The sequence below is a fragment of the Haemaphysalis longicornis genome, unplaced genomic scaffold (genome assembly GCF_048455015.1).
Source record: "Haemaphysalis longicornis isolate Haplotype H1 unplaced genomic scaffold, Haemaphysalis longicornis Haplotype H1 scaffold_6, whole genome shotgun sequence".
In the NCBI taxonomy this organism is placed as follows: Eukaryota; Metazoa; Arthropoda; class Arachnida; order Ixodida; family Ixodidae; genus Haemaphysalis; species Haemaphysalis longicornis.
The window spans coordinates 62,319,108-62,463,286 of NW_027526407.1; the positions used below are offsets into that span (position 1 = coordinate 62,319,108).

General features: G+C 44.8%; 5 protein-coding genes and 1 long non-coding RNA gene across 7 annotated transcripts in view; all 6 read right to left on the reverse strand.

Moving 5' to 3' along the window:
• Positions 1 to 5,539: 5,539 nt before the first annotated feature.
• Positions 5,540 to 71,566, reverse strand: LOC144141587 (uncharacterized). Its single transcript, XM_077673132.1, has 16 exons — positions 71,508 to 71,566; positions 61,052 to 61,262; positions 58,790 to 58,885; positions 55,273 to 55,341; positions 53,631 to 53,690; positions 46,901 to 47,002; positions 45,808 to 45,948; positions 42,813 to 42,944; positions 39,079 to 39,207; positions 36,880 to 37,008; positions 33,569 to 33,688; positions 31,819 to 31,938; positions 25,696 to 25,827; positions 23,561 to 23,614; positions 13,138 to 13,206; positions 5,540 to 5,845 (listed from the first exon to the last, which is right to left on the reverse strand). Exons 1-16 carry the CDS (start codon positions 71,537 to 71,539, stop codon positions 5,771 to 5,773), a joined length of 1,671 nt encoding a protein of 556 aa, XP_077529258.1. The 5' UTR covers positions 71,540 to 71,566; the 3' UTR covers positions 5,540 to 5,770.
• A 2,730-nt stretch (positions 71,567 to 74,296) lies between these two features.
• Positions 74,297 to 86,001, reverse strand: LOC144141589 (uncharacterized). 2 transcript variants are annotated; one of them, XM_077673133.1, is made up of 8 exons: positions 85,822 to 86,001; positions 83,894 to 84,107; positions 82,723 to 82,818; positions 80,730 to 80,798; positions 79,188 to 79,322; positions 76,679 to 76,807; positions 75,813 to 75,884; positions 74,297 to 74,568 (listed from the first exon to the last, which is right to left on the reverse strand). In XM_077673133.1, exons 1-8 carry the CDS (start codon positions 85,851 to 85,853, stop codon positions 74,494 to 74,496), a joined length of 822 nt encoding a protein of 273 aa, XP_077529259.1. In that variant the 5' UTR covers positions 85,854 to 86,001; the 3' UTR covers positions 74,297 to 74,493. The 2 variants fall into 2 exon arrangements, with proteins under 2 accessions (XP_077529259.1, XP_077529260.1); XM_077673134.1 differs by lacking the exon at positions 76,679 to 76,807 and having other exon boundaries at positions 74,298 to 74,568; positions 85,822 to 85,988.
• Positions 86,002 to 90,986: 4,985 nt separating this feature from the next.
• Positions 90,987 to 99,899, reverse strand: LOC144141590 (uncharacterized). Its single transcript, XR_013316650.1, has 3 exons — positions 99,773 to 99,899; positions 92,976 to 93,047; positions 90,987 to 91,252 (listed from the first exon to the last, which is right to left on the reverse strand). It is a non-coding gene; the product is annotated as an uncharacterized LOC144141590 (long non-coding RNA).
• A 2,780-nt stretch (positions 99,900 to 102,679) lies between these two features.
• Positions 102,680 to 127,103, reverse strand: LOC144143042 (uncharacterized). Its single transcript, XM_077674863.1, has 9 exons — positions 127,023 to 127,103; positions 122,616 to 122,744; positions 119,817 to 119,927; positions 117,922 to 118,050; positions 117,042 to 117,173; positions 113,686 to 113,808; positions 104,702 to 104,830; positions 102,928 to 103,059; positions 102,680 to 102,793 (listed from the first exon to the last, which is right to left on the reverse strand). Exons 1-9 carry the CDS (start codon positions 127,023 to 127,025, stop codon positions 102,680 to 102,682), a joined length of 1,002 nt encoding a protein of 333 aa, XP_077530989.1. The 5' UTR covers positions 127,026 to 127,103.
• Positions 127,104 to 127,538: 435 nt separating this feature from the next.
• Positions 127,539 to 144,179, reverse strand: part of LOC144143043 (uncharacterized) — a 26,415-nt gene continuing 9,774 nt past the window's right edge. The window contains exons 2-5 of the mRNA XM_077674864.1: positions 142,502 to 142,715; positions 135,803 to 135,895; positions 132,087 to 132,152; positions 127,539 to 127,709 (exon numbers count right to left, since the gene is read on the reverse strand). Of these exons, the coding sequence (XP_077530990.1) occupies positions 127,539 to 127,709; positions 132,087 to 132,152; positions 135,803 to 135,895; positions 142,502 to 142,715 (544 nt within the window). The remainder of the gene's footprint in view (positions 127,710 to 132,086; positions 132,153 to 135,802; positions 135,896 to 142,501; positions 142,716 to 144,179) is intronic.
• Positions 138,368 to 140,898, reverse strand: LOC144141658 (protein GUCD1-like). Its single transcript, XM_077673194.1, has 2 exons — positions 140,391 to 140,898; positions 138,368 to 138,389 (listed from the first exon to the last, which is right to left on the reverse strand). The coding sequence occupies exons 1-2, from the start codon at positions 140,891 to 140,893 to the stop codon at positions 138,368 to 138,370; spliced, it is 525 nt and encodes a 174-aa protein (XP_077529320.1). The 5' UTR covers positions 140,894 to 140,898.

A 144,179-nucleotide genomic window follows, 5' to 3' on the forward strand; every position in this document is an offset into this window, starting at 1 on the left:
ACTCTACCTTAGTGCGCCCTCAAGCGAAGGGGAAGTTGGCGATGACTGCGCTCAATTTTACATTATCCGAAATTTTTATTTGCCTACTGTGAACATTTTGAACGGCTATTCCAAGTAAATCAATGGGTTTGCTGGAATAGGTACCTCAACAGCCCCCTTAAAGTGTGACTTGGAGGTTTCAACAATCCCTCAGATATTGCTTAATCACAGCCTCTCGAAGTAGTAGTATATAAATACTTTTCATGGCGCAAGGACACCAGACGACGAAACAGAAAATTTGGGCACTCGAATAGTCATCTCACCAACTAAAATATATATATTGTTTGCGTATATGTTTAATTTAACTTTGTTATGTACCTATATAAACGACAAAAATGATTGTGATAGCATATGACAAGGACAATGGTTGTGGCATAAAGGCACCAGGAATATCAAAGCATTGCCGTCTGCTGTAGTATGGGCATTCAGTGTTCTGGAGCATACGAGAGTACCCTCTATACAACCGTCATGTCTCAAAGGATCTGAAGCCACACATGGTGTATTTTATTTAAAAGCTTACTGTAGTAAACTTAGGGGGAATGTGTTTGGTCAGAATCTGGATTCGTGGGCTAAATTTTTTATCTGCTCTTTTTATCGCGCAACGAGAAACATGAGAGTTGCTCGGCTGCGTGCTTGTAGAAAACGATTGTGATTTCCGATTTCGCTCCATTTCACTCCTAAATACTGTAAATAATGTAAATTCTGTCAATATTCCGCAGTTTTTCTCCTTCGAATCTGATCAATATATACCCCGCTGGCTGCAATGAAACGCTATTAGTTTAGAGTTCGGGAAAGTGCGATTGTCCCTCATAGTGCACAACTTCTCATCTAGATGCAGAACATGAAATGATGCTGGCTGCACAGTTCACATTCTGCTATGCTTAAGAGTTGCTAGGGGGAGGCGTGTTTGAATCCTACCATCAGTCGATACACGGACATTTTTGCACCTTTTAGGGGCGAAGTCCCTTAGGGGCTGGGGCTGTTGGCGTCTCCTGTTGTCGTCGTCATCGTGATTCATCGTCTCATGTGGTCACGGTACTAAAACACCGGGAAACTCGTTTACGCCACCCGCTAGAATGTAACACGTACCAAAAAAAAAAAACCAAGACACTCGTTTACGCATCACGCTGGAGCGCTTCGCAACGCGTACTAAAAAAACAGCACCGGGACACTCGTTTACGCCTCGCACTAGAGAGTTGCGTGCTTCAAAGATAAGAGGCTTCACCCCCCTATGGTTTCATCTCCGCTAACAACAATTCCAAGGCTCCAAAAATACAAATAAACACTGCATGATTTGCCCCTTCCTAGGTTTTACGGTAGTAGAGATGGCCCAGGATTTTTTTTTGTTTTGTTTGTTCAAATGTGGCGAACCGACCTTTTCTGGGTTTTTTTAGCTTTCGTGTGTGCTTGTTGAAACAATATATCGTTGTTTTCATGAGCATTTACAAAGTATTCTCGGCATTTCTGATTTTATATCACGATTGTGAACCCTGCTGATATCCAGGAAAGTGTGAAGCGTGGCTATTTACCGCAAGATCGACATGTAGGTGGCGACAGAGTCGCGCTGCTAGTGTGGATGCTCCGCTGAGCGGTCAGTAAGAATGTACACTATGGGCGCGCGTCATGCCTTTTTCGCCCCGTATGTGCTCACGGAATGTGCAAAAAAGAGTGGTATGCCGTAGTTAGGTCCCTCAACGTTCAATGTATAGCATGGAAGCGGCAATAAGTTGTCATTACTAGGACCAAAAAGCGGCGACCCATCAGGGATCTCAGAACGGCCACAATAATGACAATGAACTTTTACGCTTTGGCTCGTAGCAAGCTCGATCTTTCCGGACTATGGCTTTGTGGCTTAAATAAATGCATAAATAGAAACAAATCATGAAGCCTCAATATCTGGAATTCAGTATTCAACAGCAATTTCAATCGCTTTCACTGGTAGCATGACGCATTCTTGCATTTGTGGGATGTCCTTAAATTGTAACACCACAAAACTGCCCCGACATTCTTTCTAAGAGCATACGATATTTTTTGTGTTCGAAAGGCAACATAAAATTACTGAATTTTAACCAGCTCAGCGATAAAAATGCAACCATACGTTCTAACGGGTATTTTGCGCGCAGCTTTAGTTCAATGAAATTTTAGCGACTCTGGAGGCAGGCTTGATGAATAACGGTGTCGGGTCCCTTGTGTAAGGCTTTCTTCGCAAGTGAACTTGCGAATTAAATTGCTAACGCGCGCAGTACAATTAACATCTCATGTTTAGCTACACTTGCAAAATTTTGTAACAAGCAGGTCTGGAGTGTGTAAACCAAGCCTCTGGGACCTCACAGTGAGCACAGGTTTTCTGTTGCGGCTGCGCTGTTGACCATTTGAGTTCCTTTTAAAATCTAACCGGGGCCCAGAACAGCAAGATGGGTTTGCATTCTTGCGTAATGTCTCTAATTACGAACCATAAAGACGGCAAATGAAGTTGCCCTGTTGCAGATGTAGTAAAACGTTCCTTTTTATTTCTCGTCACGAAACAGCGCAACGGGTTCCCGGTAGCTACTTTGTTTTGTAAACTGAATTTCGCTTTTGTCTTGGGTTTTGTTCTTGAGTATTGGTTAAAAAAGGCAAGGATATAGTTTTCTGTGCGTTTGGTTTTTTTCTGGTGGCCGGGGGGGGGGGGCGAAGGGGGTTTCGCCAACGTTCCAAGCGCAGCAAAAAGAGAACGCGTGTACCGCGAAATGCGAAACGTTGGTTATCAGTTTTAGTCGTCGTGTTCCGTAGCGGTGAAAAAGCAGTACTTCAACAAGTAGAAGCCAGTATTTTCAAAACTCATTAACCCCCCTTTTGGCCCGAGATTGTCCAGGAATTTCGGGTCACATTTTCAAAATGGTATTGAAAGCAAGCATTGTGGGAAAAAATAAAAAAAATCCCGCGAATCATGACACACCCTCCACACATCTGGGCAACAACGTGCATTATGTTACGCGATTTTCCCCCCTTTAAACTAAGGTCCACTATAAGAGGTTAAGACGTGACTATATTAGGCATTTGGTTATGCTGAGTGAAACACATTTCTGGACAAGGTGATTCATGAAGGGATTTGAAAATGGGATATATACAAAAATGGCACATGAAATGCCAGGGACAGACGCAAACTCACAACTGCTTAATTTTACCGAGTAATCCTCCCGAAATACTCTTTCGTATCCACAGAAACGTATTTTAAATAATGCGTAAAATTAGCAACACAGTACAAGCAACGACTATCCAAAAATGTTATTTACTTTCAGACGGGTAAGGGAACAATTCGAGCACACAGGCGCTTGCGGGTATAAATTACGTCTCCGGTAATGTATGGGCGATAGCGCACTGGTCGTGTTCAGTATAATTGTTTTTGTTTGTTTCTTCTTTCTGTAAGGACACTGCGCAATTTTGCAAGGGTCTGGCAAATGCACGGGTATGCACAGGTCTTGTCGCTTCTTACCCGTTTCGCGTACTAAACTTTTATCCTTTAAATAATCCTCACGCCCCCTTCAAAAAGCACCCTTTGACGTTCCCGAAACGGCAGACGATTGCGCTCATGAATAAGAAAAGTGCAATGTGTCGAAGCAACGTTTATAACACGTTTCACACTCAAGGGGTGACCACGGCGAAGATGTTTCGTGAATTAAACCAACGCATTAACCCACAGCGGCCCCTGATTATTGCGTTGCTAGAGGAAATTCGCAAGCACAGGGAACTGTGTCATTGCTCACTGCCAAGCAAGTACACATATTGGTTGTTTTATTGTATGCGGCTCGCGTCTTGCGCCGCGCGCAACGTGAAAGAGCAGACGACGTGAGAGCGCCATCCACACTAGGAGCGTACGTCGCGCCACCGACACGGGGCGACTGTGTTCGATCTTGGGGTGAATATTGACATTTACAGAACCAATTTTACCGCCTAGGACAGCGGTAGGCAAAATGTGCAGCGCGGGCCGCATGCGACGACCCACGAGAAGGTATTATGCGGCCCCCAGAACGTAGTTAGAACCCGCACCCCTTCCCGTGTCACTTCCTATCGGACTGCCGACGCACCAGCTTCGACCTCGAAGGGGGTTAGACGGGAGACAAGAACCGAGAATGAATCCCTTGCAATTGCCATTTTTTTCCATCTTCACTCTTAGCCAGAATATTGCCAATTATTGCCATTTACTATTTCGAATTTACTGGGGTTTTTCTAGCCTGCAAATCCCCTTCGCACATTCCCATCCCATTTGCCCTTCGGCCCAATACCATCGGCTTCATGCAACTCTGTCCTCCACCTCAAAAGGCGGCCGACCCCTGCCCTAGGGCACTGTGAGCGGCAACCCAGCCGAATACTGCTGTCAGTTTTAAAGGGAACACGGATACGCAAGATTTAGTAAGGATATTTGGGAGGATTTTTGTTTGATTCACACATATGCGTGGTTAAGACCAATCTTAAAGAGTCTAACGGCAATAGATTGGTGGAATTAGGATTGTATATTGTGTCGTGTAAAGGGCGCCTAGCAAGGTTAGGCTGTGACACTGCTGTTATTCCTGTTAACTTTCTTTGTGACGTGAAGCTCGGGCTCTCCGCTGCGCACGTTTTAACAAAAGGCGAAGTCAAAATATTCGTGTTAAAGCAGTGTATACAGCCTTTCCTTAGAAGTAGACAAAGGTGAGCCTGTTTCTGCTCCTATTCTCTCGGAAGGACACCCCGTAATACACAGGTGGCTTCGGGCGCAACGTGATTGTTTTGCAGGTACACCGCGAAATGATCCGTGTACGCGCTCGCTCACAATAATAAGGCGTGGAAACTTATGGATGACATAAAAAATTCCGGCTAACGCCAAGAACATATGTAAATGGGTTGTTGGCGTACTCTTCCCAACAATAGTCAGGACTACCTACATACCTGCGGCTATGTTGCAAGCTCCATTGATGACACTCAACGCGTGTTATCCGTTTGAGGCATTTCACAGGAAAATTCCATATGCTGGGGGTGTCGTGATTGCAGCTCTGGATCAAATATTTTCAGCGCTATTTCCGATGCCCACACATGTACCATACTTTCGTAGTCCAGGTGGGTTCCGACTGAGCTGTTCAACGAAAGCCACGGGAGCGCTTAATATTCCCGTTCCGACAGGTGTGGAAAGACATTACTTGTGTCTGTTGTCCTAAACAAATTTATTTCCAGTTGTTTTATGTCCGAATTACATGTAACCTCTGAATCCAGCAGTGTTCCACAATCATAGTACCGTTTTTGAGGGATTGGTCGTCAAATGCTGTTTACCCCACGTTCTCAATGAATGACGGGTTGCCTGGAGTAGAAGATACTGTGCTCTTTTCAGGGACTACCTCAAGACGATTCTCGTCGCCGAAGGTCTAAAAATTGTCAACATTTTAATCAATCAATCGTTCACACATGCTCTGCAGGATTCGCAGATTATGTGGCCATTGTTTAGATAGGCAGCGTAAGAAATAGCATGTGGAGGTTTACTGCTTTGTATATAAATTTTATTGTAAAAAGGGCGCAATTGAATGGTATGCCAAGTTGGGCGTAAAATGAACATGACACGCATTAAACCCTATAATTTGCATAAAGAAAGATAACGCTGAACTATTTTATTCCCAAAGTAACGCCGAATTAACACGCTTGACGTTTGCAAAACTCTGCAGTTTCGTTGCTCGCAGATAGAGTTTCACAATATACAAAACAGCAGACATCGCCCTTGGTATTACGTTTCTGTGAAAAGCCTTTCAATGAGCTTAAGTAAAGGCTCCTCAATTTCTTCCAGTCTCTCTTCCAGTTCCTGCAAAAAAGTCAACAAGGGAATATTTAGGCAACAGACATTAAAAAGTTCTTGAAAAAAATTATATTTATGGCGCCTTTTTTTAACAAAAACCGCAATAATTTAATGAAAGGCAAAAGGTCCGGAAATCACCATTGCGTAAAAGAACGGCGAGTATTTAGTGGCGTATTCTGTCTTTAGCATGGGTTCCACAACAAAATGACTGGTCGGATGCCGAGATGTAAAGAAGAGCATGCCGTGTAAAAGAAAAATAACGTACCTATTAAAATTGCACAAAGTGCCCTGAAATATGATACTGTTACTGCAAGAGGCGCAAGCCATGTCTGGTTTCTGTGTCACTTTTAAAGAGGGGAAGACGGATAGAAGTCTGTCGCAGTACACGATAGACCACGAGGTTACTTACAACGCTGCGACGACACGCATGGCCCAAAAACAATTTTACGTTTTACATCCGCCTAAACCCCGTTTATAAAAATTTCAGAATGCTGAAGTGAAAAGGAAGATCGACGTCGTCTGCAACACGGGCTCCCGAAAGAATTTACTGGCTAATGTATCACTATCAAAAATACTGCCCTCTCTGTTGAGGCATTACCCAGCTATATGGCCCCTCTTCCTCATAAGCAACTCACCACAGAGGAAGGAGTTATACTTCGCCAGTTCCAAACAACCACATTCCCCCACAACACGCTCTGGCACAAAATGTTCCCCACCCAATACTCCCCTCAGCGAATCTTCTGTTCCACACCAGGAACACTATACAACATAGTGTGGGCATGCCCGAACGCCCCAGACCTCCCTCCCAATCCCAACCCTACCCCTTCACCATGGGCTGCGACGCTGACCAGCTCCGACCCCTGCTCCCAGCTACGGCTGGCGAATAGGGCATGGAAGGCCGGCTACAGCCAGGGAGTCCTGGACTGAGGACACCCCTCACTGGTCCGGAGCGACTGCACTGACAGCGGATGGGATAAAATTTTTCCTTCGCCTATAGCGAAACAATTTTTCTTTTAAGGAACATAAACCCACGTGTAACTAATCAGTTTCTACTGAAAATACACATATAGTGAAAACTCAGTGACCAGGAAGCATTTCGGTTAAATGGCGTCAATATTAAGAAAACTATCACATATCGTGGGAAACACAATTTTAGAGCATGAAGACACATAACGTTAAATCTAACTGTTATGAAGTGCTTAGGGGGAACTCTTGCTGCATTAAACGCCGGGCTTAAAAGTGCTGAATATTCAAAATAGATTACAAAATTTACCTTGAAATATTTATTTTCCCTTCATAATAAATATATCTGCGAAAGAAATGTCTATTATATAATCACACTTTATATGCGCTTTTCCAGTTAGAGTTGCACGCAATGAAATGCTTGCAAGTTATTTTCAATTATGAAGTTGGGATGTACAGTGGAAAAACCTTTTTTTTTCGAGTGTCATTACATCGGCTACAACATTTAAAGCAACGAATTGGGTGCGTAATATTCCTCGTACTTCAGTATGGGTGTAGAAATCCCAGGCTTATGAATTTGAATATGAGCCTAAAAGTTTATTTGGTTATGTTACGTTCAGGGCATACATAGCATTACAGAACGGAGAGACTTAGATATATTATGCAGTCCTGCCCGTGACAGAAGAACACATTTTGTGCATGCATAATAAATGAAAAAAGCAACGTACAAGCTATACTTTTTAAAAAATCGCGGAGGAAACAAAACTGAAGAAAAAACCGAACAGCAATACTGTAATTAAAGCCTTATAAACCCACTTAAAGAATTCATTTACAAAAACTATGGTACAACCACACCAATATGCAGACAGCAAAGTAAAAAAAAGAAGAAAAGGGGGTTGAAGATATTGCACCCACTGAAGTTTGAAGCGCTTCTTTAAACCTGCGAGGTTTTGCATATACTAATGAGGCTTGGTGGCGTTATCAATCAGACCAGCTTTGTGGTTGAAAACGTGCGATCATGTTGCGTTGCATTAGGTGAGGAATAGGAAACCAATGGTGCGAATATAGGCGTTGGGATAAGAAAGAGGCAGGTTGTACAAAACCGGATTCAAGTAAAAAGGTATGGTGATACAATTAGGCAGCACATAAAGGCGCGACAACGCCCGGCGTGTTGCAAGAGAAGTAAAAATAAGATTTTATTTCAAAGTACCACTGGATATGGGGTGATTCTTGAAAGGATGAATCTTGCGAAATGAATCTACGATGCTTGAAGTGTATTTGACAATGTTAGTCGACATGATCTTATACTGATGAATAGTATTCGTCTTGCACCACCGTAAAATAGATAAACGTAACTCTAGGAGGATTTTGAAGGACACCAACTACTGACATGGCAGTATCCGTCCAAATATATTGAAATCGAGGACGTGATTGCTTTTGCATCGCTCTTTTGGTTCTGCATCGCAGAACCATTTGCGCCCAATTGCAGTCGCGTGAACTCAGATTTTGAAGTCCAAGCACGCCCCCATTGCAATAGCTGTCTATGACCAAAGCGATACTGTCAGCGCAATAAGGAAATGGTGCAGCGGATAGCCGTTTCTGGACGTTCGCCAATTTAGTTAAACACCCGGGAATCGAGTAATATACGTATCCGTTCGTAGATAAAAGTGACGGCATCCCAGAAACTCTGCACTTCCCCACACTTGAAAATGGGCAATAAAATAAATTTTGATTGTGGGCCTTCAATTCGTCACAGCTTCGCTTGGGCTATGAGGCGTGCCGTAGTGGAGAGCTCCGGATTAATTTTGACCATTTGGGGATGTTTAAAGTTCTCTGAAATGTCGATATACGAGAGCTTCCGACTTTGGCCTCCATCTGAAAAGCTGTCACTGCGCAGTCATTACGGAAAGTGTACCTCTTGTTTCCAGTACATTTTATTTTTATACCGAAGGCAATCCGACTATCGATGCCTTTTGGAGCCACACCCTATCAGTTGCTTGAAACTGACCGGTGCAAACGCTTTTGTTCTATGTAGAAAAGCTCCTCAGATCTTTTACCTTTTTCAGATATTTTCCCTTTTAAGTTCGGAGCGGAAATGTAGTACACATGTTTATGGAAGCAGGAGCTCCGAACACAAGTCCTGCGTTCTGACACCATTTTACATTTTCAACCATTCTGTATTCCGAAAAGAGTGGTCGCTATGTAAAACCCTTCGAATATTTGTGTTGTTATAGGAGGAAGTACAATGAATCATGAATACTTTATAAACTATGATCAAGTGTATAATTTTGATAACTTCGTCCCTCACCGCCTCATTCCTTCCAACTGTGGTAAATGCAATAAAGAAAACTATCCTCACGCAGTAACAGTTGTGCCATATGTATACTGCCCACCTACAGGTGTTTTTTTTCTGGACGACATGTTTAATTTATCCCTGATGACAAAAATTTCATAGCCAGTCAACTGGAATGCTTGCCCTGTTTCGATATTCTTTAAACAAGTTTGCTCATACAAACACCGAGAGATTGTTTTTGGTATACAATAAACTATACCTTCAACACCAACACTAAACATGTTGCCACCGAATGCTCTAGCAAATATCTGGAAAGCTTGCAAGGTGATTAAAGCCATTTTTATTGTCCCAACACCATTTTACACTATGTTGGTTCTGAAATAGTGGTGAAGCGCTCAAAACGTTCTGTTTACGTGGTTGATGACAGGTTGTCTAACTGGTACTCATAACAAGTGTAAACCGCCATGACTTAAAAAACATAACAATTCGAATGATTGTTTACTCCACCATACGATTTTGATTTTTTTGTAGAACTGTGTGCTGATCACCATGTTGTATAAGCTAGGGTTGTTATGCCAAAGATTGACGTTAGAACTAAATTTTATTTTTGCGACTAGGCTACCAGCTGTGGCAAATTATTTTTGAAGAAACCGACGTGAGGGTCACGGGACGTGAGGCATCTCTTTATTGGTGACATAGAAAAACAATACAATGATGCTGATAAAAAGGGCAGCTGCTAGCCATCACCTCCTTCTTCGTCTTTGATATTTTCGGTATCTTCCCGGGCACGCGAGAAATTGAGGGAGATGTTGAACATAAAAAGAGTTTACTTTTAAGCGCTTATTCAGCGCCCCTGGGTTTGATGTAGCCAACAAACATAAAAATGTTGGTCAAGGCTGTGAAGTCGTGTAGCGGACTATCACCATCATAATCAATGTAATGTCCTTTGTTCTGGTTCTATAGATTCTGCGGAACGTGCACTTTGTGGAATCAGACCAAGCAATCGCCTGTAATATTGAAATCATCTTGACCATTGTATGGATTATTGCCTGGGCCATCGTCCATCCTGGATGATCACATGGCAGTGATCTCGAAAGCTCCATGTGACATGTGCGTCGTGTCGCTTCACGTATCCTGGAGGAATGGGCTTACTGTCTGGCTCTTTTTATGCTGATAGCAATCATCCTTTTTTCGGGGTCGTTGCCCTTTTTTCACGTTTTACTGATCGGTCAGCATTTCGTCAGGCGGTCTGGTTTATCCTTGTTTGGGGAGGCTGCGCCTGCACATCGTACGGACATCCAGTTTTTCAGGTTTTCATGCCTTCATTTAGGAGTAGGGGTTTTCTTACGTTTAGCCTAGGCCAACAAAATGCCCTCTGAGCTCTCGCTGATGCGGTGGTGACATGTACCAGAAGCCTCCGCGGGCGAGTCGGATGTTCTTGTCATGTCTCCGTACTTGTGATACGTTTCTTCTCTCACCGGTGGTGTTCGTGAGTCTTCTTTGATTCCTTCTCCCCACACTGACCTTTTCGGCCTTCAAATACTACGTAAGCCAGACGACCAGTCCGACGTCTCCACTGCGTTGCCATTACTCTGATGACTAGTTGACGAAAGTTCTTCGGTGGGAGCGAAATAGTCTGAGCACTAAACAGAAGTTGCTGCCTTTACTTTGTAAGTTCAAGTATTTTTTCTTCTTGTAAGGAAGCAGCTTACTGGGCGACTTTTGGTTTCTGGGGAGCTTTTTTAAGATGTCATCACATCGTGATTTTTCTAGGGTTTCTAGGGAAGTTTACTGATGTGCACTGCTCTTTCGTTGATAGTTACGCTTCTGTTCTATTTTTACCGAGCTATTTTGAGAATGTCATTGTTAGAAATCGTTTGCAAGTCCCGCAACAATCGATTCATTGTAACTTTGGTCAGTTGGATACAAGTATCCTTTTTATAGGCGGTTTGAAAATCTTCTGCTAAACCTTCCATGCCCAGAAGCTCTTCTCTTTCGCTTGCTTCTTCCAAAATATTTTCTTCTCGAATATCAGCTGACCGATTATGGGGGTTTCGGCATTCAGCCCTGATTGTACGGCGTCGACCAGTGTGGTAGTGTCCTTGCGGACTCAGATTCTTCATTGCTAAAAGGCTTCCAAGTCCATTCTCGACGTCCTTAATGTCTATTCGGTCGTCAAGATGAACCACGGTCAGCGGAAAGTCTAAGCCGTTTTTGTTGTCTTGCGCTGGTTTGCGCGCGGCGTCCGCAAAGAGTGGGTAATGTCGTCGAGGGCGTGGGATCATATACACGTTTGGCAGGTCTTCAATTTATTTTTGTTAATTTTGGTTTTTCTTTGCGGTCACCGGCGGACAATGGCCAGGGGTAACAGTCCAGTTTAATCTTTGCATTCACTCACGCCATCTTTTAGGGGCTGCGCGCACTGAGTTCGTCAACTCACAGTCCTTCGATCCTGGTCACCGCACTATTTTGCTGAAGAAACAAAGGCGTTGGTCGGGGGAAATTAGTCATCGCTTTAATGGTGGAATGGAAGTGGAATACGATAACGGTGATAGCAGGGGCAGCTACTAACCGCCACCTCTTTTTGTGTGGTAAGAATTTCAACACTTATAAAGGCTGCCGAGCAGGCAAATGGGAAGAGTAACGTAGTCAGTGAACTGTGTATTTTGTTTACTTTCTTGCTTATATAATTCGAAGTGAAGGTATGACCTTGTATGTGGTGAATAAATCATCATATCAGATTACGAATGCTTGCTAGAATGCAACTACATTTAAGGGTGCACGCATTTATGCACCGTAAATTTGACGATGCAACCCGTGCAACCATTTATGTTAAAAACCATTGGGACATATGTGATATAACGCTTTGATTTGCACAAGATATTTATACCCCTTTTTCAATAAGGGCGCAAGAATGGTTACTTTATGAATCTTATAAGAAACGTACATCTTATAAAAGGTGGCTCCGTGGCCTCTGCTCACTTTTGAAATGGTAGATAAATAACTTTGACCACCATAACCTGGACCCTCTAATGAAAACAGAAAGCGATGCTTAAGTGTTACTGTACAGCGATTGCTTTTTGTCTGGGTGGCTCAAAATACAGTAGCGGATTTCAGCATGAGCATACATATAGGGAACCAAAAGTTGAACCGTAGCTACATGTTTCTTCTAAGTTTGAAAACAGCGTAGACGAGGTTATTTGTACAGGGTTGGTTAACGCAAGCCACTTGAATTATTTTTGCAGATGAATTCACAGGATCTGGGCGTAGCGGTATAGAGGAGACTTTATTCCTCTACAGTGCATTACTGAAAAATTTTTGGCCAAAAAATTAGAACTTTGCATGGGATTGTGGTTGTTCAGCTCTAAAACGGACTCGAATGCTAAAACAAAGCTAGGGGGCAAGTTCATCATTCCTTACGTTGGTCGTTTCCAGGGTTCCCTTCACGAAAGTGCGAAGTGCACCACGCGCTTTTTAAGGCAGAAATTGTTTCAAGACGTTTAGTGAACTTCATGGTACAATTTAAATAAAATAGGTGGACCATTAAGCTAGTATGACGTTTTACGAGCTGGCAAAGGGCTAAAATAAAAGATTTTACCTTGTTTTACAGTGTATGTTCTAAATGAGTAAAATTAGGGCAGAAGTCAATCTCGCCTTTGCAATTCAATAAATGTAAACGTCTTATTTAAATTGCGGCCACCGATGCTTTCGCACAACTGTAGGTTACAATTAACGCCATTTTTTCACCACAATGCACCCAAGAAGGTGAGAAAACATTGTGCAGATATTGTGTTATCAAACGGAAATGAAAACCTGACGTTTTTTCCAGAGAGAATTCATGTTCTAAATCAATCAACTTTGTTGACACGAAGAAGTGGCTGTAAAAGCTTCTCCAGGAAGTACCATTTACCACTCTACAAGAAAGTCCGAAAGCATTGTAGGCAATATTGTTCTTAAACGTGGAGTTTCAACCAGAAATTGACAAGCGGGCTGTCATTTCTTGACATTCTCGATTTTTGAAAAACGCTTACGTAACACCTACCTTTATTTTCTTGTTTAGGGATTCAACTTCCGTCTCCCCGTTCTCGTTTTCGTTCTGCTTGTCGACCTCCTAAAATGGAATGAGGAACAATTTATTAGCTCTGAGAATAAAGCGGAGCTTCAATCAACGGTAAGTGGCTAGAACGGTTACTGCATTTGGCACAACTAAAGCCGAAACACGAAGGGCCAATTACATGAAAGAAATCTCATGCATTATAGTTTGGAGGCGTTAAATGGAGCCGTTCGTGGCTTGAAATTTTGAATGGCTGTGATCAAACATAGCCTGTCAGCCTGATGATGCTATTTGTGGGTGTCCGCCTCTGTCGAATTTCAAACAGCTCTCACGGTATTTGTCAGAGTTGAATGCTCAGGCCAATTCTGCGACCACAAATGTCACCAGAGTAAAGGGTAATCCTGACCCAGTTTGCACACAAATCGACAAACAACATTTGTTTTTGTGCTTGAAAGCATATTGCTGAAAAAGGGCTTAAGGAACAAAGCAAGAAGTAGCATCTTTTCGGAACGAAAGGCTGCCTTCTGTCTCTGTTCTCTTTGCCAGACTCTTCTTTTACATTTCGTGTCAAAACAACTTGAGGAAACGCCTCTAGTCCGTTGGTATAGATTCATTTCTTGTATACTCTGCCGCTTCGCGTCGCGAGTTGGGGAGGAATTGTCTAAAACGTACTGCGTGAACAACAGGGGTAAAGAGAAGGAAGCATTCAAGGACGGAGCGTATTCGGGTGAACCTTTCCAATTGAATACCCCTCAACGGAGGCTGCGAAACGAAGCGCGCTTTACGCTCAACGCGGAAATAGACAATGAGGAATTATGCGGGGTATACAACTGGCTCTTTGCTTGCACCGCTGATCTCGATTTCGTCATCTTATTTACTTATTTATTTGTTTTTGTTTGTTTGTTTATCCACAATTCCCTAAAAGGCCCCCTTTAGGAGTAATACATGAGGCATTACATATGCAAAGCACAGCGGTATTGTATTAGCGGGATGAGAAGAACGGGAAAGAAGGAAATTGGGAAGGTTCAAAGTGAAAACGCTAATAAACGTCCGCACTGTGAACTTGAAAAATATGTCACTGAAAAATTGAACTGTGGCAGTACAGCAAGTAATAACAAAATAGTGGTAATACCAAAAACGCGGCGAGTTTAAAGAGCGTAGTACTGTGGATGCAGCCACATTCAAAGCTCTAGCCGATTATTTATTTATTTTATTTATTTTCAATACTGCCAGTCTCGGGCGAGACCATAGCAGGTGGGCATTCATACAATTTCAGCAGGAACAACAGCGATGGGCCTAACATTGGCCAACAAGCAAAAACAACAATAAACCGTACAATAAAAGGGTATCACACACTTTCACTTCACGTGCAGAACCGCTGAGTTGTGCAGCGTCGTCAATGTTTACATAAGGGGAAGGTAAAAACAATGGTATAGAGGCAACAATGATGTAGACACAAGAATACAGACAACAATACGGACGTACAGACATGTAAACAATGTAAAGACATAGACATACAAAGTCTTCGCGCACTGTAGACCACCGAAGTTTAGTTACGAAAAGCATCAAATTCCTTCCACCCCGACATCCAGTTCACGCTTCAAAGCGAACGCGATGGCTCCCTTCCCCCACCCCCCCCCCCCTCCTTCTTATTTGATGTCCAAGTGACGAGTAGAACGAAAGGCCTCAGGTGTGTCCTCCCTATTCCCAGAGCGGCGACTGTGTGTTTCCCGTTTTATACCCGCAAAGAGAGCAGAATCGGGTAATTTCGGACCCAACAACAAGAAAGAAGAAAAAGAGAACCACTCTAAAGGTTTATCTTTTCCGTGTCCGCCGCCGTAAGCAAGAGAGGGCGGCTAACTGCGAGAGGGCATCGACCGTCGTGGCCCTGGAACGCCGAAGCCGGTGCCCGGCGTGCCATGAGCAAGCGAGACGCCAGACGGCTTATTCAGAAAAGAGGGGTGCAAATCGTCCATAACCATCAACGGCGACGGGCTACCCGATCCCGGCCCCAAAGAGAGCGCCCGGAAGGCAGAAACGAAGTCGGCGGACAGAAGAAAGGACGCAGCGCCGTCGACGAACAATGCGGGACAGGATACCAGGAAGTTGACCTTGCCGGGACGGCCGTCCTCGAAAGGGGAACGAACTGGGGGAAGCAGCCCCTCCCTTTGTTGCCCCACCGGGCCTGAATCATTCGGCTTAGCCCTGCCGACAGGCGCCCGTCCGTGTAGGAAAAAGGGCTACGTTGTTCAGCGAAGATCCCCGAGAGAGGTCAACCGCGCTGAAAGAATGCAAGACGGCGCTAGAGAATGCAAGACGGCGCTAGAGTGGGGGCGCCGCATCCACGAAGCCTCAAGGCCGTGCCGGCCTCGGAACGTCGGGTTTCTATTCCCTGCGCTATTGGTTGGGCTGGGGTGCAACCATATCCAAAGGACATGTAGAGGAAACCGCAAAGTGAGCTCATCGCGTGGACAACAGATGTGCTTTACAAAAAGAAAAACAAAACCAAACAAAGGTGGCATTGACCGGAATATCACTTTGAAAGGAGGGCACTTTGTACTTAAAGCAGGTGGCTATGGGAATGAGTACAAAAGAGTGGTCTTAACATGTTTAAAGTTCGCCATTGTGATCGGTTGAGTCGTTATCCAGTAATTTGCAGAAAGTTGAAAAGCATACTGTATTTGATATAGTTGGATCCAGTTCGTTCCATTCTTTCACAGCAAGCGGAAAAAGCGAGTATTGAAATGTATCATTATGGAAAGAGTACTCTTTTAGTGTGTACGAGTGTTTGCGGCGTGAGAGGCGTGAAGTCGAGAGTGATATATATTTGGAGGCATCTATTTTCAGCCGATGGTGTAGTACCTGGTGTAGGAATTTCAAGCGCGCTACTCTTGCTCTGTCTGATTATTAATCAGGCCATGAAAGCGCTGGACGGAATTCGCTGTAAGGTCGCCTTGCAACTACCAGCTTGCGAAATCATTAGGAATGCGCCAGTCCGCAAAGTTAGTGGGCACAGAGAAGCGGCAGGGAGCATGCCAATAATGAACAATTTCTTGTTAACTGCACTGGCTCTCCTGCTAATTATCACATCAAGCACGTGGCAAGCGTTTTGTGTGGAGGACACAAGATACGACCGCGTATTCTGCCAGAACGGATCGCCAACGGTTGTACATGGATGAACCTCGTCACCTACTCTCGACCGGAACACCACTGCAGGCTATAAAGGACGACCCACAGCCCTTCTCCAGTGGTGAGGATGAAGCAGCAGGGAGCATGTCGATAACCAACAAATGCTTGTTCACTGCCCAGGCTTTCCTTGATTGATTGATTGTAGGGTTTAACGAGCCGACGCAACGCAGGCGATGAGGCGCGCTGTAGTGGAGGGCTCCGGATTAATTTTGACCACCTGGGGATCTTTAATGTGCGCCGAAATCTCGTACACACGGGCGTTTTTGCTTTTCGCCTCCATCAGAAAAACGGCCGCTGCGGCCGGGAATCGAACCCGGGACCTCGTGCTCAGCAGCGCAACGCCTTAGCCACTGAGCCACCGCGGCGGGTGCCCAGGCTTTCCTACTAGTCACCACAACAAGCACGTGTCAAGAGTTTCCTGTGGATGACGCAAGATACGACAGCGTAGTGTGCCAGAACGGGTCACCAACAATTCTACATCTGTATGAACCTGATGACCTACTCTCGACCGGGACAACACCCCTGCAGGCTATAAAGGACGGCCCACAGCACAGGAAGCCGATAACCATTTTTTTTTTCAATACAGAGGCTTTTCTACTAGTCACCACAAAAAGCACGTGTCACGCGTTTCCTGTGGATGACGCAAGATAAGACGGCGTATTCGGCCAGAACTGGTTGCCAGCGGCTCTACATCTGTATGAACCTCGTGACTTACTCTCGACCAGAAAAATACCATTGCAGGCTATAAAGGATGGCCCACAGCACTCGTAGCGGCAGGAAGCATGCCGATAAATAATAAATTCTTATTCGGTGCCCTGGTTAGTTCAAGTTATTGCACGGTCCGCAGTGATGATTGTACACTCCTTGTTCTGCAGTACCCGTGGACATGTGTTTTAATTGCGTACAGTTGTTTTTGTGCATGTAAACTCATCGTCTGCGGTGACGAAGAAGAAAGTCCTGGCCGAACAGGCGAAGAAATGTTCGAAGGAGTAATGAAGGGTCAGTCAGCAATTTTAGCGGAGCTTTAGGGTATCCGAATTAGGTTCACAGCCACCACAAGTACTGTAACTTTGTTAAATACACGTTGGACTGAACTGCATAAAGTATTACTCGATATGCGCGAAAAATCATCGCAAATCCAGACACTAAGGGATAGAAAAGTTCCCTTAAGAATGTAATTAAGCAAAAGACCACCAAAACTGACCTTGAAGACCGCAGTCAACGATCCACATTGTTGTCTGTGGTATAGAGAAATAACTGAGGGAAGCGGTGAAATGTTGTGTGAGCAAGTCATTGATAGCGTTCACAAAAATACTCGACAAATCCAGCAAGTCTGTTGCATTAATTTACCGTTTCGGGAAACGTGTTGGCAATGAGCCAGGGATCATTTATTTCCAGGATTTACTAGAGAAGAAGCTGTCTTGCGTATTGCCAGCAAACTCAAAGGCGTTTTTATACTCATACAAAACAATTTCAGTCAATCCACGCTACGCAAGCGCAAACTGTTGATGCAATCCGCTAAAGAAGACAATGCAAATGGCAAAAGCGTTTCGCTTATCTATGATAAACTAAAGGTCGATGGTCTAACTTATACCTTGGATAATACCAGGCAACAACGCATTGCTGTGAGCAATCGTGTAGCTCGCGTTGAACCCTTTTTGGGTACTGCGCACATGGCATGCGCTAACAGAATCGGCGATGCCGAGCCTTGACAGGAAGCCCGCGGTGTACCAAAACAACTGAGGCCCCTGAATTTGAATGCCTGAAGCATCGCCAATAAAACTGCAGAGTTAGAAAGTCTTCTATACAAATATGATCCCCATCTAACTGTCTTAAGTAAAACATGGCGGGACGATGGCATCAGCGACGATTGTATTGTGCCTGACTCGCACCAAATATTCCGTCGCCACCGCTGTTCTCGGTGAGGAGAAGCTGCTGTCATGTGAAAAAGACAGTTTTCAGTCACTCTGCGTCCGCAGATTGGCGCTCACAAAGCCTCTTTTTGAAAGTAATTTGCTCGGGCCATGTGTTTAGTTTGCGCAGTATACAGGCCACCGTCGTCCCCACCCGAGTTTCTGACGATGATTTTGGATTGTATGAGAGCAACAGACCTCAGCAAAATTATTATGGATGGCGATTTTAACATGCCATCAAGAAACTACGAAAGGGACCACCTGTTCCTAACACCTGATAATCTAATGCTTGACAATGATGGCGTGGGACTTGGAGCAAGTCGTACAGGACGTTACCCGCCCGTCCGGTGATGGTGGCACATTCTTGGATATGGGTTTTACCAAAAACGCCACTTTACAGCATGATGTATGCATAGAATAAGGGTAAATCGGATCACAGACTCGTTGTTATTACTTGTTCTGTGAATAACGGTGCTGAAAATTCAAAGCTTAAAGCAAAAGTTATTAATAACTTTGTCCCCGCTGGCAACCAGACAATCTTATACGAGCTTTGGGCGTTTGCCGATAACCTGTCAAATGAAAATTGCTCTCACAATGGCTTGAATTCAACAGGATTGTCCTCGAATATATTCGAATGTATGTCCCTGGTAAAATAATAAAAAAAACCGAGCTAGTCCCTGTGTAGGCAGGAATATCATTCCTTTATTAAAGCGCAAACTGAAACGGGCCTAGAAAAAAAACCCACCTAGAGCTGAACTCTTTCATGCTTAAAACACAGCTTTTAGCCCGTTATGTTCAGCTCGAAAGAAATGTTTCTCGACAAACTGGCCAAATTTTATAATACAGCCAGAAAAGTTTTGGCGCTATCTGGGCAGCAGTAAAAAGCCTTGAAGCAAACTGAACGAAGCAATGCCCTTATTACTCAACCGAAGGCCATTGCGTACGCAATGAACGAGTAGTTTCATTCGGTCGTCTCTTCCCAAACTGAAAACAGCGAGCTGTTTGCCAATAAAACTGATTTTGGACCCGACTTAATATCTCGCGAAGGCGTACTTGTACTTCTGCTAGATATAAAGGAGAAGTAATCGGAAGGGCCAGACGTAACTCCAAATGCTTTTTCCGCCGTTACACCGAGCCGATATCTAACATTTTGACCGCCATCTTCCTTTATGCTTGCGCCACTAGGTCTTGCCTGATGATTGGCGCCTAGCCTGTGTTGTGGCAGTTTGCAAAAAGAAAACAGCTTTAAAATGTCCAATTATTGACCCATCTCACTTACATCAACCTGCTGCAAAATTCTGGAACACACAATCGCCTCGTTTATAACCAAATTTCTGGAAACAAACAGCGCCCTTTCCGAGTTACAACCAATCCCTAAATCGCACACGATTTAGACTCATCCAGCCAGATAGATTCAGCTCTTCTTGACTTTAGTAAAGCCTTCAATCGTGTACCCCATGATAAACTGATAAACTTCTCAATATGCTTTCTTCTCTGGGCCCTCCTGTGTGTATACTTAAGTGGGTAAAATCATATTTAACAAACAGAACACAGTTTCCAGAAGTCGACGGGTGCGCATCTGAAAGAATGGCTTAACATCTGGAGTTCCACAAGGCAGTGTGTTGGGACCGGTTCTTTTTTTTAATTTACATCAATGACAACATCTGCTATTAACTCGACAGTTTCTATAAAATTTTTGTAGACGACTGCGGTATTTTCAAAAATATATCGGGCATAGGCGACAGAGTTTTGTTAAACAGCAGTTTGACAGTAACTTGTCAATGGTGCGCTACGTGGGGTGTGAGCTTAAATGCCGACGGTAGAGTTCTACTTCGTGCAACGAACAAAATACGGCCCCTTCAGTTTTCTTATTCCATAAGTGATGCACCCGTTGTAAAAAAGCCAGTAGGCCTACAAGTACCTCGGGATAGCGTTCACCAATACTTTGTCTGGGTCGAAGCTCATAGAAAACATCTGCGCATCTGCCACGTGAAAGTCAGGCTTTTTTGGCGTTAACTCAAAGCTTAAGCAATGCATGTTCTGAAATACGCTTCGGCAGTGTGGGACCCCTTCCTTAAAAAGATCTTGAAATGGTGCAAAGATGCGCTATACGGTTCCTTTTAAACAAATGTAAGACCATTGGCTCATCAACTCCTCTAATGCTGGAAAACAACGTTTCTTCCCTGGAACATAAACGAAAGGTTGATCGCCTTAAGCTGCTGTTGGCTCTTTATACTGTTCCACAAAAGTAAATACGTCGGCATATATTAAACCATTTCAATCACGCCCCAGAAGCCACCGGCACACGCACAATGTGCTTCCGTATCGAGCCATGACAAACATGTTCAAGAATTCATTTTTCCCACGTTCTGTATGGGAGTGGAATTCCCAACCTGAAGTGCTCTTCCCATGTCAGCCCTGTAGAGATTAGGAACGTGCCATTATGTCTGTACTGTAGTTTATTTTTTTTTGTGACGCCTTCATTGTTTATTGTATATTGCGAGTGTATAATAAGGAGTTACGTCCATTTTGCCTTGTTCTGAGGGTCGTGTTAACCTTCGTTTAATGTCCTCATTACATCTCTGTATGATTCATTTATCTTCTTGTATTTTGTGTACGCCTGCTGTCATTATCTATCACGTTTACGTGTTTTCGCCTCTAAACTTTTATGGCTATCCGGCTTGGCCTTTTCAAGACCGTTGTATGTTGTAAATAAATAAATAAAAGTCCCTTCATAAAGAAAGCATGCCAAATACCTGGGTCCCCATCTACTCCTTTTGCACCAGCAACCGCAATGTTGTCAATCGCTACTGGAGTGCGGAAGAAATTGAAAGCAGCTGAGTCGCCAGTCAACCTTCAGGGTGTCGTCGGTTTTTTTTACTGGGAGCACTGTGCACGCACATTCACTGGGCGACCTCCCGCATACCTGACTTCTACGCGTACCGCTAAGAGCTACCGGGAGTAGTTTTCTATGCAGCACGGTAGTGTTCCGCCGCGCATCAAACCATCGACTCTGCATGAGCACCGCAGGCTATCGCACCTTCAAATACGCATTTTTTTACCACATACGTTTCCAGCAAATCGCCAAAGGATAAGGCGCCTGTGGAGTCGTCTGGGAAGACTCTCGCCAAAGCACTGCATTGGCTCCAGCTGCGTCGAAGTAGCGCTGAATGCAAAGACATCACCCTTTACTCCTAACGCACACGGACCACCGCCCAGCAATGTGGCTACTAAGAAGGCCGTTGATGTGAACTTCCGGTTCCGAAGGCAATGGTTTGCGAAAAGACGCCAGAAACGAGGAGAAATTAGCCAGGTATCTGACCGTGGCGACCACCAGCGCTCCTACGGTAGCGGGAAAGCCAAGCGCTCGGAACTAGAGGTTCATGTCTGGAAAGCTGCTTCGTTCGCCTGCAGACACACTTTCTTCAAGCTACTCAGAAGGGTCCCCATCAATTATTATGTTTTTACGGTCCGAATCAGCAATCGTCAATTCAGGATCCCACAAAATACCAGGCAGGGTGAAATTGCGCCAGCGTTTTGAATGGAGTAACGTTTTCCGAAGCCCCAGTTTTACGCCAGACTTAGGCGAATGAATCCCGTAAATAACCACTCATGGAGGCGGTGCTACAGAATGGAGACGAAACGGCATCAGGGTGTCATTCTAAGGCAGAGCGCGATCTCCCAACACTTGGTGAATACCCCCAAGAATTATTCTGTCCCGCCAGAAACCACGGTAAGCCCCCGGAACCAGACGCTTGTAACGTCTACTTATGCAAAGAATGAAAGAAAGTTTGAAACCACTAGCAGAGAATGAGCGAGCCATCTGAAACATACGCCACATCCAAAGGCAGCAAGACGCCGCATGCTCTACAGCACACAGTTGAGCCGGGAAGTGGATTTTGCACCCTGAAGGAGTTATATCTGAGTACGACCGAAGAGACCAGATCAAACGCCTGCCAAAAGACATTTCGAACACGATTCCTGACATTCCATTAAATTCACCAGACAGCTTCAAATGCCTGTTTTGAAAACGCCAAAGTCACGCATAAATGCAATGCTGAGACAATTCGTCGCTATGTAAGAGCAGCAGACACAGCACTGCCCAAAACGTTATGGCTGCACATCCGGAAGACAAAAAATTCTAGGTAACTTCATGGTCGATGACACCAATTTAGTTAACTTAACTTCCCAAACTCATGATCAATTGCAGCACTTCACCTTTGTTCCATTACAATGCCGCAGGGTGATAACCACACGGGTTCAAAAATACATTCGTTTTAACCCTGTCCTGTGAAAGGCAAAAATAGAAACTGAGAAAACATTCTCGAAAATGAGATGTCATGTCACACCGTTCGGAGAGTCTAAGCGGACCATTCACGCAATGACACGTTCTGATCTGGAGACTGTTCTCACACCAAAGCATAGCCGAAGTGCCGCAACGAAACGAGTGCTATCACGACAGAAGCAAATGTGGCGAAAGAAGCAACTGATTCCATCAACGCCCTTTTCAAGTGTTTCTTCTCGGTATTACGGAAAAAACTGGCGAGGAAACGTTATAAGTCTTTTCTGTCGCAGCATGTTGTCTGATATGTGCAATTGGAAGGTTTAAGAGCCATTTCACTACTACAGTCATCACACCAACGCCGCCGACTGTCAATGTGCATTGAATCGAGTGGCCAGCAATAGGTGCTCTCCTTATTGAATCTGTGGATTAAATGAATATTCTCCGTATCTGCACTCCAGACAGTCATCACTTCCTTTTCCCTGACGTCATTCTTTCTCTCTTATTCAGGTTACCTCTATGACCCCTCACGTCAAAAATAACGATGCTGGCATACGATCCCTGAAAACTGGAAAAGGAGGTTCTCATGCAGTAGCTATTAGAAGGTTAACAAGCCTGCACCCAAAGACGGCCATCCATTTTTTTTCCTGACTTCATTCCTCCTCTATTGTTAAGGAGTCGCCATGTCGCTTGAGCGTAGGGTAACAATACTAAGTCTGTCATGTGAAGGATGTTTGACATAGACGTCGGAGAGCGAACTCCATTTTCTCAATTGGCAAGTGGTTGCTTTAGCTTTAAATATCAAGGTACAATGGCAAGCAGTGAGAACTCCATGTAATGCCCAATTAAACGGTCCATTTCACGATTAGGGTGTTCATATCCTTCGGACGCTCATTATTCTATTTTTGGAAACCCTAAAAATCTATCGAGTACGCTATGCCAGAAATAAGGTTTGTGATGTTATCTGGCGGACTTAGTGGTTTGCGAATATCGGACTTTTATTGACTGCACCACTCCTTAAACTTACTTGCGTAGCAGGCTCCTTCACGTAAACGCCATCTGTTTTCCAGCCTTTGGCTTCCTGTGAAAAAAGAGGATGTGATTATTTTTTAATCAGTTTTTTACCTCTACCAGCCCACGGTTATTTCGCCGCATGCGGGACAATAAACTCCCAACGCGGCGGAGGTCGCGGGGGCAGTGTGTGTGTGTGTTGGGGGGGGGGGGGGGGGGCGGGGCGGTTGTTTTGGGTCTGTTTTGGTGCAGCTTCACGTCTATTGCGCGCTTCCATCCCACGGCTTGAGTAACTTGTTCGACAGCACCTTATGGGTAATCGGGACCCGACGGCATTAAGTGGTCGTACGGCAAAGATACGTTGAGGATTGCTTTGAAGGGTGGGAAAACAAAATGTAGAGAGCACATACAGACATCTGATCGCTAGAGAACCGCTATCTTTTGCGCACTGCTTGCCACGAATGGGACTCCGTTTTCTTAATTGATGGATACCATACCGGTTCTGATTTAAGAAATATAAAAAGGTGGAAGGAGCAACTTGTCGGGATCAATATCGATCATAAAAGTTCCCTCAGCTTTCTCGCAATTCTGCAATTTACTAAACAAACTAGTTTAAATCGGTCTCAATTGGAATCACTAAGGTCACATGCCGAATTGTTTCGGTGTCAACGCTGGTGTCGCGCTGTGGTGCAGCCCTGAGGTAGCACCTCAGGATGGCTAGGTTCCGCTGTGTCACCCTTCGAAAGACGCTCCTCTCAGTTTCCTTTTTTGCCGACGCACGGCCGGGCTACACCGGCGGCGTCCACCACTCTAGCCGGGCCGTGGTCGAAGCTGCTGCGTTCGGGAGCCGCCCCCGCGAATTCCACGTAACGGCGGGCAGAATCTCTCGTTTCACTCTTTGTAGAGCCACGTGTGTGAACTCAAGTGACGTCGTGTGGGCAATTGTTGTGGGTATCATTTAAAGGTTTTGGTTTACAGCCACCTTCACAACGTAGACTGGAGCCAATTTTTTACGTAGGCGAATATAAATGGTTTGACTGGAGTTTGGTCACTTAAGCGATTTCATGCTCGTGTAAACGAATTGGCTCTCCAACACCTTGCCATCCACAACTTGCCAAAATTAACCAGTCTAACCAGGATAGGAATCGAATGATCAAAACGTGAAGAAAAGGATATTCGGCAGTGAGAGGCTGGACAGAGATGTGGTGCAAGTGAGCGCAAGAGTAAATGCAAAAAAAAAGGCCCCAAACAAAACTGATGACGTGGAACTTAAGAGTGCTTAGCATAGGCGTCATTGCAATCTCAGGATGCAAGAAATATATCAACCAATATCTTGGAGTGGTTAGCACAACTACTCCATATCGTTAAGAAATCATTGCCCTCAACGCTTAACCACAGATACAGGTCTCGAATACCTAAATGTGTTCGGGAGAATGTCCTAAATACATGCAGTCCCGTACGAATTGTCGCGCTTTTTAAAATTAGCCCGGATTATTTCTGGAATGAGTGGTCACCTACCGCAATTCAAGAAATACCTTTAATATTTCCACTTAGTACGGGAAGTACGAGAGAAGGAATTAGTTCTGGTTTTGATATATTGTTATTTTATAATTTAGGCTATATATAAGGCAAAAGGGCGAAGTTTGGGCTACTCACAATAACACTTGAAATTATTTTTTTGTTAAGAATCAATTGAAAGGCGTTGGGAAAAGCGGTGGATGTGGGCTGATGATAATAACGTGTATTTACAGTTGTTACAAATGCTTCCGGCATTTTAAATACCTAAAGCACGTATCGATCAAAGATGGACTGCATTGTGATGCACGACTCGGACTCAAAGTATAATCGAGACAAGCAGCGGAGGAAAGTACATCTCCCTGCGGAAGTGTAAGAGCAAATTGATTTAGGCTGCTATACTTTGAAACTACTACGAAATTTATTTTATAGCATAGACCAATTTGATTTGTTGCGGTACGAAATGTTGACATCCACGCAAAATTTACGAGATTATGGTTCGATTGATATCCCACAGGAACCCCAAGTAAACGGTGCTGGAGGATTCATGAGCCGCCTTGGCAACGGACTTTGACAAGGACATCTTTAGCCGAGCTCTCAGGCTCCACAGAGACGTCATTGAAAGGAGCTGCTTACCTCCTCCTTGGTTTCCGTTTGTTTATCTCCTGGGTACTCATGATCACAGTGTTGGTGATAGTCCCGAACAGCCACCTTGCTGTGGCTAGTAGTACATTTCCGGCGATACGTACTGCAGTGTTTCATGTGTTCCTGCGTTAATGCAGAAACACGAACGCAATAATATGTGAGCGCTGCACGTCAATATTTCTACAGATAGAGAATTTAATTATTAATTCTTCTTTAAGCAGGCTTGCCCCCGTACAACTCCGAAACCTTAAGCAAGTGGCACAACTTATAACATTCGAAGTTACGCGGATGAACTTTTGTTCAAATTAATTGATTGGTTGGATAGCACGTTAGTGTTTTTAAAATGGACCCGATAGGACAAACAGCATTTGGCTGTACTTGAACTCGCCTGCTTCCCATCTGATATAAACTGATAGCTGCGATAAAACGTATTCCCATTTCGAAGTCGATAAACATACTAAAATTATGGCTGTGGGTGCCGAAAGTAAGCTCATAATTTGAGGCTCACTATGGCTGGAGGCTATCTATTTGCTGAAGGATTAATATGGGATTTAGTGTGGTGACGCCACACAGGCGATTAGGCGCGCCGTAGTGGAAGGCTCCAGATGAATTTTCACCACCTCGGGATCTTTAAAGTGCGGCGAAACCCTGAACACACGGGTTATTTTGCTTTCTGCATCCGTCGGAATAGCGGCCGCCGTATCCGGGAATATAACCCGCGTCCCAGGGCTCAGCAGTACAGCGCCTTAGCCACAGAGCCACGGTTGGGATTGGAGACAACTTATCCATTACGTTCCTGCCCCCATTATCTGAATTGGAGCGTAACTTATTTACTAAGCTCAATTTTCCTTGTCCATTGGAGCGCTGCAGCAAAAACAAGAATTGCTGAATCCAGGCTTAGGTGGAAGTGTAAATGACGGGAATCCTTCACCCTGCACACCTGTTTTGAAATGAACTTGGGTGTGGCATTTTTTAGAGCTTCATTGCGTTTGGCTTAGTTGTGTATATTTTGGAACGGTGAGAAGCGGCGAGTTCTCGAGAAATAGGACACGTAAAGATAAGCGATCTACGCCTCAATCTTCCAGGCGAGGAAGCCACCAGCTTTAAGCAGAGAGAACGGGACAAGCGAATGAACTGGGAGGGGGCTTTTCGGGAGCTGTGCCGTCAAGCACATCTCATGGGATAGGTTGGTCAGTGTTATCTGGCGTGACGTGCACGATGGCCTCCCATGGGTCGCTTTTCCTGCCACTATGTGCGTGAAACGCTGATGCCAGCCCTGTACTATATTAAAACACAGCAGCAGAATCTGCAGTCCACCAGAAAACCGGCAGAAGAGCCAAGGAAAGATCCGCTCTATAAAAAACCAAACCAAGTAGTAGTACTAAGACAAAGCTTTGATTGATTGATTGTGGGGTTTAACGCGCCGACGCAACCCAGGCGATGAGGCGCGCTGTAGTGGAGGGCTCCGGATTAATTTTGACCACCTGGGGATCTTTATCGTGCGCCGAAATCTCGTACACACGGGCGTTTTTGTTTTTCGCCTCCATCAGAAAAGCGGCCGCCGCGGCCAGGAATCGAACCCGCGACCTCGTGCTTAGCAGCGCAACGCCTCAGCCACTGAGCCACCGCGGCGGGTACTAAGACAAAGCAAAAGCACGGAATAGGACCAAGGCGAGAGTGTCATGACCACATAATTTTTGATTGATTGATTGATTGATTGATTGATTGTAGGGTTTAACGCACCGACGCAACGCAGGCGATGAGGCGCGCCGGAGTGGAGGGCTCCGGATTACTTTTGACCACCTGGGGAGCTTTAACGTGCGCCGAAATCTTGTACACACGGGCGTTTTTGCTTTTCGCCTCCACCAGAAAAGTGGCTGCCGCGGCCGGGAATCGAACCCGCCACCTCGTGCTCAGAAGCGCAACGCCTTAGCTACTGAGCCACTGCGGTGGGTGGCCAGAGAATTTTGTAACAGTAGTTAATGCGGTTGCATCCAGCCGCTTAGTGCTGCCCATAAAGTGGTCTTTCTTCAAATTGTTATTCAAAGAGGACGCGGGTAGTTTAGGAAGCGACAGGCACTTGTAACTCTCCGTTCGCGATGGCTTCCATAGAGACCAAGATCTTCATAACAAGGTGGACGGCACTGACGCTGTCACTGCCGTGCACCTTGGGCGAAATGGCCTAGGTCATTTTGCCCATGCGGTGGCAACCCATCTACAAGAAAGGTTCTCCTGTTAGCAACGGAGGGCGCTACAGTTATACGCAGAAAACTGGCGAAAATGACTGACTTTTACGCCGCGAGCAAGCGAAGCCGCACTGTGTTCAAGGTGTATGTTATGTTACAAACGAAACAGACCAGTAGCGCCGCAAGAAGTTTACTGTTCCGGTCTGAACTCGTATATCTACTGTGAGGGGCACTGTTCCGATTTTCCTCTTTGCAAGCGGCACTTTATTAATTTTATAACGTTATTCTATAACAATAAATATAAATTATAAATAAAATGATATGAGAAATAAATAAATACAAAAAATAACATATAAAAATGAATAAATGAATGTTAGCCTCACCGGTTATGATGTACAGTTGAGGTAGCTCATTGATGACCTTTTTGAAATTCGACGTTGGTAGGTGAAATGTAAAGAGCACACTGCTTCTTGTTTGCCAAAAGCTATGTCTCTAACAGCTACAGATTTGGCTGGCGTCTGTAGCTGTACGTACTGACAGGCCACAGATTTTTGTAGTAGTTTTGCCACTCCACCAGACAGCTGGTGCAATTTTTTTGTCCCTATTAAAAACAATGTACTGTGTTAAGAAGTTTGTCTTCGATGGGCGGCGGGGTGTTTCTTGGATGTACAATATTTGTGGTTTGTGATTGGTGAGGATGTCATAAATATCACCAAGATTTCTTAACAACCCTCCGGAATTTCAGTGCATAAAACTACCAGCAGCGATGAAAATAAGCAAAAAAGAGAAAAAGATCCTGTTGTTTACCCTTTCTCTCTTTTGAGTAGGCCGTTATTCCGGGGTTCTTCTGAACAGGCTCACTTATGTTGCGGGGTCAGTTTCAGGTTCAATGACCTTACGGGCCTTTGGTTTGGTCGGTGTGCCACGACCTGTGGCACCGTGGCGCTCCCGTGATGCCTCAGGAGGAGACATACTTAGAAAGACATGCATGGACTCAACCGCGGTGGTTGAGTTTGTGGTTGAGGACGTAGCCACAGCACTGGGCACGGCTGGAACAGCAGTAGGTATAGGAGCAGCCTCCTGATTTTGCACAGGTGCATGGGACGATGCAAGGTGAACATCGCTGACCAGGACAGAAGTCTTGCTGGAAACCTTTGGCCAAGTACTAGGTCAAAATGTAGCAGCAGAAGCCATGGCAGCGACGTTCCGCTGCTGATTTTCGGGCTGCGATAGGACCAGGTCAGCGTCGCTACACTGGGTACCCGCATCTACCAGACGACGCCGAAGCCCCCGGGCTAGCTGCGTCTGCGTGAACTTTGCGAGATAGCAAGGCATGCTTCAGACGTGCTTGTGCGAACGTTAGGTTGCCTGTGACTTTTAGTGGAATATTTCTTTTTCTTTATTCAATTCTGGGCATGCACATGAGAAAGAAGGGCTGGATCTACTGCAGGATGGGCATTTCACTTGTTGCTTGTTGCAATCGTCGCTGTTGTGGTGTTTGCTCAGTGAGCGCACATAGGTTGGCCGCGGCACGACTGGGTATCATGGCCATACTTCTGACACTTGAAGCACCTTCGCGGATAAGATATGGATGGATGCAGTACACAGGGAATAAATGCAGCATGAACCGATTTGGGGAGTGCTGGATGATGGCAAGTTAAAAGAATATGCTTCAATTGATTGATTGTAGGGGTTTAACGCGCCGACGCAACGCAGGCGATGAGGCGCGCCGTAGTGGAGGGCTCCGGATTAATTTTGACCACCTGGGGATCTTTAACGTGCGCCGAAATCTCGTACACACGGGCGTTTTTGCTTTTCGCCTCCATCAGAAAAGCGGCCGCCGCAGCCGGGAATCGAACCCGCGACCTTGTGCTCAGCAGCGCAACGCCTTAGCCACTGAGCCACCGCGGCGGGTAATATGCTTCAATTGAATTTACTCGCCTGCGCGACGTATGCTTGTCCTCCTGTCAGCTGTCACACCTTGTTCTTTCAGCCCCTAGAGGAGATGTTCTGCTCTCACAGAGTAGCTCTCGTTGAGAAATGACGCCTAAGGTTGTATTCAGGCTACCATGTGGAGTGACTGACTTTTAGTTGATCCAGAGTATCCTGTTTCAGGAGGTTTTCACTTTGGTTTTTGCGGCGCAGCCCTGTTTCGACCGTCTCTGGTTTGAGTATTGTCGGAGTAACGGAGAGAACGATGCCATGAACCGACCAGTAAAACAACAAGCGATCGATTAAAGAATGCAAAGGAGGAGAGTGTCACGAATTTGGGAGGAGAGGGTGGCGCGAGGCAGCGCTCTCCGAAAGTATGCTTTGGTGAAGGCGAGGGGTCAGTATTCTGTTTCCGCACAAGGCGATCGACAGCACAACGCTGGAGCGATAACATGAGAGGGACTTGCGCGTGATTACGATGTGCGTTCGTTGAAGACGTAGTTTATGGTCCCTTCCTGAGACGCACCTCGCGCCGCCGACACAGAAGCTCACCATAGCTGCCGTCGAGAGAACCCACGTGAGTGCTGTCTCAGCGCACTCCTGCTGCGCCCACATATCGTATTAGGGAATATGGTAATCGCCAATTCCCTTTTCTTTGTACTACTGCCATCACGTCGCCTGAGGCAAGCTTTTTTGCATGGTAGATTTTCCCAACAATGTTATCGAGGCATTTCGCGATGAGAAACACATATTTGTTTAGATTGGGGTGCATTTACTTATTCTAAGTAAAGGTATTTGCTGAAGGTATTTGCTGAAGGTATTTGCTGAAGGTATTTGCTGAAGTTTTAGACTGGTAGAGCTGGCTTGATGCTAATTACTTAGGTCCGGCCCCGCTTCAGGGACCGATCGGCTTTTAGAGATTGCGTGAAAAAGCAAGCCATAAACGCATGGTGTACATTCGACAGCGAGGCCGGTCACCCACCACGGAGCCCAACAAGGGAACGTGAGTGAAGCGTACGCTAACCGTACGTCGCTATTATATAATCCCATGCTTAAAATTAAAAGCGATATCTTTGCACAGAATTAACCCTCGCCACCTGGAAAAGCGTAGTAAGAAGGAAGAAAGGAGATGACAGGACAGGGCGAGGCAAGGAGATAGTAAAGTGAAAGGATTGCGGAGGACAGGAAAAGGCCCCTAGGCGGGTCAGACCCGGGAAGCGTCTCAGAAAAGAAGGGGACAAAGCGGCGTGTTGCCGCCTCTGAGCGTCAGAACGGTCTAAAACAACCCTATCATTGGCTCAGCCGCCAAGCACCCCTTTTTTTTGCAGACATGCGCTAAGCCACGCACAGCCGTGGTGTCGGTTTGTCCGACCCACACATGCTAAGGTCCGCGGTGTTCCTAAACACTAAATGCCCAGTGGTGTTGGTCCCCTGCGGAGCTTGGTACAATGGTTGCGCTGCCCACCATAACACCTTGACTGTCAAGGTGCCCCCTGCGGGGAAGTGTTTATTCTGATACGTTTTTGCGTTAAAAGAAAACTTCTGCTGCCTAAACACGGCGTTTCGAAGACAGATTGAACAATTAAGAAAAAAAGCTTTTTTGCTGAAAATATACAAAGTATCCGAAAGTTGAATTGCAGATTTTTCTCATCGTTGACTCAAGATAATCTTATTTTCCACAGTTGCGTGAGGAGTAGAGCATGATGCCAATTTGAGCTGGTTGATCAGAGAAGTGAAACAGCATATTTTTGCATCTATTGAGCATTCCTTGCATCCTTGCTGAAGGCTAATTTTTATTGCACAATGGAGGTCACTCTTGTTCGAGAAAATCACTCGCCACACGCACATTAAAGTTATACTAAAATATCCTAATTTACTTAGTACACCATATTTATCGTTATTTGTATTGCTCTTTTAGCATAAACAGACGAATGCTGCATTTTTTATATTTGTGTAAGTTGATCTTAAAAAATAGCAACCTAATACAAATCCTTACTTCTATCTCTTGATAGTTCCATCCTTCAGAGCAGAATTTGCATTTTATCACTTCGGCTGGCGGCTTAGTTTTCACTCCAATATCAGCCTCTGGGGAGTGAGGCAAGGGTTCGAGATGCTCCTGCGAGGCGAAGAAATTGTAGTTGTTGAAGGGCAAGAAGATACCGAAATGCGTTTTCACTAGCAACATTCCTACAACGTTATGGCGTCTTAGCATGCGACAACATACTCGTTTTTATTCTGTTTCTGTCTTTTGCGTCACTTTCGTAACTTATGTTAAGAAATTCCAGATATTCCGTGTTTTGTATCGACCAATTCGTTATTAACGTCATTCGTTGTCAACCTAACCCTTAATTTCACGAAAGGAATATCATTCTATGTTTCATAAAACATCAGCAAGAGGCCATGAAGTACGAAGCAAATGCAACAGAATCATTCCTGAAAAATCGCTATAAAACACTGATCATTACATTTATAACTCTCCGTTTGTAGTATTAGCAGCTTGAAGTCAACATTAAGAAAGTGAAGGTAATGTGTTTGAAACGGGTTTTTTGGCCATGACGTTCTGTAAAATACAAGATTCTGTAGAAAACAAAAACAAAAAAAAAGGGTTTTCGCCATCTTAAAAGTTGGTCAGTCCGACCAGGCACACTGGGGCTTTAGATAGTTAACTCCTAGTTCTTTGCCTGGGAGGTCGCGATTCCTGCCAATTTTTGTAAGAATGCAAAATTTAATCGAATAAAGTCCAACACCTGGCATAGCCTTACAGGGAGTGTTGATGGTACATGGTTTTATATTCCCTTTCCGTTCCCACAAACGAACCTTATACAACACAAAATGCAACGTTATGCTACCTCACTTAGCCCCCAACCACTTATTAGATTTTTTCTAATAAGTAACATAGCTTAGTCTCCACCACAATGTCAACTTTTCATCATGTATGGATTGGTTATAATATAGCCTATCAAAAAGGGGAGCTAATTAACAGTGCTCCCTGGTAGGTTGAAGTCCTGCTGAAGGCCTGGTTTGTGAAAAAAATGTCACTGTCATCATCGTCTTGGTTCGTCTGGCAAGAACTAGGGATACAAGTTGCCATTTTATAGCACCAAGTTGTAGTAGATAATTCTCCTTTGTATGGTAGTGCTTTGCAAGATGATTCTTGCAGTTGGGGATGCTTCTACGGTAGTGCTTGATCGATTGATTGTAGAGTTTAACACGCAAATGCTTCACAGGTGATGAAGAGCGCCGTAGTGGAGGGCTCATGATTAATTTTGACCACCTAGGGATCTTTAACGTGCACCGAAATCTCGTACACTGGCGCGTTTTTGCTTTTCGCCCCCATCACACAAGCGACTGCCGCGGCCGGGAATCGAACCCGCGTCCTCGTGCTCAGCAGCGCAACGCCTTAGCCACTGAGCCCCCCGCAACGGGTGTAGGGTAGTGCTCAAATCTTATACCAAAAACAATGTTTTGTCCCACCGCGCCGAAATTCGACTACTCTTTTGTTTTTAACGCATGGCGCGGTACGTTACAAGGGGTTTCGTAAAGGCATTAAGCCATTTTATTGAAAGTACTTCATTTGAAGACGCTGTGCGTCACCGTCTAGCGCTGTAATGCAAACTATTCTAGGGATGTATGTGCGGAGATCAGCCCTGGAAAATGCGTTTCCAAAATGTAATAATTGGCACCCGGGAGTTATACACATTTTTGCGAGCTTCGTGTTTTTCAAATGACGCAAGTTTGCTACCGACCTGTGTATTTGTCTGCTTGCACTGGTGATATTCTGACAGTTCTTCAGGCTTCGCGGAAGAAGGTTTTTCATGTTTCTTTGCTTCCTCTTCGAGCTCCATTGGCTCACTGCTAGAGCGATTCTTCACATTTAAAACATAGGAAAAAATATGGGAAGAGAAGTTTAGTGAAAGTTCATAATGTCCAGTTGATCATTGCAAGCATTCCGTGTACTGAAGCTTGAATCACATGAAAATTTGTCAATATTATTCGACATATAAATACGATCCAAAGCAAACAAAGTATGAGCCCAAATACAAGCACCGACAGCTAGTCAACCCTTGTCACGGATCATTGAGAAATTTCTGACATTTCAAAACAAATCGTACGCATCACGTCATTACTTTTCTTTCCTGGCTAGAGTAATTGCCTTCCTTTCTGACTTATAAGGAGGCGAGGACGCTTCTATAGGTAGTGACAATCTACCGTCTACGTGACCATACCATAGTATGAAGCTTCGGTTTCGTAATAGCGAGCTGCTCGCCTCGCTGATTAGGATCCGAGGTCATAACTTGAAACTTAAATGTTAAATTTCTATCTACGACTCCAATCGTATCCGCGCATAGTTATCACAGGCCATTACATAAGGCATTACTTTTTTTGAAGCTGCTTTAAGTCGTGGTCTAAGCAAAGAATTAGGCAAACAGCAGCAAATACGCTTCCAGCCTGCGTCCCCAGAATTGGCAGCGCAAGGCAGGCTGAATTGAGAAGGCCATCACATTTTTTTATTTCTTCATTTCATTTTTCCGATGAATGATCACGTTATTTACGTATTGCAGCTAATGCAAGAAAAACTACTACGCGAACAGATTAACAAGAAAAACTAGAAACTGAGGACTACGAAAATATGCCATGTAAAATACACCGGCAAACCAAGTCTGTATACAGATAAAATAAAGGGTCGTGTAGGGGCCATTTAGCTCCAAAATCATCGAAAGATGTAAACGACTCGCTTCGATTTCCCGCTCACCACTCTAGATCTTCCCCGCGACTCGCTGCTCCTGTGATAATCACGGTGGAGGTTTGCTCAAATTAATCCAGGTTTCCCGAGTCTCGCTTCTGCCACTCCATCTATTCTATCGGAGAACTTTCTTACGGCTGAACTTGGAGTGCCGCGGCGACATTTAGGTTCAGCCACGCGCTCTTTTTGTATTTCGGGGTCGAAATGTACTTTTAAACTGGTGATTCTTATTTGCTCTCGAAAATACCAAACCCGAATCTATTTTTCATAAAAAGAGCACTACCTATAAAATAACAGTTATGTTTTTGCGCCAAGTTTGTCTGAAGCTTTATTTTGCTGAACAATGTTGACAAGAGAAAAAGTGCGGCCTGAGATTTTGTGTTTAGGAAATATTTATTCGATATACCCTTTTCGTCCGTCCGGGTTACCTGTTTTTTCCCTGTTTTTGTGTGGTATTTGTTCAGATGTGTAAGGTTTTGGTTTTAAAGTTTTTAATCTTTTGCCCAGGTGTCTGAATCGAGTGACGGACGGAGTCACAGCCATACAGATTGGGGGACACAGACAGGCAGACGGACGTACACAGGCAGGCAGGCGAAACCTTTGTGGTGTAATTGGCCCAACAAAGACTATCGTCATCAGAAATGTAAACAATTAAATGCACATCTCCAGTCTCATACGCCAGCCCTGCAAAGCATTCATAGTTGCTATGAAAGCATGATATCATCTTTCGACTGCTCAGAAGCTTTAATGTGCACACACAAGTATTAATTTGAGATTTCTGCAAGATCGCGCATCTGTGTCAGAGCAAGTAAACTCACAGGTACGCAATATGCCTGTCTGCTGCATGCTCCATTAGGCAGGGGCAACGCGTTTTTATGAGCGCAAATTTTTATCAGCGCACAGGACACGGCTGAAAATATAGGAGACGTATACCAGGCTGCCTTCACAAAAAAATGACTTAGCTGAAAAGACTTGCTGAGTGCTGCAGCCTTTCCATAACGTCTCGACACATGAGAAAGCTATCAAAATCAACATGCGATAAACGTGCAACCTCCACAGCCACATTTCTCTTTGTACGAAAGCTTTCTGTAATCCTAAAATCGGTGATCATATTCAAATATTCTAGCGTACATCGGGAAAGAAATTCAGTTAGGTTTCAATATAAAATTATGCATGCTGGAGTGCGTAATAGTGCACTAGGTTCCGCACTAAATAGGAGTACGTAGACACAAAAGAACTGCCGTACGGTAGCTAGACGTGGTACGAAGGACGTGAAAAGAAAATTAGGCGACTCAAGCCCATCAAAAGAGAAAAGTGTCTCCTGAATTTTCATAAATAAATATTAACTAAAAGCTGGCAATAAATATCTACAGATCTGTGGCATCCCCAATTACAATGACACTTTAAATTATATATTCGATATCTTACCCGCCCCGGTCTTTCCATTGCGCGCGGGCGCGAGCATACGCTTCTATATTTGCTTGTCATAATTCTTGAGGAAGCGTGCGTGCGTGTCCATGCACACGTGTTTGTGCCTGTGTGTGTGTGTGCATTTGTGCATGCGTGCGTGCGTGTGCATTTTTGCGTGCTTGCGTGCGTGCGTATGTGCACTTGTGCGTGCGTGTGTGCATTTGTGCGTGTGCGTGTGTGCGTGTGTGCATTTGTGCATGTGCGTGTGTGCGTGTGTGCATTTATGCGTGCGTGCGCGTGCGCGTGCGTGTGTGTGTGTGTGTGTTTGTGTGTGTGTGTGTGTGTGTGTGTTGTGCTGCTACATGAGAAGCTGATAGCTTTGTTTTGCGACTTTCGCTAATCCTCTGCGCCAAACTAAGACAGACGGAATCGATTGCAATAGTTAGTATTACCTGCTTTCTAGAGTGTACCGCAAAAACGGATACGGGCTCTTTCAAGATCAGAGGTAAGGCACAAAGAATTACGCGGAGCTCAATCTTTTCGTATAGAGTGAGGATTAAAAGGTACAATATTAGCGGCACAACAATTCACACTTAAAGCAGCAAAATAATAAAATGAGCAGTGCCTTTTTCGTACCAATAAAACGTTTGCTAATCTGGTTCATGAGCTCCAGTTTTCTTTTCTTAACCCCAGAAATAAGTGTCACAAAAATGATTGGCCACTTACTGTGTCTAGACGACAACACGATAACCACTGGCAATCCAGGTATTTAAACAAGGCCTTTTACAGTGGTTGGTAGCTATGAAATTGTGAATGGGCCCTCACCTCTGATTTCCAATGTTTTTCAAAAAATAACTTTAGGGTTGATAAGTTTTTCAGTTTTTAAATACGAAGTCGGCTCACCTCAGTGCTGCTTTTACCACGGGTACTTCCTGGACAGCCTTTGGTATGTTCTTGATAATATCTAAACATTTCGTTTGTAGACAAAGCCTTGACTTCTGACAAAAACTCCTCGGAGTGTTTCGCATGCTCCTAGTGAAAAGCGGACAAAGAACAAGATAGAATGCTAATGAAACGCTCAAAAAATTGTGTGCTTCTTCTAAAGTGCATATGTTCGCCCTTAATACGCGGTGTTATCCAGAATTGTACCGGGAGATCAAATAATTTAGACTCGTTAGGTATGAGTGACATAGACGGAAAAGAAGTGGTGCTATCCTAGATGTTCCACCATTACAAAAGCACATCCAATGCCCGCAGTGTTTAGTATTTCATTCCATGTGGTACGTTTCATTTATTTTTAATGTGGTCTTAAAGCACGAGATATAATAATTGGACATGATACCGCAATTGTAACTTACGAACGTACGCAACCGTTCGTCAAATCATGCACGCCAGGAAAGAATATGCCGCTTCGAGAGAGGCGAACGTTTGTCATAGGGTAGGTGATCACTTCAGGGATTATTCGCCAGGCAACCAGCTTTTTTTACATCATGCAGTAACACAGATAATGAACATCCAGGGAGGAAAAAAAGGGGGAACAAAAAACGACGGTTAGATAAGTTTCAGGTACCAAAAACAAAACGTTGTGGAAAATAAGTGAGGAATAACCACGGAGCGTTCGTGGCGAATTGGAGCACACTCTAAAGCGTTTGGTGTCTGGGGAACCCACTATTGTAGAAAATTATCATCTCAGAGCAGTGAGCAAGTGAGCCATTATAAAACTTCTAATTAGAAAGGAGGATCGCCATATTGAAGCTGGAAACGTTATTTGTCCCGTTCGCTCGATAATGAGGTAGTTATGTGGAATTATTACAAACCGGTGGCGGGCCCGTGGTCCGAGCCTAAAGTCATTCCTCTCTTTTTATAAAACCACAAAATTCTGTATATCACTTCAGAATCCCATCACAGTAGGATTTCTGACACCGAGTTTGAAAATACAGAGGTCTGAAACCACGCTTTTAAATGTAGGAGAGAGGTTCACTCGTTAATTGTTGGTTGTAGTATTCAACGCGCCGACGCAGCTCAGGCGATGAGGAATAATTTTGTCCACCTGGAGATCTTTAACGTGCGGCGAAATCTGGTACACATGGGCGTTTTTGCTTGTCGCCTCCATCAGAAAAGCGGCCGCCGTAGCCGGGAATCGAACCCGCTACCCTGTGCTCAGCAGCGCAACGCCTTAGCCACTGAGCCGCCGCGACGGGTTTGTTCACTCGTTAAAAATAGACGCCCATTGAGACTGTTTACGAAACGTATGTTCTAATACTAAAGGTGCAATTTGGAGCCATAAGCACGTTTATTAAGTGCAAGCATTAATTTTTCTTTCCACTGAGCGCCATTCAACGCGACTGAAATAAAGTCTATATCAATGCGAACAAATCTCAAGCATATCATTCATTTGATAGTTATGGTACATACCAGACCCCGCACTCTAACAAGGACAATCACCTGTGTCCTAATCACAGGGACAACAGCTGCAGCCTGACAGGAGGACAGCAGCACTGTCCTAGCGGTGCTCCTTCTGTGAATGTGTAGGGGCACTATCGTGGCTGTACATGCTTTCCATATCACACAGTTATTGCGGGTGTTCACCACATCAGCAAGGCCCGCTCGCTTGACATTAAGGGAGACATTAGTACTGGCCGATTTTGCTGAAGTCGTTTGCCGGCTCACTAAAAACGACTCTGCATTGTGCCGCAAGAACTTAATCTCGGCTTCGGCACATGGTAAGGGTGCCCAGGTGGTCAAAATTATTCTAGACCCCTCCACTACGCCGCGTCCCATAGCCTCTGTAGCTTGGGCGGGTTAAACCGATCGATCGATCAATCAATCAATCAATCAATCAATCAATCAATCAATCAATCAATCAATCAATCAATCAATCAATCAATCAATCAATCAATCAATCAATAAAATGAACAAACAATCAATCAAACAAATAAACAAGTATTCAAAAATCAATCAATCAATCAATACACCAACCAACCAACCAATCAATCAATAACTAAATAAAATGAATCAATCAATCAATGAACTTTTTTTCCGCATCCGCCCGTTCCTTGCACCAAACACAGCGCGTATGTTATACACATGTAGAAGTGTTACCATAAAGCTGCTGCAGGTTTCGTCGCATCCTAAGCGGTGCTTGTTCCGAAGCTCCCGATATTTTGATAAGGCTTTCAAGAACCAATCGAGGTGGGTGGACGGCACCATCTGGCATCTCTCAACGTGGTGCTGTCGACATAAAACAGGAAAAAGACGGTTGATTTTCAATTAACCAACATCAAGTTACACTTCAACTACATTAAATTACTTCTGTGTTAGTAACTAGACTGAGAAATGAGTCCTTTCGCTTCGGCAGCCGGAAAGCGAACAGTAACTGCATTCGCACCATGTGTTGCAGGCGAATGAAACTACGCATGAAATAGGAGCCACACGTATCATTTCAGTGAGTTAATTATAGTTCGGACAGTTGTACATTTCATCCTTTCTTGGGCATAGTAATGTGAGCTCTTTAATATTATTTAGTTTTCACCAGAAGTTGTAATGTATTGTTCCAATAGTACAATAACTACATCGTCATCTTCACACCAGTGATCACCTACGCCCCGCAGACGACATGAACTAGTTGGGCCTTTATTACCTCACCACAAAAAAGCTGGCGCGATAAACAATTCATGAAGTTTACGAAATATTGTTGGCTTATCAGAAAACAACAAAATACAATACACTGGGGGTGCAAATCGCAGAAATTCTTCTCAGGTGCCCTATTCTCGACGCACTAAATGCACCGTGAACTGTAAATTCGCTGGAAGTCTCTTCGATTGGCGTTCACCTTTGGTGAAATTCTTGTGGTTGACAAACCGGTTTTGTGGGTTTTTGTCAATTTGACGTTTGGTGACGTTTCCTGGCACGATTTCTTAAGTTTGCCCTATATTTCTCTAATAAAATCGCAGAATTCTTGGCAGGCAATGAGAAAAATTGGCTGCAATCCACGCTGTGAACGTGGTTCGAAAGCAAAACTGTAAACGACAACCACAACAATTGCCCGTGCGACGTCACTTTAACAAACGTGGCTCTACAAAGAGTGAAACCAGAGATTCTGCCTGCCGTTATCTGGGATTCGCGGGGGTGGATTCCTAAACGTGGCAGCATAGGCAACGGCCCGGCCAGTGTGGAGGACGCCGCTGCTGTAGCCCGACCTTACGTCGACGGAAAGAAGGCGGATAGGGGCGTCTTTTGAAGGGTGATACAGCAAAACCTAGTCATCCTGATGTGCTAGCTCGGGGCTACACCACCACGCGACACAAGCGTAGACACCGAAACAATTCGACATGTGAGCTTAGTGATTCCTATTTATACCGATTTAACCTAGCTAGTTTAGCAAGTTTGAGAATTGTAGAAAGCTGAGGGAACTTTTATGATCGCTATTTATCAGGACCAGGTGCTCCTTCCGCCTTTTGTAATACCTCTTAACTAGAACCGAATGGTTATCCATCAATTTAGGAAACTGAGTCCCATTCGTGGGAAGCAGTGCGCGAAAGATAGCGTTCTTGTAGCGGCCAGAAGTCTGTATGTGGTCTCTACATTTTGTTTTCAGACCCTCCAAACCATTCCTTAAGGTGTCATTGCCGTACGACCACTTAATTCCATCGGGTTCGGGTTACCCAGGAGGTGCAGGGTAACCCAAATCTCATGGGTGCTCCTCCGCTTACTCCATGGTCGCCTCTAAAAAGCGCCCTCCCTCTCCCCAGACGTGCTGGTAGATTCTTGTGGCGCATGCCACAACTGAACCATTGGCTGCTAGAGATACAAAGCTTTGCTTGAAAACTAGACGAAATGCAGCGGAGATGGTAGCTTAGGCCTCTCTGATATTCAAACACAATTTGGCTTGTGTGCCACGCCCTCTCTGCGTTTATCTAAGACATGACGTAATATAAACCGCTGGCAGGAATGCCTAGGTCACACATTGGCAACTTCAGCTTGGGTAAAAATGACGGGGTTTTGCGTAACAGCTTGAAAACTGCGGATATTGTCCCTTTGAAATAGGGCACGAGCGAACGAAGCTACTCAAATAATGGCAAGTAATTTTACATACCTTCGGTGCAGTGAAGCCTCTGTGAAATATAAACAGGCACAGTTTCGCAGGGCTTGCGGTATAAAAGTATTTTCTAGCGAAAGAAATAATTAATTTAACTGTTTCCAAGTCAGCGAGAATGGCTCATAGAAATAACGTCCGGTATTTTGTTGTTATGATTTGCAATGAAATAGCGAATATTTTTTTCAAATGGCAGTAACATAAGAGGACTTTCTGGACTCCTAGTAAGCTGGTGGGTCACACCACTGAATTCAAGAGAAAAATAACAAAGAACACTGACTGTGTTATGCATTACTGTGCTTATTGAGGTGGAGCTTGACGAATGAGTGAAATCACGGCATCCCCACGCTCCCCCGTTATCAGGCGCAGCCTTTCACTGCCATTACCACGCCATACAACCGATGTTCACGGCCGTCTTTTTCTGTAATTCCAACATAAAATTATAACATAGCTGGAGACGATAGCGTGGCGGTGGTGCAGGCGGGGAAGTTATAACGAAACAAAGCATACATTGAAGCAGAGAGCTCAACAGTTCACTGAAGCTATACAATGTTATTAAAAGCAATTGAAAAATAGGTACGGTAAAAAAGATTGTGTGGTGTTCTTTTGGTCAACATCCCATAAGGCAAGTGGATTACCGTCATTCGATACATTGTTTAAGCAAATCGTCGTGCTAAAATATTTCTGGTGTACGGATTACCGAACTCCCAATGTTAAACCTATACCTCTGTGGCACATACCTCCATATATGACGCCAAGGGTCCGTACCCATTACGGAATGGCTGCGATACTTGCGTGCTGCTATGCTGGCATTAGAAACATGCTGAAGTATGTATGTGTATGGGTGATTGGTAGCTATTTCTTTGTTCTTTGTTTTCTTGTGATAAGGAAAATGCCACCCATGTAGCTGAAACCCATGTTAATATATTGTATTTTTGTTTGTCTATTTGTCTTCCTCTCTTCGGTTTTTCGGTTGCGTGCTTTCCTTTTTTCTTTCCTCCGTTTAATTTTTCTTTCTCATTTTTTCTTCTCTTTTTGTGTTTGCTTGCCTTTTTTTACCTTTCTATTCAGTTACCACTGTGAATGAGTGTTTTTTACAGAAGTGAAGGCCGTTGCTGCCGGGCGACGCCGCACAAGCCCACCTGTAGGCTTTGGCGGCCCCATTTTGCTTCTGTATGTACTCCTTGATATTAAACAACGATTATTATTATATGATTATTATTGCTTATATAACTATTATTATTTTTATTATTGTTATTATTATCCGCCTTTCGCTCGGTTTTGCATCAACTTTACTTGATCGCCTTCTGGTGTTAACGCAAATTTTAATCGTAAGAAATGGGTCTCCCTTGCCAGCCGCAGCTGCCATCGTAATTTTTAAAATACATGCCAAGCGCTTTTACATCTTTTATGTTCAACATTTCAAACATTGGTTGTGATCTTTATGAGTGAAGCGTCAAATTACACTGCATGCCGTCATACCTATACGGGCATCATGACACCGATTGCTTACGCTGTGCTTACGCAAAAGACATGACGAATTAACTATGAACTTATGCAGTCGAGAATAGGGCCCCAGAAGAAAGGAAAGTAGTTTTGCCGATTGCCGGACAGTCGTAGGGGTTCTGACCAGATTATTTTAGATTTCCTCGTAGCGTCAAATTGAAAGTTCTGCAATTTTCGACAGTCACCATTAGGGCGACGGCTTTCGCGCACTCGCACGAAGCTAAAGTCCACTCACCTGAAAATAGGCGTCATCTTTTTCTGTAGGCTCATAGCAACCTTTGAGATTTTTATTATAATACTTCAGGAGCTGTTTTTGGAACCATCTTTGAGAATCCAAGAGCAACACCAGGTGGTCTTCATTTTGCTCCTGTTCCAACATAAGCGGTAACAACAATCGTTTCCATTCGGCAGTAACAATACGCTTTTTCGTTTTTTACCACCCTAATAGTTTGCTGGAAGAAATTTCACTAAAATAAAAAAAGTTTAAGTGGTTTTGTTTTTGGTCTTTTTTTAGATTCTGCTAAAAAGCAGTTTAACAAGCGGTATGAATACAGTTTTGCGCACTTTTTAACCAAGGCGTGAAATCTGGCAAACTCTCACGTGATTTTTTTAGGTGTCTGCAAACATCAACAACGGCCTCAAATACCATTTCCAAAGCTTTACTGCCACAGTTACACAAGCTAGCTTGTGAGCAAAATGGTGGTATTACCGCCCCAGACTGTATTAGCTAACCTCTCGCGGCTTTTTATGTCTCCATTTACAGAGACATGCTGTTGTTCAAAGCATACGCATAAAGAGACGCCCCATAACGTATACCGGTCTCAAAACAAAATATAAATGGTGAAATGACAGCACAAGGAGTAACATTAGTGAGGATTGGATATCACGTAATCCTGTAGTCATGTAGCCGTGAAATCTTTCAGCGCTACATAAAATACTAGCGAACAAATTAGCTGTTTTTTCTGACATGGAGCGAGAAAAATTGCTAAACTGCACGTTAGTATGTTGTAGCGAAAAATTTATTATTTTCTAGAATACAATAACTTTTTCACAACAAAGGTTTTGTATAAGGCTCTGCAGGCTTTGTGTAAGGCTGTACGCTCTGTAGGCATTTATTACAGCTTAGTTTGGTTACAGTGTAACATAATAAAGAGACGTTATTCTAGAAGTTTATGGTGCATTTACATTATTTCTACATGAAATGTAGGGACAAGCTCATATATACGTCGTCAATATGAAGCCTCCATCACGTATTCCCTATCACTGCTCCTGAATCACTTCAGAACCGCGCCACTCAATTCATTTATTCCTGATATCCACAAAAATTCGCATGTCGGTAATGAAAGCAGAAATAGGCATTTCACCTGTCCCTTTGTCATCGCAATGCTATCTCTTGCATGCTTCATGAACCTTTTCACAGCCCACTTGCAATAGAGCCCGACATCTGCCTCCCCCTTCGCTGCGGAGATCCTATAGAGGGGTCATATCTTTCAAGTTGTCCGTCAACATTCATTAGCGTTAGCTGTGCTGCATCTCTGTTTCAAGCCACAAAATACTAGAGTGGCATCCCTGGACAGACTGAAGCAATCACCGATCAATATACCTTTATAGATATGCATCACACCTCATTTGTCAAGTTAATGCACGGCATTTGCAGCCAAGCTATCTGTGTCTAAGATCCGGCAGAACGTTTCCGACAAAAGAGCGATGTGGACAGGAATCGCATGCGAGCCTAAGGCCATCTTGTGGAGGCCACTCGAATTTGCTCCACACCTTCAGCGCATCAAAAAAATTAAAAAGCTGTGCTTGATTTTTCTGTCATAGGAATAGGTAAAGCACGGAAGTGAAATGTGCGGCGAAATCAGAAGCTGAGCATGATTTGCGGGTCGGCGGCTGTCTTGTAGATGTGCTTGGCGAGCGACGTTGCTTCTGGCGGATCACTTTGGCAAAGGTGTACTGGCGTCACTTCCGTGACGGATATGACGTCAGCAAAATCGTGAGTGTATGCTGCTATTAAACACTTTCGTGTTAAAATATCAAACCTGAAAAATGAACAACCCTAAGTATAACCAGATACCTTCAAAGCATTGAAGGACTCTGGTATAACGTACTCCTTTTGTGCTAAATGTTGCTTCTACGCAAGGAGAAGTTGTGTGCAAGGGTGCACCCTTTACAGGCCGCTTGCTCCGTTGCACTGCCGTCATTTTCGTGATGGATATGACGACACTGAAATATTTTGTGTATCCGGGAACAAAACCCTTTAGTGTTAAAAAGTTAGCGAAAGTAGTAGGGCCTTCTAATTTTGACGAAAAACAGCTTATTGAGGAGACCGGCGTAAGCTTGGTTTTTGTGAGCTGGTTCTTTCACATGGGGCGTTGCGCACAGAAGGATATCGATATACCAAGGAAGTGTAAAAATAGGAAACTGCTCTAACTTTTGTGCTACCGGATGTGTTCTTAAACAAAATATATGACAATTACCCGCGAAAGCAACTCTATCACTTCGGCGAGTTCCATTTAATTGATATGAGTAGTCGCTTCACAGAGAAGTTGTAAACGTCATAGAATAACCGTCTGCGCTCAATACACGGCCATCAACGCAGAAGCATGACTTTAGAAAATGGCTGTGGCTGTTGTTTTAGAGAAACTATTCAGAAAGAAATTGCATTTCAAACAGCCGCTACGACAACTCCAACCTTACGCACAACATCTCTGTTCACTTTTCTGCACAGAGTGGAATGCCATTGAATTTTTTGTGTACATTTATTTTCTATCCCTACCCCTTATGTTGCACTTCTTTGGGGACATTTAGGGTAATAAAATATTATGAAACTAAATAAAATTTTATATTATGAGGGCTTCCTTGCGTAGAAACAAACAATGAACGCGGATAATATACGGGGAATTACAGTGAAATTGCAATTTACTGGAAATATACCAGTTGAAAAAAAACGCTCAAGCAAAGACTTCGAAATTTACTAGATGCGGTTTTAAAATCTCAACGCATGGGTTCGTTGTCGCGAAAAAAACCCGACCAAAGTAACGCTGCTGGGATTGGAACGTTTCCCAGAGGATTAATTTCCAATCACAACTAACACTGGTAGGAAGAAGTTCACTGCGCAAATGTTATTGCACCTCCATACCTCAGCTTCGCTGCTGATCGCAGCTATAATTTCTCATCCATGGAACCTAAAACACCTATACTTACAAAATTCAGAAAACTGATCTCACCTCCGTTCGGTTAGGGTCCAAGCATTTCGAAAAACCTGTGCATTCGTCCGTTTTTGATTCGCTATTCGCTCGCTTTCCAGTTTCTTGGCCGCCTTTTTCAGCTGAAGATATTGAGGTGTGTCCGCACCCTGTCTGGAATGTCTTATAAATGCGAAGAAAATTTCAGTTTTCTTTGGTTTGACTAATCTAGACGAAGAAGTTAACGGCAGTCGTTGTAAAATACTATACCAGAATCCGTGGATTGCAGTGTGTGTGAAACCATATGCGCCGAGAGTTAAAATGTACGAAGGACTTTACGGAAGTAAGAGGAAGTTCGCACTTCTACCCACTTTTCATATTAGGCAACCCGCAACCCTTCTTAAGCTGAATTATCCAATATGTTACAAAGTAGCACAGTTTATAGTTCTTAGGTGATCATGGGAAGGGTAGGGGGCAATATAGAAAATTTAAGAACGCCACAAAACAATTACGAATTTTAAATTCAGCAGAATGTAGAGATCGTATTACCTGAGGCGTGTAACTGGCGGCAGTGCTTAGAATGTGACCTAGATAGTGGCACTGTAAGATTACCGCGTTGGAAGGACTATAAAAACAGAACTAAGGTACGGCACGCAGGAGTTCCTGTCAGTACGTTAAAGCCTTTCGTTTCCCCAACCCTTTGTTACGTTAATTTGGGCGTAGTTTTAACACAATACTTCAGTATTTGTAATTTACTTGTAATTTATTTACTACTAATGAGTTCATTTACTCAGTTGATTAATTTTATCATTGTTCCAGATTTTTTAGTGAGAATTTAGGCTGCAAATTATTTACAATACTGAGCTCTGCTGCCGCAACTACCAACTTTTCGTATAGAGTACATACCGTATGTTTATTATTAAATGTCCTTATTGTAAAAGCAAAGCCAAACAAAAGAACAAGGCTTTTTTAGAAACTCTTTCACGAATGACTCTTCCAAAAAGGGCAGTGCAAAGACAGCCGACGGTATATTCTGGTTATCGCGAACACTACGAATGGCAAAGCGTTGTGCGTGTCAAATGCCATTAAGCAACTCAAAATTTATTGTGCCGTAAAAAAGTGTGCGTGGACTTACCACTTCACAGTCAGAAGGCAATGTAATCGTAGCTGCTTCTTGAGGAGCAGATTTTTCAGTGCAGTTTTGTAATTCTTCCATGTCTATGATAACGTCGAATGGCTAGATTGAATTGACAGGAAGTACAAAAAGAATGTGCATTAGTCTGCTTTCAGGGACATTTTTTTCCGTGCCTGTACTGGCCGTAAGGTGAAGTGCACACTACTTCTTGAAATTCAACCGCGGGATTACGCCAGCGCCAATTGCTATATTAACCATTCAGTTGTATCATAAGTAACGCTATGAATACAGCGGGATGGAGAAGTAAGCTGTTCTCTGGCTACTTCTTCTTTCAGAATTTCCTCAAACACGACAATCGTCAAAGGCTCATGAATAGAACGAAATTCCCGTGATCCGTGATCCTTCGTTTTTTCATGCGATAAAATACTGAAATTTTTGTGACAAACTTAGGGTTTTCTACCGCCGTATCGGATGCTGCATCCTTTGAGAAATACGTTCTCTGTATGAAGAATCCTGTGTTTTGGAGGCAACGTAGGAGCGGGATGTCAATTAAAGGGACAAGGGGAGAAGCTCCAGCTTAGTAAGCAAAGAACGAGTTGGTTTTCTTACCTTCTTTGTTTTTAAATGTATAATAGTATGAATGACGTAAAGGCCCAAAGATGTTCTGTTTGTTAAACTATGAAACATCTCCGTAAAATGAGTACGTGATCGACCGCTTCCTGCTGACTTAGTATTCGAGGCAGTTGACGAAATTCATCCCCCATAAATCAAGATAAATTGAGGTACGTTGATTTCAGCTTTAAAATTTCAAAATAACGTGACAGAGTTTTTTCATAAACTTAGTTAATTCTCTGACGGTGTCTCAAAGCAAAAAAAAAATAACGTTCTTTTTTATTCTCGGAAAGCTGTTCGTGGATATAAACAGGTATTGTCATCATTCAATGTCAAATAATAAACTTCCACACTACGATTGAATCACAGTTTTAAACACTCAAACCTGTACATTGTCGATGTGGCGTTCGCCCCCGAAAAGCTGAAACTCATGGCTCCTACATGTCGAGCAGCTTTCTGTAGTCTACAAATTTTCCTGCGCTGATTTGCGAATAAATTTTTGTTTGTGGCTGTTATGACAACTATGGTGCAGTAAAATCGCTCAGGAAGTAACATAATGCCGTTAATAATGAGGGATCTGATCCTGTAAAACCCCAAGGCCTTGCTATATTGAGGATTATTGTGACAACTTAGGGTTGAAGTTGTGACAACTAAGGATTGAATTTCGGCTAGTGGGTCCTGCCGACATAAAAACAACGCATGAACGAAGACAAAAAAATCACTAAAATGAACCCTGGATCTGCGAATTCCTTCTCCGCGTCCTGGTCTACGCGCAGCTTTTGTCATGATGTCACAGCTATCGAATCGACACGGTAATCAGAGCATTCATGAAACCTAGAGAAGAGTTTGTCGATTTTACCTAAGTTTGAAAAGCAAATTGATTGCAAGTAAAAAAATTGCATTCTCAACTTTATGGAAAAGGCCGGAGCTACCCGAATGATTAATACATCTTTCCTCAGCATTACTGCGGCAAACTGGAGACCAAACACCTCTTTGACTGAACCATGCTGAGCTTGCGTTCTAGAACGAGTCCCACCGGAGCCCACATGAGTGCACATGAACGGTGCGGGCACAGCGAAACGCCCAATAAAAAGCTCCAACCAACTTAATTATTTACAGCCACAAGGACTAGCCCAAGCGGTACTGCTCTTGTTGAACATAAAGCGGGCCAGCTACAACCTGAAGATAAAACTAGGCGAGGCTTGAAAAGCCACTAGATGGTGCAGTATCGCAAAAAAAAAAGAAATTACAGCACTTCATGTTATCTTTTGGTCCTTGACATTTTATATATGGATTGAAATTCGAAACGACGTTATTTCCAAATCCCATTGGCTGAAACATTATCTATTACTAAGAATTTTTTCTATTTGTCAACGAAGCAGGGCTGAAGTTATACAATTCTCATGGCCCCTGTATGCCATGTAATGCACTACTTTAAAGATATTCTTTCTTGAAATAAGACCAGTAGATTAATGAGACCATTCTACATAACGCCATTAGAAAGATCCAAAACTCGATGTAACGAAACCCACTCTTAAAAATTTCCCGATCTAAGGAACAAATCTGGATTCCCCGCACGTTCCGACACACCTCAATTATTTTATGATCTCCTGCTAGCGAAATATCTTCAGTACCATTCCGGATTGAAACAAGTCTTTCTCGAGTTCCACAAGCACTCAATACAAGCAGAAGAAGTCGCGCCCAGTTCCTGGACACAGATTCGTCGGCTTGACGAGGTGGCAGCACATCTGTACTTCCCCGTCTGCCTGCTGAGCGCCGGCGCATAAGCAAGCACCGACACCGCGGAGGTTTTGAGCCATGAAGAAACCGTACACATAATTTCTGGCGCACGAAATGGGTCCGAAGATGCTGACAATCCAGAAACAGCTCACGCTCCTGTATCCATTATAGGCGAGGGGATAGACGCTATTGACTTGCTCGGGCGCTTTTCTGGGGTTCACGAAGGAACCGAGGACGTGTTGAACGCGCTTTCGTGCTACAAAAAGTCAGCCCGCCCAATGCTAACGAAGCGCATGCAGGCGACGATCGCAGGCTTTTGGCCAGGAAGTAGTTTCGTTCCCCCCTTTCCCCAAGCGTTTTATTATAATTGCTTTGGCACCAAAGATACATGGTGCAGGAGGCCTGCAGAAAAAGCTGGCACAATACCGGCTTTACGAGGCCGCAAGACCCCCAAAATATGGGGAAAATACGAAATTGTAATTTCGTTACTCCTTTTTCCCCCAGCGCATTTCTAAATTATCGGCACGCGAGCGCCGCTGCCACCGCAATCACAATGTCATTGTAGCTCCTTGGATGAACATCGAAGCCCCTTTAGACATCGAATTTGTGGAATCAACTGCTTGTAAAATGACAGTCCCGATTCCACAAGTTCTCGATTTAACGAAACATTTTATGATTCCCACTGACTTCGTTAGATCTGGTTTTAACTGTATTTGAACCAGCGTGTAAAACCCAAACCCAATACAGGTTCGGTTACGGTCGGGTCAGGGTGAATTCCTCTCATTTCGGTTCAGTCCCGGTTCTACCGAACCACGTACCAAAGTTGTCGGCGAACCGGTGCGGAATCTTTTAACCAGTGTGAAATTACTTTGACGGGTTTGAATTATCAGCGAAGTAAGAAATTTAAGTACTTTGAAGCTGGCGTAAAATACGAAATAGAGGCAAAAATTCTAAACCATGCTTTTTGCCGATAATATTGGTGTAGTTTCCAAGACACCTTGAAATTTTTGGGCCAAATGTTAGGGAAAGAGAGGAAGCAGTGACAATTCACGAGTTAATTTTTCGCCCAGCCATTGTGTCATCCTATGGAGTAGTTTCAGGGGCTTCTTCCAGAGATAGGGTCGGTCTGTCCGGTTGCCATAACTTTTTGAAGTAAGAGATTTGTATATAGATTCTTCTGCACAGGCAATGAGATACGTGAAGTTATTTGGAAAAAAATTCCACCGCCGGCTCGAGTCAGCTTTTATTTCTCTAGACGCTTTACATAAATGTTATTGAGTTCTTGCGTTTATTTCTGGTGTTCAGAAGGAGTACTTTTCTAAAAAACACAAACATTGCGATTTCAAAACTTTCCATAGAGAGTTTCTATTCTGCCACTTATTTTCCATTTTGCCACTCAGCCACCATGGTGGGTAAGCTAAAGGATAAAGCTAAAAAAACGTAAAAAAGACGCTAAAGAACGCAAAGTAAAAAAAACGCTTCTCGTGGTCAGAATCGAACCTGGATTTCTCACACTACGATACTGGCGTTATCCGGTTGCCCTGTCATCGCATTCGGTGCGCCCTGCATTTCTTTTGGTTTCGTAGAGCGGGTATTCGCTGTGGACTTTGGCTGAGCTGAAGTGAACTTTGTCTTCTAACTTCGGCAGTTGGGATTTTGCACTGTAGAAGGGGTGGTTACGGCCTTTCATTTACCTCACTATGCATGAAAAAAGCTTTCTTTCTTACCAATCGTTCTCTTGCGGAAGGGGCAGACCTAAGAAAAGCCAGGTTAAAGGTAGCGAAGGCCACCAGCTTGGCTGTTTCCTAAACCTTCGCATCTCAATTGTGAAGGTGACCAAATATTTTTTGGCAGATGAAACCAACCTCGCATACCCTGCTAGTCCACACTGTTCGGTCCCTAAGCTAATTCATCATTCGCAACGCAGCCTCCCAAATATAACGCGGTTTTATACCATTCTCACCGTACTCTGACGACAAAATTATGCCCCTATTTCTTGACAGTGCAATTCCTTGACCCTTTTAGGCAAAAAAATCAGTGTCATGCGATATCCACGTCTTTGGTGTTGGCTGCATTAGCACTAACGTCAGGTGCCGTGGCCTGATGAGGGGACGTGCCTTGCCACCAATCCTTGCCTGTTGCTTGCCGTTGCGCGTGCGCTTCGATTAAAATACGACTCTGTCTTGCGTCCGCCAGCTAGGGCAACGGGCTTAAATATTCACGGCGAAATAGACATGAATAAATTAATAATTATGCATGTTAAGGACTCATTCTGCGGGACAATGCGTTATATCCATAGCCAGCTATTTGCGGGACATTGTGTTAAATCACTAGCCAGTTATTTGCATTTTGAGATGAACACCTTCAACTAACACGAAACAGAGTTGACACGGATGTGCAATTGCATTTTGCCTTGCTCCGAATAAATATTGCTCTCCTGGACTGCGCCTGTTCACCAATCGCTTCTGAAAGTTGTGTTGATGCCGCCGAAGGACGTAAAGTCGGCCACGTCTTTAACTAGCCTGCTCGAGCGGCGATTTTGCAGTCATTTGACGCTCTTAGGAAGGAACATCCTAGCAGAGCATGAGCCTGTTTGCTACTTGGCTTCCGACCTGTTTGCAACTCGACCTGTCTGGTACTTGGCTTCCGTCATACGCCGCTGAAGCATAAAAAGTCACCGCTCCCGAACACTAAACTATTCCGCCGACTGTACAACAAACCACAATTACAGTCCCGTCATTTCTGTATTGAAAACGATTAGGATAATTTTAAAACAATTTGTTCTCGCCAGTACAGCATTTGGCAAGTTAAGTGCGCTGTTACAAGTCGCTCGTACGTATGGTTGCAGCACCAACTAGCAGCTGCTTTTGAGGCGAAATACGTACACATGTGCGTTTCAAGGTGCTCTTGTCAAGTACAGAAAATCGGAGCACTTGCCGTGATACGGAAACAGCAAAGCAGTAAAATGGTTCTAAGAAACGCGGGTGCAGCGAGTTCAGAGGTACGAGAAATGCCAACGGGGACGCAGAGGAAGAGGGACTTAAAGGCAGCGCATAAGGGCGTTGTTGTCAAGGGTGGTTGTGGTGCTGGGAAAAAAGAGGGAAATGTCGGCGGCGCCGCTAGTACAAAGTTCTGTACGCGCAGTGTATGCGTTGCCACGTGGGATAAGAGCTTCATTCGGGATCGCCAATGCTGACACAGTCTCAAGGCCCTAGTAGCGGGCGGGAAATACTGAGAACATACACCACTGTGCAAGAGGCGAAAGAACCTCGAAAAGCCAGTTGTTCTAACCGCTGTCGACAGACAGAAATGGCGTAGCAGGAAGTTTTGGTAGCAGTCAACCAGAAGCTGCAGCCGAAATTTCAACAGATCACCGGAATGGTCAACTAAGCTTTATACTTCACAGTATTAGATATCTGTAACTATCCCCCAGTTTTTTATATTGCGCGCATACAAAAATTACCGTAACATTACCCCAAAATAACAATGAAGCCAGACACTAAAATTGGAGTTTTTAATAATAATTTGAGCGGCTTAACCAATCTGCGTCATTTGAACTCTGTCCTACAAATGGAGCGCGCGAAAAGCCCAGGCCAAATATTCTTGGGTACGTAAACACCATCAGTAACGTTCAATTGTCAGTGACACCCTCCCGAGCAGCCCTGCACTGCGTTGGCGATGGAACAGAGAAAGGCTTTAGTAGAAGGAAATAAGTCTGTTCAGTCAATTTGCTTCTGGATGGCCACATTCAATCGTGCAGCGTTGAAACTATCTTATTTACGCTGATATCCCCTTGCTGGTGGAAAGTAAAAAAAAACACTACTAAAGTGCGTAAAATACGTCTTGAAAGGACGAGATTCCTATGTTGCCCTACCAGCGTTTGTAGCAGGTTCACACGATTTCCTTGGAGAGGGGAACATGTCAAGTCACAGCGAAAAGATTACATGGAGCAAGAGCAGCGCTTTGATTTCGGCGAGTTGGGTTGGGGATAAGCTGCTTTTGTGGCATATTCTTGCAGTACTTTTAAGTGAGACGAGCGGTCGATAGGTAGCCAAAAGAAAATATACGCACGGGTAATATTGTTTCATTCAGCTGTGAAATGTCAAAACTTTCCTAACGAGCATGTAGCTTTCGAATTTATCATTGTCAGCTGCATTCATTAAAAAAACTGTTTTTCGTACGTATGCATCACATGTTTTTTTTCTGTAATTTAATGCGCAATATCAATTATGTGTGGACATACAGGTCTGCCACAGAAAAGAAAACAAAGGATGGTTCAATTAGCTTGGTTCTTTAGAGATATTTTAGAAGGTACTAAAGTGGAAGATGCATGTTCTCTAGTTTCTGTAAAGACATGCTGTGCAAAAAAAAAACATACTTTTACGGCGGCCTGGTGCTGACTTTGAAATCCAGGAGGTGGGCCAACTTCCTTTCCCCTCTGTGAAACCAAATACAGAAATGCCAGTAAATGAACGCAACGAGTTTCACAATAGAAATTCCAAGGTATCAAAATTGTTGTTCACAAGGTCAGGTAAAGGGGGGGGCGGTGTTTCTAAATTAGTGTCAAGGTAATGTCTGTCTTTATTCGATCCTTCAAATGGCGCTCTTTTATGGAGGTGGGAACTGTAATCTTTAAACATAAAACAAGCCGTTGCACGGTGGAATAACTTTGGGCACTCGATGTTTTTCGCACACATCAAATGGGCAAGTTGGCTACGCGGCAGTTGCTATAAAAAAGCAGAATTTGCAAATCGAGCACTTTGCTTCAGGTCATGAGGCCTTCGTGTGCTTACGTGGGTAGCACGGCCCACTGTTCTGGGTAGTATGACAAACAGGAAATAGGAGCGTCAGTCAACTAATAACGGGTTAGGTAAGGTACTTGTTTTAACGCACGCAGGTCAAACTCTAATGTTGCGACAACAGGAGATGCTATCAAATGGAAACAAATAGGGGTTACTCAGCATAGAACATTGTGTAAAATTATTTTTACGTGGATTCGTTGAAGAACAAAAACAGGGACCGGAATAGATGATGTCAGTCTCAACAACACTTTCTAATTAATCACAGCTACCTCAACATGTTTCGCGATCAGTATTTCATTTTTCTTGATATTTGGTATAACGGAAAAATTGGGGAATAAACTACTATGTTGGATTTAGGAGTGTGTGTCCGTTGATTGAGGAACTGCTCCAAATGATGTTCACATCGACACAAAAGGTTCTATCAGCACACAGAGCTACCAAATGGAATATATTGACATACTTAAGTAGCTGCAGCCAGAGCGCGTCCCTTCACCTGCGCGTCTCTCAGCGAACTTTAAGCAAATCAAGAGTCAGTAAATAAACTAAAGCAAACATAAAAGGCAAATGGTTGGCAAAGAACACACAAAACAAATGATTGTAGGGGCTTTCTGAAAGACTACTTCCAAATACAAGTATTAGGAGACACTTCCAATGTGGACATTTCTGTAAAACTTGTAATGGCTTGGAAAGGTAGCCAACATAACTATTCTCTTCAGTTCAAGAATTAAATGCCGCACTAAATTGTTGAGCGGCGAATTTAGGCCTTTGAGTGCAACAGGGTATCCAATTAGAAGGGAATAACCAATTTTAGAGAACAGTATTTCACATTTTGTCATTTTTGTTAAGCATTTCACATTTGTTTATTTCACAATTGTCAACCAAGCCAACATTTTTAGGTGTAAGTGTAGTTCCTGCTTGACAACCGTCAAAGACTCTCCAGTACAACACTTTCACGCCAATACAAGCACATTCATCTTTCATCCTGTGTCAGCATCTACAAACGATCGTTATTTGATGATATCGTTTTCTGGCCACACCTTATTTGATTCCGTCATACCTAAACCCCAGTAATCTGGCCTTGGCACTAGGTACTATAGCACCGGGTATGGCTGCGTGTTTATTGCGTGAAAGGCAGCATAGGCTCTTGCTGCACTACTATGAATCTCTGTGTGCACCTAGGTCTTCCAAAAATAACCCGTCAGTGGGCAAATCACCTACCTGTGCATTATAAGCTTGTTGCTGTTGTCCACAATGCCAAAGCTGAGGGTGGACCGCCTTGATGTGCTCCTGAAAGTTATGGAGTTGAAATTATATGAGCTATAAATTTGAAATTTCTTGGTGAGTGTTTTCCCTTAAAACGTTGCATCTAGTTTTGTCAATGAACACAGTGATTTCGATGCGTTGAGCTGAAATTCATTTGCCTTCGTTTAAACCGATGGACCCAAAGAACTGTGTTTTCCTGGTGATTACAGACGCTTTCATTGATTGCAAATAAAAAGCAAAGATAAAAATTCTGTCGCCACTGTTATGCCTGTAGTAGATATCCCACACGTCAGCGCAACATCGGGTAAGATTACTTTCGGAGTAAGCATATTCGTTTTCACGGAGCACATGCAATTGGCGGCGCTGCTTAATCTGAGTGCATGCATCCCTTTACATTCCTACTCCCTAGAAAACACTACAGATAATAAATAGAAGCGCTGCCTCTCCTCCCTAAGAACGAAACTTTCTACATAGAGACTGACGGTATTTCCGTGTAATCCTTGCTTATGGCCCTTCTTTCTATAGGCTCCTGTCACTTCATCCCAATCAGCACTCCTTACTATTGAAGTTTCGCACCTGTCACTTCATCGCAATCAGCACTCCTTACTATTGAAGTTTCGCACAGAGCGGGCTGGCTGAGACCCACGGCAGGCAGGCTTGCTCAATGTTACTAATTTTCGCAGGCGTAGGCGGACAGCCATGGGGAACACAGTCCTAGACGAAAAACGCCTGCTTGACAAAACGGACGCTTAAAAATCAGGCACTTAGACATCTGGAGCTGAGATGGCTTCCAAAACTACAAAGAGAGAGCCATAATTTGGTCAATAAATAAACGTATATTCACTATTGCTCAGCCATGATGCCCATCTTGCCATGTCATTAGACAAGTTCATATAACGCCATCGGAGCACCCATATATTGTACACATTTAATTTTTAGCCACCTTTGATGAGCAGTTATTGAACACCTCCTCTTATACTTTCTCACGATTGTTTTCATTGGCTGGCTAGACATTTGAGAAGTTTGAAAAATATTACATGCACAAAATTAGCACAGCATATTAATAGAAAATTCATCATTGGCTTCAAAATTTCTTACTAGTGTGATGGCGTTGCAAGTAACACGTGTAGCACCGCAAGTACGACACAAATGAAGCAATAAAAACTGTGGTTAACAGAGTTATTTACAGTTGACTTAGCAAGTCTCTAAATGCACCAGTGATCTCATGGTACACTTTCCGCAAAGAGAGCGAGAGAAAGAGAGGGGGAGAGGATAAATATTTTTCATTCATCCAGTAGAGGTTAGCGGTCTCGCCCCGTGAAAGGCAACACGGCTGCGAGTTTTAAGAATACATTGCCAAAGAAGGAATTCCAACAGCTTGCACTTGTAGTGCACGGCTAGAGAAACAGATGAGCAGTCGTCCCCGCTCCCTTCGTCGGAGACCCGGCTGTTGCAACTTGCATGGATTTCAGAATTTGCCGTTGAAAGTTCGCCATGACTGGCAGGCTGGGGTCATTTTGTCCGCATGCGCGGATTATTTGGTCCGCAGGCTTTCACATATCTCCCAAAGTGGATCGCGTTAGAACGTGCTAGAACCGGCGGCAGCGGGCTTCGGAAACACGGCGTACGTAGCTGTTCTGTGCTCCCCACTTCAAGTGTGAACGCACGTGAACTAGAGATAAACAAAAGTACGCTAAAGATTATGTCACGAACGCTGGGCAGAGTGTTCTAAGAGGTTGAGTGGTGCTGGCGCGTGCAATGACGTCTTAACAAGGCAGTACTAGGCTTAGAGAAGGGCGTGCCAGGGGGCGCGCGCCGGGGAAATTTTTTCTTTGTATTGTTTTGCAAGCGTCCACGAACCAAGCTTAAGCTGTAACAATTCTGCTTTCAAAGTGACAACCACAAATGTTACCTTTAGTTGTTTTACGGCTGCACTGTGCAAAATTACGGAGAGGGCAGGAGATGATATTTCTGGAATAGGTAGAAAAAAACTCCCCATAACTATTTGTGTCAACGTTAGGTGAGACGGGTGTTTTATACATGTCTGGAATTTCCCCTATATGTCAAGGTGAAGTTCACGGTAACGTGTGTTTGCCACTGTGCTTGTGAGTCACGCTTGCAGTGAAACTTTTCGATATATGAATTCCAACACTGGTAGCAGGAATTATTGCATGTAACTCCAACGCCATGCATTTTAAATGGTCTTCTTTTTACTAACCCCATTAAAAAACAGGTACAAGTAGTCTTTTTATAACATAATATTATACTAGCTGTCGAAGTAATTGATTTTGCACACTATCTGTTCGGGGCTTCACAGCCCACTTCGCCCGTTCGGACGAGTACAGGTTCACTGGTTTCATTTGATTATTTATGGCTTCCGCGTGAAATTTCAGCATTAATCATCTACCATACAATCTGATTGCCCTATTGGTAAGACTGTTTTGCTTTTCAGAATCTGGGAGTAGCACGTTTGCAACATATGAGGGCATTTGAATTGCTTTAGACATGCCATATTGTGGCGCAGCATTTGTATTTAAGAAGCATGTAAGTAAAGCAACATATCCCCAGAAAGTCCCGAAAACGCTGTAATGACAGAAGCATGAATGCAGTACTTTTAGGATGTTTCTGTTGCTTGAAAGGTTGTTGTGAAGACATTCCCTCTAGTTCATCCTGTAAGTCAGTTTAAAACTGCCCTAGCAAATTTCTCAGATAGCGAACAGAACATAGTAGCGTGCGCTGTCAGTTACTCCATTTTCGGTAATTAAATAACGTTAGTAAAGGCTGCTACTGCACACAAATTATCATGGCGCGCTATGGAGTCACAGCAGCATTGAGTGTTCGAGGAGACAGGTAAACCAGCAAAGCTTTTCCTGCCAAAAGTTCGAATTATGCTTTTGAACATTAGGTAGGTATTCATTCTTTCGAATTTCTACTTACCTAAGAGTGGCAAAGTTAACGAGAGTGGGAGATAAAAATCTATTGGTTGTATTAACACGTACGGCTGCGGGTTCGATTCCCGGCCGCGGCGGCCGCTTTTCTGATGGAGGCGAAAAGCAAAAACGCCCGTGTGTACGAGATTTCGGCGCACGATAAAGATCCCCAGGTGGTCAAAATTAATCCGGAGCCCTCCACTACGGCGCGCCTCATCGCCTGCGTTGCGTCGGCGCGTTAAACCCCACAATCAATCAATCAACGTACGGCTGCGGGATTTCGCTGAGTATATCGAGGCCTGGAAAATTTTTCATACAGAATGCTGTTAAGCATGCCATAATTTGATACCTTTGGTGTAGGAAAACCAGTTTCTTTTATGCTGGGAATAATTAAACCCATGTAACAAGCGACCCAAAGACCATGGTTTGCTTGATATTTCAAATTTGCAACTCCAAATCTTTTAGTATACATGAGAGCTTGGACAGAGAATCAAAAACTTTATTGATGGTTAGGCAGATTGTGCAAACCACGGAACTCTTACCTTGAATTCAACGTATCTCCCAGTGCCACAGCATTCAGGACACGTGACAAAGGCATCACGAAAAGCTTCGTTGCATGTAACGGATCGAAGTCGCCGCTGTTAAATAAAAAAAATATAATTTAAACTACCATCTCAAATTCCAAAGAATTTGTTTTAAATTACAGCTCTTCTCCCATGGTTCCAAGCTGAGTCCATTTCCCCTTTCACAGATTACTTTCACAGATTACAGATTACTAAGCACATATTGCTTAGGACGTATTCCTTTTATTGACAGACAAAGAAAATATGCTATTTATTACTTCTCCGTGCTCTACATTCATCCCGTTTTGTGGTAATCGCACGACTCATTTAATATCAACATGGGCATCCCCATGGGCGACACAACAAAGCTAATGAGACTTATTTTTCTAGTATTTCTTTGTACTTGCGAGTGTTTTGCACGAATAACGCTATAGATGCTCCGCCTAGGGGCGCGGGATTCATCCCAGTGGCGCTGGCTACTTTTCAGAAGGTGGCAAAAAGCGAAAAGACCCATTTGTTGGGATTTCGGCGCACGTAAGCCCCCGAGTTGGTTAACACGAGTGACATGTGCGTTCGCGCAGCCTACATTGCCTTAACCGAAACGAGGACCTGGGCCATGACTATCCTGTAAGCTCATCTCGCAGGAAGGCAAGCTTGCTGCATTTCCTATGCTTTGTAATATTTAAATGCACCGGATTTGCACGATTGTAGGTAGACCCATTTCTCAAATTCGCAATTCTGAAGTTTGGGGGAAGACCAGCAATCAGAACTGAAACTTGTAGCGCCGGCGGTGGCAAGCCAAACGAGAAATCGGGGAAGCAACGGCGAAGTTGGAAATTTGTGTTCGCTTGCGGACTCTGACTATTGTGCATATTAGGTATTCCGAATCCTCGTTCACAATATATTCTTTTCTGTTCTTACTAGACTCTTGATAATACACGGGGCATCTTCCGTTGACTGTTTCGGGCTGCTCTAACTAGCAGCATCGTGTCACCGGAGAGGTTATGATGATCGTGATGCGGGTCAACACCGCTGGTCTGATGAAAAACTTCAGCCGCTTTACGTGGGCATAAATAAGCTTTTCAAAAACCTTTTGCGCCCCAAATGCAATGAGTGGCCCTCGGCGGTCCATCAAAAACTCACACTAGCTGGGCTCACGGAGAAGTGGGGCTCCCTAGCTACTCTGTGCGTGTGGGTACTTCCCACAGGGTCAGCTTTTCCACTAGATATTGTGATGCAGTCTTTTGCAACGTGTGGGCTCACACTGTACGATGACGGGCTGTGAGTTTATAGTAGCTGCGAGAGCAGCAGCAGTCGCACTAGTGAAGAGGATGACACGAGCGAGGACGAGCTGTACGTCAGGTGACAGATTTATTTTTGTTGTGGATTAAGCTCGTGTGCTCCTCCTATTTTTAAATTTTTGTCGACATTAGCTATCACAGGTCGACCTACATTTCAGTTTACCTACAATCATGTAAATACGGTACTTCTGCGTGTTATAGCGTCAGTAAAGTCAAATGTATAGCATTGTGTTCGTTTCTTACCATCTTGCGCTTTGTGCGTTTAAGCTGAAATTTCATGTGATAACAAATAGGCTCAGTAAAGGTCAAGTAGTTGGATTTGAATAGCTGCAAAATTAAAGCAATTCTTCTGGCCATTTGTCATATGAGCACCCGTGCCTGCATGATCGCATATTTAAAACTCAAGGGTGCCCCACCGCGGTGGCTTAGGGGCTAAAGTGTTGTGCTGCTGAGCACGAGGACGCGGGTTCGATTCCCGGGCGCGGCGGCCGCTTTTCGGATGGAGGCGAATAGCAAAAACGCTCGTGTGCACGAGATTTCGGCGCACGTTAAAGACCTCCAGGTCGTCAAAATGAATTCGGAGCCCTCACCTACGGCGCGCCTCATCGCCTGCATTGCGTCGGCGCGTTAAACCCTACAATCAATCCATCAATCAAACCCTAAGAGTGTAGTCAATTTGTTCCGACGTTGCACGTGAAACACACATGCTTCGGTCATAGTGCGTGCATTTTTTTGCAGTAGAAAGGAGCTGGGACAAAGAAAGGCTACATGATGTTCGGTCGTGTTCTATTCTTTTTTCCCGACTTCTTTTCCACTACAAAAGTTGAAACGCTACAACCACAAACACTTTTCAACATATAAAGAGTTCTTTTTTTGTATCAACTTGTTTTTAACACGTACTAAGATATACAAACGCAGTAGCAAAAAACATGCATTTTACCTGCGGTGTTACGGGTTCGCTGGACCCTTTCAAAGGATTGGATCCGACTACACCGCGAAAGCATCGTTTGCACAATGGAGCGTCGTTGTCAAGAATGTGAAGGACATCTGGGATACAGCCGCAAATCGCGCAATATGTGATTCGGTCTGGGTGCGCGAAATAGGCAGTGCAACACATCGCTGAGGCTCTCAATTCGATGACGACCGAGAATCTGCAAAGAAAAATTGAACTGTAAACTATTTAGCTGAAGTCTTACCAAGCAGCTAAAAGAACGGTCACACCTTTTGAACAGGCACTTAAAATACTTCATTTTTGTGCTAAACCTATGGAAACTAGTTTTATAACAGCGCTCTAGGCACAAGGAGAGGTACAAAAAATGTTTTGCGGATCTTTTTTTCAATGCATAAATCACAAGGTCGTTGACCTGTTTTTCAATTTCTCAAAAAGCTAATTTAGGGGTCACGAGTTCCCAAAACTTTTATTGTAGGTAAATTTGTTAACAAAAACCACTTTTAGGGCCAGGAAGAAGTGACGAGGAAAAACGGTTTTATAAACAGGGGTAAACCGCCGTGACAGTAACAAGCACCTCTTTTTCACCACATTTACCTTTTTCCACCAAGTACCTTCGTGACGTGATCATTCGTTTGGCTTAATCTCACCACATCTCCGTAATGCTTTAAACTACGTGCTAGGGCCCTCCTCGTGTGCTGCTTAGACAATCTCAAACAATATTACAGATAATTAAAAACTAAGCAATAGCGGCGGATTGAAAACTTCTATGACTGACGGCGATCAATGCAGTGCCTAAGAAAATCACGTTCACATTTTTCAATGAGAAAAAGAGGATGACAGAAATAGAACCGCTTTTTAGGCGTTCTGTGGTCTAAGGGGTGGTTGTGGCCCTTAGCTTGGGCCGGGTAGAAATGGAGGTAGCTCCGTTGACCATGGCGGTTTGCACCTCTAGGTCTGACTTCCCCACCACCTCCGCCTACTGTTCCTACAAATCCACGCTTAGAAAGGGGTTCTTAGGGCATTCCTTAAGTATGTGAGGGAAGGTGGCGAGGGAACCGCGCGCAAGGCATTGCTAGCAGTGATACAGTGAAGAGTGGATAAATACGAATTTTGCGGGTGTGGGAAGATTTTTTCTAGGGAAGACGCCCATGCGTGTTCTTGGGGATGGTAGAGCTGGGTATGGGCGGGAGCGTATCTACGGCGCGCGAGGCCCGAATGAGGAGTAATTCCGTTGAATGTGACAGGTCCGTCCTGAACAGACCTGGCCCGGCTCTGATAGTAAACCGTCGGCACGCGTTGTAAGTAACCTCATTTCTCTTGAGACCACGGTGTGCCGGAGTTTTTATGGTGTTTTTGTTGGGAAATGGGTGAAGTTGGTTGCAGGATTTCGAAGGCCTGCATCGATATTAAGCCACTAGCGAAATTTTGGATGGCCGCTTTCAAATCAGGGATAATGATTTGATGGGGTTGGTGTTGTGGAGGGTACTAACACAATGGCGGCGCCCTTAGCCGGACTGTGTGGAGCGTTAATGGCAAGGAACGCGAGTGGAGGGCTATCGGGGTCGTTAATCGCAACGAAGGCTTAGGTGTTCCGGTGCCTATACTTGGCAGCAATCACATGTAGCAGTTAGGTTCTGACAGGGGACGTTTGCGTTGAGCTCTTACGCTTTGTTCTATAGTGCCCTCATTGTGAATAGGATGCATGCTTCCAGCGAATGGTCTGATGATGGAATTAGCGTGAACCTCGCTAGAGAATGGCGATTTCACTACGATGTTGTCAAGAGCGGATATTCTTAATTTGTTAACAATGGGGTGTCCTCCGGGAGTTTTTGATGGGCGGGCCACCTGATTGAAAAAAAAAATGGTCTTCCATGAGCTCCTCTTCCGTGTTATGTATCCCTTGCCCCTTGAGACCATCCTCTCTTTAATTGTAAAACTCTCTCAGCTGCTAGAGGGGGGACAATACCGTACGTTGAATTGGATGGGGGCGCTCAGGCAAAACAGCGCTACGGGCGATAACAATACTTATTTATTTATGCATTGAAAAGAGTTCTACCGGCACTCTGGTCAAAGCTAATACACAGAGGATGGGGTTAGACAACATAGCGTAACAGCCAACTAAACTGCAACAATGCGCAATCAAACCACAAATAAGCTGCAAAAAAAACCATAAATTCAAGCTACAACTTCACGGCGTTATGCCATTGGTAGAAAAAAAATTACTGAATGTTGCAAGCAAGAGCTCTAACAACTTGGTTGAATCTTTTTCAGAGCAATGGGTCGGAAAAGACAAGGTAGTGGGAAAAAAAATCGCGCCAATCCACCCCGTGAATGTGGTTGGAAAGCAAAGCTGTAAACGGCACCCATAACAATTACCCATGCGACGTCACTTAAATTCACTCACATCGCTCTAAAAGTAGTAAAACCAGATAGAAGTGAAATTCACTTAACCACACCATTTATTACTTCAAAGAAATTTTCTCGGTAAGGTTAAATCAATGCATGATGCATGAACGGTGTCTGGTTGAGTTGTATTGGTGTAGCACAAGAGTGGAAACTTTTTTTATAAAACTAAAGTAAGCTCCAACCCGGTGTTAGACGATCTGACTTCTCCGAGATTTGCGGCAGAGAAGGAGGAGGAGGACGAAGAAATACTTCTGTTCAGATTTCTGAAGAGCCCAGAGTGCAGCAATGAGGAGTGATTCCTTCTTCTTTGGGGCCCATATGCAGTCCGTGAGGCCTGTCCGCTGAAGCTTGGTAGGTAGAAAGAACCTGGACAGCAGCATCTCCCATTTGTCTTGTTGGGTAGTTGACGGAACGAGAGGAAGGTGCTCAGGGCTAAAGTCGCACACCCCGATTACGGGGCGGAGTGCTCCTACTTCTGAGCAAAATTTTGATTCAGCGTCGTAGCTATTCGGATGCATTAAGTGAAGACGCGTAGGCTGTGGAAAAGAGCCCGGATTGTGTGAGCCGTAGGGTAGTTTGTTGTTCTCTGGAAAGGTCAGGGTAAGGCGAAGGCACGGTCTGTCTCAGAAGGCGATAATCCTGGGTTATCTCCATGAACGTGAAAAGCGGGTAACTGTCCTCGTGAAGCTCCATAGCACGGGAGGTAAAAGCTCAGGCTTTTTGGGTGGGCGTATTTGTTGCCCTCCATTGAAGCGTGAGGGGGGGGGGTCCAGATGAGCTGAATGGAACCGTTTGGGGAGTGGTTTTTTAGCACGCGCAGTGCAGGTCAGGACACCCAACCCGACATCTAATTCCAGTAGGCTTGCTGGGAATCGGTGAGTACCCTCCGAACCCCTGGTTGAGTGAGAGCCAAGGTGATGACTGCCTGTTCTGCTGCCGTCATTTCTTGGGTCCTAAACGAGGTACACGCAAGGAGGTTGGTTCTGGAGGTAGCCACGATGATGGCGTATTAATGCCGTCGATGTTTAGAGGCGTCTGTGTAGATCACTGCATGATCCCCATCGAGGGTGGCGTTTAGCGCTTGAGCCCGTGCTTTTCGGTGACCCTCGTCATGTGAGGGGTTCATATTTCTAAGCAAAAGGAGCATCTTTAGTTTTAGTCGCCAAGAGTCTGGGAGTACGTCAAGCGGAGTGACATTCTGGGCTGCCCAGCCAATCTGGTGAAGCATGCTGTTATCCACCGAAGTTCTGAGTCGGACCTTCTGGTTAGAAAGATGGCCTTCTATCAGCTCTTCCACCGTGTTATGGACCCCGTGCTAAGCAGCCTCTGTGTGGACGCACTAATGAGAAGCCCAATGGCCTGCTCGACCACCTTTCTAATCATTATATAAAGCATCTCTATGCCTTCCTTGAAGAGAAGGAGACAGGAGGTTGACGTGACTCTCGAGAGGAAAAAAGCTTCAATTAATCGAAAGGTACCGAATTCCTTTAGGCCTCGCTTCTCTGTTGCAAGTCGCCTGATCATGTGTATGATTTGAATTATGCTGTTTTTGAGGCGATGCAAGGAGACGTAATTCTTGGTGTTAGTCTCGAGATGTAGGCCCAGGATCGTGGTGCTGGGGCTTGGAGTGATGGCCTGGCCCTCAAGGAGTATTTGAATGTATTCCTTCATTTGGCGTGAGTGCGGACGACAAGAAGCTGCGATTTTTTACGTGAACACTGGAGGCCACCGGCTTTAGCACATTGGCGTACTAGAAGTGAGATGCCATGCATTGGTGTGACCTTCCTTTAATTTTTGTAACTCTTAGCATATTAGCAAGGTGTGCACAGGGACGCTAGACGGGCGTGAGTGGTCGCGTGATGCTTTCACGAGGCATCCAGCCAGAACGCAGGGGGTAAACCCGTAGATGTGCTTGGTGAGTACACCACTTGTCTTCTCCGTCTTCGGGTGGGCTCGTAGCTATATCGGTAAGACAACGGGCTCTCGCTTTGTTAGTCTATTAGTTCCAGGTTCGATTCCCGGCGGGGCCAGCAAATTCTTTTATTTGTTCGCTGGAGTTTTCTGGTGACACCAACGGTCGCGAAAGAACCCTTGGGGGGTAGAGGTAGAAAGCTTTGCTTTAAAAAACGCACACAGGACGAAGTATATCCAGAAAAGTCATGTACCCCTCCAACTAACGACGACGATGGTTGAAAGCCAAGCTTTCTGGTGACGGATTGTTTGGTTGTCGTCTGAGTTCTCTAATCCGCTTCGACCATGTCGAAATGGAGCAATCGTATAGATGCCGGCTTCATGACGCAAAAGACCCAGGTTTGATTCCGGCAACCGCAAGCGTTTTTATCTTTCACTTCACCCACAATCGTTCATCATCATTATCAGAGAATGTTGGCTTTCCTGCATGGCGTTTTGGTGTTACAGACGCAACAGTGAAAAGTCTAAAGCTTCGCTTTAAAAAGCTCCAGCAAAAACAAGAACCATAAATACAAGCTACAACTACACGGCCTTACGAAATCGTAAAAATGAAATCTGCGACCGTCGTGTCCAAGCCCTGCGAGAATGTCGGAGTATCTTTCGTTTTTCAAATGTGTTGACAAATTCTTCCACTCCGATTTTTGATTGGGCGAAGCGAAGTGATTTTATGCAGTGATGGGTGTTTGTAAAGCTTGTGAAAAAGTAATAAACTCTCAAATTTCCGAATAAGGGCGAAATACACTAGCTCCGCACTGTTTTTCAGGTTAGTGATCTTGGAAGAGAAGAATAATCTGAGTAAATGAAACGAGCAGCACGGTTTCGCAAGGATTATGTATTTGGTATGATACAGGATTCATTATAGAGTATGCGTGCGATAGCTGTACCGGAGCCGTATTCTATATTGGAGAAAATAAAATGCAAAAGCAATCCTTTTTAATTGTGACGGAGCCTGTTTTGGGTGACGTTAGATTATGTAGGAGAACGATTGGTGGATGCGAATTAAGTTCCATGTGATGCTGCTTTCGTAGATCCCGCGGAGACTGAATACAGGTTTAGTAGTAAACATACGTGAACTCAAGTGTCTCATTATTGAGGAAGTAATGAGTGGGAATACGAGTAGTAGGGTCTGCTTTAGTACAGGACGCAAACTTACTTTTAGAATCATTTAGCGACATAAGCCAGGTTGACTAGCATGAATTATTTGTGTTATGGTCAGATTCTCCGGTTTAATGGTCAGAATCAGAAGAAATGTTAGGCTATAGTACGCAGACTCCTGCACACTGTCGAACGTGTGGAGACACAGAATAGGGGAGACCATTACTATAGACGAGGAAGTGTAGGAAGCCAGTGACGCTCTCCTGGGGCACGCCAGGGCTTACTGGTACAAAGGAAAAATTCACATCCATAGAAAAGGTGAATGGAGAAAAAAGCTTTCATAATTGACAACAACGTCAGGGTGACTTAAGTTGCGCTCGTTTAAATAATAATTTGTGGTCAGGAACCCGGTCAAAATATGTCACAAAATCTAAGAACACATCATCTGCTTGGTGACCAGCTTCCGTAGATTTTGGAAGATTGTGAACAAGACCGGCATGGCTGGTGCCGCATGAATGACCCTTGAGAAAACCTGGATGACTAATAAAAATTGTGCAATTTTTTCGGAATTGTGTATGACTTTAATGCGCCTGACAAGATCCATCAGTGCGCAACTGGTACTTGTTAAGAAAATGGGCCGGTAATATAGCGGACAGGAGCGGTCCCGATATTTTAAGATGGGCACCATTTGAGCTGTCAGCCAGTCTTGAGGTGCAGTTCCGGTGGACAATGACTGTGGGCAGAAAGCGAATGAAAAGGGCCTGATGCTTAAAAATAAATTTAGGAATTTAAAAACATGTCCCCTGGATGCCACCGAGGGATAACGCACTGTGGAAACGCCTGCAGTATTCCTTCATTGTAACTTTTAGAGGTGATAGTTTCTTTAACTACTCCAGCGAGGAAATTATCATGTGTAAGTATTATGTAACTCCGTATGTTAATCCAGCATCTCTAGCCCACAGCTTCCACAAACTGAGTAATGAACAGCACACGGTATGAACTACGGATAAAACCATAAAAACAAGCAAAAATCTCCCATGGCTTTTTTTTTGTCCCAGTGGAAAAGAAAGTTTGGCAGGTGTTGGTTCTGATGAGACTCGAGCCAAGGCACCACAAGACACCAAGTAGGCATAGATATCAACACCACGGCCGTTAAGTTAGTCTAGATGAATAAAAGGGGACCTTTTGAACGCATTGTGGCCTTCTAATTGGAAACGTGGGTTAGACACATGAGCTGAGACATGCACAGAAAAATATCGCGGCTTTGACATAAGTAGAGAAAAGTGAAGTATCCAATTCATCATCATCATCATAAACCTGTTTGGGCCTACTGCAGGACGAAAGCCTCTCCCAAAGATTTCCAGCCACGCCCATCCAGTGCGAGATGAGTCCAAGTTTTTCCCCCAAAATTTCGGAGCTCATCTCACCATAAAATTCTCGGCCGACCCCTATTGCGTTTGCGGTCGATTGGCAGCGACTCTGTCAAGCGGATGGTCCACCTGGTGTCCCTTATTCGGATTCGCATTATTGTCCCTTATTTGGATTCGCATTCGAACCATTTCCTTTGCTTAACTTGAAGTAGGATGTCCTTCACATTAGAGCAATTACGTTTCCGCAAATATCGGGTTTGTTAATGATGCGAACAATAATATTCTGGCATACTATTGTGGCAGTAAGCTTCTACACACACGCGGAACCATCAACAAAGCAGCCAGGGTATTTTACCGTCCCGGTATATCTTAATCTTAATTTACCTTACTCAGACCATTCTACAATATTCCATCCTATACCCCTCCATTCCGCGTTCATCATCATCAATTGCCTACTAGGTCTTCCGCACTACGAAGACCTCTCCCATCGGCCTCGAACTAGTCCTATCTCGCGCCACTTGAGTCCATTTATTGCCTCCGAAATTTCTTAATTCGTCTCTCCAATGAGTAATCGGCCTCCCGCTTCTAATACAGCCTTCTCTCAGTGTTAATTATGTCGCCCTGGCAGGCTACCGGTTGTCATTTTGCTTAACAGTCCAAGTTGATTTCTTTGTTTATATGTAATATCTTGTACCCTGATCCGCCTTAATATAACTTCTCTCATTATTATCTACCTTAGTACATAATATCCCTTTCAAATTTATTTCCACCCACTATAATCTATCTGAAAGCACTTCTACACGACATTATTATAACAACTACTAACAGGAGCTAATCAATCATTCATTCTCGTTCATTTTTATCCAAACTAGTACCTCCTAATCTGTAACGCGGATCCGGCTATCGTGGTATGAGTGAGTGTAGTTGTGGAGTCTATGGAAAGAATACCACTTTCCTTACTTACACAATGGTCGTTCTGGGTTAGGGGCTCAGGCAAATCTTTCTATGCAAAAAACAACTGTAACAGCCAGAAGTATGTGCTCTGTGGTGCAACGTCACATCCACATTGGCATTAACGTAAATGATGTCCTGCTTGTGCTGGAAACACAGACGCGATGGGATATATGCGGTACAGAACGTCACCGAGACGGGCAAGACATCTTATCTGTTGGATCGGTGGAGAGCGAGCAACGCACACTCCCACCTCGCCGTCCGCCGCCCAAGCGTGTGCGAGCGAGGCATCTTGGCAAAGAAAGTAGCCCTTATGGCCAAACGCTGATTGTGACCAGCTTTGCTGCAAAAAAGCCGCCCGCATCTTCCCACGGGGGGAACTCGAGTAAATGCGTCGCATCTACTCGAGTCAAGCAAAGCGTCACGTCAAGCGTAAGCCATGCAAAGACGCCCTTGACTGAATTCCGAACGCGCGCTCCGCCGCTTATATACGTTGAGGGGACTGCGTAAGCCGGTCCCAGTCGACGACGTTGGCGTACTTGTAAAGCGGCGTGGACTCTAGGTGTTTGAGCCAACCGCGGATGTTGCTTGGCCGGAGAACGGCACACCGGTTATATGCCCAGCGCGCCCGAAGGAGAGGAAACCGCGGAAGAGAGAGTACTGCACATGCGCCGGCCCAAGCGCGTCTGCCGCGGCTATGACGCAACACAATCCAACACAATCCACTTTAATCCAATCCAATCCAATCCAAGCCAATCCAATCCAATCCAATCGAATCCAATCCAATGCCCCTCGCGAGAGATGTGTTCGCTTTAGCCTCGACTCGACGCGCATGCGCAGTGAGCGTGCGGACTACGGACGCCAACGCGGGTGACATCGTGAGGTACTGAAATGCTCTGCATTTAAAAGAAAAGACAGGGCAGCGAGCCGGGTCGGACGCATCGTGAATTGGACGCGCACGCGCACATGGATGTCTCGACCCCAGAAGTGCAACGTCAGTTGTCACCGCGATGCATTTTGCCACGCGCTGGCGTGCCCCGGCTTATTTTGTCGCCGGGTGCACGTCTAGCAGGCGATCTTTCTGATAGCGCTTGATCCCACAGCTGTATTCTGCTGTGATTGCTTCACGATATCTAGTAGTGATTGCAGAAGGACACCCAATCAGATAAGGCCCTTTTTATCAAGCAGGGAACGCCAGTTAATTACCCTTTGAACGTTTGCTTTTCGCTGCCCGATGGTGTGATTAATGTGCTGTATCCTGACGCGCTGATATTTCCACATGCCGCGACGGAACAAGAAGCGCAGTCAATCAAGCGATCCAGCGTTTTTTTTTTTTTTTGTCAGGGAGTGCGTTCGTTAAACAAAGTTGGAAAGGGCATCAGCCCAGCACGATAGTGGTCTGCAGGTACGGAGCGACACGCGCTCCCGTGTTTGGCCTGATAAAGCTTTTGACTGTACATTTTACGAAAAAAGTAACAGATTGCAACTGGAAATAGAGCGCGAAATTAAATCAGGAAATTACTCTAGATTAATGGATTTCTTTCAGGTTAATTATTATGCAGCTTTCTTGTTAGGGTAGCACAAGTGCAGCATGGCAAAAAAAGCGACGACACAGGTAAATGTAGTCGGAAAAAATCAGTACCTGCAAGTACGTAGCCACATTTCGTCAAACTTTGTTTTAGTTATGCGCGCTACCCTCTCAACTTGCAAGGCAAACGTCCGCTTCTGTGATAAGAACATTTCTTCAAATATCGGCGATGAGCGCCGACGCAGCTGGACACTGCGGACCTGAGGCCGCAATGCCGACAGATTTAAATGAAAAATTTAGTAATAGATTGCAGGAAAAAGTAATTGAATTACAAGGAGAGTCACTCTCTAAAATAACTAATTGGAGTGCTAAAACTTATACTAAAATGCAATCGATTTCGCGTTACGTATAGGCCTGCCCATAACCAATATGCACGTTTAGCGTGGCTCAAGTTAACGTTTAGCGTGGCTCAAGTGATGTTGGCTTGTGTAACTGACTATCAGTCCCTCTTACATCATGTGAACGCGATCTAATACATTTTTCTGACTACTAAACACCACCAGTTTCGTTTTTTTACATTCGGGTTTATGGGGCGCTGTCCGTGGCCGTTATTCTAGTTTGCTTTCAATACTGATTTGGTTTTAGAATCTTGTTAGTAATTGCGCTATCTGTGTACTAAATTGCCGCTTTGTTATTGGCCATTTACCTCTGTGCAGCGTCTCGCCTGCGATTGCAGGATTTTGTGCCCGTGCTACGTTAAAGGAAGCGATTGCGGTAAAGTTAAAAAACCATTCGAGTATAATGAAACAAACAATAAATACAACATGCCAAGAACTGCCTAATTGAACGAAAACCTCATCTAGAAAGGAATTAAACGTGAGTGCAGGGGAAACTCGCACGCTTTGAAGAGCCCCGGCCTACTGAAAGATTCCTCAACCATCAACTATGGCCGTGTCATAAACTGTATTTCTCCGGCCCATCGGTTCGCACAACTTCCACCCTTAAACATTCTACGCTTTTATACCGACGATGTTCTCCCAGACGCCTACTTTGAATATGCAAGAAAACGTAAAAGGCAATACACGCGAGAAATAAATGTCAAGTGACACAAAACGCAACGAACCTTCTGTCGCCGCCTTCCATTTTCGCAGCCATGTTGCTGCGGCCGGGCGGATAACCGGGTCGCTATCTTGTGTGAGCAAGAGGAGTGGTTGGCCCCGTACCGTGTGCATAGCGATGATAATTTTTTCCCCCTTCCGATGCTGCGTTCCTCGTTTCGGCCGTTATCCCCGGAGACCGAAACTTTCAACGCTCTTTTATGTCAGTTAAGGTCACCCCTCTCCGTTTTAAGACGTGTGGCATGATTACAAAAAAAAATGTTGATTAAATGTTCGGTTTGACGCGCCGACGCAACACAGGCGGTGAGGCGCGCCGTAGTGGAGGGTACCGGATTAATTTTGACTACCTGGGAATCTTTAACGTGCGCCGAAATATCGTACCAATGGGCCTTTTCGCTTTTCGCCTTCATCAGAAGAGCAGTCGCCACGGCCGGGATTCGAACCCGCGTCCTCGCGCTCAGCAGCGCAACGACCTAGCCACTGAGCCACCGCGGCGGGTACAAATAAAAATACGCAATATGCGGTTTTCGCAGTGATAGACAGACCGGTGGTGCTCTAAAGTGTTCAGTAAACATATTGCAGAGCTTTAATGTCCTGATATCAACAAACATAAACAGGTTCTTGTTTGTTCACTGTCTTGTCCACATGTCTTGCTCTTTCCGTTTGATGCGTCTACTCGGAGTAAATTTCGAAACAACCGTCAAAACCCTTTCGGATTCCCTGATAGAGATTAATTGTTTGGCATCTTTAAAAATATTGTCTTTGGGGTTTTTTGTGACATTTGTAGCGCTTATTTTGGTTGTGCGTTCACCGATAACTTGATGATATCGTCGCACTACCAGGCTTTTTTAATCGCTTTCTGCGCCCAAAGTGGTGGCGGGATATACACAGGGCCACGTACACTTACAACCTTTCGGGGTCAGGTAGTGCCGCCAGTCTCGCAACACCGGAGTTTCTTTTTGTTTTTAGTGTTCCTTTAAAGAAAAAAAAACATTCTATCTTTCACATCCTAATTCTCAGCCGTCATATGACAATGTTACGTGCTGTAAAAAGCAGATAACTAAACTAAACAGAGGCGTTGTGCCGGCAGAACACTGACGTTAATGTCGTGTCGACTGGCTGCTGGTGCCCACTTCAACGCTTCTCGGGTTCGGTGAATGCTTATTACCCAAACTTCGTTATAACGAAGTTGAAGGGGTGCCATAAATATTTAGTTATATCCATTATTTCGTTACATCTTTTATAACAGTTTACGGCAATGTATGCTCAGTTGGGTGCAGAACTGTAATCATGCAAAGAAGGAAACCACCTCGCGGCCAACTGTACCGCTACGCGACACACGACACGCCAGAAGACAAATATTTTGCTTGCTGAAAGCGCACACTGCCTATTTTGCTGTCCGCTAGAAACAGCTGGAAAAAAAGTTCACGATGATCCTTCGTTTCGGACACGGCAAACGAAAGACCTGCTCTTCAGTGGTGGCCGTGGCGTTGATGCTGTTTTTGACGTAGCCATGGGGGCCTTAGAAGCGACGTAGACGGTCAACCCCATCGAGTGCCTGCGCTGACATTGGCAGGTCGAACGTGTGTGCATGGGAGACCACGGCGTCATCGCTTGTTTGTTAAGTGACATGTGCGACAATTGGACGGTCGTCTCTGCCGTAGTCACCGCTTCGGCATCGCGGTTCAGGGAACCCCCCTTGCGCCGCTTCTCCCTGCGGTCACGTAGCCCGCCAGCCCGCTCGCTCATCCCCGCTGGCTGAGCGAGGAGGTAGCCTCGCTCGGCCGCGTGTGGCGTGGCTGCGAATGGCCATGAGGTTGACGCCAGAGGGTTAAAACAGCCGCGCTAAACGAGTGGCGAACACCGCGGAATACTTCACGCACCATGGTAGGGCATTTTTAAGTGCGAATGCACTTCTTAAGCGAGCCTGAATCGTCCGCCACCGTAGTCCGCATAGCAACAGCTGCGGGTGCGCGCGCTCCTCGCCTTCCCTAGCAACGGGGGGAGATGGGCGCGCGCTGCCTGGCCGCTGACATGGCACATACCCACGTGGGGGATTGGCCAGGAATCGGGCGTGAGAAGGGCTAATGCACCCGCTTAAAGGAGTACTGACACGAAATTTCAAAGCTGAGATCCGCTCTAGCAATCAAGTACAACGACAACACAAATAGGTGTCTGTGAATAAATCCATCTTTCTTTCTTTGTAGTTGCTTGTGTGTGTGAGATCTCTCTTTCGCGAACATTACCGAACCGCGCAAATTCAACTCGTGCATTCGCACTTTCACATTCTTCCCCTCGGGGAAATGCGGGGAATTTTTTTATTTAGGGGGGGGGGGACTAATTTTGTTCGTTATATCCATTGACATGTCAATTTTACTTCGTTACAACGAGTTTTCAAATGCATTGATATCTATGGACATTTCAAGGGGAATTTCATTTATATTCACTGTATCCGTTATTACGTTATATCCCGTAAAGTTTGAGTATAGCGAGGTTTGAGTATAGCGACGCGATAGCTTAACAGGCGGCTCTGAAATCGCCTCCGGACTTGTATCCGCGACGCCTGCAAATGATGGACGTGCATTCAATACTCATTTTTCTCGTTTCTACGCTGGCCTGCTGAGTCAGTCAGGTCCCTTCTCGCTGTTCATGCCTGTACAATGTTGTCAGTGACGGGATAACGGCGAATGTCAGCTTCGGCTCTCTGGATACGGAACATAACGCCAACAATTGACGACACGAAGTGTGGAGAGAGGATAACATTTATTACGCCTCCTTTAAATAAAATACATAAAAATGCTTGCTTCATTTTTGAGGAGGAAAGTGAGAAACACGACCTTACTTCATTCAAATCTGAAGCAAGAACTGTGTATTTATTGTATTTATTTACAAAGGCAATAAAATGGGTATTTGTATCCCCAGTTCTCTTAAACAACATCCCACAAATTCTCAAGAGAGAGATCATAGAAGAACATCACGTCATGCTTCTGTTCACACGTCCTTCCTAAGTCTTTCGATGAGGCGGCGTAAGGGTAGCTCAAGTGCCTCGACCCGTTTTTCTAGTTGCTGAAAAAAACATCGGCTTAATAAGTAAACACAAAATAAATTTCAATTAAGTAGCTTATAACGGCGTGTGCGATCCTCCCGGACAGAGCGTTTCGGCACTTTAAAAATACCTACGGAATGCTGAACACCCAAAGTAAAAATAAAATGTGTATAGAAAGTTGAAAACAGGTTTTGCTGGGGCATAGGAAAAAGAAATTTCGAGTTTTGAGGTTTTGTGAAATAAAAAAAAGAAAGATGCACCTATTTTCTGACAGCTGTGGAGGCAAGCCAGGGCAACAGCTGGCGTGTTAAAACATGTGGGGAGGGCTATAATGGCATGAGTTTATGGTGGAGAGACTGAAACCAGAAGGCAGAATGAATGACGACTGAAAAATGAAAATGAACCACGCAGAGAAGATTATTTTAGAGCACAGAGGAATGGAATATCGGCGGATTATTTAATTATAACACGTATATCAGTGTGTCGTTTGTTCTTTGAAAATCCATACTAATTTTCTAAGTAGGGGTTCTGATTGCTTGTAGGGTTTAACGAGCCGACGCAACGCAGGCGATGAGGCGCGCCGTAGTGGAGGGTTACCGGATTAATTTTGACCACCTGGGGTTCTTTAACGTGCGCCGAAATCTCGCACACACGGGCGTTTTTGCTTTTCACCTCCATCAGAAAAGCGGCCGCCGCGGCCGGGAATCGAACCCGCGACCTCGTGCCCAGGAGTGCAACGCCGAGTAGTGGTTCTACAACACCTGACACCATTCGAAGTGTGTGTCTACACTGAGTATTGCTGGAATTATTCACTCAGCAGAACGAAGATCCCTACAAATCATAGGATCTTCTAATAAGAACGGAACGCTTTGCTTTAATGCGCGACGGGCTCTTACATTCGGGCTCTTACAATAATCCTCTTACATTGCTCATAGTGCCTTATTTCCTGGCTTAATTTATTGCTATTCTGCTATATGTCTCGCTATAAAATTTGGATCTTAATTCCTCGAGGTGTCTTTTTTTATTTCGGATATATCATTCCCGCTCTACTAGAAATTTTCACAAAACAGGTACAACGACTAGTGTTCGCTTTTCGGCACACACCGCAGTAGTGTGTTGAAGGACTGTTCGGCGCAGTTAACAGATGTAACTTGCAATCGTTTATCCTTACGTCGTAAAATACCTCCCGAAGTGGTATTCAGTCCTTTGTACGTTCAAAGAAGGTAGGAACGGGTGTGGTTCAAAGTTCTACAAAACAGCTCACCTGTAGTGTGATTTTTAGCATCTTAATATCGCCTTCTTCTGTCGATTCTACGGCACTGTCTGCACTGGCTTTCTGAAAAGGACATGACAAGAAAAACGTTAGCGATGTGTATATTGTGATTCGTAAATAGTGTGTAATGCATCAAGCCATATTTTTTGTATCTTCGTATAGTTGCTTTGGGATTTTAAAACCCTACGATGATAAGAATATCTGCAATTACGGCAATGAAAATTCCAAAATGTTACGGAAGTGGGTTGAAGAAATTACGACTTATCTTACAACGGGAACATTAGCGATGCGCATTCTCCAAACGCAAGTTAAGCCTCCACCGTAGTTTGTGTTGTAATACGTAAGAGTTTATCCCGAATGTTATAACTGAACAATACGGTAGCTATGTGGACTCATCTCGAATGACGTTTACTGAACTTACTTCATCGCCGCCAAGGTGAAAAGAGTGGCGAAGTATTGTTGAGCGTGAGAAGTTGCAATCAATAACCGTAATTGTGGTTACTGTTAAATTACTATTTAAGGTACGTCTACGCCTATTACCGTATTAAAACTTTGTAATGTTACCACTTTAATAACCGCTATAATTTCACTCCAGTTTCCAAGCCCAAGCCGAATATTTATGTCAGATCACTACAAGGAAAGCTTCCGTAGCTAGTATAAATATAAGCACGTTGTTGCTTGAAACCTACCAAACTGGTTGCAATTGTTTACTCGAGATAGACACCAGCACTACGGGCGAGCATATTTTAAACGATGTCTTGTTTCGCTTGTTCAGAAACCCTGTATCTTCCGGCGGTTACAGTTGAAAGCCTGAAGCACCTACAGCTCTTACACCGACCAAAATGACACTTTCCCACCTTTACAGATGTGGAATGTAGCTCTCTTTGCGAAAATAAGGCATCCGCAGGCTGACTGAAAGGACTCGTTTTTCCGTTTGATAAGTTCAGAGCTTCCGAGTGGTTCCATCGACAATTTTCGACGTGCTCCTGTACAGATGAAAGTGTGCGAGAGATAGCTTTCCTTTCAAGGCATTGTGCAGAACGATGAAAGATAAAAGGTATGTCCTTATAGTGCCGGCGCGCTCAAACAGAAATACGCAGCTACACACGTTTTACCAATCCTGTCCTTTCATGCGTGAGGAGCGGATAACATATTCTTCTCGAAGGGCAGAACTTTCATCCCTCTTTCATTTCCCTAAATGCAGCACTTTTACCTTCAGGAGGCGAACCATATCAAGTGGAGAAATGGAGAAGGTATGCCTATTTTACTGCCCACACACATTCGCGGACGCCCCTGGACACAGCAAACGTAGTAAAGCGACAGAACAATTGCAAAAAAAAAAAACACGACCAAGCCTGCTGTCTTGAATTCGCGCTCCGTTCTTTGTTTCCGTACTCCACATTGGCGCGAAACACCATTACCGCCGTTTCTGAGCTCTTGATAGCACTCGAAATTCCCCTTTTTCTTTCGTAGAGAGGGAGGGATTAATTTGCGCTTCAGTAAACTGTTAGATATGTAACCTGTAACAGATTACGTAGGTGCCAAAAAATGTGCTTTCTATCTATTGAAATCCTCATTATAAAGAAAGTGCGACTACATGATGGACAATGCACATACAAGTAGCTTTTACCAAAATCGCTACGTGAGAATGCCTAAGCAGAACGTCTCGCTATGCTACGTCAGTGGGTTCGGTCGCAGAGTTTGTGTGTTGCTCGCCCACTGAGTTTGGTTTTAGTAAGTAGATGACGGCGTGAAAAAATCAAAAACTTACTTTTTTGTTAACGAGTAAGCCACGCTGAACAGCAAAATGCGGAAAAGCAGCTTTAAAGAACACTAGCGTCAACACTCCAGATATTTCAGGGTAGGCTTTAGCACTTCGCACGAATGCCTTACTGGGAAGGTAACCATTTAGAGGCTATATAGGTACACCTGTAATATTATGAAGATCGTCAAAACTCCCTTTGCCAGCTCATTCTCGGTGACTGTGTGATGTCACGTAGCATGCAAAGACATAATTTGAATGCGAAAACAATCAGTTCATTGATCGATCAAGATGGTTTCCCCGCCCGTAGCCGCAAAACTGCCGTCGAACCTCTCTTCGTCTGCAAAGTGCAGCTCACACATCTAGAGGAGTACTGGTCAACGCTTAACGGTGCCTTTTAGACGAAACATAACCTTGTTGAATTTGAAAGACCAAGCTTTGGAAAGTAAACTAATGTTTACGACCCTCAAAAAAGCTTTTTTGAAACAAAAAATATTTGGCCCATTCAGGAATGGAATGGATAACTATTGTCGGAGGAGGCCAATAGGCCCTGTTGTGGCACACGGGAAAAAGGGTAGGGGAAGATGGTTTATATAAAGTCTTTTCACGGCACTGTAAGGGTTCACCTAGCACGGTATGCACAGTTGAAGTTGTGGCGAGGACACTCTAATACGACCATCATCCGGGTGTCCAAAAGGAGCCGTTCAGGAGCCACAAAGGGTGTGTTTTGGGGGACATCTAGAGAGCATGGGCTAACGATCCGCCATCACACTACTTTATAGAGACCTGTTTTGATACCGAATTCTGTAATTCGCTGTAAGATTTGTGAAGAAAAAGCCGGTGTCCTGCGCTTGTAGTAGCAGAACGCCTGCTTGACGTCCTCTCTGTCGTAATGCGATCTATAGCTTAAGCTTCCAGTCAAGAAAACACAAACGCGTGGGGCAGTGCAAGGCCTTGGTAGGCACCATTGGTTTTACGCGTTTCATATGCCCTGTACTCATTCTCATATACGCAACACCTCGATGCCCCAATTGGCAGTTTCAGGTTACGTACATAGCGTGCCAAGCGGCACCGCAGTACATTCGCAGCAGTCGATGTGTTAGTGAACGGCTACAGAGCACAGCTTGTCGAAAAATACCGTGGGGTGGCATTTTTCTTTTCTCTGTAGCAACTGTGATTGTGCAGCCGAGTTACTAAAAAACAAAAATTGCGGGAGAAAGCCATGATACAACCATGCGTGGTATTTAAGAAGCTCCTGGTGTCTATTGAACGCCTACAATGTGCATCAGCGAGCCCTCTTTACCAGTATACACCAATGAAGTTCCCTATCTATACGCGTTTTCTGGTGTGCACTCCACACACATGCCCAGCATGACTTTTTCTTTCTTTATGCGTGTTATATATGAACGCAAATACTCCTGCTGGTTTTGAAACCCAACTGTTGCGAGTAGCTTCCGCTGTGTTTGGTTGTTGTCATCGCTCCGCTAAACGTGTTGTAGTGATTGACCAATTCACCCCACCACACATTCTAATAAATTATTCTCCTGACTTCCCACATGCTTACTTAGGAGAAGTCCTGCAAGTTTGGAAAGTTCTACGATTACCTGCAGGTCTTTCTTGTCGCATAAATCCTGACATTGCGGGAATTTCGTACATCCTCCGTCCGTTCCGTCTCCTTGTGGTTCGTTTTCTCTGGAAGCTGGTTCGGTTGGTGTTTCAGGTACTTCACCGCATTTTTTCTGAAGTGCAACAAAACACAAAGCCGAAGGTGACATTCAAGTAATCACTGGTTTGTCATCATACTTTCGTAATGACCAACGATGCTGATGCATTAATGCGCAAACACAACTTCTGCGAAAAAACTTGTCGAAAAACTGCAACCATTTAGTAACAAGGCGCAAAAAACATGTACGACCCTTGCCCTGTGAAGTGCATGCCCCCTAGGCGGTTGCACCTTCTGACGGAGGAATGCAAAGCGCACTGCTTTAAATTAACAGTATTGCCAGGCCACGTGAATACAATAACGACGCCAGTGCCGCATCGAGTTGTGCACAAAATATGCGATGATGACAGAGCTGTGCTGGCCGCGTGGCCTGCCTGCCCCATTCTGTGTAATGGATTTGTACACAGTGTAAATACAGGGCAGCATCTCGCCCTCTCGTCCGGCGTGATTCCCAGACTTCACTGCTTCGTCATTTTCTTGCTGTCATCACTGCTACTGGACCAGTGTTCGAAAACCCCATGATAGTCATCAGTGGCGGCAAAAATTTCTTTAATGTTTTTCTCCTCACGTCTTTCATTTTCCTCGCACTCGCCATGCTACCTCGGTCTCGACCGATACGCTGGCCAACGCGAATAGGGTACAGTCAAGCCATGAGGATTCGACGAAGAAGGCGCGCGTCATGGCGTTGCGCTCAGACGAAGCCACGCTGAAGAAGTTGTGGGTGGCCTTGCCCGCCCAATGTGTTTCATGGGCACTTTAGACGCAGAGTAAATACAGTTATATGGTTCGTCTCATTTTCATCACCTCCGCGTAACAGTATTGACAATCGCTCTGAGGCCAAGACCAAAGCAAAACACGATAGGTACAGTTCGTTGGATTGTTTGCGCACTGTAAGATGCGTGTGCTAAGCTTGGTAATACGAATATCAGGATCGAGTTTTTGCCCTGTCTCGAAATGTCAGCATAAAGTCGTCGACGTTATCAGTGCTTATTCACTTTGTGCTCTCAGTAATGCGAAGTTCGTATACATTTAAAAGGTCGATACCTGTTTTGCATTAGGAGAAGTGCCGGACAAAATATTAGCATTCCGTCACTAGTGTTTCCACCACAGACATTCGCACCATTATTGTAACTAATCTTTGAGTAGGGCATCAGAGAGTATGCGCACTTAGTTCTATGTGGGTAACATTGCGCGCGGAAGGATGCACATCATAGGCGGACATTTAGCCCTATAAGCGCGTGTACGACTTTTGAAGCACAAAAACATGCATGTTATCAACGTCTCTATGGCCACAGCGTGATATACCTCGATATTTGCGCTAAATTTCTCACAATTGGAAATAAATTTCACAAAATGCACATCTGTAAAGCGCAATAATCAGAATACCTTATGAAAACCGCTAGCACAAAGTTTCTTTGCTCACCTGTTCCTCTTGATACGGCCGCACTCCAATCACATCTCTGAAGCCAATATGACTGTTGTCCATGTGCCTCTTGGAAAGCAAAACATTGGTGTTAAAACTCGTGAACAGAGAACACTAAGTATACTTGAAAGCACTGAAAAATAAGCGGTTATTTTGAAGTAATTTTGGGTATGTAATGAGTACGACATCTTGTGTTTTTTTTCGTTCAACATGAGCTTCCCGCTTTATAGGGACTTCATTTAGTGTTGCACATTCATTACCGATGAATTTACACATAATCGTAATGTGTCTTCAAACATTTTATTCGAAGTTTTTTGTTATAGCACTCTAGGCTTTCTCGTAGGTCTATCATCTTTCCGAAGCATGCATTGGTGTAAACTCGCGAACCCCCTTTGGCGTCCATTTCCTTGACGCCTTAATAAAGCAACTGACACGATATATATGCTCCTGGCAACATTCTAAGCGACCGAAATGCACTACCACATTGTGTACTGTTACATTCCTTGGGCGAATTGGGCCTCTTGGCGTTGGTTTTATGGGACAAAAAAAGGCATGCAGGTTATCGCACAACTGTCCAGACTTGCAGGATTTCCGCAAAATAAGTACAAGTGGAGCATCGCGATCATTCCATGGTGTCGGTTTTTCAACGCCTGAACAAAGCAAATAAGACCACACAAATATTTGTGACAACAGTCTAAGCGACCATAATGGGCACCAAATGTTGTCCTGTCACCTAGCTTGGCAAATTGGGCCTCTTGGCGTTCAATATAGTGCCGATGAACCCGACCCATTCTTGAGCAGACATCTTCAGAAGTAGAGCAAGGACAGCAGGTTTACGTAAAGTCTTTTATTGTAGAACGCATATCATAACCTTTTGCACTGTAGGGTTACGCGGACACTCTTTCATATATATCGTTTTTTGTTTGCCACCGAGGTCGGTAAGACCTTTGACACTTCGCTGCTAAGATATTAGTTCCAACTATTTTTTGCCTTCATCCGCGGCGTTTCCCGTCTTTCTAAACCTTGAAGAAGGTAATTGTGGTGTCATTTGCAGCGTATTTTTGTGTTGTAGCCCCGCTACAAGCTTCGCATCGCACGTTTCTAATTGACGGCAGCGTGAAGTACTTGCGTGTTACCGTTATATAAGTGCTCAGTCAGTATTACATTAATGCTGCACTTCTGTATTTTTTCCCCCATGTGCAAGTACCACTCCCCTCTGTAATACCTCCCGTTCCTGAGGGTACCAATAAATGAAATGAAATGAAATGAAATTAAGGTGAAGAAGATACGAGCAGCCTTCTTGTGAAGCGTTTTGTAAATTCTTTACAAGGCAAAGAAGAGCTTGCTTATTTCGTGAGTGCTTTGAGGCGCGCGAAAGAAAATTATCCTACGGAAGATTGTGACAAGAGCTGCAAATTTCGCTAATAGCACTGAACTGCTATCCGTGTATAATTTCGGTTTTGTTGAAACCCTCTTGCATATGTTGAATACCTTTTCCGCCAAAACGCAATCGCATCAATCTTGCAAGTCAATGTAAGAAACGTTTTCTAACAATTCCGCATGAACACGAGTGTCCCAAGACAATACGTGCCGAATCCAAGCTTATCATTCCAATATTGCTCAAAGTCACGGCATAATTTTTAATTACTTGTGGCCATAAACTTCCCCTAACGGACCTGAAAAACATATTGCTTAATGCTTTATAACGCGCTGCATTAAGGTCCGGGAATAAACTTTCGCTTTTTCCGTAATTGAGGTTTAGGTGAATTTGGCTCATTTCGTAAAAAGCTCCTCACAAGTTCTTGCCAGTGCGTAGTTTCGCATACTTCAACTGACCGTAAATTGCAAAAATCCAGGCCACAGCGGTAACGTGGGCATGTCATCTATGTTTTTGTTGTTTCTCACGACAGTAAGTGCTATACGAAGTATAAACCGAAACTAAGAGTTAACCTGATAGCGGCAGAGACCGGGATGGAATGTGAATTTTTCGCACCTTGAATTCTTCGTACACAAAGTTGTCACTACATTCCGGGCACTGAACTACTGTCGTGGTTAAACCTTCGATGACACGCAGAATTGGTCTTCTATGCTGCAAATAAAGAAAAGTTGTCGCTTGAGCTATGTAAAACGGCATAAGAGAAAATAATATTAGAAATGATGGCTTGCATTACCAGCCGCAACGGAGCACATTTTTATCGAAGGTCACACAAATAGAAAAATTAACTTTGACACCGGCTTATATTGTTCAACGGTCAGGTCATGGATGTGCTACCTGTAAAGTGGTCACTAAGATCTTATCCTTGATCAGAACAAGTATTCCACAGTTTTTTATCAAGAGCGCAGCTTTGGGAGCGACAAACCGTGTGTATATAGTACGGTATATGTATGCCTGATTATTTCTTGGGTGTTAGGAGCCAGAAACTTCATCTGCTTTTTTGTGATCCCCCGAGATGAGTCGCTACAGTAACCGTTCTTGCCAACGTGTCGGTAGTTCTCATTGACACACAGAATGTGGTGATCGTTCTATTGACTCGTATATTGTGCACAATTATAAACAATATTCTTAAGTGCAGGCCAACATAAGAAGAGTTCCACCACTGGCCACAAATTCTATCTACAACCGGAGTGTTCAAAAAAAGTTTAGTCGACAAAAATACGTAGCAGCCATTTTAAAGACTCATAACAGGTATATACTTTAATGTGCACAAGACCACTAAACAAGTCAAAACTCAAGTCATGCAAAGCTTGCAAGAGTGAGGCACTGAATGAAAGGACGCAGTGTGATACGGATGTGAAACAGATGAAACAATATATCGGTTATTATGCATCTTTTTTACTCTCACCTCGTCTAGGTAAGGCCAGCTCTGACGAGCCTTGATATCCTGGCTTCGCGGTTGGCGTTCGCTCATATAATATAGTGGGAGTAAGAGCACCTTTAATTAAATAAAGTGCAGAACACGTGGCGGCGAAGAGTGGTTGAAAAAACATGCTCAGAATGGAAGCAACAAATGTCAGCATGATCTAAAAGGAAGAACTTGCTGACCTAATTTAAACCACCGCACCGAAACACCAAAGTATTGTTCGAAGTTGTTTGCATAATAAACGACATTAAATGAATAGCAGAATTCATTCGGTGGATTAAATAAGACAACACAGGCACTTACCAGCCCTTTCTCTGTACTGATGCCATCCTTAACGCATGTGTAAGGAATGCAACGGAAAAAGCATTCTCCACAGAGATTGTGTTTGCATTTGAGGCTGAAAACAGCTTCTGCAATGTCGTTGCAATGAATGCATCTGATGAAGTTCGCTGCGCCAACGCTGGTAAGCTCGCACGTCAAACGGTAGCGACGCTGCACAATTATTTTGATGAATGGTCTGCAAAAGGTAGGCAGATCTTAATGAAAGTGCTTTCAATTTTTTAGGATATGTTTGCGTATTTTCTGTTTCCTTTTGGGTTGACACCTTTCACTGCTATCGCTCTATCATTTGCGTTGTTCGACACACTTAGAATTTCCTCTAAATATTCTCGCGATCGCTTGAAAAAGTAGGGCTGGAACGATAAGGTCTGCTTTATTCGCGAGCGCCTGGCATGGCTGCAACATATCAACAACCGTCCTAGCAAGCGGATAATGATCTCGCGTTGTAAAAAGGAAGATAAATAGGATAATGATAGGCACAAACAATGTATAAACGAAGAAGAATCATAAAGCAGATAAGCCGCTCAGGTTGCTGAGCTTATCGCGTCAAGAGTGCATAGGCGAAGTTCATGGTCATACTAATAATACGTACTATTTTTGCCAATATTATGGGTATTCCTCGCTGTCGGTCGGCCTAACTTAAACATTTTATTTTTGACAAATTTCTATTTTCACAGCCCCCCTTCCCCCCCCCCCCTCCATGCTCAGGGCCAACAAACTCCTATTTCCAGAAATCTCCAAATCCATAACCTATCCTCTCCCCTTCCTGTATGCAGTGGATGCCTCGTCTTGCTGATTCGGGTCTTGGACACCAACAATACTTGGTAACGAAGGCCTGGTCGGCAACTCGTAACCTGGTTATTTAATAATAGTGATACTCTCAACCGGGTGAGTGGCGTGGTATGAATACTTATGCTCATCAATTTTTTTCATTTTCTCCCTTCGATGTTGTACGTAAGTTTTTTTTTACTTCCAAGGCAGCGTTCGTTTTTTGCCCCAAGTTGTAATCGTGCGACAGCCATGTTAAGTCCGAATATTTGAGCCTGCCGTCAGTATTTCTGCGCCATCTGCCAGTCATGTTTCAGACTACAAGTACGTTGTTGTTTCCTGCATTGTCTGTTTTATAATTATGGCTTTCTCCTTAACTTGTGCAGTTCTACACCTTTTTACTTCTGGCGGAACCAACGTCATCACCAATTTGCGATCCCTGCCGCAACAGCTTTTACTAAAATTAGCGGCGTTCAGAGCCCCCTCAAGACGTGCACCTGGTGCACCTGCTGCAGCGCGATTTTACCAAAGACACAAGCGCCGGAGTTGACGTGGCGGTGGCTCCCTCTCGGAGATAGGAGAGGCAGTTACGGCTACTAAAACGACGTGTTGCCTCCAGAAGGCGCTTTGTGTATTGAAACGAGAGCAATGCTCTTTCTAGTAACACCGCTACTGACAAGCTTTTCGACAAGGTTTTTGTACCTCCAAATGTAAACACGCTCGTCGCATCTGAGAGTACCCTTTTCAAAATTATACAGAACGGCAGTACTGCGTATTTTCTTGCAGATGAAGTGTAATCTCACATGCATCATAGCCCGAACTCAATGACGTGTTATATGGGCATGTAATTATATAGATATTAATCAGTGCTGTTAGAAGAATCGACATTCATGATATTTACATGCCGTTTGTTCAGCCAAATGGTATGGCAACTGCAGAACTGCCGCCCTAAAAATGCATACGGAAGCCACACCTACTACCCGCTTGGATCGAACATAAAAACAAAGTGCTTGCGACAAACTTTGCTATGACCTAGCAACGAAACACCAGCACCCAGGGTGACAAGCACAAATCTATAGTGTGCTAACAAGAGGATGGAAAGGAAAAAAAAAGTTGCAACGAACCTGTCAGGGGCATCCGTATTCTCGCCAGCCATATTTACCAGCTCCGACTCCGAACTTCGCTTAGCTATTCTGCTCGGGACGGCGGACTGTTTGGCCGAGGGCCGTGTGCAGAGCAGCGATAAAGCGGGAATATGGGTTTCGTTTTTTTTTTTTTTTTGTTATCTTGCGGCACGCCATCGCTCCGTCCACAGTGTTTGTCCAGCCACGCTTGGCAAAGGCGGTGAATCACTCTTTGCAACTCTACTGCGTAGCCCTGAGTTGCCGAGAGCGGAAAGTAAACAAAAAAAGAAGGATGGTGTTTACTTTGCAAGGAAAGCCTTGGTGGGTTCCGACTGATGGTAGAGCTGTGGAGTTTCCTGTTCGAATAACCAGTGCAATCAGAAACGAAAAACTAAACTGTAAAAAAGAACAGCTGATTGTGGTAGTTTAGTACATAAAAATGCTCATTTAATTTTTTTATGCTGTGTTCACTATGTATTTTGGGGTATTTATCTATTTATACTGCCAGTTCTATACAGGGCTGTAGTAGTGCCGAAATGAGATATTTATACAGTTGACCTGACACGCAAAATAAGTGGGGCGCAGAATAAATTATAAATAACAATTGTATATCTAGAAAAGCCGTTTGAGATAAAGCAGTGAGTTTAACGTCACCAATTCGATAAGATCACTCCAGAGTTATTTTATCGAATTACTCTGCAGTGACCTTACCGAATTGGTGAATTAAAGCTGACTTTCTCCCTCGTGGCTTTCCTAGAAATACAAATGTTATTTCAATGTTATTCTGCCCATCACATATTGCGTATAAGTAGAGTTTTATCGATATCTTATGGAGGTTAAATTATCGAAAACACGGATGCGTATGGATGGGTGAGGTTCCAACATGAATTTGGTGTAAACACCAGAGATTTCCTCGACCTCTCCCCTTTCCCGGATCTCACGGCCGTGTGTACCGAGTTTGGGGGCGCAGAATTTGTCTAGATAGAAGACATCTGCATTGGGTTCTGCATCGCATGCTTCATTCGACGCGGGGAGCCATGATTTTTAGGAGAATCTTCGTATTGGTGGCGTTGTTGAGTGCTTCAGATTTATGGACGATTTTTCAGTGTGCGGGTGTACCAGAATCCATACTGCAGGTGAACTTATTTGTTGTTCGGTTGTTCTGTAATTTTTGTGCTTCAATACCACTCATGTAAAACCCCACTGTAATGTTTAACCATGGACGTCGTCGCACTCAGGGCGCCCCTCACGACGCAGACGCGGAGACGGCCGTCACCCTTCGGATGGGCCGCTAACAATTAGGCCGCCTTGACGCGTGGCGCTTACTGAAACGAGCAGGTCCGTGTTCGGCCTGGGACAAGAAGCAGCGGCGGTGATTCAAAAGTTGGGTCACGACCACCATGCATGGATTTTCTCCGATTTTCTCTCGGTCGGAGAGTATTGTACCCGGCCTTGGTGCTTCTTGTTTTCTTTAACCTTTCCCCTTCCCTCAGCGAGCGTATTTATGTCGAGCCCGGCGAGAGGAAGGTGATCTTTTGCTCCCGAACTTTCTGCAGGTCGTAGATAAAGTTTATCTTGCACCGGCTAGATCCCGGCAAGCTTCTAAGCCCCGCTGTGGGCTAGTTCTGCTCCCTTGCATATGTCCTGTAAATATTATTGTACATAAACTGTACATAGTTCGGATATCGGAGTGTGCATCGTCCCTCACGGCGACACGAAACACTGCGGCGCATTCCTGGATAAGCAGAAGACCTGAAATTTACTCCCACCCATTGGGGCTTTGAGGTAGTATCTGTAAATAATAAATAAATAAATAAATATACTACAGAATGTTGTGAGAATGTTTAATGACGCACACGAAGTGTTGACATTCCTGTACGAGTTGCCGACAAATGATTGCGTTAAATACTTCTATTCGTGGCTCAGTGACTGAGGCGTTGCGCTGCTGAGCACAAGGTCGCGGGTTCAAGTCCCGGCCGTGGCGGCCGCTTTTCTGATGGGGGCGAAAAGGAAAAAAACACCCGTATGTACAAAATTTCGGCGCACGTTAAAGATCCCCAGGTGGTCAAAATTAATCAGAAGCCCTCCACTACGGCGCGCCGCATCGCCTGCGTCGCGTCGGCGCGTTAAGCCCTACAATCAGTCTATCAATACTTCTATTCCACAATTAAAGGGGCCCTGCAGCACTTACCATCGACTACTAGGAATGTATTTTAGGGCTAAAGTCTATTAGCCCAGTAATCTCCTCCCGCAAGAATTATGAAAATCCGTTCACTTTTACCGAAACTATGCGCGATGAGAAATCGCGCATAATCGTTCCCTATGAACTCGACCTCTCTCCCGAATAGGGGAGTGGCTGGCGGCATTCTTTTCGGCGACCTTCGATATATCACATGCTGTGGAGTTTTCTCCTTTTCTCCGCAACGTGGAGGTGTCTATTTCCGGTCTGGTGCCATATAAAAGCAGGCATCGCTGCCTGCTCGCCAGCGCGCTTGGGCTGGTAGGGCGTTTTTGAAGAAATAAATGTTTGTTGTCGAGTAGTGGGGTTGAAAGGGAAGTATTGAGCTCATCACTGAAAGTCGCGTGCACTCAAAACATAAAAGAAACGGCGAAATTTTGCTTACAAGTTCAGCCATAGAAGAGGTTCGTACACAGCGCCGACGACGGCGGATCGTCACAGGAAATGAGGGAAATACGCCGATAAGTTGACCAGTGACAGACAATGGACAGCCATGGCCTCAATGATGTCGTTTAGGCCATGCGAGGGTGCATAATGAGAACTGAAGCTAGCGCGGTTCGTTTTTACGCGTCTTTCACAGCGACTTGCGGGCTCACCGCTTCGCGCGCAGGTGTAATATTCGGCTGATGTATTCCTGGCAGTATAAGGTAAACGTCCCGCAGGTTTACTTGCACTGCTCAAAGAGTGTTGCAGGGTCCTTTTAAGTTGGAAGAAGGATAAGTCCTCGTGTTACAATGAAAGGGACGAAAACAGCGTTTCCTTTTTCATTCGGCACACACAAAATTGGTGAACTGCAGCTTAACCATAGCGTGTCTGACACAATCGATAAAAATGGTATTTTCGTGCTATTGCAGACAGCCCCAGCATCTAAAGAGCGATGCTCAGAAATAGCGGCTTAATTGGTGTCGATTGATACACGTCTCCCGTGTATGCCGAAAGGAAAACCGACCCCATGTAAGGAACCAGACAGACGTGCGCAGAGGTACCGCCCATTCATGTACGAAAAGAAGGTAAAGCATGAGTTACAGGGTTTTTTTCCGCACCAAATAGTCTTGTGCGTCTATGCATTATGCTAGAGAAAACGCGATATAATGCAAAAGAGACTACACTTATGTATAAGAAGGTTTTTGTGGAGTATGTGAGAGAGCGCAGGTTTAAATTCCTCTTTTGCACAGTCTACAAAGTCCTGCATTTACACTAAAAGTCGTGCAAAGGGCACTCTTGACGTTGCTGAAATGAGTGGCTTAACAGGCGCCGTGCACTGTGACAGCAGACGGCTCTTCCGGGAGTTCTTGCACCGTACTGTGCTAAGTATAGCTGCACTCAAGCACCCCACAATACGGCAGTTTTATTCAAGTGAAGGAACAGAACAAAATGGGAAATCAGGCACGCAATTTACATGGTGTCGGGCCTTGAGGAAAAATGCGCCAGGACCTCATCTGTTTTCTTTTCGCAAGAAAGACAGTTTCTAGGACAGCACAAATGACTTTTCAACATGCATTTAGTGGGGTACAAAGTTTCAGCATTTGCATACGTACTTTCACCCACATGAATAGGAAATAACTTTCCAGTCCGCACATCACCCGTTCTGTTTGGTTCCTTTGTTGTGTTTCGGGGTCTTGTAAGTTTCATTGCTCTGCGCTTAAACATGCACCATCATCAACTTCCCTACTCCAAGCAAAACTGATGTTGCCCTTAAAGACCACTAAGAACGGTTAATGAACCTGAAAACCGGCAATGATTTCTTACGCATTACAAGAAAAATCAGATATTCTGTTTTAAAGCAAAGCTTTGTACCTCTATCAGCTTATGGTTCCTTTGTGGCGTGCGCGACAAGAGAATCCCAACGCTACTGGGGAGGGGAAAGGCGGTTTTCACTCACGGAGCATCGTCTAGATGGCGCGGCGAATGGTTGACCACCGTTTCCCGCGCCCAGGTACCTGCTCACACCGGCGGGTGCGTTTGCAATTGGACGGCGTTGTCTGCTTTAGCGACGGTTGTTTTAGGCCGGTTTTGGCCCAGATTCGCATCCAATGAGCACTCCCTTCGCCCGGCCTAACTTGTTCAACAGCACCTTCTGGGTATCCCGGAACCGACGAAATTAAGTTTTAAAAACGTGAAAACCAAATGTACACATCTTGCCGCTATACCTTTTTGCACTGTTTGCCATGAAGGGGACGCAGTTTTCTAAATTGGTGAATACCGATTCGGTTGTGTTTTAACGAGCATTACGAAAGGCGAAAGGAGCAACTGGTTCTGATCAATAGCGATTATCCTTCAGCATTCTTGCAATTCTCAAAATTACTAAACTAATTAGTTTAAATAGGTATAAATCGGAATCGCTAAGCTCACATCGCGAATTGCTTAGGTGTCTGCGCTTATGTCGTGATGTGGCATCTTCCAGAACTAGCACATCAGGGTGGCTAGATTCCGCAGCCTCACCTTTCGAAAGACGCTCCTCTACCTTTTCTTTCTGCCGACACACAGTCGGGTGTGAACTCACATGTCGCACTACGAGCAGTGAAGTCAGATATTCTGCCAGCGTTTACGTGGAGTCCGTCATGGCGGCGTCGTGAATGGAGCAGTGTAGGCCGTGGTCAGGCTGCAGCGGCAGCGTCCGCAGCTCTAGCCTGGCCGCTGCTTCGCTGCTGCATTCTGGGTGCCGCTCCGGCCAATTTTAGGCAACGACTGGCAGAATCTCTGGTTTCAGTATTTGTAGCGCCACGTTTTTCAATTCAATGACGTCGAATGGGCGATCGTTTTGGGCGTCGTTGAAAGCTTTGATTTTCAACGATCTTCCCAGCATGGATTGGCGCCATTGTTTTTCTCGTGCTCTCAACCCGTATCATATTTTGCGTAGATAAATTGAGACGAAATGAGTAAAGACTGAAAAAGTTTATTACAACGACTCGAAACAAAACAGCAATCCTAGCTGCTTTCTTTTCTCTTTATGTAACCAAACCAAAGTTTTCATTCGAAGCCAAGGCACGGAGCTCTATCTTGCAGGCAAAAATAACTTAAGCAACATTAATGCTTTCATTTTTTGAAAATAACTTGAAGCAAAACCACATGCATAGATGAACCCAAAGTGTCTCATCAGAAACACCGCCCACCACTTTACTCGTTATTCCGCAGTCTTTCGAGAAGCCTTCTCAGGGGGTGCTCAAGGTTCTCGATCCTCTGTTCCAACTCCTGAAAAAGGTCATTATATTAACGTTCATTCGAAACAAGTAGCCTATGTTCGCTCATAAATTTCGCAACTCATTCGTCAAGCAGTCTTCGAAGCACTTGGTAAGGAATTTCTTCTATTCATTTTTAAACATATCATTGTTTAAACAATAGAATATATATTACACGGAGAGCATAGAAAAAGAGGTAATTTCTGAACCAGAATTTAGTCGGGGAGATAGCGGGAGGTCCACAAATATTTGCTGGTGTACTTGAAAATTTTACACTGCTTCTGGCTCGCCGTGCTTCAAATGACAACGTCGCAAGAAAAGTTGCTGCTAGGCTAGCTGATTTTTTGTATGCACTGCTGGGTCTGCAGTTGTAAAGCATGGCTAATTGAAATCAGGGATTTGGGTAGAAATCAAGACGCAAAAGCTCGAAAAGCACAGGAATGCAGAATACATCAATAAACGTGGCCAATTTTGTATCAGTGATCTGTCAGGGACACCTTTTACCGATAAAACACTAATTACGAAATTTTGTTACGAATGATTTCGATTTTTATAAATGTTGATCTGTCTTCGGTTACTTAAACGTGAATATTTTGGTGAGTCTCTATATCTGGATACATCCGTCTGGCCGAAAGGCAAAATAATTCTTGAACGATACGTTTATATCTGGAAAGCATCTTTAAACTACTAAAGCTGGTGGCAATGTGCAGACTTTCTAATACTGTTGAGCAAAAAAAAAAAAGAACAACACTAGGCATAGTTGAGGCAACACATCAGTGCAAGTGATATTTGCATTGTTCGTCAAGTTCAAAATAAATGCCAGCATTATTTAGGCGATAGCAAATATAAACTTACTCCTGACAAATATATTGACTTTAAAATACCAAAGGAGCATTGGCGCCCCTTCGTGGCAGGGTTCAAATTTCAAAAGTAACGAGATTCCAGTAGATGGCCCGAGCAGTGGAACGCGCCACAATTGCATTGACGTGAGGAAAGCGTTACTGTGTTTATGTTTAGGAAGAGCGAAACGGGAGGAGAAGAACGGGAGAGTTGGGGGGGAACGAGAACGGAGGCATTGACGTTGTAGGGTCGGTAGGAGAATATCGTATGTCGACGACATTTACTGCGAAGTGAGCAGATATTTTTTATCGAATCTAGGCTCTCGCAACAAATTAGAAAACTTGGCTCCGTAACAAAGCCAGTTGCAGAGGCGCCTCTCTCGTCTGTCTGTTTTGTGTTTCTTCTGCTGTGCGCTAGAATTTACTGGAATGGCGAGTAGAGCGAAAGGGGAGACTCATAGTGGGATGTAATACGGAAATAAACGCAAAACAGAAAACAGTGAAAAACGAAGGAATATAAATAGGGTAGAATTTTAAAGTAATTCTCAATAATAGCGACAAGATTTCACAAACAGTAGTTCTACGAGTCCTAGGGAGCACGCGTAATGCTGAATTGTGAAAAGGGAGTTGTGGTTCAGTTGCTAGCGCTGATCATGCCACGAAAGTGGAGTTGTCGAGTTAGTCGAATAAGGCCACGCATGGAACCCGAAATTTGCAACCGGTGCGTTCATTCGCTTGTTTTTAACACGATTACATATTTGTCTAATCTTAAACATCCGGTACAAAAGGAATCTCCGATAGCCGATTTGTTGGGAGACTTTTCAAGGCGTGCTTCCTCATTGTACGTATAAACAGTAGGAATAGCATGCGCCTAGAACGTGATCTACATAAACTCACCTCTACTCTCTTTTTCAGGGCTTCAACGTCATCTTCAGTCTCCTTTTGTTTCGCGCGGTCTTCCGCAGTTTCCTGAAAATACAGTAGGCAGGATGGCGACAGAGCTGTGTATAATTGTGGTAAGAATCATTTGTCCAAGTTCCGGGCTTTACTAACCGAAATTTCGTCATTAGGACACTACGGATATTGAAACATTAAAACGTGTTTGTCACAAAAAAATTACGCTCGTTTATTCTGCGCCAAATACGGAGTATTTCTCAAAGGCAACATTCATGGTCAATATATACGCTGTCTTCTAGTTTTCGCGAGTTAAAGGGGTCCTGAAATACCTTCCGCCGATGCATGGATGTACATGTAACCAAAGAAGACAATGTATTAGCAATATCCTCCCGCACGAATTTCATTGAAGCGATGAGTATTAGCTGAGAAATCGTAAATCAAAAACCGCGCATTATCGTCGCGCCGCGTTTCCTCCTCCTTTCAACTTACTCTCCGCTGTTGACGGCGCGGCAGCCTTCCCTCCCGTGATGCTGCGCTCCTCGGCGGTGACGTACTTCCGCTATTGCGCTGCTCATACTGCCGTCTGCTACGGCCAAGCTTTGTTGACACCTTGAATCCCTCACTCCGCTCAAGGCTGGAAAAGCGAACGAAAAATCTGGCTGCATTTGTGCGGCGGCCTGGCCTTGCCCTTTCGCGGTGTGCGTTGCTGCAGGGCAGCACGTGACTTTTAATCGGCGGCGAACTCGCAGCCGCTCGGGGAGGACCGTGTGCTCGGTCCCTCATGCCCCTCATGCACCGCGCACTGTTTATCCAAAAAGCGCCGTATCAGATGTTGCCCCGTTGGTGCCGGGTCTTATTTTGCGGTGGTGGTAATTCCTGCCGGCGGCGTGTGAAAAAGACATTTTAAACCGATACAGAACCCGTGCACGAAACGCTTCAATCATGTGACCAGTTCAGCTTGGGGCGACGCGTGGTGGAGAGCGGCAACGTTGGCAAAACATGCTCCGGCGCGGCTCTGAGCTTTCTAGCGCTGGAGCGAGCGCCATTTCTTTGACGATCTCAAACATCGGTTGCCTTGGCAACAAGGCACAAACCGCCCCAGAAGTCAGTTACGGTTGCGTGATCCCGGTTCAGCTCGGGGCCCCATCTCGCGACATGTGGGCACGGCAGGCGTACCACTCACTCCCATTGGGAAGTGTGAGATGCGTTTGGCATTACAGGAGGCGATGGTGTGTGTGTTGTGGACGCCATAGAGGTTCTGTAAGCGCCTTTGTTTCGCGATAAAATGCGACGTTGTGCTTCTGCGGGTGGATGGTGCTTCCCATGGTTTGGATTATCTTTCTCGAGCGACGTACGACTCAACCTCGCATGGGGTATTTGCAGTGTGCGTGGCTAAAAGCCATCTCGGCTTGCGCGCCAGAGTTAAGTGACTTGCTGTTCGTCCCCGGAACCGCGCGCGAGGTGAGTGCCGAATTTACGACGGGCAGGAGGAGGCAACCAATCGTCTGTCAATCGCGGTTCAGACTTGCAACGCATGTTGTGACGTTGTGTTCGTTCGAAATGCATCTCTGGATTGTTTTGAAGTGGAATAAAATGTATCCGTCAAACCCGGGCATTCGGCTCAGGGGGTTCTCTGCGATTGCACGAAAGAAGTGCCACGGGGCTTCAACGCTTTCTTTATGAAACGTACTAAGGTAAGAGAATATCCATGTCGTGTTATGGCCGTGTTGCATTCAATACGAACGGTTAAGCGTTTGTTTACACTTGTTTCGTTTGTCGTAAAATGTCCAAGCACTCCGACACTCCGCTGGCAGATCAGCCGGCGAGCCGACGCTGAGCAGACGACTCATCTCTTTGCCGGAAGTGCGTGAAAAAGCCGCCCAATAGCAGGATATCTAGCTCATGACGAACATCTGGGAATCGATGATGTAGACATGTGAAGATGGCGGCGTCCAAAAACACGAAGGAAAGGGTGAGAAAAAAGCGACAAACTTTGCAACAAAAGTGTGAGCTTTCCGCTGCGCGTAAAAGAGTAATACTTGACCCAGATGACCTTGACGACCCAATCTAACGATTGCGCTACTTCATTTAGTGCGCTCAAAACGCCTTTCAGGGCCCCTTTAACTGAAAGATAACTTAGTAGTTCAGAACTATAAATACTTCAATGACACAGCAACACATTGCAATTGGCTTACAGGCAATAGAAACATGCAAAGTGCTTGCAAGTTTAACAGAAGAAAGCAGCAAATAAATGCACAGCTTCGAGCTTCGGTAAATAAGATAACTGAGCTTGAACAGCACGTATTATAGAAACGTTAACTTAAGACTTAAGGTAGCTAGGAATGTATAAATCGAAGGAGTTCTAAAGATATTGGAAAATGGGTTGGTTTTAGTTTTCTTTAACTTCCATTGTAGCAAAGTAAGCAATGACATTACAGAAGCTGCCGCTTGGTATTGTGCAATTCAGACCTGTCGCGTGTATGTTTCACGAGTTATCGCTCCTGTGGGTTTATTCTCTCCAACAATCAGAATTTTGGAGAGAGAAAGGGGTACTTTCATTGAGGGGAGTAATTTTTTGGCCTTATCTATATAATATACCTTTTCTTTCCCCTAAAATACATAGCATCCAGATTATGCTGCCTAGAAACTGATGTGAATGCCTGTGTAACGTGTTTCGGAGAAAGAGCTAGCGATTACGTTCATTGTGACGAAAAGTGGTTGGCTCCTGCATTCCAGGAAAGAAGTATAGGTGTTTGTACGGTTCTTGTGGAAAGAATGTAGTACGGCGCGTTTCCGTTTTACATGGGCGAGGAATGAAGTTTTGAGTTGAGTTATTAGTGTCAAAACCGATGCGGCGTATATGCGCCTTAAGTTAACTATCGGTTATTGGTTGGTGGTAAATGGGAAAGCAAAGCAAAATTTTTCAAGTTTCTTTGATAGGAGTAGTGTAGCGCGCATATAGCCGTTTTTTCGAGGGGTACGAACATGCAATAAACTATTTCTGTTTTTGGGTTCGTGTAAAGTGTATTTTTGTATTGTGTGCGTATTTTTAAAAATATTGTTTTTTTTGTTTGTGCGTGTTTTTGATCGCTGTGGCACGCACTATCACCCAATAAAGTAAACAGATCACAGGTTGGAGATCGTCTGGAGATTGCTCCGCCACGTTCCTAACTAGCAACCTCTAAGAGACTTTTCAAGAAAGCCACTCGAAAATAAAATCGGGCCCCACATATTTATTCATGATGGCAGCGGCATAAAACAAAAAAAATTTCAAATTTTTCGAAACCGTGGTCCGTATACTTAATCGGTCGATAGTACATAGAGGCATAACTTAACGTGAGAGTTCGGGTTAGTTGGTAATCCATAGTACAAATTTAAAGTGCAATACATTTAGACAGGGAACGAACGAGACAAGGACAAGCGCTACTTCCAACTAAAATTTTATCTAAAAAAACGACATACATACCTGAAATGGTGATAAAAAAATACCAAAAATAAACCAAAGTATGTGCGCATTGTTCGAAACTTGAGTACGTGAGTACGTGCGCACTGTACATGCGCGCACACGATCCTTATGTCATGGGCGTGCCATGGAAGGCCAGCTCTTTCGCTGTCAAAGATACGGAGGTCATGCTCAAACAATCTTCGCCACCACGATGCATCTCAGCCGCCTCCACACTTTTCCGTGTGCGCTGATCGGGATCGCGAAGACAGCCGTACACTCATGAAACAGAGGCGAACACTTGCAGTTCTTGCAAGGACTGGTGAGGTTCCAGTCTGTGCCTTTTTCCGCTCGATTAACATGCTTACAGAGGCGTTGATTAAGGCACCGTCCGGTTCGTCGAACGTAAGCCCTACGACAAGACAACGGGAACTTATACACGACTCCCGCAGTGCAATCAACGTACTGATTTTGGTGCTTGACCTCGCACTTTTTCTTTTATTTTGGAACCGGGCGCGTACCAGTGCGTAGCCATGACAGTTTTTCCGGAGAAGACATCACAACTTTGACGCCGACCCTTCCACCAATCTTTTTAAGATTGTGTGAAATACCGTGCAAGTAGGGAACAACCGCCACCTTGTTAGGTTGGTGGCTCGCCTGGTTATCTCGGTCGCCTTGCCCGATGCCAGCCCATCTTTTATTTGAGCGAATTGCGTCGGCCACCGCTACGATCAAGTTTGCGGGGTAACCTGCCGACCTTAGGCGACGCACTTGCAAATAGAAACTGGTGTCAATAAGGTGCTCACATGTTTTGTTCAAGGCACTGTTGAGACAGCTGCTGGCAATGGCTCGTTTAACCAGTTTGGTGTGAGCAGACCTGAACGGCAGTAGCGGCTTCCGGCTGCGAGGGTCATACATCCAATAGACGTGTTTTCCGGAGAACTGAAGTCTCAGGTCCAAGAATTTGAGACTGCACTGCTTAGGGACCTCGTGTGTATCCTCTAGGGAGTTAAGACATGCCTCAAAAATCGCCAACGTTCGTGCCACATTTAGGGAAAACGCCTCTTCGCCACTGTCAACTAACACCAAGAAATCGTCAACATATCGGAACACTTTTAGAACCCTTCTCTCCTTTAGTCTGTCAGCAATTAACCCGTCAAGGTGGGCCATCACCAGGTTCCGCAAAACAGGGGCAACGCATGAGCCTATACAGACTCCTTGCTTTTGGATGTACACGCGACCATGCCACTGGACGTACGCTTTAAGTAGAGCCCCAGTAAATCCAAAAAATCTTGAACCGAAATGCCACATTGAGTCTGAAACGGTACTGGACTAAAAGCAAAAATGAGTATCTTCAACAAAGGTTAGCATCAGGTCACGCGGCAATGGGTATTATAAGTCTTTAACATCGACAGAAAAGCCATTAAACCGCACTTCCGAATTCTCTCTCAGAAATTCAACCAACTGCTCCGAATTCCTTGTACCAAAAGGAACATCTACATTCAACAGGTTCAAGTTGCGCTGCAGAAAACCCGCTGCACATTTCTGCCATGTCCGCCTTTCAGACAGGATAACTCTAAAGGGCGTACCGACGTTATGAGTATTAGCGCTGAAAAACATTTCCAGGCCCATTTTTGCGCTACTTTCTATCTGTTTAACCAAACCACCGAGGTTGAACTTACTGCCCAGGTCTTTTGCTTCCCGTTTAACTTTGCGTAACGAGACATTGTCACAGACACGAAAGACAGAACCAATAGCTTCGTGAGTTTTCGCAAAAAACCTGGCGTGAGGAAACACTCCGAACCCACCTTCCTTATCTCACTGTACAAGACGTCGGGGACGATCCTTTAGGGAGGTGGTTACCCTCTTTACAGGCAACGTAGTCTTGGGGACCCCGCACTGCAAAAGTACATTTACGCCTTCTGACACGCACCATTCTTTCTCGTTATCCGGAGCCAGACTTGATACCTGTCGTACATACGACAGGACTTTCGGAGCGGATGTCTTTGGCTGCACGGCGCACTTCGGACCGAAGCCCAGAGTGTCCGGCACGAAATCAGGAAGGACGATGTCAACCTCAGTGAAGATGTCTCCTGCCCAAGCAGGTGGAGTCCTGGGTCGATTGGACCTGAGCACCAAGAGAGTCCTTCGCCACATACTCTCTGCAGTGGAGTCGATTTGTGGCTTGTATTCTTGCCATCTTCTCTTCTTAAAGAAGGGTGACAGCCGCTGTGCTTGAATCTGGTTGCAGAGCAAATCACGGTACATGTGTCCTTGCTTTTCCCAATCCTAGCGAAGCATCCTGCACATGCCTGTTCCATGGCTGAAAGTAGGCGTGAAGCCACCGAAAAGAGCAAACACTTCCTGGGGCAGTTGTCTCCGCCGAACGCAGTACGAAAATGGGCGCGCCTTGCACACTGTGATGGCGATGAGAGGGATTAGAAGTGAAGGCTGAAGAGGTAAACACGCAAACGGACTCGTAGAACTAGAAATATAACTTAACAACGGCTGAGTTCGAGCTAGTTGGTAATCCATCGTACAAATTGGTAATCCATAGTACCAGCAAGGCGACCAAGATAACCCGGCGACCCACCAACCTAACAAAGTGGTGGTTGTTCCCTAATTGCACGGCATTTCACACAATCTTAAAAAGATCGGTGGAAGGGTCGGCGTCAAAGTTGTGATGTCTGCTCCGGAAAACTGTCACGGCTATGCATTGGTACGTGCCCGGTTTTGAAAGAAAAGATAAAGTGCGGGGTCAAGCACCAAAATCAGTACGTTAATTGCACTGCGGGAGTCGTGTATAAGCTCCCATTGTCTTGTCGTAGGGCTTACGTTGGACAAACAGGACGGTGCCTTAATCAACGCCTCCGTGAGCATGCCAATCGAGCGGAAAAAGCCGCAGACGGGAACCTCACCAGTCATTGCCAGAACTGCAAGTGTTCGCCTCTGTGTACGGTAGTCTTTCGCGATCCCGATCAGCGCACACGCGAGCTTGTGGAGGCGGCTGAGATGGATCGTGGTGGCGAAGATTGCCTGAGCATGTCCTCCGTATCTTTGACAGCGAAAGAGCTGGCCTTCCTGGGTACGCCCATGACATAAGGAATGTGTGCGCGCATATACAGTGCGCACATACTCTAGTTTCGGACAATGCGCCCATACTTTGGTTTATTTCTTGCATTTTTTGATCCCCATGTCATATATATATGTCGTTTCTGTAGATAAAATTTCAGTTGGAAGTAGCGCTTCTCCTTGTCTCGTTCGTCCCCTGTCTAAATGTTTTGGGCTGTAAATGTGTACATAGAGGCCTGTTACTTCTGACGTCCTATCGCCTGTCGAAATGATAATTGCTCACCTTAATGGATCTGGTGTCCGGTTTGCTTTCCTGAAGCAAGGCATTCACTGGCTGGTAACCATTCATCTTCCCGCTTGGTGAGTTGAGAGCTTCGAAACGGTCCAGCTGGCAATTTTTTATGTGCTCCTGAAGAGATTCAAACAATACAGAATGTTTGTTTTTTGACGGCATCAAAATAAACTGATAATGTGATCCCTAGGTTATACACAAACAAACACACATGCACGCACACAGGCTTCGACTTTACAGTGACGTCCACTGCTACAAGGAGCAATGGGATTCATTTCCAGTGGCCGTAACATGCACAGTCCGCGATATGCGACTCCGAATTCTGTTTTAAATGCAGAGCATTTCTTAGCCTCGCCTCTTCCTGCGTCGGACGGCGTCCACAGCTCCGCGTCCGCAGCAGGTGCGCCTCTCCTCCTTCCCTCCTCTCTCTCAACAGCAGCTGGCGCGCGCATGCGTCGTAGTCAACCCGTTCGCTTCGTCGCGGTCTCGGCGTAACAGGTGCGTGATAGCAGCGTGGTGGGGCGTGGAAGGGCGCACGCTGCTTCCGCATGCGCGCTCTCTCCCCCCCCGTACTGCTCTCCCTCTACTGCGCGCGCTACATATATAAAGCGGCTAGCGGTCGCTCGTGCTTCAGTCACTGCGTTGCTCCTTCCTTCCTTGGTTGACGCTTGCTCCCACGTTTACTCGTGTCTGCTACTCCAGCATCACGGAAGAAGCGATGGAAGCAACACTGCCTTCAACCAGTACTGAGGCCCCAATGCTCTGCATTTACTCGTGTTCCCCTCGCGGGAAGGCGCGGGAATTTTTTTTCGGACATGCCGATGAGCAAACTATGCAGCTGCCTGCGCTGTTAAAGGGGTCCTGAAATACTTTCCGCCGATGCATGGATGTACATGTACCCAAATAAAGCAATGTATTCGCAATCTCCTCCCGCAAGAATTTTGTTAAAGCGATGAGTATTAGCTGAGAAATCGTAAATCAAAAACCGCGCATTATCGTCGCTCCGCGTTTCCTCCTCCTTTCTACTTTCTCTCCGCTGTTGACTGCGCGCGAGCCTTGCCTCCCATGATGCTGCGCTCCGCAGCGGTGACGTACTTCCGTTATTGCGCTGCTCAGACTGTCGTCTGCTACGGGCAAGCTTTGTTGACACCATGAATCTCGCACTCCGCTCAAGGCTGGAAAAGCGAACGAAAAATCTGGCCGCATGTATGCGGCGGCCTGGCCTTGCCCTTTCTCGGTGTACGTTGCTGGCGGCACACGACTTTTATCGGCGGCGAACTCGCAGCCGCACGGAGAGGGTCGGGCGCTCGTTCCCTTGATGCACCGCGCACTGTTTATCCAAAAAGCGCCGTATCAGATGTGGCCCCGCTGGGGCCGGGTCTTATTTTGCAGCGGTGGTAATTCCTGCCGGCGGTATGTGAAAAAGTCATATTGAACCGATACAGAACCCGTGCACAAAAAGCTTCAATCGTGTGACCAGTTCAGCTTGGGGCGACGCGTGGTTGAGAGCGGCAACGTTGGCAAAACATGCTTCTCCGCGGCTCTGAGCTTTCTAGCGCTGGAGCGAGCGCCATTTCTTTGACAATTTCAAACATCGGTTGCCTTGGCAACAAGGCACAAACCGCTCCAGAATTCAGTTACGGTTGCGTGATCCCGGTTCAGCTTGGGGCCCCACTTAGCGACATGTGGGCACGGCAGGCGTACCACTTACTCCCATTGGGAAGTGCGAGATGCGTTTGGCATTACAGGAGGCGATGGTGTGTGTGTTGTGGACGCCTTTGTTTCGTGATGAAATGCGACGTGCTTCTGCGGGTGGATAGTGCTTCCCATGGTCTGGATTATCTTTCTGGAGCGACGAAGAGCCGGTAAAACGCTTGTCTATAACAGCGATTTCAACTTCAACCAGCTACATCCGAAAACTGCCGAAACATACTAGTTCCAAACATGTCGGAGGCAAAAGCGAAGGGCTAAGACTTCAGAATTCCGCAGTAGTTTTATTCAAATCCCGCTCCGGCGAGGCAGGATAGGGCTGAGAGTACGAACGCTGTGTTATAGACAAGCCTTTTGCCGGCTGTACGACTCAACCTCGCATGGGGTATGTGCAGTGTGCGTGGCTAAAAGCCATCGGCTTGTGCGCCAGAGTTAAGTGACTTGCTGTTCGTCCCCGCAAAGCGCGCGCGAGGTGAGTACCGAATTTACGACGGGCAGGAGGCAACCCATCCTCTGTCAATCTTGGTTCAGACTTTCAACGCATGTTGTGACGTTGGGTTCGTTAGAAACGCATCTCTGGATTGTTTTGAATTTGAATAAAATGTATGCGTCAAACCCGGGCATTCGGCTCAGGGCGTTCTCTGCGATTGCACGAAAGAAGTGCCACGGGGCTTCAACTATTTCTTTATGGAACGTACTCAGGTAACAGAATATCCATGTGTTATGGCCGTGTTGCATTCAATACAAACGGTTAAGCGTTTGTTTTACACTTGTTTCGTTTGTCGTAAAATGCCCAAGCACTCCGGCACTCCGCTGGCAGATCAGCCGGCGAGCCGACGCTGAGCAGACGACTCATCTCTTTGCCGTAAGTGCGTGAAAAAGCCGCCCAATAGCAGGATGTCTAGCTCATGACGAACATCTGGGAATCGATGATGTAGACATGTGAAGATGGCGGCGTCCAAAAACACGAAGGGAAGGGTGAAAAAAAAACGACAAACTTTGCAACAAAAGTGTGAGCTTTCCGCTGCGCGTAAAAGAGTAATACTTGGCACAGAGGACGTTGACGGCCCAATTTAACGGTTGCGCTAGTTCATTTAGTGTACTCAAAACGGCTTTCAGGGCCCCTTTAACAGACACTCTTTTGTTCCTTTTTATAGTGAACCGTACAGTACTTTCTAAATGAGAACACTATTCCCACGGTGGAAGAAACAACACAAAGGACGGTATTTTTAGATGCTTGCTGGACATTTCCCGTATTACTATCCTGAAGAAAACCCTATTTCCACTGATGGACACTTTTTCCTAATTTTATAGGAAAGAAAGCCAACTGAATTGTCACTTTTTACATGTTTTCCAACTGATTTTTACCTTAAAGGGATAACTTCAAGGGCATACATCGTACAATATTCGAAGAGTATAAGTGGTTTGGAGATTACCTGCAGATCTTTGTTTTCCCACGGAGTCTGGCAATAGGGGCATGGAAGAGCTCCCTCTTCTAAGTCGTGCGCTCGACTTTGTGCTCCATAACAGGCTGGTTTGGTTGAAATTTCATCTTTATCTTCATCCACCTGAAATACAACAAGAGACAAAGCCAAGTGGCTAACTCTGGGTGCAATAGCAACCGGCCGTACCGTTTCCACTTTCGACGCTTGCGGCGGTGAGCACACTCCGTAACGGTGCACGCAAAATACAGAAAGGTGCATAATACGAATATTTCCAAACCTTTCCTGTGATTCTTCGATTCTCACCTTAGGAAGAATGCCTTGTAGGATTAATGGATCTCAGGCAACTTCATATTTGCGGAGGAGGTTACGGGTGGCCCTAGGAACGCCTCACTGCTTCTGATCGACGTGCGGAGACCGAAAGCTTGCCCACTTTTCGCGACTCTGGTACAACCGCGGTATAACTGCACTAAACCTTCCTTGACGCTAACATGCCGAGTACTAATGGCGGTGTGTAGCAATAACAGCGGTTGAAGCATTTTTAAGTGATGAAGAAAATTTCCTTCAGAGACGCCGTATTGTCTGTTTTACCCCTAGTCGAAAAATTGAATTGTTCTGTGCACTTTGCAGCCTAGAATGGTGTTTTCTATTGCTTCGAGGGGGAATTACAAATTCGTTCATTTATGATACTTAAATCCGCATTAAAAATAAAATCGTGAGAGCCCCAGCGTTCCGTATTTTCTGCAGCCACGTTACCTTACTGGCGATAGATCTTACTTCTAAATTTGAGCTCACTTGCCAATCAGCGTGTCTCACTAAAGCTCGAATAAATAGTCACTATCATTGGAAAAATTAGTGGAGAAGCTCGGAGAACGTAACTACAGGTTGTGAGTGAACTAAAGTTTCGCACTACTGTTTTGTCACACCAATGGCTGCGGAAGCGCGTTCATAATTTTTCCGGCTATGCGGTCACATCGCCACTTCTACCGGGAATTCTTTGTGCATTTAGATTCACAGACGATTTTTAAACTCGTTTTACCGCGATCTCAATTACAATGGCCCCCGTTCCGCCACACCTTACTCCTCAGGACATTTCCCCATTTAACTCTGTTGTAACAGCTTTCAACAGAAACTGTTTCCATTTACACATTCGATAGATGTGCAGAGTCCATCAGCTAATTTTCATCCAAATAATTGGGAAGTATAGTGCTCTCTGGGCTTCGGACGCTGGGGTGTACTAGGAAGTCAGGGATGTCCCTAGTTGCAGGTATTTGCATTCAGCTCTTCTGTATTCTGAAGTATAGCCTTAACCATCTTAGCAGCTTTCGAGCACTTTGACGCTGTTGTTGTTCGACAGAATTTTTGGAATTTTATTACGGCATGAAATGCCTGAACCGCGACTACTCCCAGTGAAGCATGGTTACTCCAACCCATGATATCTTAATCTCGAAAGCGGCATCCACACAGAGGTAGGGAGAATCACCGCTTGTTCGAACTTTCCCTGCCTCACTCCCTCCCGAGTTAGTTCAAGACACCATCCTTACGTACGAAATCATTACTAATTATATTTGCACCTTTATTTTTTCTCTCCCGACAGCCTTTTTGAATTTTCTTTTATTTTATTCCCGCTGCCGTCACGCGCTGCTGCAGGAATGAGCCCTACATTATCAGCCTATCTTACTCAGATCCAAGCAAAAATCACTCCTCTTGGGCGTTCCGTTTAAAACATGCGGTATGGTTGCTATGCCAGAATAGCCAGAGTCTTTACCTGGGAACTTGTGCAGGTTTGCTTGTTTGCTGGGCACTGATCGTCCAGATGCTTGCAGTAATCTTTGGCCACAACACGGTTGGAGCATTTTTTACAGATGACGAGTTTTGGACAGTTATCTGCGTGGTCCTGCGCAGATGAAAGTGCCATCGATTATGACATACAATTGACTCTTTGGGAAAAAAATGGTTCCCGTATGCACATCTCTTCTCAGGACTGAAGTCGTCTGCCGCCACTGCCAGGTAAAAGCCTCTCCTCTTCCCGCTCACCTCATGCTCTGCTAATTCCGTCCCGCTCCACACAATAAATACGATGGAGGTTTCCTTAATTAAGTCAAGTGAAAGTTACGGCGTTTCACTTCTCCTCGCGCGCGATCTACTGGAACCTTTTAATACGTTGCACTTCTTGGAATGCTTCAGCAGGTATAGTGCCGCATGTGTGCGCCATTTCTATTTGTGGGTCAAAATATCTTTTTGAAGACATTTTCTAATTTATATCGCAAAAATCAAGCAGCCCTGTATTGTTACTAAAAAAAACATTCCAGATATCCTTTATTCATTAATGTTTTGCGTCAGACACGCGAAATGTTTTTTTGATCAACAATGTCAAGTACCAACATCATTACAGATAGCAGGAGGAACAGACGGACACAGAGAAATGTAGACAGACAGACAGACAGACAGACAGACAGACAGACAGACAGACAGACAGACAGAGCCAGACAGACAGAGCGAGACAGACAGAGCGAGACAGACAGACAGCCACACACAGACAGACCAAAATTTTCGCATTAATAAGCCCAAGACAGAATAGTGTCTTTAGAAACATATTTGTATATGCACTTTTCTCTTTTGGGTCTAAGCCGGCTCGACATGACATTTACGTACAAAATAACAGGACGCATGAAGCTGGCAAGGCTCTTGAAAATTATTGCTTTCCTATTTATGCCTGATCTCTGCGAACAATTAAAAATGTTTCTAGCTTTGCCCAATGCAAACGTCATGTCACTAAACTCGCACTACATTCAACATTTCTTTCGTTCCATCCATATAGCTTTGGTTTCACATTTTTTTTTAACTTGTCGCATTATATTAAGGGGCTTTTATATAACCAAATAGGTTAGTCCACGTATATAAAAAGGCAAAAAATGGCCTATTTAAAACACCAAAATATATTTATTGATAGTGATGACTGGCTGCCTGTCACGATTTTATACGTCTTGCCGACCGCCTTTCTTGAATCGACTTCTTAGGTGCGAGAACTTCAACCAGACAAATCTATGAAGAACTACATTCAAAGTGTCCATTTGTTGCTTGGGCACAAGCCAATAATTTATTCAGAACGGATTATTGTAAGACGGAATTTTTATATATAAGAGGTTATTTCTTTACATAAGCTCCGTTGCCCTTGTGTAGTAGTGTGCACAGGGGTTGTTTTTTCGACAGTCGGTTGTTGCACACCTTTCGAGAAATTGATTTAGCGAATCCAGGGAAATTATGTTTAGAACCAGGGTTTTTCAGTTTGAGATTCGGTTTATTAGGCATTCCAAAAATTGGCACTGTAAATTATTTCACAAGCCAGGGAGGGTCCCGATGTTAAAACTAGTAACGGTACCCTCCATGAATAACACACGATAAATTAGATCAAGTACCAATACGTGTCAATACATAGCAGGTAGTCATACTTTGTATGGAAAGACTTAAAAAAGCAAATATTTTTTTCACGCACCTTCCGCGGAACCCGGGTACACTTTAATCAATATTGAGAATGCTCTTGAGGAGAAGACATTTATCCCAAAAATCTTCTTTCGCTAAAATCTCCACATTGAGGATTTACACGAGAAACCAGCAGCCTCAGCTGTCAGACACAACGTACTAGCTGCATATGACGAAGTAGTGGCACAAGACGAATGTGAGATTAACCCGTGTACAAAGGCGAATAAAGATCACTACCGAAAGTTAAATAAAATAATCGATGGCTTATAAGCGATAAAATTGATTTGGCGATATCATGAACCGCAAACTTACGCTCATCGTGACAACAAAGAGACGAGGGCTGCGTGCCCTGCTCCGGGAGGCAGAAACTGGCTGTTTCATATCGAGTTTCTGCTTCCGAATATTTCCTCTAACTCCCGGAGAGGGGCACGCAGAGCCAGAGTGCAGGCATTCATCTCCCCTCCAGGACTCTCGGGCTCTTGCCCTAGCAGAGTTATTGAAATTATATCAAATATTGTCCGCGTGCATTTCTCGTGCAATACAATAGGGACTTCGAGCATTGTTGAGGGCGGCGAGCGGAAAATTGAGTTGTGGAGTACAATAAATTTCGAGCAAAAAAAAAAAAAACTCTGCACAGGGTAGATCTCCGAGTAAAAAAAAATTACACGATCTTCCCGTGGGGAACCCTGATGAGGATGCGAAGCATCATGGGGGTTCCGTGTGGTTCCATTGTGTTGCCGTTATGTTGAGTGACCTGGTGTTTAGTAGCGTCAGAAGGAACTCCGCGTCTGGGTTCACACCGGTTGCAAAGGCACGCAAGTACTGTAGTGTTTCGGTTAGTAGGCGGTGGTTCTCGAGGCGCCGAAACTCGTCCATCATGTTCTTGTCGATGTTGTCGTCTCTGTGCTAGAATGGGTAGCCTCCGTCAGTGTTGGTAAGGTAAAGGTTGTTGACGTTGGTGCACCGGCTGAGAGCAACGTACACGCCCTCTTCATCGCAGCTTTGTCTTCATCTTCTTCTTCTTCAGCGGTTTCCCTACAAGAAGATGACGACGGTGGTTGAACGCGAAGCTATCTCGTGATGAATTTTTTGGTTGGCCAATCCCTAGGGGCATCCTGCTACAATCATCATCAGAGGCGCTGCAGACGGGGCACGGACGCGGCACATCCCCCCGAGCAAGAGATGCTTCGCATCTAAACTTCTTCAGCGGTTCCCCTACGGGAAGATGACGACAGTGGTTGAACGCAAAGCTATCTCGTGATGGATTTTTTGATTGGCCAATCCCTAGGGGCATCCTGCCACAATCATCATGAGGGGCGCTGCGGACGGGGCATGGACGTGGGACATCCCCCCAAGCAAGACGTGCTTCGAAACTAAAAAATTGGCTCAGCTTTCACAAGGGGGGCAAGGATGGCGGAGCAGCGTCAGAGACCAAGCTGTTGCATCATCCTCATCAGCGCCGGCCCACTAGGTCCACTGGAGGAGGAAGCCCTCTCCCATTGAACGGCCCACCCCTCCTGTTCCGCGCCGCTCAAGTCCACTCTTTGCGTCGTGAAATTCCGTATCTCCTCCCACTATTTAGTAATTGGCCTTCTTCTAGACCTGTTTCTCGGTGTCCACTCTGTTACACTGAGTTAACTTCGCGCACCTGCCATACCTAATTAATACCGCCCGGCGACTAGGTGGCTTTCGGTGGGCATAGTGGGTTTACCTGTATTGTGTTCGTCTTCCCGCCGGCCGAGCTGACTTGGGCGCGAGGGGCGCGCAGAAAGACCGCGGTAGCTTCTTTGTTATTCACCGCGCTTTTGCATTCACCCAACGAGCGGGTTTGGAGAAGACATATGCAAGTGTGTCGTCACCCACAATACTTAAAAGCGAGGTAAGCTTTTCAACAAGGCCTTCCTTCAGTTCGTTTGGGAAACCGGTGAAGGGGGACCATTGACATTTTAACGACCGCCATTACCGCCATGAGAAAGCCCTAAGCGGACGGTAGCTGCAGGTCAGTGAAGGGGTCAAACTTTGAGACAAACGTAGAAAGGGGGAACCAGACGTTCTGTATGCGACCGTTGGACTGCTCAAAGTTACTGGGCGAAGATTCCGTTCGTCACACGGCTGAAATTGGCGAGTCGTCGGCCGGGATGCGTCAATGGGTAGGCGACCAGGCTTTGTTACGGGCTCCACGTGTTAGCAAAGGAAACGAATTTTGGCGGGGTGGGGCACAATTATAGGCGGCATGGTGTGGACATTGCTTTAAGACAAGGCACTTGACAACCGATGGAGGGTGAAAGGTTTGCTTTTAGTTCGTTGGTTTTTATGTGTTATATTCGTGTTCTGCTGAATACCTCCGGGTTTCTGTATGACTGTGAGAACGGTGGGCTACGTACCTATTTTGAACCCACCTAGATTTGTTTGTCACAGTGACCAATCAGTGGCCTAGAGTGGGCTAATCAATCAGCCATCCTCACTCTCAAATTGTGACGTCCCTGTTGTGGGCGGGGGTTTGTGGGTAAAACCGAAGAGTTTGATGTTTTGAGAGGATTTAACTTCTGTGATTGCACAATGCGAGGTATTTTAGAGCATTTCCCACTGAAAATTGACAGGAATTACCATGACAATTTTTTTAAGAACTCTACTGCCGCAAAGAGCGCCCTGTCTCGCTAAATGTCGGTTGCACCGCTGGGTGAAGCGGTGTTTCACGCAGTTCCTGCTTTTCACATCCCTATGCGCCTGCGGAGGCACTGACCAGAAGCGCCGGCATTTTTTACGCTTCATAATTGTAACGCACCCGCACAAGAAGCACACATTTTAGAGATTATAGACTCCGACGCAACAACTCAGCTATTAGACTCGCCGTAGTGGACGTCTAGGGATAAATTTTGACCCCCTGGTGATCTTTAGCGAGCGGTGAAGTTTCGATGCAAAGATGTTTTCGCTTTTTGCTTGCACCGTAAAAGCGGCCACCGCGGCCGGGAACTGAACCTCCCTCGTTGGGCTGAGCAGCACAACACGTTTGCCACAGAGCCGTCGCCCTGGGGCGCCTCCGCTACAGAACATATCTTTGTCACGTGGAAAGAGGAGTAGCTGCCGAAGAAATGAGCAACCTAATGCTTTTTGAATTATACAAACAAAAGCAGGTGCGCCGGAAAATATTAAAGAATCACCGACAAATTTTGAAGGTTCGGCGTCAGGGGCAAGGAAAGCGTTGATGGTGCCAACAACGGTGTGTTAATACTTTTCGCCTTCAGATATTTTCCCTGTACCATCAATTGCCTAGAAATAGACACGCGAACTTTAAAACAATAAATTTATGAACAGTTAAACTCAATGGAAGCAGCTACAGCCAACAAAACATCTACTGCCAGAGTGATGCGTCTTCAGCACATTCTTGTGCGTCGAATTTGAGACGAGGAAAGCTTTTAGATGCGGCGCATCTCTTGCTCTGAGGCATGTCCCTCCTGCATCGGCGTCGGCGGCGTCCGCAGGCCACCTGCGCATGCGCGACTCTCCTCCGCTCTTCTCTCGGACAGCTGAGCGCAACCCTGTCACACCGTCTCATTATCATGAAAAACAGCTGCGTGCGCGCGCTTCGCTCGCTTCGCTCCGCTCGCGTCGCGCAAGTGTGCGCATGCGCGACTCTCCTCCGCTGTCTCCTCTCCATCAGGCGCTGTGACTATAAAGCGGGTAGCGCGCCGCGGCGGTTCAGTCACTGGTCGGCGACTTTGGCTAGTTTCGGTTTCCGAAATTGTGGCGATCCTTGCGGCACGGTGCTGCGGCGTGGCCGTTCCCTTTCCCTCAGTGTTTCTTTCTTTCCACACCGTCAACGCTTCCGTGCCTCCTCACGCATGCGCAACAGCTCACCGGCGCCAATATTTTTTTTTTCTTTCTCTCGGCGCGCACGGCGGGCCAGTTCGGTACGTGCGTGAGCGAGCCGGCGTGTGAAGGGTTGCGCGGGTTGCCTAAACGCTTCCACGAGCGGAAAGTTTCGCTGCATTATAAAATACATTCGAATGTATTCTAAATATGGGGCAGCGGAGGAAGGAGTGTTACCACTCCTGCGCAGCTCTGTGGTGCAGCAACACAGGGCGGTACAGTTCGACCAAGTTTCTCGCCTTCTCCAAAGACGACAGGTAAGCAAATTAGCTTTGTACAAGTTACAGTGAATTCCTTAAAAGCCGACTGATTGCACTCTTCTGTTTTCAAAATAATTCGCGCATGTAACGTGAAGTTAATGAGACATGTCACTCGTCTTGGAGTGGAAACTAATGTGCAAATATATCCCAGCTGTGCAGGTACGCAAAGTTTTAGTAGAAGTAAACGCGTCTTTGGCACGCACACACTTGCTCGCAAGATCAATTTGTGGTGGCATTGCCGTTTTTTGATGATTGCCTTAGTAACTGCTGGAACGTCGATTCAGTATACTTATCAAGGTATTTTTTGTTGTTTCGTGCAGCAGGTATGAGTCTAGGTTTGGGCCCCAAGTCGAGGATGGTTTGCGACTTCATTGGACGTTTCCTCCGGTGACTCTCCTAAATCTATCCAATGTCATCACGACGCACCTGCTCACAAAGAAGGCAAGCTCAACTGTACGCGCTTCTTGCCTTTCATGGCGTACATACTACCACATCGATTGATGGCGTGGAGGTGCTGCGCCCTAAGCATTTTTTCCTCCCCCGTCTTGCTCCAAAACGTATATTTGCGGCGAAACTACTGCCAAGCGTTGCTTCAGAGCTCCGAAAAATCTGACGTAACTCCGCGGTGTTCAATGCAAGTCGATTTTCACATGAAGCAGTGGAAGGCCAAACCGAAATACATGCGTTGTCTGGAGCCGCCATTGCAAGCGTTTCGCTCATTAAAAAATAAATAAAACCAAGTAGCATTGCCGGCTTTGCTGTTCAATCTAAACCGCGCGCCCGCGCCTTGTCATCTTATCGCGAATGGGTTTGGTGTTCCATAGTTCTAAAGTTAGAATGGTCAATGCCGTATCGGACAGGATGAGATAAGAGGAGCTGCCCAGACACGAGTTAGAGGGTAGCTTGTAACAACCTGGCCGATATCTGCGGCTTAAAATACAGGAAAGCTTTTTTTTCTGGGTGTCTTCTCCCCCCCCCCCCCCCCCCCCCCCCCGCCTTCCCTCCCACCCCCGGTAAGCAGACTGTTAATTCACGCGCCATTAAAAGAAAAGACGGGTGCGTTCGATTTGTGTTGTGTGTTCTACGACGTGCACATGGTTGGGCATTGTTTTCGTACGTAGATATAATCCAGCAAAGAGTATCTACAGTGCGGTCATTGTGTTGCAACAGTTTTTTATGGCTGAATTTTGTTGGTCTGAACATGATTTCTCGGAAGTGTATGCAGGTTAATGGGCGGGTCAACGCTTTCTTTCAGAGTTTGCGTTAACTCGCCCGAAAGGCAGGGCTTGAAGCGTACGTGTGCCATGTGCCTGCTTTCTTTTAACATATAGATTCCCAATTATTGTGTCTCTGAACTGAAACGACTTGTTTTAATGTCTAAAGAACATTCCTGTCTCGAGGTGAGCCCAAGAAAAAAGTATACATTGAGTGGAACTTTCAAGTTCTTTTCTTCTCCCGCCGAGGTGTGCGCGAAAAAAAAATCTGTGTAGGGACTAGAACTTTCGAAGTTCTTCTTTCGTAATCAAGTATTGTGTACCTAAATGTGTATTCATGGCTGTAACTTTTGCGCAACTTTAGACGGAGACCGATACAAAAAGGGACACGAAGACCTGTACCTGTCACCGTGTAAAGTTGCGCAAAAGTTACAGCCATGAATTCAGAATACCAACTAGCCCGCCTAACCGTGTTATTGTAAATGTGTATGTAGCACGTTTTTTCCCTATTGTACAATATTGTATGCCTAAATTTGCATATGTCATATTTTTGCTTAGTCCAATACTGTGTACATAAAATGTATGTGCAATATATTGGTGTAGTACATGTGTTTTCATGACTGCGAATCAAAGACGCCCTCATATGAATTTTGAATAAATGCATAGCAAAAATAATGTTTGCGTAACACTCCAATTATTATCGCCACAAAGACAACAATTCGACACCAGAAAACGTACTATTACCTACATGTTTTCTTCGTTCAATTATTAAACACGTTACTGCACACATAACAAACGACGGGCGGCGGCCATTTCGAGTCATCGGCGCCGCTCGTCCAACTTTCGCGCCTGGTGCCATTGCCGAGCGGCTCATGAGGCAGCGACCGGCGGCAGACGCGAAAGTTGGACGAGCGTCGGTTTCAGGGGCCGGAGCGCGGCGGCACGGCCTGGCTGCCGCGGGATAAATGACGCAAGCAGCGTCCGCGACGTCACCAAACGCCCTTTCCCCCCTCACCACTCGTTGCCATGGCGATTAATGCAACGTTTCTCAGAGGCCACGTACTACTAGGGGAGGATTTGGCGCTGCTGGCGCGAATTACGTGGGACCACGGTGGATGCGAGAGAGGCCGCCCCGTGGTTCAGTCAGCACTCGCTCTCGTTCGACTTCGCGTCACTTTGCTGGACGACTGCGTGCTTGACTCGATTCTTCCGATGAAGACGTGATGGAAGCGACGTTCCCTTCAGCGAGTGGTGTGACACAATCCAATATTAGCGTCACTCCAAACGCTAAAGTAAAATTACGCCCATCTTCCCGCGTATGAGAACACCCGCATGTGATGGAATGCATCATACGCATTCACAACACGTTTCACTCGATTTAGATAATCAACCCAATGAAAACGCCAATTGAACCCCCCGATGCGTGGCATCACATCAGGGTTCCCTCGCGGGAAGATGGGCGTATTCTTTCCCTACATTTTACCCTTTTTAGAAAAAATCAGCTTCCCGTGCCACGTAGATGCGTTATGCTGGGCTCATAAGTTTCAGACCAGAGTAGTTCACCGATTACGAAGGCTTTTTTGCAGCATTTTTCTTTACAAGCTATTTTTCAGGGGTGTGGCTTTTACGTGTTTTCAAGCAAACAAAATAAATAATAATGGGGAACGAAATTCCTGAAAATATTCCCCAGATTTCTCGCGAAAGGCTTTCTCGGCCACAGAACGTCCATGCCTGTCTCACTGTGTGCTTCGGAACATGTTTAGTAGCAAAGATCCGGGCATTTCTTTAAATCAAAATTATCCATCGTTTTTGAACAACGCGGAAAAAAACGTTGACTTATCTTCAATACAACGTGTCATTCATCCCGTCCAAAATGGCGCTTAAAGCAAACCAAAACGTAATACAACGAGCGCAGAGTTGCTTACCGCAACGTCCTCAATTTTCAACAAGGCAAAGCAATTCGGGCATAGGTCAGTATCTTCTGAATCTTGCTCAGTTTTGCCGTGAGGTGCACTGGCTTGCGGTGTAGAACACTGACCGACTTCCGCCTGTCGTTGAAAATAAACAGAAGATGAAAAGTTTATTGGTAGTTCATAAGGTGACAGTGCCTGCGCATAACATATGGTATCAGGGACCGAATTCTACAAAAAAGGGGTATCGTTCTGAAGCAACATGGTAGTGGCATGCAAATGCATGTACGCTTGGGTTGGGGAGTCGCTTTTAGGGGCCGAAAAGTCTTGAAAGCACATTCAACACTTTCCCCTCCCTCCCTCGGCAAGAATGAGCGTCGCTTTGGAGATATCAGCATCCGCGGGGCCGGAGGGTACTCCGTGAGTTTTCTACACTTTTCCGCCCCAAATAGACGCCCGAACGCAAGAATACATGCATTTACATTGCGTTACTGCGTCACTTCCAAACGATTTTCATTTTTTGAAAATTACTCCACAGGGGAACAGATTTCACCAAATACTTCGCTGAAGAAACGATCCATTCAGTGCTAAAAAAAAAGATGATTTGAGAAAATACGTGCCACTGAACTCGAACACGAAACGATCCTATAGGAACTCACTAAAGAAGCAAAATACAAAATGAATCTGCCTCTGAGCTCAAAATGGATGTGAAGGAACACTCGATTTTTTAGATAAGCATTGTTAGCGACAATCCTAACTTCTATCTTTACTTTCAGAACGTGTATGTTAAGTCTACCGTACCCCAACAACCTCTTAGACCCAACAACCCTCTTAGCTGTATATTTTCATCTCAGGAACCCGGGCGACACCTGTGCCATGACGACATACGGTTTTACCCACTATCATCACCCACAAATTTTGTCGGGTAATGTTTACCCACGCAGTCTTTACTACTGGCATTTCTTATGCAACATGTGTGTTTCCTGTGACACAATGAGCACATAAGTACTTCTTCTAGCATGCTACGAGAAGAAAAGCGCGCACGATATCTGCGGCCGCTGGACAGTTACGTGTCCAATACAAGTTCTTGCACGCGCGTTTACTTTAGACTGTGCAATGAGCAAGTCAACGATCTCTCTATTGTCAAACAGCTGTAGTTTCTCAAGTTTGGTGTTAAAGAGGTGGCTGGTACGTGCTTGCGCAAATACGGACGACGCCAATGCGCTCGCAGACGGCGTGCTCTCATGCAATTTGATTGATTGATTGTATGGGTTAACACGTACGCCGACGCAACGGAGCCGATGAGGCGCGCTGTAGTGGAGGGCTCCGGATTAATTTTGACTCCGTGGGCACCAATAACGTGCGCGGAAATCTCGTACACACGGGCGTTTTCGCTTTTCTCCTCCATCAGAAAAGCGGCCGCAGCGGCCGGGAATCGAACCCGCGACCTCATGCAAATTTTATGTATAATTGAGAGTGTTTTAATTGACGCTGCGGCAATGAAGCAAAAATACCGAAACTGTGTCACATGTCCAAAAACAACGTTACGGGTCAACTCACCAGGCCAGTCGGCTTACAGAACTAAACTGTTCTTTACACGACATGTGGCCCCCATTTTGAGATTCAAAATGTTTTATTGCATATCTCCTAGCCCAACTAAAAAATCTTAGATAGCTTCCACTATTCTTTTACCATAACTAGCGTGTCAACGTGGCATAGTGTTTGCAGCCTTGCCCTAATATTTAAAACAGCTCCGGTCCCAGTTACGTTTTCTGGGGTTCTCTTCGTTTTTCCTCGTAAGGATTATTGGTTTTTTGTAAAGTCTGTGCCTAAGTAAATTTAAAAAACAATGGGCGCTAGAAGTCAACAAAAATCATCCTTGATATGTGTATCAGTGCGGAATAGGTCACGTGCTTTTGCGCTTGAACTCTGTCTCAAGTAATCGTGTAAGAAGGTCAACCCGTCCACATCGTGCACAATTCTGAATGGAAAACGGCACATCCACTCGAATTTGACAATTGATCCCGCAGTGCGCTACCTACTGAGTGGGTTTTGCTGAAGGGTGTTTATACACACCTTTACTGCATCACAACATAGCAGGACTCAACTCACTCGGTTAGAGGCCTTCAAAAAAACACGGAAAGCAAGAAACAGAAAAAGGGAGCGGAAGACCAATGACAGATTGATCGTAGGGTTTAACGCGCCGATGCAACGCAGGCGATGAGGCGCGCCGTAGTAGATGGCTCCAGATTAATTTTGGCAAGCTGTGGATCTTTAACGTCCGCCGAAATCTCGTACACACGGGCGTTTTTGCTTTTCGCCTCCATCAGAGGAGCGGCCGCGGTGGCCGGGAATCGAAACCGCGTCCTGGTGCTCAGCAGGGCAACGCCTTAGCCGCTGAGACACCGCGGCGGGTAAGACTAATAATAGGGAGGCGAGACCTGTCTTCACGTTTACCTGGCTTACATATGTTGCTTTCTTTGTTCACTTTTGCGTCAGGCACCATTATGAGCAATATGAAAGGGAACACGGGAATGCGTGGAAAGCAGCCTCGAAACAAACGCACAGCGATACGCGGATGGCGCTGTGACAAACAAAGGGCGAAATGAGGGCGCTCTTCCAGTAACTGTTGGCACTCCCACTACGCTGGAATTTCTCAAAGCAGCAGCTTACGTCATTTCGCTGTAATGTGGTATCGGCCGACAGCCGATAAGACTCACGGCGGGAATGGGGAGCGGGTGTTATAACAGCGTCCCCCTTTCCAATTTGTTTCCGATGGCGGCCTCTGCGTATCACTGATGGGTGAGTGTGAGGGGGTTGTCTACGAATTCCTGTGTTCCCTTTCATATTGGACATAATAGTGCACGACTGCCCAAGCGACGAAAAAAGAAATACTGAAGGCACAGGTGAAGGAGAAGTAATTAGGTTAAGATTCATTAACACCCAATAAAACAAATTGAACCCTCGAACAAATACAACGGCGACGTACACTTTTTAGAACTTCTTGTAACGAGAAAAGAAGCGCGGATAGTCTGGAAAAGTTTCCGTCAGCCGTCGCACGTACATTCATTTTTTTTCTCAGGGTCTATGTCATCAAATCGAAGTGTATTCCAATTCTGTTGATGGCGGGGATGCTGATCGTCGAACTCCGCGTGGCTTGGTTTCTCGGCTTTCTAATTCCTGTCAGTGCCTCCTTTTGCCTTCTGGCGATATCAATGTTTTAGTTCAATGCAAAATTGCAGAATCCCGAAGTGTTTTACGGTATCTCGTATTCGCTGTAATGGCGTCTTTTACGAGGCACCCCAAGAAGAACCTCGTTCTTGGTCGAAGTACGTTTTCGCCATTGAGCATTCAGGTAAAACGAAACTCACCTCAAGAATTCCGGTGGTTTTCTGCGCTTCGGGACACCCATTGCTCGAATGGTCTCGGCGGTATTTGCCTACAACTCTATTGAGCAATTCGCTGCATTTGGTGGAGAACGTCGGGCAATTGCTCACATGCTTCTGTTTGCACGGAAACATTTAAAAATTGAAAAATTAGTACAGTGAGCCTGCCTGTTTTTGTAGAAAAATAACAATGTTTCATTCAAGCGAGTCACTGTGCTGTAAACCATCGTGCCGAAATAGTGTACGAACAGGAAATGTGCCCAGCTTTTATTTACTATTTTATGGAGGTCATTTTCCGGTGTCTCTATCCAAATCTTTGTTGAGAATATTCGTTTGTTTATAAATTACGTAAGACCTGCGTACATTTCTTGATGCAGTGAATTCTTAAAATCCTAGAATTTGAAGGCGGTTTCAGCAAAAACCTAATACTACCTCCTCAATTTTAACCAATCGCTGTAAACATGCATAGCGTTTAGTCAGTGTGATGTGCTTCTTTGTTTTGTTTGGCGTGGTCACTGCAAGTAAGAAGTTAAGAAAACGCGCATCACTAACCACGTCTTCAATAGTTCACCAAAGCGAAGCACGAAATTGATATATACACATTGAATCCACTTGCTTTAATAAGGATTACACAAAAAAATTAATTTTGAAATATTAGGAGCGCAAGTAATCAATTATCTGCGACAGTTGCTTTACAGTACTTAGACCCGATGCTAATACGAGCTACAAAAATAAATAGCAAACGTTGCTACACACAGCTCCCAAATACGCACAGAACAATTTGGTTAGCTCTGTTTATGATTGCGTCATGCACACGGGGCTGCAAAAAGAACCTTGTGATCAAGGTGCAATCTTGCCCGCTTACCAGAAAATATGAGCGGCCTGGTTTGCTGGCAGGGCACTCGTCGCTACGATGTTCTCGGGAATTGCACATCATGATAATGAATGACCTCTGGCATTCCAAGTCCAATATGGGACATATAAATATGTGGCCCTGGAAAAATATGTCAAATTTTCTGTTTTGCAGTATTATCGGTATGTTTTAAACTTAGCAGAATACATATTTTATACAAACAAGTTACAACCCGACAAAAGCTCTGGCCTCTGGTATTGTGAGTAGAAAAAACACTTGCACTATTGCTAAAAGACGACGCCTTTTGTTTCATATATTTCATCAAACTTCACCAGAGGCACATACCAATTCGGTGAACTGGTCCAATGGTATTGTCCCTCCATGCTGCTAATTTGCGAATGCTTTAGCTTTACGTTACATCATTATTCTAAAATTTCCCGGAAGTGCACACTGTTTTTTCAGTAAAGTTTAAAGGCGGATGCATATCAAATTTTTTATGTAAACCCATGTAAACCATTGGCCTATTTTATGGCTACGAAAACGATGCCACAGGTGCGAAACGGGTCTGTAGCTGGTCTGCATACCGTTATTCTCAATAACCGGGTAAGACATATAATAAATGAATTCGTAAGATTTCCCGCAATCATAATAAAGGTGATAAATTCATCACATCTTTTTAATAATTTGGTCACTCCATATTCATTCTCACACGCTTTATTCGACGTTGATTGGCTTGGGTTTATTCCTTGGGTTTATTTTACTACGTTTATTCTTTTTAGGTTGACAATCGTTTGTTGCCTTATATGACGTTGATTGGCTTGGGTTTATTCCTTGCCTTTATTTTACTGCGTTTATTCTTTTTAGGTTGACAATCGTTTGTTGCCTTGTTTAAAGGTTTGTTTATTACTTATTATATTTCATTATTCCTATTGATGAAATGTGCGGGTTATCGCCGAGGGAGCATACAAAATGCCGGGAATTAACGCAAAGAACCAATAAAACAACAAATGACTGCACTTACCCAAATTTTTCATGAAACCTCCTGTAGGCAGAGAATACTAATTAAGTGTTAAAGGAGGCGGGGTACGTTTATGTCTAAGTTGGAATGCAGCCAAGGGCCTCTGGAGTGCGGGACGAACACGCTGTCCAACGCGACGGCGACTCGATGGCTTGACTATGACAGTATACGTGTTGCAGCTTTCGACATTCAAACGTTTCTAGACACAAGTACTAAAGTCTACACGAGTAATTTGATAAAACAACTACAGAAGAATCAATTACGTGCGAGGGAAAGTATGCCTTAGTTATTTGCCCTTTTAGGTCTACGCAATGTAGCGCAAGTGTACCCCCTTCAACCACGAACCACTTGCAAGGTTTCTAACGCCTCAAAAGGAAAAGTTAGGGAAATTTCTGAAAGTAGCAGAGAAAATCGCCACCTTAAAATAAAATGTTTCATAAAGGAGCCAGAAAAGTCGCCTTTTTGAGAAAGGCAATGCTAGTCAGTACTTATTGGTTACATCCGCAGAAGAAATGGAGAAAATATGAGAAGTAGAAAACCACATAACAAATTTTATTCGGTTGCTGCGGTGCGAGAACGCGAAAGAGATTTAGCACTATTTTAGCAACATGATCACAATGTACGCGTTCAAAACTGTCTAAAACATGACCAATTTTCTACTTTACCCATTGTGCAGGCGCGTGGTCATTAGGTTTGTTAATACTAAACGCTTTGGGAGGACGAACAATCGCGGTATACGTGCAATTTATACGGTGAGGACTGTGAAAAACATCTTTTGGGAAAAAAATAGATGGTGTTCTTGAGCTGTCTTCACTACCTTCTCTTTGGAAACATTTTAGCTGAATTGCTTACAAAATTGGGATACTGCATAAAAAATTCGGATACTTACGAAAGATTTTGAGTTCCAGTCGAGCTCACTTTCTTGGCAGTCGTGGAAGACCTTATTGAGGATCAATTCTTTCCACTCAAGAAACAAACCGAGGCAGTACTTCAAGTGTTCCTGTACAGATCGAACAAAGTAAAGAGAAACCACTTACAGGAACGAGGAAGAAAAATACAAACTGGTTCATTAAAAATCTTATACAAATAAAAACGGTAGCGCTTTCATTGCAAAATATAGGACAAATAAGCGAGATAATAACGGAAACAAGAAGCGGTGACGACTCTTCAGCCACTTTCCGTCGACTCTACCACGTCACAAAATGGTGTTCGTGCCATTGGCGCCGCCGAGCTAAAACACCGCCACAAACATTAAACGGGCGATTATAGTGGACCCTCTAGATACGATTGATCGTATGGCTTCGGTGGTAAAGTATGGGCAACAAGTTCCTCGCCTTTCCCTAATTACGTCGCTTGCGCCCATAGCACCTCACTGCAGTAGAAAATTTGAACGTTTTTCAATATTACTTACCTTTTGTATTTAAAGGAACGCTTTCGCTTGGAATGGAGCGGAGTCAGTTAAAAATGCTCGTTTTTTTAGCTAATCAAGATTGTAATATTTCTTGAAGGCCACCATAACGCCGTAGTGGCGTTTTTGTACATAACAGTTACTTTTTAAGCGTTTACGGTGTTTACGTTACTTTTAAGCGTTTACGGTTGCTACAGGATGTAAAATTCTCTATCAATAACTCTGTAAGAGGGATCCCCTCTTTATTCTTTATTCTTTATTCAACATATACCTGCAGCGCCCGAAGGCGTTATAGCAGGGGGGTTACAGGTTCGAAAAAAACAAGTTTTTATTCACAGCAGACACTTGTACATTTGAGAGCCCATTCCACTCATGTATCCTTTTGACAAAAAATGAATTTGCAGAAATTGCAGTCCTGGGACCGTATTCCCTGAGTTTAAAGGAATTATCAATTCGATTTGACAAATAGCAGCCTCAAATAGCAGCTACGCACCCAAAACATTTTATTGTTTGTAGTTGCTTTACCTGAAATACAATGACGCAATCTTCGAGGTCAGATAGGGAAACAACTGCACTTGGTGCACGTAGAATATATATATATATATATATATATATATATATATATATATATATATATATATATATATATATATATATTATAAACATGGCTGCAGGCGTCAAAAATGGCTTCTTGAATTTAAAATAGCCTCTTCCAGAGGCAAAACTCCGTACATGCAGCGAAGCATGCCAGCGAAAGTACCATGATATGCTGGCAGCCAACGAAAGTATGCTTGCAGCACCGCCACAGAAGTTGTTAATGTGGTCACTTGATGTGGATTTAATGTGGGTTTAATGCGAGTGGGTGGTTCGGCATTAATAAATTCATCATTCCGAAATGTGCACAGCCAATAATCTAATGGAGGGACAAAATAGGACCATTTGGTGCATAGGGTAGACTTTGAAAGGCCAAAAGAAGAAAGTTCGGAAAAAACTGGGACTGTCCTTGCCCATGCAATAGATTCGAGTGAGCTATGGATTATGGTGATGGTAATTTATTATGCAAGATAGCGCTTTGCAAATTCAAATCAACAAATCTTCCACCCAGTAATGTAACTGTTTTGTTCCGACTCTGTAAAAATGTACTGGTTGCACGTGTCGTGAAAACGGCATGAACAAATGAAAATAGCGGCTATCAAACCACGTGGTTTCTGTGTTTCTCAGGCAAAAGCAGCTGGCAGAAACAGCTTGTTCCGCACTCGAATATTCCGCCCGTAAAAGAATACTTTGTCGCAACGAGGGGCTCTTCATTCAGTGTTGGCGCACTGTCGATAATTGACATTTCTCTCGTGCTAGTTAGATAGCAGTCCAATTCTTTTGTGAGATCTGCTCTCCATGCAATGGCGGAAAAGATGAACGTGGTAGCCCTAGTAGAGGATTGTAATTTGAATGGGTTCCTGCTAGACACGTGTATTCCTTGAAATTTATTGATTGCTTCCTTCCATCTATTCCAGAGGTGCATATTGATACACAATTATAAGTATCTCCCTCGTGTTCTACATTTGTATTGAACATTTGTTGAAGTGTCATTACAAATATAGCAACAATGCCGGCTTTTCCTTAAAAACACTGCACTTAAGAAATCTGAAGTGGTATGGAAGGAAAGCGCAGAAAGGAATTATATACGTTATTCTTTATGATTTTTGCGATTTTACACAACTCAATAGAGTAGTTTAGTGTAAGCACTGTTGCAGTCCACTGAATAAGCTGCATCCGTGGCCACACCTCAAGCCTGGCAGTGTAGTCGCGGGAGGAGTAAAAACATTTCACTTTTTGCTCTGTGACTTATGAACAGCAACACAGCTCCCACCTGCACAGCACTATAGGCACCTTAAACAAATAAGGTGTGCATATAACCAATAAAAATACGGCGGCAGCAAAGCAATGAGGTACTAAAAAATAGTGTTGGAGTGGCGGACGTTTGCAACAAGGAATGCCGGAAACTCAAAATGAATGTCAGTTACACAACAATATTTAGGAGATCCAAGAATAATTTAGACGCAATGGGGCAGGTTTGATGTTTGAGAAATCCCGTCAAAAATAAACTAGCAAAATTATGGTGAATGAAACAAAGAGATCTAAAGAAGAGCCGCCACAATACAATCTGTTAACTTTCTACCCCGAAACGACAGAATGCTAACGTGACCTTTATGTTTTTGTCTTCATGCAGAGACTGGAAACTGTAGGTGATGTCGAACGGCGTTATAAAAGTATTGCTTTTACCTTTTTTTCATCACTTTTAACAAAAACAGCACAATATAGGCAAAGCAGCCCAGTTGTTGATTGGTCTTCTCTTTCCGGACTTTCATCACCGGCTGGTTGATTGCTTGCTTGAGGTGGTGCTTCAATCTCCTGCAAAATTTTGTTCGGAGAAAATGCGCTTTAATTCGTTCATTTCAAACCTACAGCGACCCTGCCCAAGAGAAGGAGCAATTTAAAAAAGCGAACACAGAACGAACAACCTTTCGTTACCCACCAAAATCCTAACTTTATGTAATTGAATTACAAGGTTAATGCTCTGGCCAGAAAACACAATGCATTTTGCACTAAGCGTCCCGATAAAACTCCGAGCTGTGGCCGGGGGTTCATGTGGTGAAGGCTTTTCAACGAGATTAAGAAATATTTCATGCAAGAGTTGATCACCCAGTAACATCCACATGTGGAGGAAGTTATTTTTTGAAATAAAACATCCAAAAAACTGGGTTGTTGTCTACAGCTTTCAGGAAAGAGGTCAGTTCACTTCTTGATTCTTTATAGAAAAGAAAATAGTGCGAAACAACCGCAGCATACCAAAGCAGAAGCCGTTCGTTTACCTAAAAACACTAAGAGATGCATGTTGGTAACCTCTTGAGGTGGCGACAATTGGGGCTTACGTTTTGTATGAACATAAAAGATGCGATTACATTTAATCGGGAGGTAGAAGTAGATTTTGACGAAACACCTTGATTGTGCGTTGTTCTTGTGAAGTTTAAATATTTCAACCAAGAAAGTAGATTGTTTTTATAGGCATCCCCACAGTCATCGTAATAGTTGTTATCAAGACCTATTAGTACGCTGCCAGTGCTCTTGCTTTGACCTTTACTGAAAACGGTAGACTGTTGGGTTACGTTAGGCTACTGTCTGATTGAGGAATTTTCGCCAGCCATACGAATGTCCTGTTCTAGCTCCTGCTCGAATGTTTATTCTGTCATAAAATTGTTGACTTGGATATTGTAGCGTACAGCAAATGTGTTCTCCGGGTGGTGCGGGTGGTCTTGTAGGTGAATGAAGCACAACAAACCAAAGAGCCACAACGAAGGGCCTAACCTAAAAGCGCTCGAGAACCGAGAGCCAGACACGAGCACACGCGATCCGACGACGATGATTTTGTTTCTTCTTCCTCGTCGTCGATCATTGATGCGTATCCCTACACAACAGTGCCCTTTCTGATAAAATACGTGACAACATTGAGACAGAAGCCAAGTATTCGGAATATGTGTGACGCATAGAATGCAGGTCCTAACTCATTACAAATTGTGGCCTGTATGTTATGAAAAGCCGATAGTCTTGAACCCATGATTGCGTACGAGAGAAACCTACTTTCAAGAAACATGTCTAGGATTTTACCTTGTGGAGGAGCATGCCAAACCTTAAACCAACGACGTCAATCACATTTATGTGCATTAAAAACCTTCTCCGCATACTGCCGAGCGTCGAATTTGCACTACTAAGAATTTTGTGTATAGGACATGTTCTTAGGCTATTTGTAAAGCATTGTGTGGCGACGCTCGTAATCTGGTGCGCGACACTTTCAACGTGGATGTTTGATGCGAAGTCAATACGAAAAGAAAAGGGCACTCCGGCAAAACAACATCACACGAAGAGAAGAAGAAAAGAAAGCACAAACGAAAAATGGCGCAAATAATGCGGCGTTCCCATTGCAGCACTCAAACTTAGAACACGAGCTCGATGAAGGAGTCAGCGAATTAAGTGTTGCCAGGAGCAGCAGCTCGGGAGCTAGGGCGGCCCCGTGGGAGAAAAGAGAAGTGCGGTGGTGGATAGTTGCCGGAAAACAACCTGGTCGCGAATGCGGGACCACATCCCTAATTCCATGTCGCTATCCACAACAAAAACGCAATTCCTCCCTATGCAAGACGGTCGTCGAGTCTCACAAGCCCCGTTGCCAAGGGAGCTGATACCACGAAAGCGACAAGGACCAGACGGACTTCACGGATGAAACGCAGCAATTGGAAGTTACCGATGGTGTCCTTTGCCCTTACTCTGGGAATTCGAATTTTATGCTCTGCTTGATCTGTCCTTTCCTCTGCGCTTTACCGCATTTTGTATCATTATTGCCTCTTGTGCGGGTGTCGGTTTTGTGGGTTTAGGATGATAGAAACAGTTTTTCGCTCATAAACGATCTGGTATTCTTGTTATTGTGAACAAACCTGACATCCTTCCGCTGTCCTTCACTAGTCTTTCCCGGCTATCTGCTGTCCTCACGCTCTCTGGCATTTTCACCCTTATGCCAACATCCTCCCAAATCAGATGAACCACGTTAACCGTGGATGACTTCCCTAACGGTAACTTACCGGCGACTTTTTACTGTGATGCACCACTGACCTACAAGTGATGTAATGATTTCTGTTGACACAGTCGTGAGAATACTAAACCCAGCTTTACGTCACTGTTGGTTTTCGGGAACTGTTCTTGTAACTTTTTGTATTCTTGTAACTTTGTAACTGCTAATGAATCCAACTCCCCCCTCTCACCCGTAACCTCTGGCGTCCCCCAAGGATCCGTTCTTGGCCCACTACTCTTTCTAATTTACATTAACGACTTGCCACATAACATATCTTCTTCTATAAAGCTTTTCGCCGATGATTGTGTTATTTACCGCAAAATTAAAACCCCTTCTGGCCACCTTGCCCTTTAAAGTGACTTTGACAACGTTTCATCTTGGTGCGATACTTGGCTAATGAAGCCTAATGTTACCGAATGCAAGTTTCACGTCGAACATGTAATATTTCTACTAACTACGTACTTAATAATTCCCCCCTTACTAAAGTTAGCTCTTTATAAGTACCTTGGCTTTACAATTTCTGACAACCTTTCCTGGGAGACTCACATTGACCTTATTAAAAACATTGCTAACCGCACTCTTGGTTATTTACGCCGTAACTTCTCCCTCGCCCCGATGCAACTGAAACTTCTCTATAAAACATTAGTGCGACCTGAGCTCAAATATTCATCATCTGTATGTGATTCACGCCTAAACATTCACATCAGTAGCCTCGAAGCAATTCAAAATCACGCAGCTCGCTTCATTTTGCCCAACTATTCCAGTACAGCAAGCGTGACTCATATGAAGTCAACTTTAAATCTACCTAGCCTATCACTTCGCCGCAAAATGTCGCGCCTGTGCCTCTTCCACAAAATGTACCATACCATGCACTCACTGAGTAACTCGCTTTTTTTGCCGCCATCCTACATTTCATGCCGCAGCGATCACCACTTCAAAGTTGCAATTCCAAGCAGCCGTACAAATCTTCATTTTAATTCCCTCGTGCCGACAACAAGCTCTGACTGGAATCCCCTTCCCGCTTCCATCGCATCAATCACTGACCCGGCCAACTTCAAGAGTACCATAAACGCATACCCTTATTAAACATGCTCCATTTGGTTGTTCAGATTGTTATTTCCTTTTTCAACACTCCTCTCTGCAACGCCTAGTGCATTGAGAGTAAATAAATGAAATGAAATGAAATGAAATTCTTGCGTCATTCACCGTGACCCAATGCCCAGTTCACCTATGGTGGGTAAGCACCCATCGGTCACCGCAAGAGGTAACCACAGGTGGGAGCTCGGCCACTTCTAAGAACACCAGTGATCCACCCATTGCCACTTAGTCCTTGAACAGTCTAATAGTGTCCTTGCCCGTGGTGCACACGGGTAATGAATAGGGAAGTATATATATATGCAGTGGCGATGCTTTGCGTATGCAGCAGCTTTGCCTAAAAATATTCAACGTGTGTTTTAAGCGAAAGCATTCTTAGTGGGAGCTTTTTCCGTCCTGCCAAAAGCTACTGGATATCACCACAGACCGTTTGCCGACCGACAAGCTGTAAGATTTCTGGACACCCGGCGCATGCGTGAAACTCGCCTTTCAATGTCTCCAACCGAATAGTTGAAAGCCACGAAAATTGAACGGCTCCAGATGAGACAATACACAAATAGATCATGGAGGAATAGAATCATTCATCACATAACTAACGTATTCGTAAACGTTTAGATCGTTCGTAGAAGCATGCAATTTGTGCCCCAAAACTCGTCGCATGGGTTCGTTCGTCGTTTGTTATTTGGGTTTTGAAGGCTTGACGATCGACTGCAGTCACTTTCAGCAAAGTTTTTGACGCCTTCTTTGGCAGGTTTGATGGTAGGAAGCTTTCGTGCTTGTCCCAACTTTCTTTAGCAAGGGATGGTAAAGTTTTCTAGGACACTTGGGGCAGTTAATATGTTTGTGTAGTGGCATGAGAAGATGTGTTGGCATTTGTGTACTACAAAAGAAAACAAAAATAATTCAAATGCTTGGCATGGTTACTTCAGAGAGCCTGAAGTAAAAGGCGGTCTACACCCAATCAGTGCACTTACCATATTCTCATGCCCCGTACAAAATGATGCTAACTCTGTACTGTTGAGAACTTGTTGGTGGTCACATTCCTTATAGCCCCTCGGATACGCATTCACGTCATTGAACAGTAGACCTCTTCCCTGAAGGAAATAAAAATGGTGCATACTGAAGATTGCAGAAATAAAGCTGCACTCACTAGCATTTTTTGCCGCGTTCATTTAACGCTGGACTGCAATATGTTCGAAATAATGCTCTGAAAAAAATCTTGGAGGAACTGTTTTGATCTAATTACGATGTTGGAAGGAAATGCTGCATACTTTTCTGGCGTTACAAAACTCTATCTATATTAAAAATATGTGCAAGTAAAGACAAAATCGCAATATTTCGTGCGGGGAACGAATGATTTCATACAACGTAGGATGGAAACCGCTACAATTCAGAGCAGCCTGCGCCCAGCAATGTACGTCACTGGCTGATTAGGATTTTATATATAACAAATATTGGTTTTAAACCAACTATAGAACAATGTGGTAAGGCTAGTCGTAGTTGAGGAAGAAATTACTTGAAAGAAAGTTGATTTGAGTTGAACGCATCATTTTTTTACACAACCCAAACAGCTGCCTGATGTGCGTACTTATTCTTCCGATTGGCGAGACGTGGCCTGGAAATCCTGGAGGTGGACGAATGGCGTTTGGCTCCATGGCCTGCTGTGTTAAAGCAACACGGATTCAAACTTTTGTTTTTCTTATATCTTGAGTTCACTGTTTTTCTCGAGCAAACAATTTCTCTAATCAGCCATGGACGATGGTGCACTCTTAAATCTTTATAATTGAACAAAGAAGATAGCTTACGTTTTAAAAGGTGCAAAGAAGCGAAATCCAAGCTTGGTTCTTTGAAATACTGCTTTGTACCGATAGCAATAGTACATATTTTATGGCAAAATTCAAATGAGTAGCCTAGTAACTGGCTGTAACTTGTGCACTTGGTGATAAATTTGGCCCGATAAGTATCTTCATCCTCGCCATCACCACCCTATTCAAGGCCACAGCAGGACGAAGTTTTCTCTCATTGACTTTTAACTGTTCCTGTCCTGCGGTGTTCGAGTCTACACTTTACCCCAGAATTGCTTTATACTATCCCTCCATAGCATCAATCGCCTTTCCCTTCTACACCCCTTTCTCGGTATCCACTCGGTTACCCAATTTGTCGACCGTTGGTCACTGCGTCCCACTACATGGCCAGCCGAAGTACATTTTTTTTTCTTTAGTTCAACAATGATATCTTCTACCCTAGTTTTCTCTCTGGCGCAGGTTTCTCGTTTCCTGTCGCTGAGTATTACCCCTACAATTATTTCTTCCATAGCCCGTTGAGCCTACATAAGTTTGCTTTCCACTTGTTTATTAGAGCGCCATATTTCATCTCCGTATGTCCTAACCGGCAGTATGCACTGCTTGCAGATTTGTGTTTTGAGTGTCAGAGGTAGCTTACTTTATACTTTTGGGAGTGCTTGCCCAGTGCTCCCCAATACTTGGGTATTCTCTGCAGAATTTCTCTTTAATGGTTGTAATCAGCAGTAACCACCTATCTGAGGTAGATGTGTTCTTTTACTTCTATTAGTGTTTTTCTAAACTGTAGAGGACATTTTCTCCTCATTATTTCTGATTAATTTAGATTCCTTCATATTGTTACGATGACGTTCAGACGTTGTGGGGTGAGCTGAGGGTTTATTTATAAAGCCTGGGTGAGCACCGTCGCTGAGCGTGGTGTCCGAGCCCTGAATACCCAATAAGCACCTCGTTCTCCTCTTCGTCGCCCCGGTGTTTCCGCCGGCGGGAATGGCCCGTGACATAGTCAATGCCATCTACTGTGCACAAAATTCAACAAGTTCTGTAGCGTTACATTTCAGCCTCCGCAGACGAAACCCGCCGGGTGAGTCACTCGGCAGCCCGAAGGTGATAAGTCTTTAACCGGGCGGCGTGCACAAGTTGGGTCTGCTTGACCGGTGACCATGTGCTGTGAGGCGCGAAATTTTGTAGGTCACGTCGCTTACAATATTTATTTTTAGCCTCACGGCGGTGCTTTCGGATTGTAGCTCCTCAATAATTCACTGCAGGTGTTCTGAAGTTTCACTCAGCAATACGCTGTCGTCCACAAACGTCAGATGGTTTAAGTGGTCCCCGTTTATTCTTTATCCTACTTTTCCCAGTCACGCTTTCAAAATACCTCCTCCAGCCATTCTGGGAATAGTTTTGCCGTGATTGTATCTTTCCCTGTCTCTTTCCATTTCGGATCGGAAATTTTTCGCTTTGCCTGTGGAGTGATATCCTGCCCGTGCATCCCTTGTAGATGTCATCAAGATGTCTTATGTTCGTTTTCTTTATTCACTGGTCTTTTAGCGCTTCTCCTACGGCGTCGGTGAGTGCGAAATCAAACACTTTCCCATATTTTATAAATGCCATGAAAAAGTGTTTAGTGTTTTCTGCGGACTTTTCCATGATATTATTGACAGCATGGGTGGGATCCATGGTTGACTACCGATTTGTAAGCCGGGCCTCCTTTCTGTGTTGTTGGAAATTCAGGCTGTCAATAATGCGGCTAAACGTAACCTTCGTAAAAATTTCTACACAACCGAGAGTAGGCTAATAGGTCTAAGTCTTAAAGTCCTTGGGATTTGGCTTGTTATGAATCAGAATAATGTTGGTGTTTTTTTCAGGCTATGGGCACTTTCTGGGTCATCCAGCATTCCGAAAATAGTACAGCAAGCTTTTTCAGTTCCATATCTTCTCCCTCCTTCAAAAGATTCGTGCTTATGCCGTTGTCACCTGCAGTTCTTGCTCCTTTCATGTCTCTGAGAGCCTTTCCGTCTTTCTATTTGGTTACTAGTGGGACATTTCACGTTGAGCTTGTAGTCTAAGTAGTTTCCCTTGTCTAACGTCGTTGGCATAGAGCCTGGTATAGAATCGTTCTGTTGCCTTAATTATTTCGACCGAATTCTGCGTTTTGTTCCCCTGCCCGTCTCGGACTGCGTACATGATATCTATGCCGGTGGCTTGGTTTCTTAGTTGCTTTCACACTTGCCACTACTCGCATCGTTTTCTCAATCACTGCCATGTTATGGGTATGAATGTCGTGTGTTTTACTTCGGTTAATCAGTTTAATCTACTCCATAATTTAATCTCATCTGCCCTACCTGGCACTTTTACGTTGTTTAGTTTGGCAATTAGTTCCTTCGTTTTCTTAGTTTTTCAGTTTTTTTTTCTAGATCTTGCTTCTCCCACATCTGCTGCTTATTCACTGACTGAAGATGTTAGGTTGTCCTTTAACCTGTCTACACTGACCTCACTTTGCTCCTTTGCTCATCTAGAAGAGCTACTACGTTCTGAAGAGTTATTTTCAACTTATGCGATCAGGTTCTGACTGACTACATGCGGGGTTTCTTAGTTTTCACGAGATTTCTTCTTTCCCTATTGAGATTCACTATTAACTCGCATCTAACTCTCCTATGACCGCTGCTCCAAATCTTACTTAGCACCTCTACGTCGTGCACAATATCTTAAAGTGTCACTTAAAATGAAATCAATTTCATTTTTTCTTGCACAATCAGTACTTTTTATGCCCATTTCGTATTCTTTCGTTTGCAACAGAATTCGTTTATCAACCTCAAGGTATTTCTGCCTGAAAATCCCACCAGCGTACCTCCTCGACTGTTTCGATTGTCTTTTGTGGAGTTGATTGATTGATTGATTGATTGATTGATTGATTGATTAATTGATTGATTGATTGATTGTAGGGTTTAACGCGCCGACGCAACGAAGGCGATGAGGCGCGTCGTAGTGGAGGGCTCCGGATTAATTTTGACCGCCTGGGGATCTTTAACGTGTGCCGAAATCTCGTACACACGGGCGTTTTTGCTTTTCGCCTGCATCAGAAAAGCGGCCGCCGCGGCCGGGAATCGAACCCGCGACCTCGTGCTCAGCAGCGCAACGCCTTAGCCACTGAGCCACCGCGGCGGTTTCTATTGTGGAGTTTCCTACTGACCTTTTTCCACTGACACTGATTATGTATTATTTGCGCATGTGCATTTTTTATGGAAACGAGCCCTTGCCTTCACAATATTATGATTTTGTGTGTTTTATTGTTTTTATTTCCCAAGATATCCATTCAGGGGCGGCAAAATAAACCCTTTGTTGTTATTCAGCGCCCAGTCTCGTGTCGCCTTCTCTGTGTCCTGTCCAAGCGCTGTTATCAAACTAAACATTTCTACCATTTGCTTCTTACTGACTTATGTGGTAAACTCTCAATTCAATCGTGAACTGTATTGTTACCTTCCTCATAGCTGAGTCGACATTCTCGTAGAAGCTGTCTACGGCTTCATCATCAGAGGTGGTTTTTGGCGCATAGGCCTGTGCCATCTTTAACCTGTATAGCCTGTTTAGCTAGTCATAACCACCGCGACTCTCTCCCCAGTGCTGAAAAACTCATCCACGTTTCCTGCAATGATACTGAAGCATCGTTTCTCGGTTTTGCTTGTTTTGTTTTTACGCGTGGTTTTCAAAGAATAACCTGAGGCTCTAGCTTACTCATGACTGATGCACTGACGTCTGGCCGTTGGGAAAGCGAGCCAATGCTGTGCTCTAGTCCATAGCTACGATAAATGGCTAGTTTGAAGCTCACCTGGCCAAAAAGGCCGCTGAAGGAGTATTAGCGTCCTTCCTTGCCGTTTGAACACTATTGTTGGACGAAAAGATTTGTATCAGACCAACGGTTCCCTTTTGGTGGTGCTGCGCGGAAGTGAGGCAACCCTGTGCTCACTAAAGTCGGGAAGCTTTGGGACCGGGACAGAGGTTCAAAAATTCAATTTCTGTGTTTGTTTACATAAAGGGGGATTATATATCTAGGTAGCCCTTTCTCGGGCGGTAACAATAAGTGGTTCCAACGCCCAGAACGAAGAACATTTTTCGATCGCACTTTTTTCAACCAGAAAAAAAAATTAGGAGAGATGACCAAACTGAATACAACCTTTTTAAAATAACTTCTTTAAGGAGGCTATCGTAAGAGTGATATCCTAGTAGTCGGTTTATCACCTTGCTCTCCGGCATTGACGGCTGCATCATGGGCGCTATTTCCGGGTGTCTTGTTTTCAAGTGCTCCTGCAAAAATGAACGTTGCTTTTGAAGTTCTCGTTTATATGTATTTTATCAGGTCGAGGTAATAGGTCGAATATGTAAAACCTCTGACTCAACCCAACAGGAAAACACTGTGGCAAACTGTTACCATGCTAGCCATAACCATTTCGTATTACGAATACTTAACATGAATGCTTTCATTGCTGCCATATTGATGTACTGATCCAGCAGAAATTATAAGATGCAACTTCCTAATACAGGCAATGAGACCCACTAAAGCTTCAAAAGCTGATTGCAAGAATGACCTCAAACTTTTTAATAGTAGTCTACTGCTGTGCTCTATATAAGGAATATACTGCTCTACAAGACGGAACTAGCTGCATTCACCACGACCTATATAGTTTACTTCGGTATTGTAGAACGGCACCTCAATTTTGTATTGACGAAGGTGTATTGGGACGCGGCCTGTAAGAGGCATATCTGTCCGGGAACGAACGCAGTGCAGGAAAATCAAAAATAGCTTGAAGCAGTCACGGGAATTCAGTAAGCAAAAAAATATAATGCAAGAAACAACGGACCAACACTGTCGTGAAATAATAGACAAACGGCAACTTGGAGAAATCTGAAAAAGCTGCACATTAACATACCGACTAGCGGTAGTACCCAAATGTTGCCGGGTCTGCCAGTATACAATTGGTTAAATTTCACAAGGAGAATGTTTTTGGCTTTGCCAGAACTTCTTCTGAGTCGCAAAATTTTCTCAGTCACTTGTATTCATTTAAACTATTATAAAAATGGCATGTGTTAACTTATCTAGTTTTGTAGTTCTCCGCATATGAATAACGGTAAATTCTTCGTGCTTTAGTGCACTCAGTAAAGAATTCTTACATCATATAGGACGAAATCTGATTGATTTGATTGATTGATTGATTGTGGTGTTTAACGCGCCGACGCAACGCAGGCGATGAGGCGCGCCGTAGTGGAGGGCTCCGGATTAATTTTGACCACCTGGGGATCTTTAACGTGCGCCGAAATCTCGAACACACGTGCGTTTTTGCTTTTCGCCTCCATCAGAAAAGCGGCCACCGCGGCCGGGAATCGAACCCGCGACCTCGTGCTCAGCAGCGCAACGCCTTAGCCACTGAGCCACCGCGGCGGGTATAGGACGAAATCTGAAGACTTATATCAGACAGGGGTATCAGCATATCATGATCATATAAATATGAGTGGAATAAATCTGTACGGGCACAGAACAACATAGCCGGGAACTGTTTTGTAGAATCGCTGGAGGCGTTCTAAAAAACTAAATGCGCAAACACAGGTACACAGGAATGGGAAGCTGTGTTAGGTTTATTCTTGGTGAAGCACATCCCCAAAAAGTGAGTGGTGATTTTTCGCCCTAGCAGTGGAGGCAGTTTAAAATAAAGAACAGTTCTATTTACTTATATTTCAGCATCATACCTGATAAAATATTCAGAAATAATGCATTCACGTGAAGCGACTGTGCTATCAAACATCAGTGAAAGTTAAGTATTCACACGAGCGCTAACAGTCGTCATGAAATGCGGCCCAGATGTGAAGGAACCATTGTAACGGAAAAAGAAAATGTTGTAAAACAAGTATGATGAAAAATGTAAATCTGTTTAATATATGCAGAATTTGCTTTATTTAAATCACACAAATCAAGGTGCACTTTTAAGCAAAAAAATGGAAATACTAAAAAACTGATCTTGCAACAACGACGCCAGCTGTAATTACTCATGGCCAATACCAAAATCAACGTTACCGGTGGTAAATGAACGTTATCATCCCAGTGATGCGATCCTTTTAACTAGAGGAACCAGTACAATTGCACATTCGGGTTTTTTAGTTTAGGCTTCTGCGGCAGTCGTCGACTGTGCAGATACCTTTTGGATGTCTTGTAGGCCTAGTAAGATACTGGTAAGTGGGTCGTAACTACAAGTGTTTTTATAAAGCTGCGGTTATTTGAAAGTTTCCAGTAAAAGTGCTACCCCGGTTTTGTTGTAAATGCGGACTTTTTAATTACAGCAGAAGGTTGCCTTAGAGGTATCTTAGAGCTTCTAAAAGAAACTGGCTGTCACACAGCTGATACACTCGCAATTTGGAAAGCTGAGATTAGAATATTCGCGCTTTCTTGCGAAAGCAACGAATTATCAGTTTTTCAAAATACGCGGTGTGGTCTGCTGAATAGAAAGGACACCTAAATTTTCATTTGCCGCGAACATACAATGGCCTTATATCCCAATTAGCTGCCATGCGTCATATGATGTTGATCCTGAGTATGAGCTAAGCCACGCTATGCAGCCGCACGTTTTGGCTATCATATCTTAATAGAGCCACGCAAGTGCAGGTGCATTTTTTGTGCTGCAGATACGGCACCAACGTTCTCTAAGTGCCATGAGTTTGGAACGCGCGGCGTGTCTAGCGCTAATAATAATTGCCTGACGACATCCATTTGGCGAAGTTCTCAGGGCACTTAGCAGCAGCTACCGTTTTACTCAGCCGTGCTTATTCGGCGTCACTGAAGAAATACGCACAAACCGAAAGGATAATAGACGTCGCTAGAAGAGAGTGTTATCGATTGTAGCGGCAAGTGGAATGTGGAAGAAGGCGAAGGCATATTGGTGGGCTAGCCGGGAATGCGCATGCACCAAAGATGCCCTGCAGGGCTCGTTCTCCACCCGTTGGCGCTGACGCTTAAGGGGCATTGTTCCCGTGCGCCAGGGAGCATAAAAACGCTGCTGCTAGTCTAAGGCTATGCTCAGACTACCGACGTGAATGCCATATCGTGATCTATGGACGCAAAAAAAAACGGCATGTTACGCAGTTCGGTTGGCTGAGATTGAAATGACGTCATTATTTAAATTTATTACTACAGTTGCGACAACAGCCTGGATCCGGCATTACTCTCCTCGGTAACTTAACGATTGAGAGTTCGGATGGCTTATAGAATTGTAGCGAAATATCTGCTTTCTTCGAAAATGCGCTCTCCTGCAATGTGTAGTGCTATAGCGTGTCGAATGTTAGCCCCCATTCGTACAATTCTTTTGCAACATTTATTTAGGCATGCAATAGTTAGTTCGTATAATCGGGTAGGTAGGAAGGCTGTATGGCCGTGAGGATCCCCTAGAGATAGTTCTTCCTTCATAAAACCCGATGATTGTTGTGGAATGTTTTGTCCGCTTGTATGCGATGCAGGTTTGAGCAACTGCAGTTATGTAAAGCTCCTAGACGGAAGTTTTTCAATAGAGTCGCAGTTTGTACAAAGAAGTTCGGTATGTACATTGCTCAATATAAAACTGTGTCTGAAATAAACAGCATCAAACAGTTCCGTGTACGGCATTTTGAAAATACTGCAACCTGCACTGAATTCAAGCTTGGCGCAAACGAGTATGAAGTAACGGTCCCTTGAATTGTGAAATTATTCACGCAATACATCGAATTTCTACACCGAGCATTACGCATTGTGCTTCGTACACAGCGTTATCTCCCGCGATAAATGTCGTTACAGTAATATATGGTGTATATGACACTAACTTCACAAGAAAATTTAGAGACCCCTTATACAAGTTACGAATGTGCGTGCAGTAAATTTTCTGCTATTCTGGAAGCCCCACGTATGAACTATAGTAGATAGAGAAAACCTCTTGTACCTCAAATTTGGAAAACTTGTACACAGTGTCACATATTGGACATTCCACTTTTGTCTTGAGCAAACCACTGTTAAATGTCCAGAAAGGAGTCGTCTGAAAAAGAAAAAAACGGTCAAAATGTTAAAAATGCCAAGAAAACTTATGAAATGCGAATATTTTGCACATTTCTTTTTAAGTGCTGAGCAAGAAATGGAAACTAAAATATCGCCCGTTTGCACGTTCAGAGGCGATAGCTTACTAGAAAGTGTACACCCGGGGGCAAAGGCGGGACACGCCAGCGGGTAGCAAAATGCATCGCCACGCCATCTGATGCGGAACTCCGAATGCCGAAATATGGATTTGCGCGTGCGCGTCCCACCGCGCCAGCTGCCCTATCTTTTCTTTCACTTCAGGTAGCAAAAGGGATCACATTGAGCGTTTGGCACTGGGGGTGAGTTTCTTTGCTCAACACGTCTGCTCGCACACGCTTCGGTGGCGAATGGCGACGCTGAAGTGTTCGCGCCTCGCTTTGCCCCGATCCGGCAGATAGCATGTCTACCCGTTTCGTTTGACTGATTATGAGGCTTAACTCGAAACTACGCAGGTGAAGAGGCGCGCCGTAGTGGAAGGCTTCCGGTTAATTTTGACCACCTGCGAAGATTTAAGCGAAGCTGAAGCGCTTTCCAAAAATTGAGTTAGAGGCAGGTTTATATAGTTTCTTGCACGCTGACTCCGAATATCGCAATCAATGTTATCGTAAATGAGTTCAACCGGCGTTTATCTTGCAAAACGCACGGTCCCGTTTGAAAGACGCGCGCTCTTCGTCTTTGACGCCTCTGATTGGTTGCGCCCGTCTTGACGTCAAAGGAGGACACCCTTCGGCCGTGTGGGTTGTCGGAATCATTGGAAACGAACGCACGACAGCGGCGCTTCCATTTTCGCCAATTTACCTTGCAGTTTATTGTTCGCACCTCACTGCAACATTATTTTACAACTTCCCGTGCTGTATGTTCAAGTATCTTAGTGCATGAATTTGCTTTACACGACCACAAAGCAGTGACTGTGGCGTCGGCTAGATGGTTCGTCCGAATATTTCTGAGCTGGGCAACCAGCATAGGAGGTTTCTATTCCTTATGCTAATATTACGTACTGCCTGAAGTGCTTGTTACTACATACGAAACCATTTATGGCCAATTATTAAGCGGGGTTTTATAAACAATGTACCAGTGAAAAGCACGTACGTGCACTGCGGGAAAATATAGCGTTCATGCGCTGTAAACGTAAATGCGAGACATATGTTGCCATTATGCCCATAAACCAACAAGTGGACTCTGCTTCCGAATTTCCTTAGTTCGTTGTCGCCCACCTCACCCACCTTACTCATCCCCATGCACTCACACGCACACGCACGCGCCATTTGGGCACTGGCACTAAGGCGCCTCGGCATGCGATCGCTAGCTGCACTTCGATGAGTGGCGTCTTACTGTTTGACTTGCATTTATTCTGAAAACATTGTAGCATACTGGTGCCTCCGCAGCATTATCGGCTCTAGTAGGGCTTGATTTTCGCGTGCGCGTTGCGCATTCTGCTACAGTATTACGGCTACTTCGTTGTAATTGACAGACCAGTCGGACAAGCAGTTACGTTGAAGTTACAAAACATTAGGTAACAATCACGAAACGTCTGTGATAAATATCGTTGGCCTGTTTCAGCATTTCTAGATTTCAGCATTTTCCGCGCTAGTCGGATCAAGGCCGTATATTTACTCTTCGCTCCTACTTTTTTTAGTTTAGCGGCAACAAGTGCTTCCCATCTTATGATGTGCAGGCACACGGAATCTTGGGCGAAGAATTAGGCCCCCGCAGTCACTCACAAATTATGGTACGGTAGTGGTTCAGAGCGGTGTTTTCTTTCATTCCGGACAAATATTACCTTCTTGGGGCATGCATACTTCCAAATAGGTATTGTGGCGGTCTTGGTTTTTTTTAATTTGTAGGAATACTGTAGGAGAGAACTATCAGGATTGGCACCTTGTTTTAGTTCCTCTAAAATTGGCTTTTTGAACACTGTTCTAAGCCCATGAGGGAAAAAAAACCGACGCGCCTAACGGAATAGCTATTTCCTGAACGAATGTGACTGTTTCTGGAACTGAACGAAACATCCCGGGCCAAAGTACAGCAACCATCCTTCCTAAATCTAGCATCTAATGTGAACATTCGTGTCCCTCACATCAAAAAGAAAAAAAAAACAAAAAATAAAAACGCATTGGAGGGTTAACAAGTTATCTAACGTAGTGTAGTATATTCTCTGTCATCAAGCACAGCCACCTCGGCTGTCGCTTCGGTATGTTATAAAGTATCCCGGCGTGGTATTATCCTGCTTAGGAATACGGCATGGTAACGCATGCCTCGTTTGGCGTTCGTGCGTACTTTTTGAACACGAAAATTATACAAGTGACTGCTATCAACAACAACAACAAGTATCTTTCTTCTTGTGGCGAGCATCTACAGGAAACACGGCAAAAAGAGCACGGCAGTGGCGGCAGATCCGGCCGGAAGTCCAGGTATGACGTTTTCCGGCCGGTTTTCACCTCCGCTCTCCGGTCTTCCTGCATCGCGCGCCGAGATGGGGGCGGGGCATCGGGCCACTTTTGCTTGCGTATTGTGCCGCTTGTATTGTATGCATTGCGAAAATATTTCCTACACGGGAACTATTCAATGTGTACTTGCTGCTAGTCAACTTTTCTTTTATTCTAAAACCGCTTCACCTTCCCTTAATTAACGTGGGCCGAAATCTCGAACACACGGGCGATTTTGCTTTTAGCCCCCGTCAAAACAGCTGCTGCCGCGGGCGGGAATCGAACCCGCGTCATTGGGCTCAGAAATATCTCATGAATGGCCACGTGAGTGATCGGCCGTGCAAGTGAGCCAGCCAGAACGACAGTGACGATGACAAAGGGGCCGCGCGTCAGTGATTGCGAGGTTTGGAACTACAACCGCTGGAAGGCAGGCGGCGGAACCGAGAGAGGTGCGGGAAAGCTACCCCGTGAACTGCCTTGGCAAACTTCAGCTGGACCGTCACAACCCTCTGCCAAGGCTCGAGAGCTCCATTCCGGCTGCTTGGTGCGGCCGCTCCTGCTGTTTGAGCCGCTAGGGAAATGTGCACCGCCGAACGTATAAGGCATCCCCGGGCAATCGACAAGGTGGCAGGACAACAATTGCGCCACAGAACGTGCCCTGCTGGTCAACGTGTCGGTGGCGGTGCATGTCACGCTTGTTTGAATACTGACTGTCAACTTTAGATGACACGCAAGTGCAGTGCAATTTTCTACTGGTTGGCCCCTTAAAAATGTTTATTAGGCGAGCTTCACCACGGTGCTAGAAACGTCATGGTTTCACTAAAAAAATGAATATTATCCTCTGCCTAAGTGATCCAACACCAAGCGGTTGCAACATCAATACATTATGTTGCAAAATGAGGGCAAACGCTCTTTAAATTGCTCCTTTACATACGTTTCAAACATGTTGACTATGCAGAAGTCGAAACAACTACATGAACTAACCACGATTGTTTATAAATTGAGGTGGCGTAGATTCTAGTAATTAGCTTAATGAGACTCAGGAGAATGCCGTGTTATTTTGGCAGAGGAACATAAAATTGCGCTTTTGAAGGTTGCTTTTTAATGCTGCAGGAATCGCTGAGCAGCGGTGGCTTTATTTGTAATCAAACAGAGTAACAATTGTTCAAGACACCGGCTGAGATAAATCTCACTACTGTTATGCGGCGTTTCAACCCTGAAACGTCGTTGAAACTGTTTAAGAACAATTGGGGTAAAACGGAAGTTGCACACGTTTTCTGTAATCTGCTACTACATTAGAAAAGCAATTTGACATTAGAATTATTTCGGAACCGTCTGTAAGGAAAAAAAAGTGAAGTTCTACGGAATGATATAAGTGTCCGAGAAGTCATTTCGAATATGGTTTTCGCCAGACAGGTACGTTAGTCATTGCTACCGCGCTTTTGCAACAATGTCTTTCCCCAAAAAGTCTGTTCTGCTGATGAAGGACACAGAAGGATGCTATTTCTAAAGCAGTTGAGCTTCCCAATAAAAAATCTAGCCAGCTTGTACCATCTCTGCGACATGCGTACACTACTTCCAAATGCCCACTTAGAGGGGTAGGATTTTTTAAATGCAGAGCATTTCTTTAACTCACGATGTCACCCGTTCTAGGCGTCCGTAGTAGTCCGCATCGCTCGTAGGTGTGGCCTCTCCCCCGCTCCTCCTCGCCTACTCTCCGCTCGCATCGCGCGCTCTCTCCGCGGTCGGTTCGCGCCCAACAGGTGGGGGCGCGCGCGTCGTGGGATCAACAACATCTGTGGCATGCTCGTGACGTCAGCATCGCGCGCGCGTGGCGCGATCGTGGCGTGATAAAGGCGGGTGTCGGCGAGGCTGGAACGCACTCATCGCCACGCTCTCTCGTCAGCAGTTGCCACAAGTGCAACAACATTAACGTAACGCAAACTACTTAACGTCGTGCGCCCCCGGAAATGCTCTGCATTTGATCGTGCCCCTCGCGAGGGGGATGTTCCACTGCGTCGCCATGCGAACAGTTCGCCACGCTTTAGGTTTTTTTTCTGGCAGTTCTCGCAGTGTAGGAGCCCCTGATCGACCAGAACGATGACGGGACCACCCCGCGAAAGATGGTCTATCAGGTCAGCGACTGTAGTCAACCTTTCGCGCACGACGATGCCCACAGAAGCGGCGTCTCTGAAGCGATTCTCGATCCTCTGGTAATCCCTGTGTAGCGAATTCTTGTAGTAGCACTCTGCCTTGTAGTTGGGGTTGACGCCGATTGTTACGGTCGCGTAGACGTGGTCGACCCCGAAGCGACGTAGGAAGTAACAGAGGTCTGTCGTCCAAGTGCTTTGCAGATATCCTTCCTCCCGGCCGATTTGATCTCTGTTGAGTAGAAGATAGTTTCGCTGGTCGGGGCCGAGCACCATGGCGACGCAGGAGACGCCGCAGTCCCACGACAGGCTTTGCTCGACGTGGGGCAGAGGAATTTCGATCGAATTGTGGCGAGCCGCTGAAGCCTGTTGCTGCTGCTCCATTGCTGTCCAAGGTTTGTTTTGTTCTCCCTGTTAATGTCGTCGCTGCATCTTCACTGCCTGAAGACACGAAGCAGCACGAAAAAAGCTTGCTAAGCATCCAGACTTCGATTCAATTTTGGCCTGTGGTGGAGACGAAACTTCAGCTCGAGCCGAGCTTGACAGCAGGCATGGCAGGCATCTGTCGTTGCCTTGTTCAAGACAGTGCATCGCACCACGTGACAGCTGCCTCATGTTTCCGGTAGCCTTAAAACTTCCGGTGTAACATACTGTAGTTCCATAATTCGCCACTGCTGACGCCACAAAGCAGCACGCTTCATAGCGTACTTCATCTAAAATGCTCAGTTCGGTCACTTTTGTGTGTTGTTGATACAGTTGAACTCTTATTATCAGCTTTGAACCTAATGCGGACTGTTCAAGGCGCGAAACGCTACTTGACATCTGCTTCCCCACGTATTTGTCGGAATGCACGTCCAGGACTTATAATCGAAGAGCCCTATATGCTCGTTGCGTAGAGCTTCACGGACTAGGTCTCTATGATTTTCCCTGCACTTTCTGCACGAGTTCAGAATTAGTTCAGCCAGTTCAGCGCAGGCGCCACACTGCAGAACCCGTCCTGCACTTTTGTCGTCTGCTTCTGCACCTCCTTCCTGGGATGTGCAGGGAAAGCCGTGAACTTATTCCGTCGGTAAATCGAAGGGAAAAGTGCAGGCGCCACGCGCTGCACTCGAAAATAGAAGAGGCGAGTACTGCACTAACAGAATGATTCCAGCGAGCGCAGCCAAATAGAATACACCTACTATTTTTACGAGCATCTACAGTACACATAGGGTTTGCCTAATGGCAGGGGAAAAAATGTTGATCACGGAAAAGTTACATCACAAATCGGGTCCATGGCAATCGGGCTAGTTTATTAAGGAGAAACTGTGCTCCTCTCTCTCTCTTCAAAGGTCCGTCACTATTACCCCTACACGGATTTTTAAGATATTAAATAGATCGACATAGACGTGCAGTTTCATTTCTTCTTAGAAAAATATTTTTTCAGCACAAGAGTGTCTGCGATGTTTCATGGCCACCACGACCCCCTTAGTTTTTGTATGGTGCACCTCTCTGAAGATGCATGCTTATCAACTAATGCGTCTCTAGGGGTGCGTGTTCGGGGCCCCTGATTTTGGGAGGCGGTCTTTACAGGAGCTCCCTTTCGGTTGAACTTCGTCCACCTCAGAATTCTCTTCATTGCACTGCTGCTATTTTTTCGTCTAGAATACTTGCCCTAGACCTTTATTTTAATACCTTTACCTAGAAGAATGACGAGGTAGCGATGATAGCTTTGGCGGAGCTCTTCCTATTTAAATAAAGATGTGTCCGCTGCTCGTATAATTTTTATTCGATACTGGAATAGGTTAATCCCGTATCGAATATTTTTTGAAAGCAAGACAACATTGCGTCCAGTGGCGGAAAAGATGCTACGGAAGAAATTAAACAATACATTACACCTGAAACGCTCCATTAATATTGAAATATCAACTAAGAGAGAGGTAGGGTACCCTCAGAAAAACATTTCCTTCTGTCCAAAGAATAGTGGCGGCATTTAAAATATGCCAGAATTACCTCGTATTGCTGACTTCTGGTGTTGTCCATGGGGCAAAAATAACAAGCGTGTTTGTTGAAGCACGCTTGGCAAAGCTTGTGAGAACATTGGAGGTTGTAAAGCTTGCTTGGGGCCAGGCTGCAATTAATGCAAACTTTTAGGTCACTCAGGAGCCATTTCACCAGCTTGCACTTCATCTGGCTGCCATCTTGCATTGAAATGCTTGCAAAATACCTGAAACGGAAAAAAAATCACTTATGGCATGCTAGTGTACTCGAATTAGGTAAAACGGTGGTCGGTGTGAACAAAGCTTTTGCATCGGCGCTGTTAATTTTGAGCTTCTGCCTGTGGCTTTGTAAAAAATGGCAAGAAAATAACTACTCCGCCCCACCACCAATAAGTATTTTAACAGTGAAGCCGCCTTTCCCGAATGCTCCAGTGTGAGCACAAGGGGCATATATGCATAAGGGCAAACCTTACTGTACAAGTTACAGCGAAAGTCGTTCTACCGCAGCAAAACGCATAAAAAAAATCAGCACCTTCCACTAGTGGTGAAGTCTGGAGAAAAAGCGGAGCTAGTGGTCGACCTAGCTCTCACTGTAAGGCACAGACCGGAACGGCCTTGTAAAATTCGGCTACACTTCTCCTCTCCCTTCAAAACGTACGCCAGCCTAGTGAGACCGTCGACAAACCTGGCAAATCTTAGCAAATCCTAGCAAAACCGAGCAAAACTTAGCAAAACCGGAAGCTAGGCCCACGCCCAGCTCCGCTGCTTTTCCAGCCTTGCACAACTCGTGCAAGCTGCGTCAATGTTTTACTGCTAACGCTTCTAATTACAGGAAATCGCTTCCCTCCGGTCAGTCTGCGAACCGTAAAGAAATGGAAACACGACTCCCTTGCAAAATTCGTCTGTCGGAAACAAACAGTGTGCAACTAGTGGAAGCCGTTCATTCATTTCATTGCTGCAGTGCCATCTACCATCCTGTACTACATTTTGGAGATGGGATTCACTAGTTGTGCACTGACGGCTGCTGGACGGCACAGCAGTGTCATGAGCGTAGACGTCACTTCCACCTGTGTTATTGCATTTATACGAGAAGTATGATGGCACATCGCAGCTAATGCTGTCTTGAATTCAGTAGCCTTCTATAGTCTCTAAGCGGTAACCACACGCGCGCGCTTGCGCGCTCGATTCTACGCGCTCACGCACCCGTGCGCCACATCGCGATGGCCGGAGATTGGGCGTGAGGAGGAGCTCTTCGCGTTTACGAAGGTGTGGCATTACCAGCACGATACCCTGCGACCGACCGGGCGGGACCAGTCAGCCAACGCTCGACGCGCTTCCGTCCTCCGGGCCGGGCAGGAGGCGGCGGCCGCGGGTGAATCCGCCGGTGGCCGTAGCCAAAAACGAGCTTCCACAAAGTTATCTCCTGTCTCCTTGTTGTGATAAACCGGCGTAGTCGCTTCGTTAGCCGCAAAGGTTTCTTGGGTCTATCTGCTTCCTCCGTGTCACACCAGCAAAATACACTATCGGCGGATGATAACACACGTGATCAAACTTCGTCAGCCTGTCAGCCAGAGGAAAACATGGGTGTCAGCTGTCGTGTGTACATTGCGAAGCGGCAATGCTGCTGGGATTTAGTTTGAAGGTGGCATTAAAGGTAATGTTGCTTTGCTGTAAGGTTCAAAGTAGATGTT

Excerpts from the sequence above, each read along its gene's own strand:
- LOC144141587 (XM_077673132.1), bottom strand. The coding sequence starts at position 71,539 with ATGGCTGCGAAAATGGAAGGCGGCGACAGAAG. Across the intron at positions 53,691-55,272 it reads AACAAGCTTATAATGCACAG|AGGGGAAAGGAAGTTGGCCC; the intron begins GTAGGTGATTTG and ends TTGGTTTCACAG. Across the intron at positions 23,615-25,695 it reads AAACGGAAACCAAGGAGGAG|GAAGCCAAAGGCTGGAAAAC; the intron begins GTAAGCAGCTCC and ends CTTTTTTCACAG.
- LOC144141589 (XM_077673133.1), bottom strand. The coding sequence starts at position 85,853 with ATGGCTGGCGAGAATACGGATGCCCCTGACAG. Across the intron at positions 76,808-79,187 it reads GCGACAAGAAAGACCTGCAG|GAGCACGTCGAAAATTGTCG; the intron begins GTAATCGTAGAA and ends TCATCTGTACAG. Across the intron at positions 75,885-76,678 it reads TACATTCCACATCTGTAAAG|AAAGCCAGTGCAGACAGTGC; the intron begins GTGGGAAAGTGT and ends TGTCCTTTTCAG.
- LOC144143042 (XM_077674863.1), bottom strand. Across the intron at positions 119,928-122,615 it reads TTAAAAGTGATGAAAAAAAG|GAACACTTGAAGTACTGCCT; the intron begins GTAAAAGCAATA and ends CGATCTGTACAG. Across the intron at positions 113,809-117,041 it reads AAACCACCGGAATTCTTGAG|GCGGAAGTCGGTCAGTGTTC; the intron begins GTGAGTTTCGTT and ends TTTCAACGACAG.
- LOC144141658 (XM_077673194.1), bottom strand. The coding sequence starts at position 140,893 with ATGGAGCAGCAGCAACAGGCTTCAGCGGCTCGCCACAATTCGATCGAA. Across the intron at positions 138,390-140,390 it reads AACCTAAAGCGTGGCGAACT|GAAGACCGGAGAGCGGAGGT; the intron begins GTTCGCATGGCG and ends CGCGCGATGCAG.